The sequence below is a fragment of the Pinus tabuliformis genome, chromosome Q (genome assembly GCF_031772625.1).
Source record: "Pinus tabuliformis cultivar Carrire ecotype Pingquan chromosome Q, CPIR1, whole genome shotgun sequence".
Classification (NCBI taxonomy): Eukaryota; Viridiplantae; Streptophyta; class Pinopsida; order Pinales; family Pinaceae; genus Pinus; species Pinus tabuliformis.
Window position 1 is genome coordinate 1,112,329,255 of NC_142296.1, and position 144,179 is coordinate 1,112,473,433.

At 38.4% G+C, this 144,179-nt stretch overlaps 1 protein-coding gene across 1 annotated transcript; it reads left to right on the forward strand.

Moving 5' to 3' along the window:
* Positions 1-112,802: 112,802 nt before the first annotated feature.
* Positions 112,803-113,294, forward strand: LOC149223400 (uncharacterized). Its single transcript, XM_089387902.1, has one exon. It carries the CDS (start codon positions 112,803-112,805, stop codon positions 113,292-113,294), a length of 492 nt encoding a protein of 163 aa, XP_089244028.1.
* Positions 113,295-144,179: the final 30,885 nt, after the last annotated feature.

Consider the following 144,179-nt stretch of genomic DNA (forward strand, 5'->3'; position numbering starts at 1 on the left):
TTAATCACTATCATAGTGAATTAATATACATTATTGGTAAAATAGATGTTTTTCCCTTTAAGTTGAGTTAATTTAATATATTTATAGGTGATTAAAATTTATTAATGAAAAAAATATTAATATAATTGGAAAGAAAAGCAATAAAATAAAATAAAAAAATTTAAAAATATATTAAATCTTTAAAAAAATATAATCATGAAAATTCCATTCATCATTTAACAAAGATTTATCATAATCGTTTAAGATTATATTCCATTTAAAAATTAGAAAATCATTTTCAATAACAATAAACTTTTAAATACAATAACAAAAGTTATATTATTTTAAATAATTAATGTCAAAATTAAAAACTTCTCATCACATGATTGAAGCCATTGGCAATTTACATATATTCTCATTTCTCACATACTTGCTTGAAGCCATTGGCAATTTTACATATATTCTGATTTCTCACATATATTGACTTAGACTATTAAAAAAACCTATTATCTGTCAATTTAATACAAAGAAATATCTAAACTATGTTCTCATTTCTTACATATATTGACTTAAACTATTAAAAAATTTATTTCTAATTATTTAACACAAATAACTATCTAAATTATATTCTCATTTTTACGGTATATTGCCTTAAACTATTAAAAAAAAATATTATCTAAAAATTTAACATAAACAAATATCAAAACCAAATAAAATTTAGTAAACAAAATGATATAATAGATATTATTTTTTGGGATGTTATTAATATGACCATTTTCATGAGAGGTAGTGGTAACTGACTAATTTTTCATGATTTTTGAATAGTTCACAAAATTTAGTAAGCAAAATGATATAATAGATATCATTTTTGGGGATATCATTAATATGACCATTTCCATGGGAGGTAGTCGTAACTGACTAATTTTTCATGATTTTTGAATAGTCCACTTAGCACTCATTGCATCGGGTGATGCTCACAGGGGTGGAGAAGTGGGATTGAAATTTGTGAAATGAATCACATAGCATCAATCATCACTTCCGAGGCTTGCACCTGGTAACCAGAACTTCCCAGGAGGTCACCAATCCCAAATTGCCTCTGGCTCAAGCGCGCTTAATTGTGGAGTTTTCCCCACGGTCATGCCTACTTAGCTTGCTACCCCATTTGCAAACCTTAACAACTATTATGCCTCATAAACCATTCAAATAGAATTCCCTTCACTCTTTTGAATTTAATATCAATCTCCAAACCACAAAGCAATCTAAAATCATATAATATTAATATCCAACCCATAAAGCAATCTAACTTATGCCTTACTTTTACAAGTAAATTTCATCTATCCAAGCCATTAAGACTCCAACAAGGGGTTCTAAGAAGATACCTATTGGAATAAAAAGAAGGCTTAACATAGAGTTTAATAACAAGGAATTTTATATTTTTCTTTAATAAGGAAGAAATAAGAAGTTATATTAGAAATATTTATAGAGAAGAAAAAAGAAAAGCAAAGTTGTTAAGGTTTTAAAATTAATACTTTGACCTTAATAGGGGAATGTCATCAGAAAGTGATAGTGCATATCCTTAACTTTATTTTATATTATTTTATTTACATGTAAATCCAAGAGTCTATCGCAGTACATATTGGCTTTTAAAAAAACAGGATTCGGCCTGGTTAATAGTCCAGAAGTAGGTGAAATACCAGTTGTTTTTTCCATTTTACATTATTGAAATGTCAAAATCAATTTGTTAAAATTACATGGTGCGGGTGGATTGAGGGTTTTAAACTTCATTTTTAATTATTTGTGATGTTGATATTATTTATTTTAGTCAATTTTTGCATTATTTGTGACATTGATATTATCCATTTTAGTCAATTTCCATACGTTTTGAATTAGATTTGCTTTATTAAATAATAATTATGTTTCGTTAAAAGATTAGATTTGGTTTGTTAAATAATAATTATGTTTTATTAGAAAAGAATTACTAATTAGTTATTTAATGTTATTAGGTTATTTTATTATAAACAATAAAATAAGGTTATAAAATTATATATGTGTAGAGTGTGTTCCAGAAAGAGTTTTTGGTTGTTGAGTGACTTTGGTGACTGTAGGTATATAAATTTGAGTTACAAATTAATAAAATTTTGAGACTAAAACTTGGACTTTGCAGAGTTTATTCATTTTGGATAATGTACATGGGTATATGTAGGTGTTGAGTTTTTTTGTGGGATTGTGTTTATTACCGCATTTTTGAAACAAAACAAAACAAAACAAAAATAGATGGTTGGTTTGCGGAAGGGTTTGTTGTTGTGGGATGCACATTATTGGCATGTTGGTTGTGCATAATTGAAACATTCTAAGTATTCTACCATATTTAAGCATTCTAAGTATATTATGTATTTACGCCTTGGAGGGTTTTCTCCATTATAATCTTTGGTGTTGATTTCTCATATATTTTGTGTTTATTGTGGAGTTATTTTAGGCATCTATCCTTGAGAGTTCCTCATCTTTAAGCATTTTTTATATTTGTGTAAATGGACCACTTAAATATTTAGATTCAAGTGCAAGTATTAAACAACAACAACTTATTTTTAAATTGTGGTAACTACTTAGAATTGATTAAAAGTTGTGGTATTACATGTACAATAGTAATACAAACACCTTGATTGTGCCACTAGATCCATAATAGTCATGACATAGAGCTTTGCTTCCTTCCCAATACTTGTGGATTCGTAGAAACACGCAACTTTTTCTTCCTTTTTACATGCTTTCTTTCTTTCAATGAGTTATAGGGATAAACCACTAACAAACATATTGCATAATAGAAGACAAAAACAATTCATGATTAGACATTATTACATTTTTAGAGCTTTCCTCAAAACTTGATGCTTCTATTATCTTTGGATACTCTATTCATTGGAGGGATTTATTCTCATGGTTGGCTAACAAAGAAGCTCTATGATTGTTACAAAGTTTCTCCACATTGGAACCCGCATGACAAGTGATAAGAAGCATCCCTTCCAAAGGGGTTTCCTTGTCGAATATGGCTTTAATTTCCTTATGCCTTTTTAAATTGATCCAACCCTCTTTAAGATCAACCTAAGAAAGGGAGCCTTCATTCATGAAGTTGAAGGGAGCAACATTTTGTTCAATAACATCCATATTCATTAGACTCGTTGATTCCTTATCTATCTATTTCCATTGATCCTTTGGTGTATTTTGTAGCTTTTAGAATCTTGACTTCGATCTTCTATTAGAGTATTTTGGAGAGTTGAACCCCTATCCTCTCCTCCTCCCTCTTTTAATGATTGAAAACAATTAAGCGCCACCTCATTTACTTCCCACTCATGATGCTTAATTGAAAAAATCTTGCTTGAATATTATAAGCCATTTACATTGTATTGTAAATTCACTTTTACACAAGCCATTCATATTCATCTAAACTCAAATCTACCCAATGTGAAGAAAAATCAAATCCCTAAAAATATAAAACATTTTAACATATAAAATTTTATGTAAAAATGTTCATTTTAAAAAATATAATTCGCCTACACACATTCATAAATCTAAAATTTAAATAAATCTAAATTAACTAATTAATTTAAACAAATTAACTTATTTTTCATTTTAATTTATTTTATATAAAATTTTATTTCACATCAATATTACAAACTTATCCTTTACATGAATCATAAAAGGCATCTCTCAATATTTAAAAAGAAAAACAAAACTACATAGTAAAACAAAACTGTATACATTATGAATCCCCAAATCCTCTTTTAATTTAGGAAAACCAATATTCCCTTCAATCCTCTTATGATTTAGGAAAACCAATATTCCCTTCACCATCACTAGTCCTTTTAATAATGTTCAAGTGTTCCTGTTCACACAAGCATAACTTAACGTTATACATTATGAATCCCCAAATCCTCTTATGATTAAGGAAAACCAATATTCCCTTCACCATCACTAGTTGTATTTTAAATACCGATCATTTTAATCATGCTCAAGTGTTCCTTTTCACACAAGGATAACTTAGCTTTATACATTATGAATTCCCAAATCCTTTTATGATTAAGGAAAACCAATATTCCCTTCACTATCACTAACCTAATTTAGCTTTATACATTATGAATCCCCAAATCCTCTTATAATTAAGAAAAACAAATATTCCCTTCACCATCCCCAAATCCTCTTATAATTAAGAAAAACAATTATTCCCTTCACCATCACCAGTGGTATTTTAAATACTAATCCATCGCCAATAGTATTTTAAATACTAATCCTTTCAATAATGCTCAAGTGTTCCTTTTCACACAAACATAACTTTCCTCCACCTAGTCAAATTCCTTGATAAATGAATGACCCTTTCCCACATTTACAATCTCCACATTTTCTCATGGACCCAAAAACCCCTTCAAGTGCCTAGGTGGGCCATACCACTCCATTTTTATTTTTGAAATCATGTGAAACCCCACTACATTGTACCAACTCTCGTTAGTTCCTCAATTAATGCAAAAATTCACCGTTAAAAAGAAAAAAAAAAAATACCAAAAATTGGCATCTTGCACGTATGGCCCATAACCCACCCCCAACAATAAGTTGAAGTAAGAAAGTAGGAGACAACGATAAGCCCCGGGTCATCGTGAGGAAAAGTTGTGTGACTCCACGCAAATTTTCAATTCTAAGCAAAATCCAAACCAAACATGCTTTAATTTTTCCTAATTTTTATATTGAACACGTCACTATATAAATTGATTGAAGTTACTTGCCAATAGGGATTTGGCATCTAGGGTTTTTTCTGGTTTTTAAATCAATAAATCCACCGGCGCCGTGTTCGAGTCTTAGGGTTTCTTGGCGTGTTAAAAGCGAGTTCCTTTGTGCGCGGGCCACCTCGAGGTCATGGGATCGAGTGGCCCCGACGTTCGCGATAAGGAGAATAAAAAGGTGGGGGAAGCCCACCGGACCGCATTTTCCGGCCTGCCTGCGAGGAAAATGCCAAACCCTCGGGAACCTCAGCCCGCCTCCCGCACACAGCTCGATGTGAAGAGAAATTCATTAAAGCGACAGCACTCTGATTTAGAAATGGTTGACCCGGTCCCTTACCTCGCTCAGGCCTCCAGCTCGCCGGTTGTGACAGAAATGCCGGTGCCGTGTATCGTTTTTTTCTAGCTGTGACAGAAATGCCGGTGCCGTTCGGAATCGTTTTTTTCTCTGCCTTGGCCAAGAGAATCTGAAGTACGGAAACCGCGTCGCTGAATAGCAGGTGCATGCACGGCGAGATTCGAACCTTGGACTTTCTAAGGTCATGCACAGAATTCCTGTTGGGATCTTGGAAATCATGGATCCGGTACATGAGATTATTCATCCACATGTTCTCCATCACTACATTTGCTTTTCTTGCTGGACTATTTTGGTTGCCTAGTAACTTTGGGATTGTCTCATGTCAAAGAAAACAGGCGAGAATAGTATCTGGCAGTCTTGAAAATTGGAAATAGAATGAATTCCAAGTTGGAATTGCCTGGAAAAAGAATCCCATGGGTCAGAGCTGTGAGCAGTGGTTGCAGCCCTAGCTGCTCTTCATTATCAGGCACATGTACACATGGCAACACTGTCCACTGATTGTTATATTTGATAGCACCATTGACCAATAGGAAGGCGGATACGTGTACAGGAAATTTTTTTATAAATGATTTGATTTCAGCGGGGTAGCAATTAAAGATTGTTTAAAGATTCTGGTACATTGACCAGTTACTGGAATTCCTTTAGCCCGCAAATGACTCTAGCGGTTACCGTTAGGTAACATGCAGACAGCTCCGTGATTTGCAACATGTGACCAGCTTCGACATTGGGTGCTCCTTTTTGATGTGCCTATTTTGTCTTATTTTCACATTTATGTCATTTTGTCTCCTCTTTTCACATGATATGAATGTTTGGCGTGCAGTATGCACCGTGCAACATAATAGTAATGTGATATATGTTTGGTATATATCTTTTGAAATATATATATATATGGGGGGATTATTTATTAAAATTACATTTGAATTTATTAGATCTTTCCAGAATAGAGATTATTTGGAATTTTATTTTCAAGTTTAAAGAATCTTAAGAGAAGGGTTTTAAAATGTTTATAATTTTGACGAGTTAAGAAAGTTGGTGGTGTAATTAAATTTTTAAATTTAGATTCAATATCAGTATATCTTGAACAAATTAAGATAAAGTGTTTTTCATCTTTAATCTTATAAGTATCACATAGATGAGAAATTCTTTCATCCCATGGTGTTTTGTGAATTAACTAGTACCTAGTCTCTCTATGAAAATATTTTTTTATACTTTGGTTATGTTTATTTTCCTTTTTAAACTTAATCAAGATAGAAATCTCTATGAAAATATATATATATTTTTTATATTTTGGTCATGTTTATTTTCTTTTTTAAACTTAGTCAAGATAGAAATGTACTTTTGACTTTTGAGATTTAAGTTAAACACCTCCTTATAATACCTTAATTAATTTGTTCCCTTTTACTCTTTATCACATAACAATTTCTCCTTAAATTTTGAAGTAATAATATTTTTAATATTATCTTTATTTTGCAAAATGATATTTTACTTTATTTCTTATTGATCAATTCAAGATTAGGCATCTTTGTGCCATACTTGAATTGAAAGTGGTTTTGATTAGACTTTAAAACAATTTTAGGAGACCTCTTATTTAACCTTTTCTTATACATTAAATATTTAGTCATAACTATGTTTTCAATAAGAAAAAAGCTTATTTTAACAAACAAGATAAGATAGAATATATTTCTTTTAATTTTAAGATAATAGATTAAATAAACAATGTTTTTAAATTTTTATCATATATTAGATTAATTATTACATTAATTCTTAAAAAAAAAACTTATTAACATCTAAAATGTTTAATTAATCCATTTTTATTTTTATATTGGTATAGGTTGGTTTTGGGTTAGTTGTACTTAAGGTGTGTTAATTTAATATATTTTTCCAAGAAAATTATTCTAACTTAAACTATGAAAATAATGATAATGGTAAAGGTTGTTGAATATGAAAGTTGTTTGGTTTTTATGTTCCTAGTGTAAAAATTGAAGTTTTGAGGTGTATTATTGTATATTGTTGGCATGGTAAAGTTATGTTAATTGTATGAATAAGATCCCCTTATATGATAGAATTTTGATCTTTAATGTTATAGGAATCCATTACTTATCAAGGTGGTTGTATGATAGGATGCTAGAACACACTACAATGTGGGACATGTGTTTGACAATAGCTACCTCACCATGAAGATAGTGGGATGACTAAATTTATAAAATTAATTAAATTTAATATCATTAGTGATCAAACTTAATCAATAAGGGAAAAAAATACATAGAACCACTCTAAAAAAATTAATACATGAAAACTTGACTTGAAGAAAGTAATACACTATATTACAAGAAAGATCTATAATTTTTAGATGAGATGATCTATGAATTTTAGATGAGATTGGATATTAAGTACTTATTTACAAGAAAAATCTATAAATTTTAGATGAGATTTGATGTTGAAAGTAGATGAGATTTGATGTTGAAGGCTCATTTAAGAGGTTATAAGATCCTTACAAAAAAAGATCCTTCCAATAAAATTAAATGTTTTTAATTTTTTTTTAAATGAATAATAGGACAAAAAAATCAGATTTACATTTATATGATATCTAAAATAAAATAAGCAGTTTCCAATATTTATAAAGAAACCAAAATCTTAAAAAGCAAACATCTCCCATCTCTATCACATTCTAAACCAACTTTGCACTATGAAAAAGCTTAAGCCATCGTTATAAACTAAATTCACCTTTACAATCAAGGTTTATGTCATAAGGTTGATTATGAGATGAATAAGACTTAAAATGATGACACCTCACTTAGCAATGAGTAGATCAACTAACTTCAACTTGAAGAAAGTAAAACGCATAGCTCAACCAACTCAACGGTATTGATATAAATTAACTATTGCAGCAGGTAAGGTTTACCTAATTAAATACAAAAAACATATACTTACTCAAAAACATTTTTTTTTTAAGATTACTTCAAAAGATTCGATGTATTATCTCAATAAAAGCAACCGGTGATTAATTTATTTGAGAGCAAAACGATTCGGAAAGCGAGTTCAGCGAAGTTCTAACACATTGAACAATTTATACATATATAAAAGTTGTATTACTTCAAAAATATCAAATTACATGGAAAGCCATCTCCCATAATCATAATATAGAGCTATACGCTTCAAAAATATCAAATTATATTATTTTTTCATTTTTTATAATCATAATATATAGTTATACATTTATAATCTTTTTGATATTATTTTATTTCTAATAAACACAATAAAGTAATATATTTACAACTTTCTCGATCTCAATTCTTAGGATTGTTCGTGGTTTTTTTCTTTATTTTTCTCTTATAGTTGTTTATCCATTGCAAGGGATCATCAATAGCAGATGTAGATTGCATAATGACAACGTTTCCATTTTCGAAGGTTTTGGTATATTTGTTGTTTCCTTATCGTTATTTGAGTAATTTAATTCATGAGTGTGTATGTGCCCACTCATTGTTGGGGCTCGAATTATGGGTGAGCCTCTTTCCTTTTTGATAGAAAGTTGAGCTTCCTTTGTTATGGGTTGAGAAGGCTTAACATGAGGTTGAGCTAAGTTTGATGGCACTGGATGGGTAACATAGGCCTTTTTGTTGTTATGTGTTGTCTTGCTTGCAAGTCGCAATGGTGTTGGTGTTAGAAATCTGCAGTTTCTAAATCTTAATGTGACCCGATTAAAGCATTAAAGCGTTAAAAGCGTTAAAAGCATTAAAGCATTAAAGCATTAAAGCGTTGAATTGGTATATGATGGACGTACCAGATTTAGAGTTAAAAAATATAAAAAGGATTGGGTCCTCTCTCCCCCTGCAAGAGTCGCATTCTTCTCCATCAAGAAGCGCATAAAGAAACAGGGCTAGAAAGAGAAACCGAATTCTGAGAAGAAGAGTAGGAGTCAGAAGAAAGTAGATGGCAGCCATTACATCTTCCGCTGTTAATCAAGGTATGTCATCTTAAACAATAGATCATATTAAGTTTTGTTTGTGAAATATTCAGTATTGATGATCTTTGGGCTGTTAATTTGAATTGTTCATAATTAATCAAGAAAGATTCCATTTACATCCAACATTATTTACTACATTCAACAAGGAATTCGCATAAGTGTCATTCAGTTTCAATTTATATAAACCATCAATTAGAATACCAGAACCAACATTATCAGTATTCTTATATAAATCAAAACAGCCAGATCCAAACATACATCTAAAACCAGAATTATCCAACTTACTTACGGAAATAAGGTTTCTAGATAATGAAGGTACATAAAGGGTACTGTATAAGTCTAATACATATCCACTTTCTAGAATTAGACGATAAGTCCCAATGCCTTCAATTGAAGATTTCATTCCGTTTCCCATAAAGAGAAAACGATCTTCATTTGGATTTATGGTTCGGATCATAAGAAATCCCTGCATATTATTGGAAACATGAGTTGTAGCACCAGTATCAAGCCACCATGTATTAATGGGAACTTCAACTAAATTTGATTCAAAACATACGAAAGATAGATAACCTGCAAATCAAAAATGAAATAACTATAAGCTCATGACTAACGCGATTCAGATGTAGACATATTAGTATAATATAGCACTCCTTTGGGTAGATACTATCTTATACTTAACATAATTAAATACCAAAACATAAGTAGGTAATAAATATATTCAATTAAATAGAACTGACATCTTTGGATGATCAATATTTATTTAATCAAAATATCTATCAAACCTCATCATGTCAACTAGTTATAGAACAAGACTTTCCTTTGGGTAAGTTCTCAGGTTCTATCATTAGTGACGCCAGTTTTTAATTGGTATTATTATAACTGGCAATTTCTATCAATAATCATTATGTCACTTATGCACTAAATGATTATTTTGATTTTGACCACTTTGGTGATTAACAAAATCATAAATCTCATGTGCATAAATAATTTATAACACATACCTTATGCAAAACAACATTCTGATTTTGACCACTTTGGTTATGTCTATTTGCTTCATGAAAAATCTCAATCTGTGAATGTCCTTGAGACGTTTGTAAAGGAAGTTGAGAGGCAATTAGATAAAAAGGTGAAAATCATAAGGTCTGATAGAGGTGGTGAATATTATGGTAAATATAATGAGTCAGGCCAGTGTCCAGGTCCATTTGCAAAATTCCTCGAAAGTCATGGCATATGTGCGCAATACACAATGCCATGTACACCACAGCAAAATGGTGTAGCAGAAAGGCGCAATAGGACGTTAATGGATATGATTAGGAGTATGATGTCAGATTCTACACTACCTAAGAATTTGTGGTCGTATGCTCTCAAAACCGCTAATTATTTGTTGAATAGGGTTCCTAGTAAAGCTATTCAAAAGACTCCTTTTGAGTTATGGACTAACAGGAAACCTAGCTTAAGACACCTGCATGTTTGGGGTTGTCCAGCGGAAGCGAGAATTTATAATCCACATGAAAAGAAATTAGATTCTCGAACGATCAGTGGGTATTTTTTAGGATACCCTGAGAAATCTAAAGGGTATGTGTTTTACTGTCCTAATCATAGTCCAAGAATTATAGAAACTGGTAATGCAAGATTCATTGAGAATGGTGAAGTCAGTGGGAGTACTAGAAGAGAAACAGTAGAAATAAAGGAAACAAGGGTAAATGTTACATTGCCTAGAATAGTTCCTCCATCTACTATTACTCCAAATGTTGTTCCAGCTGTTGTAGAGTTTATTATGCTTGTTAGTATACTTAGAAAGAAAGGACATACCATTTATGGTGATTTGGTACATCTTAACTCGCTATTGAGTTAAAATTTCCTGCAATTGTCGGTCAATTATTATTATTAAATGTAGTAATGCACCTTTAACAATGCTCCAATAGATCTTAAGTACATTAATAAACAAATTTCATGGCCGTATTGATGTGCCCTTAATTTCTATGATGCACTACTGGTGGTGCTCCAGAACATAAAAAAAAACACCATGAGATAATATTTTAAAAAATTATTGTGCCAATGAATGCATGATACTTGAGAACACCAATGTTCTAAAAATTATTACAATGCACAATTGATGATGCATTATAATAAATTGGGAATCAATGACTTTTACTCATTATTTTGGCAGAAAACTTTAAGTTTAATATTCAATGAATATAACAAAGGGTAATTTAGACTAGATTTTTTTTATTTTCCACCCGCCCCCCCGCCTAAGTTTAATATTCAATGAATATAACAAAGGGTAATTTAGACTAGATTTTTTTTATTTTCCACCCGCCCCCCACGCCCAGAAAGATCTAATAAGCACCTTCAAATTACCGAGCTTGATATTGCATACTCTAATCATAATATTTGACTACCTACACCATATCTATGTGTGAAAGCTCTGAAATGTTCATCCATCCGGAAACCTGCCAAGAAGTAGTGGAAGATATGGCGTATATATATATATATATATATATATATATATATATATATATATATATATATATATATATATATATATATATATATATATATATATATATATATATATATATATACCATGGATTTGGCACCCTAGATCACTCTTTCTACAATATAATAGCATAGAATGGATATATGAATACTTTCATATGAAACGTGATAAGAGTTCATTAATAATAACCTGCACTGAATAGATGAACCTTTTAATACATCTCTTAAACGAAAGGAACGCTGTGAACGAGTCTTTTACGACGTTTCAGGGAGGAACGATGTGAATATCTAGAGGAAAGTTGTCAGTGAATCTTTTAATATTTAGGAATGCTGTGAAAGAATCTTTTAATGTATCCTTAACCAGACTGTATGTTCGGGTCATCCGAGAACAAACTGCAAGGTCAACCGTTGAATTTCTTGCTGGGAAGTTCCGATAACCAAAGTTACAATCGGGTCTAGGTCTTCTGTAAAATACTATTGGATATATATTCCTGGAAGACCTGCTCAGAGTTAATGGATGATATGACCGTCACCTATAAAAATTAAATAACCCATAAACATAGGGATTCACAGCCTTTCTCCAACGAATGTGTTACAAAGGTTCATTTATTAGGTCCCAATCTTATGGCACTAAAATTTATGTTGGTGTGAGAAGACTGACACCTAATAATAAATGGACCTTTTTAATACTTTCTTTTGGAGGAAGGCTCTAGGTCTAATTAGAAGCAAAGGGCATCTGCATTAGAATACTATAGACATGGATGGAAAAATATTATCATATAGTTTGTGAAGCCATATTATGTCTACTTGTACTTTTGTTTAAATTATTGTTGTGAAGCCATATTGTGTCTACTTTTACTTTTGTTTAAATTATTGTTTGGTACAATCAAATGAAGATATTGAATATATCGATGAAATTATGGACAAAATGTCAATATTTGGGAGTTTGGTTTGTGACATACAATAGAACCCTAGAAATAGATTTATCAATGTAGGTGAATTTTGCCGCTATATCAATTGGATTTGGATAGTCACTCAATTGGATGGACGCCTAATAAATGAACTTTTTATGTCTCAAATTCATAAAAAGTTCTTTCCTAATAAATGAACTTTTTATGTCTCAAATTTGGAGGGAGCTTGTGAGAGGCACTATGTGGGTTCTTTTCTACAGGACCTCCATAGTAGGCTCCGTTGAATGTCGGCTCTGCATCTCCCGCCATTCAAATTAATCGAAACTACTTGCTTAATTTTGCAATTCCACCACCAATTCTATGCTCGAAACAGCGAATTGGGATTTCACAGAAGAGAAAAGGCAATCACAAACTCGATATACAGGAGAATTGCAATGCAATCGAGCGCACCGTTTGAAGAATAAATGTGAGTGAAGTTACAGTCCAGGATATGGATATTTAAGGCGAACGAGCAGAGTCTACGCACACGGTTTGAATTATTCAATACGCGGTTGGTTCGTTTCCTGCGTATGGCCTTAGGTAGGTTAGGGTCAGTTTCGTGGAATTCTGAAGAACCCAAACGCGTCATGTGTTGCCTAACGGTCTGAAACTCTGCTGAGCCTTCGCCCATATTTTTCGAAAATACTACACCCAGTCATCTCCATACCTTGAAGTCTAAATTGTTAATAATATTTATAACATATTAGGCTCTCTCATAAGGATGGTATCAAATTCATGTCTCTCCGCCCGCACAGGGCCACCCCCGGGCTGCCCCGCCCCGCCCGAGGGGCGGAGCGGGGCGGCCCGGGGGTGGCGCCGCCTGCGCAGCGCCACCCCCGGGCCGCCCCGCCCCTCGGGCGGGGCGGGGCGGCCCGGGGGTGACCCTGTGCGGGCGGAGAGACATGAATTTGATACCATCCTGCTGTATAATGCAATGTCACACTTATGTTCAAAATAACATCAGCTTCTGAAGGAGACTTTCCAAGTCCACCTTTCTTTAAATATTGCAATGCAACATTGCACATTGTAAATGTGCCAACGGAGTCAATATCCAATACTGTTCGGAAGCCATTTGGTGATAAATCCTCTGCAGCACAAAGAAAATTGCCCGCAGCACCATTCACAAGAATATCAAGTCTTCCAAACTGCTTTACTGTTACTTCAACAACACGAGCAGCATCCTCTATCTTGTGAACATCTCCTTCAATTCCAATGGCCCGAATGCTTGGCGCTTGGAGCGCTGCAGTAGCTTCCTCGACGACGGTCTTTACCGAAGATCAAAAGCATATAACAACAAAATCCACGAACTACATTGATAAATCTATTTCTAGGGCTGTTATCGTATGTCACATATTAAATTGAACCAAACTCCCCAATTTTAACGTTGTGTCGATGATTTCATATATAAATTCAATATCATTATACAATTGTACAAGAACAATAATCTAAACAAAAGTACTTCCACCTGTATCGGGCCATATATGACGTCCCAAACTATATGCAAATATTTTTCCATCTAGCTCTATAGTATTTTAATGCAGAAGAGTATTGATTCTAATTAGACCTACAACCCTCCAAAAATATTTACTAAAAAAAGTTCATTTATTAGGCGTCCATCCAATTGAGTGACTATCCAAATCCAATTGATATAGCGGCAAAATTCACCTACATTGATAAATCTATTTCTAGGGTTCTATCGTATGTCACAAACCAAACTCCCAAATATTGACATTTTGTCCATGATTTCATCGATATATTCAATATCTTCATTTGATTGTACCAAACAATAATTTAAACAAAAGTAAAAGTAGACACAATATGGCTTCACAACAATAATTTAAACAAAAGTACAAGTAGACATAATATGGCTTCACAAACTATATGATAATATTTTTCCATCCATGTCTATAGTATTCTAATGCAGATGCCCTTATTCTATATTGGTGCGCTTATTCTATATTATATCCATGGTACAGGTATCCGTGCAAGTTATAAACAAATATTTCATGAAATCATTAAAATGAAGCCTCAAACTTCCACCGAGCATTTGTCTAATTATGGCAAGGTGTGTACTCATGGTTTTGTATTATAAATGTAATTTAATTTTTTTACGGTTTTAATTAGGATATTAATAAAGTATAATAAAAATAAGTGATGATAGATGCTATATTTTAATTGAGTGGATTATTTTTAATTGGTTATATTTCTCTTTAATTTTCATAACTTAATGTTTTGACCAAGAACCCTTTTTGGCGTGAAAAGCTTACGAGTTGGGGTTTATAACTCTCACCAAATACATTTTAGAAATGTTTGTCTTTCTTCTTAATGAGTCTTTGACTGCTCACACTTACATTACTAGAACATGCTCTTTTGAGGTTACCTGTGGAGATTTAATTATGTAGTATATTCCTTTTATGGTTTTCTATACAAATTGTCGATTGTACAAGTGCTTTATAAATCATATCTGGGTACATTGTGTGGAGAACTATGGTATCCCCAGGCAACTAGATGCAAAAAAAATTAATTATGTTTTGCTATGGATAGTAAAAGGTTACCTATTATGTTATGCATGTTGCTTGTACATCTTCTTTGGTGGTTGTTCATTTTTCATTAGAAAAATAAAGAAAAACCCTTATGTTCTCACATCTAAATTTTGTTTCACCATTTTGGGTATTAAACACCTTGGAAGGAAACACATGTGAATGATAAATCCTATAATAGTATGCTTGACATATATTACTAATATTACTAATTTTAAATTAGTTTTTGTTTCAATTTTTCTTAGCTCTCATGTATTACTTTCTTCGACTCTGATATTTTTCTCATTACATTATATTAGTTACAGTTGATACTTTTCAAAAATAGCTTGAAAGCCTTCATTCAACATATTATGTTTATGTGTGTTAGATAGAAATATCTAGAACAATAAATTCACTTAGTATTAAAAACAATCTACACATTCATTTACACATTTTTTTATGTTTTCAAGAGTACTTATATGTGTGTGTGTGTGTATGTGTGTTTAGTCTGTGGATAATGCAGGCTTAACCTAGGGCTTGCAGCAATCTTCAAGCCTATTAATTAGCGTTTATGATTGTTCCCCTTTGGTTCAATGACTTATAGTTTGTTTATTAACCTCGATAACTAACCTAACCCAAAGAAATATTACATTCCTCTTTTGATTTCATAATTTTCAAATTACAAAACATTAATACATTGGAATAACCACAAGCATAAAAAATAAAGACAAAAATCAGAAAACAAAAATACATGTTTAACATTCATTCGCTTATATGAATAAATGACTTGGCCTATCGCAAAACCACAGTGAATAGAAAGATGCTCTACCCAACCAATGGGAACTGGTACCTGTACTGGAACTCCCCCTGAGCAAATTTTCTTTTTGTTTTGCTAAACTAAGAGTTGTAACTTCTATTTCATTAAATCGGAAAGATAAATACATAAAATACAACAGTCCCCAAGGAACTTTGGGCTAAAGAAATATCAAATTTCTTAAAGCCATAGATCCACAAACAGAACAACAAAACCCTCGAAAAACAAACATAAGTCAACACCGTTCGATCACCCCTCAAAGATCTGACGGATGAGGCTCATATCGGGGCGAGAACCTGCAACCACGTTAAAATTAGAATCGAACCCAATGAGGAAATACAGACCATTCTAAAAGGATTTTGGGTCTGAACGGGGGGATAACCCTCGAGCATGTAGTCCACCCGAAATCCACCGATTCCCACCATGAAGCACAACAAACTCAAAGGATAACACTCACCTTGACCTACATACATATCCTTAATCGTCGAATCTCCTCGCTAGATCTAACGGCGGAGGAAGACATCGCTTGACCTACATACATATCCTTAATCGTCGAATCTCCTCGCTAGATCTAACGACAATTGAGAAAGATCCATTACAATGCAATTTCATTCAGCAAAGAATTAATGCTCTTCAATTTCTTCGAGATGCAATGCAAGAAATTGGGTTGAAGAAAGGGGACTTTAGTGAATCACGTGTGGCAAAAAAGGCAAAGGAACCCCAACCACCATTACATGGAATGTTTGGAAAGACATATATTGGGAGATTTGCAGACATCAAAGACCCATTAGAAGAGGAAAATGAGCAAAATGAAACATAAAATATTGTGGAAGAGGACAATGATGAAACTCTAGAGGACGAAGAATTTGGATTATGTGACATTGTTGATTAAATTTAAGTTATGCTTGTAAATCAAGCTTTGCAATGTTTTGACTTTGACATTTTATGAGAAGAATAAACACTCAATTAGGGTTGTTATATGTTCAATATTGGTAATATGTGATTTCTGCATTGATTTTTAAGTTAATCATTATTTTTTGAAAAAAAAAAGTAGTTATTATTATCTTTTTGACATGTAATTCATAAAAAAAACTATTATTTGACCATTTTTAGTTAATATTTTTGTATAAAAATTGTGATTTTGGCATGTTAATTCTAGCAAAAAATTATCAAAATGTTTAGTTTTTTTGTTATATTTATGTTAAAAATGGTTATTTTTTATGTCCATTGTTAAAAAATGTTGTTTTTTAGAAACAATTATTTCATGTGGATTGAAAAATTAATTAAGGATGTCTAAACATGTAGATTATCTAAAATTCAAACTATCGACTTTCTAATTTAAAAACGCAAAACAATAAAAACCCCACTAAAAAAAAAAAAATTAAGATAGAGAACAAGAAAATATGAATACAATGACGACTTCAAAAACTATCAAATTTAGAAAATAATTTTTTACATTTCACACACTAGAAAATTTAAAGTCAAAAAATAGGTCTTTTAAAAAAAGGGTGTGATGCAAAATACTCACTTTTTAAAATCAGGATGAAAATCACTACCATTCACTACCATTCTAAAACTTAATGCACATGAAAAAAATTAAAGTTCCAAAAACCATGTTCTAAAAAAAACATGTGTATTCTGCATCACCACTTTTGAAAATCGGGTCATTTTTTTGCCACCTCTACAAAACGGGTAACAGTATCAGTTCCCGTTTCAAAGTTTACATTGTTAGATGTTGAGGGCTAGAAGCCATTAAAATGCCACATAATTACTTTTGTGCATAATATGTAGCCAAGAGTCCATATATAACTTTATCCACTTGAAAAGATAGTGATTGAACCGCTTGTTCTACAAAAAATGCTAACCTTGAGAAATTTTCAGGGTTTGAAGGTGTAGGTCTTGGCTTTATGGCATCTTTAAAGGGTTTGGGTTGGGATGAGGAGGACGCACCCCAACCTTTAGCTCCTCCTCTTATTCTTAATACAAGATAAATCAAGGCATTTTTGGTTATTTTATACTTGGGAAGTGATTTATAATCATGAAGTTGTTGTCCTCTATGTAGGAGTTGGAAATTGTGATATGGGATTTTGACCTAATCCTAGATCCTAGTTGTGAGTGAGGAGACAATATTTAAGGCTTTGACTTGCACACAAAGGGACCCCTCCTGAGATTGATCTCACAATGACTGTGAAATTATCCAGATCTAGGTTAAAAGGACCCATCTGTGGATGAGGGTTTTCAAGCACAACATGCTGATTTTTATGAAGCCCTTCCCTGTATCTAAAAGACTACACTTCAATATCTTTGTTACTAAAATCGTCATTACTGCCGCAACAAGCAAGACTACTCAAATACTGCAAGGATCACACCACAAATGACCTTGTAACTTTTTTGTGGTCGACCAGAAGACTATCCGCATTTCAACCCATGGATTTTTGGAGCAACTATTCCTTGAGCAGATTCCTCCATTGTGGATAAAAGAGGCCAACCTGTTGCATCCACACCCATCTTTGTCATTGTTGTGGCTGATCGTTTGGTGCCCAAGCATATTCGCCTTGCAAAACCCTAGTAGAGTGCCTCTTACATGCAATTTTTACTCCTTGTGCCAATTGTATTGTTATTATTATTATTTGTTCAATTTTCTAATAAATCATTGCCCTGATCATTTGTCATCGCATCATGAGTGCTCGTTATCAATTTTTAATTAACAGAGAGCTATTAAATTTGGTGTAGAATAGAGAATGCGAGGGTGTTGTATTAAAGCACTCTGTGGTGAAAAGGTCATCGGTTCAAAACTCTATGGGCAAAATTCTAGCAATGCTAAGGGTTGGTGTGGCTTAGGACAGGTGTGATCCCTAGGTGATTTTGACAACCTGGATGTCCTTGGGTCGTGGCTACTCAAGCCATAGGTTAGGCGTGCCAGTCATCTCAAGATTCACATTACCTAATAAACAAAAAACAAAGAGTTATCAAATTTATTAATTAATATATTTATGAATAAATAAATAAATAAATAAATAAATAAATAAATAAATAAATTATATATATATGTATATGTATATGTATATATATATATATATATGTATATGTGTATGTATATATATATATATATATATATATATATATATATATATATATATATATATATATATATATATATATATGTGGATGTTCTTGGTCGTGGCTACTCAAGCCATAGGTTAGGCCAGTCATCTCAAGACTCACATTACCTAATAAACAAAAAACAAAGAGTTATCAAATTTTTTAATTAGTATATTTCTGAATAAATAAATAAATAAATAAATAAATTATATATATATATATATATATATATATATATATAAAGTTAGGTGAGTGGGATTATTCATAATTTTTTTTGTTTGTTTGTTAGGTTATGTGAGTCTTGAGATGGTTGACATGCCTAATCTATAACTTGAGTAGTTGTGACCTAAGGGCATCTAAGTAATCAAAATCATCTAAGAATTGCACTCGGCCTGAGCCACATCAGCCCTTAGCATGACTTGATTTTTTCCCATGAAAATTCGAATCAATGATCTTTACACCACAGAGTGCCTTAACATAACATCTTGCCGCTGTCTACTGTTGTCCTGAAATTATTCATAAATTTTAAATCTAAAAGTTTTAAAATTTATTTTACTAAGATATTTAATAATTCTTTATTTAAAAATTTATAATTAAAAAAATTAATATAAATTATATTATATTAAAAATTAATTTATTAACATATTTTTAAATATTAAATTATAAAAACTAGTAAAAAAAAAATATATTTATTTAAAAATTATAAAATTATTTTTCAATGAGACACACACACACACACATATTCCATTTAATGGAGATGCTTAAGGTGCTTTTATTTACAAAATGCATAGTCAAACAACACTTTGGTATCTTACATCATTAGTAAAAAAAAAAATTAAATGATTGGTAAAAAAAAAATTATGACTAGTAATTTTTTTCCTCCGGGAAAAATCGTAATTTTCTATTAATATGGAAAATTACATGTTGTAAATGCTAGTGGCATATGTTGTATGTTGTGGCCATAGCCTTTAAAATATATAAGTCTGGACCCACTAAGAGTATACAATCACAATTTTGTAAATGTTTATACAAAAATACATAAAATTATATAACATATATCGCTGATATGTATTGCACAAAATACTGTAAAATTAGGGCCTATTGGCCCTCCGCTGTAGCTGATCAATGTAGGGCATGTGATAATACTGAAAAAACTCTACCTCCCTCTATTCTTGTATTAACCATTGACCTTTGGGTTGGTTTGAGGCCTCCTTGGAAAGTTGATCTGCAATCTGGTTGCGCTCCCTGTAAATGTGGAGACAAGAAATATGTTCAAAATGAGATTTTAATTGCAAGGCATCATCCAAAATGTTTATGAGAGAATGCACATGACATGCAGATGTGCAATTGAACCAATTTATGATGATTTTGGAATCCCCAAATATCTGAATTTTTCTACAGTCTTGTGCCAAGGAAAAATATAATAAGTGTCTGAGCGAGATGAGTTCTGTGAAGTTGTTTGTGCCAACACCCAATCCCATGTGAATACGAAAAAAATGGCTGACTGATAGGTGAAATAATATACCCCCCCCCTCGACATCCCTGGTCTTAAGCAGATCCATCAAAATAAGATCGAGGTTGATTATGGTTGATGGCTTCAAGTGTTATAGTACGAATAGGTGCGGGGTGGTCATTATCGGGCACCTCATTAAAGTTATTGATGATCCAAGCAATAACTAATGGCCACCAAATTTGCATGTTATTGAAGATGATACGATTATGACTTAACCAAGTATGCCAATAGATAATCAGTGGGACATTACGTTTTTTCATATTAGTGGAAGCCACCCACCAATTGTTCCATGCCTCCATGATATTACACCCATCCCATTGTTGTGTGATTGCCAGAGAGGAGAGGACTTGTTCCCATATGTGTTGAACGATTGTGTAAAACAGGAAGAGATGCTCATTCGATTCCTTGGCCTGTTGGCAGATGACACACCAGGTCAAACCAAAGTGGGATCGCTTCATCAAGTTTATGCTAGTGGGTGTTTTATTCATAATGACATTCCACATAAAGAGTCGGGTTCATGGGGGCGCCTTAAGTTTCCAAAGAGATCTCCACCACCCCTCCAGAACAGGTGGCTTGTGCGCAGCGTGAATGATGGGGTATCCTTCCTTGGGGGAGTATACTCTGTGTGTTGCAGGTGCACACATGAGCTCATCTTCATCATTTGATACGCATACATGTGATTTGGACAATGCATTAATGTAACCCTCCCATTCATGAAGCCATTATTCAGGGATACCAAGTGTGTCTGTTGATTTCCAAGCCCACATGAAAATAGGGGAGTTCTCCAGATTCGTGACTTGTGCTATCGTGATTATGCCCCTGTCATTTAGGAATTCAATAAGGTCCGGTGGGAGGCGATACATATTGCCAAAACAAGTCCATGGATCTGAACCAATGCGAACTAATGTACCAGCCTTAATGCCCTAAGTGAAGCCATTCTTAATGGTAAGAAGAGTTGAAGAACATCCCTCCAAATAACTGAAATACCATGTTTGTGCCAAGAAGGGAGTCAAATCCATTCCATAATGTGAAGAGGACAAATGTATTTATTTAGTATCACACCAGTCCACAAGCTTCTCGACTTAAGTAGGAGACATCCCAATTTGGCAGCTAGAGAATGTGTGAAGGTTGGAATATCTTTGAGACCCCATCCCCCACATTTCTTGGGCAATGCAATATGAATCCATCTCACCCAGGTGAATGGATTCCCCTCCTTGTGCCCATTCCATAGGAATTTGCAACATATTTTTTTTATTCTCAAAAGAATACCTTGAGGAACCCATGCTAATGACATCCAGTAAACTGGAGTGGCTTCCAATATAGATTTAATAAGCACCAACCTCCCTGCTCTGGAAAATAAATGATGATTCTAATTTAAAAGACTTTTATCCACCTTAGTCACCTGCCAGATCCAGTCTATTATTTTGTACCCATGGGATTTAATGTGGAACCCTAGGTATTTAAGTCCATCTTCCAATTGGTGACTTTGAAAAGGAAACTTCAGATATGCAAATCAGGTTTCCTGTAGAGAGCATGCCGAGAAAGTAATGGTAGACTTTGGCCTATTTATTTTCATCCCAGTGGCAACATTAAATAGTAACATGATATCACAGAAAGTAGTGAAGTCTTAGATACCACCGCTCAGGAAGATAAGCACATCATCTATGAATAGAAGATGAGATATTGTACATTGATCAATGATCTTAAGTCCCTGTAGACGCCCTTCTATTCTTTCATGCAGAATCATCCTGCTTAGGCCTTCCATAAAAAGCAGAAAAAGTAAAGGAGAGAGTGGGCATCCTTGTCTGAGACCCCTCTCAGCATGGAAGAAATTGGAGGCAGACCCATTGATAAGAACATTGAAAGAGACAGAGGAAATATAACACATGATCCATTGTATGAATGTGAAAGGGAAGCCTATATAAGTGAGAAGCATTCTTAGATAGAGCTAGATGACCCGATCAAAGGCCTTGGAGAGGTCAATTTTGAGGATGGCTCCTTTAAGGTGCTTCAATTTGATGGAGTGGAGTGCTTCTTGAGTGGTACCAATGGCTTCATGAATCTATCGGTTGTGAAGGAAAACAAATTGTTCAGATGAGATGTTGGAAGAGAGAATAGGCTTGATACGATTGGCTATGATTTTTTATAAACAACTGCAAAGGGAGATGGGTCAAAAGACATTGAAAGATTGTGGAGAATCAACCTTAGGGATAAGGGTAATGAAGATGGAGTTTATTGCCTCATACATGTGACTCAAAAGTCGGCATTCCTCCACAACCTTGAGAAGGTCCATGCCTATAATCTCAAAAAAGTCTAGATAGAATTCTACTGACCATCCATCTGGTCTGAGACTTTTATCATTTTCGAACCATTTAAGAGTACTTTCCAGTTCCCCGATAGATACTGGCTTAGTGAGGTCTTCTGATGCATCAAGGTCGACAAACTGAGGGAAGTGTCCAGCAATGTAGATAATTTCTGCAAGTGAGATCCCAGGTGGTGCCTTGAAGAGCTGTTGGACGTGAGAGCTTCGCAGATGAGCTAGCTAGTGGAAGGTATGTACAAAATGACTATGTTCAGTAGGAATCTTCCAAATAGTATTACAAGCCCGTCTCCCTTTAGAAAAATTGTGGAAGAATTTAGTATTGTCATCCCTTGCCTTCAGCCAGATGGCTTTGCTTCTAAGTCTCTAGGTCTCCTCTCGTTCCTGAAGTATTTTGGACCTTTAGGCCTCAAGATAGGTAAGTGTAGATATAACTTCTGTTGAGATGAAGCCTCGACCCTATTCATCCAGTAGATCAACAAGTTGATTCTCAATAGAGCAGAGTGTCAGATCATCCTGAGCACGTTTGGTTTTTTCCCATTGTATGGAGAGGCTTTTAAGTTCAATGAGGTTTTGACAAAAACCTTCTGCCAAAGTCCGCCCCTGGGTGTTGTAGCTCTGATACCACCACTTGTTGTAGCTCCGATACCAATTGTTGTAGCTCTGATACCACTTGTTGTAGCTCTGACCCACAAATACTATAGATCTGATATAAAAGTATAAGACAAGCAAATAAACCCAGAAATAATATGAAATGATACTTTATTGATCAAACCCTTAAGGTAGGGCAACACCATACATTCACTCCTTAAGGAAGGAGAACACTCCACAAGCCATATGCCTGTTCATACAAGAATACTTCTCTTCATCTTCATGTGGAGTCTCTAGCCTTTATATAGGCCTCATACATACAATACCATGTATCATTACCATGGTTTCCTCATACCATCAACTAATACCGTGGGCCCCTTACATTATTATTAACTACTTGTGGTCCCTTACATGACATGGGTTAACCACCTTATTTATTACTATGGCCCATCCCATTATTACATTATTACCTTGGGTACCTCCCTTGGTACCCCATATTATCCCCCCTAGGTACATAACATTCACCCCCCTAAACATGTTTCGTCCCCGAAACATGGGAAGAACATAAATAATAAGATCTACTCAAGAGAGTAGTCCACTGATACCATGCACGTGCATCTAGCCATCCAAGAGAAAGGTGAACCCTCGATCTCGCTGGTGCCTCGCTCGCTTGAGATGGAAGTTGACTGCGGTAGCTCTTCTGTGTGGAAGTGTAGTAGGTGGATCTTTGTTCCTCTCGATCTATCCTGCGAGGTTTGTTGTCCATGTGGCTAATTGGTTGCCATCTTGATGGTTGCCTTGCGGGGTGATGTGGGTGATGATATGTTGAAGTTTTAACCCACGATGGCTTGTTCTTTACTTCACCCTGCTGTGGTGCCTGTTGTGGTGGCTTCTTTTTCAATATGACTTCAACCACTGAACCCTCATCTGATGTGTCAGCACCTGTAACCTGTTCTGCTTCAGCCTCTGTTTGTGTTTGATTGTCGACCTTCAATTGCTCATCATCTGATATGTCAGTCCCTTGAACATCTTCTGCTTCAGCCTCCATGTGCTCTACCTGTTTATGGATAGACATATCCTGTAATGTTATTTTCTTCTTTTTGTATCATAGCTTTAGGAATTTCTTCTGCACATTAATATTGATAGTACCCACGGATTCCATCCAAGGGTAACCCAAAACAACATCCATGTTATCCATATCTGAGGCATAAAATTCACCATGCAACACATATTTATCCATAGAAATCTTCAAATCCTTATACACTTCAACTTGTGCCGTTTCAATGTGTTTTGCTGGAACTTGCAATCTTTTTGCCAAATTAACACTTATAAAATTATATTTACAACTAGGATTGATAGAAACAATGATCTTCTCTTTCTGAATCAATCCATGAATCTGCAAGAAGGATATACCCGTAGCAATTAACCCCTTATGTGTCTCATTCTCCTTTTTTCTAGCCCGAGACCATTTGTCCAAAAAGACTTTTTCAAATTCTGCATCTGAAAGTTTGATCAACTGTTGGTAGTCAAGTGAAGAATACCATCTATCAGCCTCTTCTGTCAAATTAAACCATACTGCAGTTTTCCAACATATCCCATATTTGGACTTTATTCTTTGTAAGTATTCTTCAATAGTAGGGCCATCATCTCTTCCTGTAAACTTTTCCATGAAGAGGGTTTGAGAAAGATTCACTAACTTGGCGAAAAATTGAAATGGCCACAAATCTGTCAATATTTCTCAGAATCTCTATTATAACCTGTTTTTGGAAATGGAACAACCATTCTGCATCTGCCCATGTGATAGAAATCTTGATCCAGGCACTTGAAATTCCAGATCTGCGCTGCTACTCTCCCGCCGTCACCCAAAATTTCTGCAAAAAGAGCTGATTTTAATTCAGCGATATCTCCCTCATCCGGACTCCGATTCGACTGATTTTTTTTTTTGAAATCATGTGTTTTTTCACAAAGATTCCAGATCTACAATTAGATCTTGCAGATCTAGCACCAAGACTTCTAGATCTGCGCCGCAAACTCGTTGTCCTGAAAATTGTCTGGAACCCCACTGATTTTTAAATCAGCGATATCTCCTTCCTCCGGACTCCGATTCAACTTATTTTTTTTTTGAATTCGACTATTTTTGCACAAAGAATCCAGATCTGTAATTATATTTTACAGATATTGCACCAAAATGTACAGATCTGACCTTCAAAGTCGCCGCCCCCGAAACCCTGCAAAAAAAAAATAAAAAAAAAATCTCCACTTTTGTGCCCAAGAAAGTGCTCTGATACCACTTGTTGTAGCTCTGACCCAGAAATACTATAGATCTGATATAAAAGTATAAGACAAGCAAATAAACCCAGAAATAATATGAAATGATACTTTATTGATCAAACCCTTAAGGTAGGGCAACACCATACATTCACTCCTTAAGGAAGGAGAACACTCCACAAGCCATATGCATGTTCATACAAGAATACTTCTCTTCATCTTCATGTGGAGTCTCTAGCTTTTATATAGGCCTCATACATACAATACCATGTATCATTACCATGGTTTCCTCATACCATCAACTAATACCGTGGGCCCCTTACATTATTATTAACTACTTGTGGTCCCTTACATGACATGGGTTAACCACCTTATTTATTACTATGGCCCATCCCATTATTACATTATTACCTTGGGTACCTCCCTTGGTACCCCATATTATCCCCCCTAGGTACATAACAACAACCATAGGGAACCTAAGAACCAATCAAAAACATAAGTGGGAAACCCACAACACCTTGGTTATCCAAGAAATGGCAAGCCAAGATTGAAACCACTGTTAATTTAGGCAAATCTCCATGCCAATGACAACACATAACCAAGGAACCACATGCATATACCATGCATCCAAAAATTAACATGCTAAATCTCACATGCACACTGTTACCTGCAATCCACAACTAATCTTTGTCCTTACTTGCCATTGTCCAAGCTTCCTCTTATGCACCCTTGCTCTCCTTACTGGCTTGTTCAAGTGCTAGTTCTTTCTCCTTTGCTGATCTCGATCAAAATATGAGCACAAGTTTTCAACTAATTCTCAGGTGCCTTTTTATCATTGATGTTTCCTTTTTCTTCATTTTTCCTCTAATTTTCCCCTGCAGACAAATTTGTGTCTCCTCACCTTCCTTTTCTCCTATTTTCCTTTATTTTCATAATTAAATGCCATTTATTACCTCTTTTCCTTTGCCAATTTCCATAGTCATTAATTAAACCACAAGTGATGGCCACTATAATGTTTACCCACCATTCATCTTGGAATAAGTGTCCCATGACCTTGGTCTTATTTTATTTACATAAAAAATCAACCAAGGGCTGTTACAACCATATTCATCCAAAAAGCCATTTCGTCTATTAGTTAGATTATGAAATATGTTATATGTCACTTATCAATGTTATTTTAATGATTATATCATTTATCTTATGTTTTTTTTGTAATGTTATAGAAATTATATTAATAGAAAATCACAGAATTTACATAGACACAACAAGTGACAAGACTGCCACAATGCTCTATGTCAAGGAGCCAGAAAAGTCTACTGTCATGGAAGAACAAAGCCAAAATTGTCTACTGACCAGAACAAAACAAGACATGGCCTTAACAGACTAGGGATATATAGTAGCAACAAAACATGATAGACCAGAACCATACTAGAGGAGACCAGAACCAAACTAAGGACCTTTTATCCTGAGCTATTGGGAATAGCTCCATGGGCATTCTCAGAATCCATAAACACATCCTCGTTGGCTGGAGGAGCATTCTTAGCATCATGACCTCGAACACATTCACTTCCACGAACACAATCACTACCACAAACACAGCCTCGACTACGAATATGTGTAGACAGAGAGCTATCTGGTGGAGCTGGAGGGGCATAGGGGCTGACATGGGAGCCCTCAGCAGAGTCAACATGTGGTTGAACAAAAAACTTATCCATCCTTTGCATGCCAACTTTTAAGGCCCCAACCACCGTATGAACTGCAAAAACTAGTTTAACCATGAGAAAATCAGTAGTAGAGAACCTGTTCTCCACAATTTTATGCACCTCGTTCCTTTCATGGACAACCCATGCCAAAGCCAAACGTAATGCCTCCACCTTTGAACTTTCCACATCCATGGCTTCCTCCTCTAATGCAACTGCTTGATACCAGAGCTTCAGTGGGAGAGAGGGGTAATGACGGTCATAACCCCTTCCACCACGCTGCTGAGACTTTCCCCTATCCATTTCGTCAACCCCTGCACTTGTCGATCCTTCTTCAACCTCTGCAAGCTCACATGCCACTTGTAAGCTCCCACAAAACTCGGCAAAAGTCTGCATGAAGTCGCACTCCCCCAAATCAACCACCATATTGCAATCGTCCATCATACCACGACCCCTCTCATGTGCAGAGCAACCTAGAGGGGGGTGGTGAAATGATATGAGGGACGTCGATGACGTCCCTCATTAATTACCCATCCATTGCATGTCATCCACATAGTTCATGAGCTCTTATTGTGTGACACCCGGATCTGGGAATCATTTATCTGATGTTATTTTGTAGATTCACAATCAATTGGATTTATATTAGGTGGTTGAGAGAAATGATTATTATCCTTCTCATTAGAGTTTAATTTTCAGAATTGCCATGTTGAGTTCATAATGAGTGTGTCATTGTAATGGATTCGAGCCCTATTATTAACTAACCTTGCACTATAGGGGTGGCAAAAGGGAGAGGTATTATCATAAATGTCAAAGGAGAAACGCAAACCAAGTTTTCCTAGGGCATGGGGCAGAGATCGAACAAAGTTGCTGAAATGTATGGTCTCCTTCTAAGCCTTCAACTAGCCAAAGAATAGGGTATCTCTTCTATTGTTGTTCTAGGGGACTATATTTTAATTATTCGGTACCTCTTCTCGACTTCTCTCCCTATGAACAATACTTTCTCTCTTTCTTTGTAGAATTTATGGCATCTTGGATTCTTTCTCTCATGAGTATTTTGATCACATTCTCCGCAATCAGAATTAGGAAGCTAATGAGCAAGCCAATAAATCTTTCCAACTAGAAGACGAGAAACTTAGGATTAACAACAATCTCACTTGGAAACAAATCCCATCATCAAGGAAAATGTTTTGCCTTGTTTCTCCACCAATAAGCAAAACTCTCAAAAGAAGAATGCACAAAGCTTAGTTATTGGCAATATCCTTTTTAATCATCTATGAGATTAGAATATCTCACTCCTCATGGTTAGCAAAGCTAATGACATCATTCCTATTACCCATGTGATGTATGTTCATGTGAAGCCATCCATATGGTGACCATAGGGTGCCAGATCCTTCATAAGGACATCTTCCTCATCTGGAGACAAGGAATGTTTGCATAAAAGTGTTGGTTCGAAATTAAATTCAAGCCCTTCACCATATCTCTCACACTCCACCGTACTCTATAAATTTGACATTGATAGTCACCTCTTCCAGGTTTTGACGTCGATGGAAATCTAGAAAGCATGGGAAATCTAGAATCATACACATATGTTCATGTATGTTGGGCTCATGATGAGGCTGCAAAATATGTCCAACGTGGTTAAATACGAGGATTAGTCAAATGGAAAGGATAGAATTGGGAAACATCCATGGGATGACTCTACTACTCTCTCACCCACGAGTCATCCTTTCCCTAATATATTTCTCCTCCAAGTAGTTTCTATTTCAGTCAATTTTGTTTCAAGTGTGAGAATTGCTTCTTAGAGGAAAATAAATGTGTGGAGCATAGTGCTCTATCAAAATCAGCATCTCCAGGAGCCTCATCAGCCTTAGAAGCAAATCTCCAACCATTACATCTCTTTGTCTCTATGTTCAAGCAATAATAAAGGGTCAGAGTTAGCACATATGCAAGTTTTAAGCACAGAAAGTTGGGTTGGTCATTGTATTGGATTGACATTGTACCTTGCCCTTCTGTGGTTTTCGAGCCATTGTTTTGAAGTCACTAGCACCTCACAGGACACAATCAACAAAAGGGATTGTGCAAAAATTCCAATGCCTCAACAATGCCACCTATGTCTACATTCGCCTCTAGATCGGTACACGAAGGTCTCAGATCTACGTCAACAAATTATGGCTCTGACAGAAATTGTGTAAAGTCAACAGGTTAATGTTCAATGCATGGAGGATGAGATGGATGGGATGCACCTTCAACTAGCTGATCTCCAAGCTCAAAGGAACAATGAAGACTCAAGAAGCACAGCAAGTAGTGCACCTACAAACCAAATGTCAATTGATCCACCTCAGTAAGATATGACAATTCCATGTAAATGTATCTTGGTAAATGGCCAATTTTATAGAATCTATAGTAGTAGAAGTATAAATTTTGGCACCAAGAAGGGTTGTAGCAAAAATCTGTCAGATCATGTAGAGATTTCTCCTTCTTTCCTCTTAGAACCTCTCGTCATTTCGAGCAATATGTAAACTTCCCATGTATTTGGTTATGACTAGACACAAAGTTAATAACAAAGCTTTTATTATTTGTGTAAAAAAAAAACTAACCTTGCGCCGTGACAAATTTAGAATTTACCTATTTAGTATTAATTGTATTTTGTTTAAAATTAGCATTGGTGAATACTAATAAGGCATTAAGACATTATGACACATCTCACTTTGCTAAAATTAAAATAAATCCTAAAAATAAATTAATTATAGTTTTATATTATTATTATTATTAATATATGAGTTAAACACGTATACAAACATGTAACAATATTTTTAGCCATGAAGATCTATCCTCACTTTAACATGGATATCTTCACTTGTAAATAAAATTTATTATAATACTATGGGTCAATACCATGACTTACTAATACCACATACTAAAAAAACCATAACTATGAGCGTAATAACACATGCTCATATCTCCTGGATCCGGGTGTCTGATTATGGTACAGGTACGTGGGCAGCAGCTTGGGCGGGCACGTGGCTCATCTCCACCGCCTTTCGATCTCCCACGGCACCAGTCATCAATTCCCCTGAGTTCAAGATTAATGTTGCATTAATGCAGCCTGTCCCTCCTCCTCCGTTGGTTTATCTCCTGAGCATGGCGCCCTCAACTTGCCGCATTCATGTTTCTCCTCTTCGCTTAAGACCCTCATTTGCAGCAGCCGAGGTTCGTCCACGAACCTTTCCAGGGATACTCTGGGCCCTGGTTCGTTGGGCGAATTGCTGGCTGAGTCCACAGGCCCCTCCCTGCCTCATCTGCAATCTCGCCAGCATCTTAGTCTCTGCTCTCCATCTCGGCCTTCTGGTTGCTGATGCCAAGCCTGTGCTAAACCTTTTCTACCTCCATAGTCTTTCAAACTGCCCGGATCATCCTGGTCTGCCGGCTATGCCGAAACTTCGTCAGAGGATGAGCAGCAGGAGAGGTAGCTCCAGGGGGCAAACAGGCCGCCAGGCAACCTCCTCCACGACGGATTCTTTGACTTTCTGTTCGGACTTTAGCATGGATCGGTATCCGGCTACAAGAAGTGGACGGGGCAGGGGCAGAGGCCTGCACAATTTGGCAGCGAGCCCCCTCAATTCTAACTCCACTCGGCTACAGTTCCCCTGCAGTCACGGCAATCTCTCCTTCATGGCCTCTGTTACCATAGAGCTCAAAGAGATCAATTCTGGTCAGGTTGCAGGTTCCCTTGGGGCAACGATGGAAAGGCCGGCGGAAGACAGACATGGCACAATCCAGATGAACTATGAGCTGAGCAAGGCTTCAGGCTCAGGCAAAAGCACGACTTCCCATCATGAAGGATCAGGCAGGCCCGAGTGTATCTATAGTTGGAGGCTCTACATGCAGAGAGGGCCACCCCTCTGAGGACGAAGATGATTACCAGTTTGGATGCTGCATCATCGAAGAGCAGCCCGATCCCTCCCATGGTGTTTAAACAGGTCTGTGCTCTTTGGTTTTTTGGAAATTCAGTGTGCTCGAGGTTTTTCACTTATCACCTGCCTTACAGTCACGATGAGTGCTCCAGTTCTAATCGCCAGTTTCTACCGCGAGGGAGGCACTCTGCTAGCTTCTGGTCTCTAGCCTCGATTGCAGTCTCAGATGCTTTTGAAGTTAGTACTCAGATTTGTGTTTCAAGCAGTGTTTCTCGGTTCATTCGTCATGGTCTAGTTTTCCTGTTACTGTTGTCATATGGCCCTTGTTCTATTTTCAGTTCCATGTACAACAATGGGGTTTTTTTGATTTTTTGCATTAGTCATGGTCAGGTTCCTGGCAGTCCTTCAGGGCAACACTCAGTCGGGTTCTCACTGAATACTGATAAGTTATGCTTGTAAACATGTCGATTCTCTAGGCTAGCTTTCATGAGGCCATGACCTCGGTGTAAAATATTTTTGTACTAATATAGGAGTAGACATATTAAGAAAAAACAAAAAACAAAAAAAAACACATGCTCATATCACAATTTTTTTAATTAATTAGTTTAATTAAAAGGGAGAAAATGACATAACTACTTGATAAATCTCAACTTTTAATTAGTGACCACTACTAAGAATATTTTATAATATTATGTGGAGATTAAATCCTTAATATCCATCTAATAATTTATTTTAATAATTAAATTAAAATTTTGGAAGTCATATTCCAAAATAAACACAGATCAATGTAATTACTTAAAATGAGTTAAAAAGTTCATTGCAGGAAGAGGCACTCTCTAGCAAGAAAAAGGCTTATGGTAGAGATGTTGTAATGTCTTATCCCTAAACATTTTCACTGGCTCAAATTACATAAAAAATAAAAATAAAACAAAAAATAAAATAGAGGTAAATTAGTTAATTTATCTTTAGTGGTTTCTTGGTTCTAGGTTTTGACAACCCATGATATTCTTATATAAGAATACACATAAAATAAAAAACATAATTAGTAATTAAAATAGTATAGAGGTAAAATACTCAATAAATATCGTTCATGGTTTCTTGGTTGTAGGTATTGAAAACTTATGGTTTTGCCCATGGAATTCTTATTACATAAAAATAAAATTAATAACGTGAAAACATTTTTATTAGGTCAAAAAATGTTAAAATAAAAACAACTTCATGGTATTCGCCCATGTTATGAGAACCTATGGTATTCATGTGGTATATAACTTATTTAAAGGAGGAAGTTAAACTAACCTAGTCCATTTTAACTCTAGATCTACCCATCACGACTAGATCAAATCTCCTTTCACTCTAAAAGAGGTTTGCATGTGAGAAGATTTGATCCCTCTAACTTGATAGATCCCAAGTTAAGATGGATCTAGACTGGTTTTAAATATACAAACATTTTTTTCTTTTTGAATTAAAATATTTTTCTTCCATTTTTTTAAATTTTTTTTTGTGCGTGTTTATTTATTATTATTATTTTTTAAATCAATACATCTCTTTATGTTAACCTCTACAAAAGAGAATCGAATATATATATATATATATATATATATATATATATATATATATATATTTCATTTATTATTATTATTAAATCAATATATCTCTTTATGTTTTTTTCTACAAAAGAGAGGTTTGAAAATCACAAGAGATTTATCTTTTAGTGCACTACTTTTTAATTTTGCTTGTAATTATGTTGATAAATGTGTCTATTTTGAAATAGAGCTTCCAATATTTTAATTTAATTAACAATAATTATTAAGTGGATATTAGAGATTTAACCTTCATGGAATATTCTAGAATATTCACAGTGGTATACACAAATCAAAGGTTGAAATTTATCTCCAAAGTACTTGTCCTTTTTTCCCTTTTGATTAAATTGACCAATTAAAAAAATGTCATATGAACAAGTGTCATGAAGTGAGTTATGGTTTGGGCATGTGATATTGATAATCCATGGTATTAGCCCATGAGATTGCAACAAGAGTATTTAAAGATTAAGAATCTTCATGGTAAAGAGGGGTTTATCTCCAATGTTTTTTTTTTTCAAAGGAAAGGATAGATATTTACATTAATATAAAAATTTGGTTCCCCGTATTCATGTTCAAGAATTAAACTACTTTCATAAGTCCATATTATGTCTAGCCTATTCTTATGGCTATTTTTGCCTAAAGTTCCAAACATATGCCTATAAAACTTACAAAATTACCTAACAAAAGCTTGTATCTACATAACATCAGGAAAATTCATATTTTGAAAATTTATCTGGCAATGGAGGTCTATTCTTTAGCAATTTCATCTTGGTGCTAGATGCATCATTCTTTGCTTGCTAAATCTTCCCCATGAATTGCTCTAGATTTTTTCTTTTGAGGCTCTGCACTAGTCCCTACTTCTTCCTTAATGTATTGGACACCACAGTTGGAGTTTTCCTTGAATTCCGTTAGCAACTGGTAAGCCTCCCTTTCCTTTTCTTCCATGAATCCAATATGGTTCACTGTTGTAAACAATCCCTCAATTGACTCTAACTATTCAGTCAAGAGCTAGTTTAGATGAGCCTGTTCTTCCTCACAAGATGATGCCCTGGTCTCCACCATGATGAGGCTATATTGCATTGCTCTTTGAATCCCTAGAAATGACAGCATCCTCTGCACGTGAATGGGGTTGCTTATCAACGAAAAGGGTGGTTGGAGAATAACTACTATAACCCATATAAACTCTAATGCCCCTATCTCGATGTCCTGTAGCATCAAATTGCAATGCTTCCAAATCCATCTCAGAATCCTGGGTGATTTCTTGGATTGACATTCGTAAGATATAGAAGAGGAGAAACATTAACTCCATTTGGTGTCGAATTGAATGTTGTAACAAAGTCGAGGCTTTGATCACTTGTGTGATCTCTTTCCTTAAACACTTAAAATTCGAGGCCACCTTTTCTCTCATGAAAATTCCTCCATACACCAGATGTTAAATTGAATAAGGTAGGGGTTCACATTTAGTGATTTATGTGGTTAACAAGTAAATGTTGGCCACCCTTCCATCCTCACAAGTGTCATATTACTAGCCATGAACTGCTTGCCTGAGGGGTATATAACTTTTCTTAACTCCTTACTGCTAGCTTGTCCCCCAATTCAACTATGTAGACTTTTATAACCATGATTTTTTACCTATACTTTATACAAAGAATTCATGGAAGACATGTGTTCAATATTCAACGATCCACTCCTAGGATCCTTTTTTTCCATTTGCCAGTAAATATGTTGTTTCATTTAAATTTATATAAATGTGATAAAAATCTATTTACTCAAATATGAATATTTACAGTGCAATTCTTTGTAGAATGGGGGGGAGAGTTGAATTTTGCGATCCTTTAGCTTTTTGAAACCTGGCGAATCACAATCACAAAGTCTCCAAACAATAGGATTTTGGAAATTTTCTCTTCAATTGTTGTTTCGAGTCCGCTAGATATTCAACTTGATTATTGGATGCTATGACTAGGCCCCAAGTGTATTGAGTCTCTATTTGATCGTCAAGGCAAAGGATATCCCCTCCCACTCCTACCACCCCTAGGGTATATCTCCATTATTAAGAATACTATTCATGATTGTATATATATATATATATATATATATATATATATATATATATATATATATATATGTATAAAATAATGATGATTTACCCCGATGGGGGTGGATGAACGAGGACGGATAAATGAGGGGGGAGGGGAGACAATCCTCCCACAGGATATAATGATGACGCATAATAAAAGTTGGAGACAAGTGGTGCAAGTGGCAAAGGACACTTGGATGCTTCGAGAGGCAAGTAAAGGAGGTTATAATATAGACTATGGTTCTTTTTCATCAATTGTTTTTTCTGGTTGTGGGAGATTTGGAAGGTGGTAAGGCGAACATTGAGTATACACATACCACCAACCTGTGCATGCATGTTAGTTTTATTGCTTTAGAGAGGGAATATCATGCAAGTTGGAGGTGCTAGTGCTCTAGTTGTTTAAGTGTGTTGAGTTGCAGGGTTTGGGACCTCAAAGAGTGGTAGGGTGGTGAGTTCTCATGGGGCTGGTTAGACGTGGTGCAGAGCAAATTCTACTGCATTTTCTCACTACCGAAGCTCAAAGGGTGTGGTTTTTATCTCTTGCTGGCCTAGTAACTAATACAATTTTCCCTCTAGGTCTTAAGAATTTTGTTGTAATTGGAAATCTGGGTATGGTTGAAGTCAGATCTTTCTGGGTCTCCTCATCTTTGTGCTTTGTGGAATTTACAAGGGTCTCTGTAGTCTTCTATGGTCTATGTTGCAAATCTCTGCCATCTATTTATATTGAGACTAAGCGTAGGTGCTTGGGGTCTCAAGCACTCTCCCTTTGCTTCAGGATGATTAGTCCTTTAGGTGCATGGGGGATTGCGTCCAAGTGGAGTTTCTGGAACCTTGAGGGTGCACATCCAGTGACATTGGTGGTAGAATCTGTAGGGTCTGATAGTTATTGTATCACCACGTTTTGTAGTGGGACACCCTTACCAAACAACGACACTTTGAAGGTCAAAATTTAACTAGTCACGACGGTCTAGTTAATTTGGAGGGATGCTCAAACAAAGCGGGCATACTAGACATGGTGATGGACCTCATGGAGACCTGGTAGGTCATGTCCAATGGGTGGGTGAAGTGTAAGGTGATGGGGGCATCGAGGCATTTTCTGAAGGTGAATCGACGCATTAAGATGTGTCATTTCTTGGTCATGCGGGTGAGCCACAATCTTTGGAGTCTCTTGACAGACAACTGTGAAGTGTTATTACACTCTTGGTGGGGTTGGGGAAACAAAGTCATGATGATTGAAACAAGGTGATACCTTTCATGAACAAATTACAACAATCACTGGGAAATGTCGGATAAGATGGCTTCACTTAAACAGAGCCAAATACACTTTCATGAGAGGTTAAATCAAATAGAGGGTAGGATTGACCGCTTGGAGTTTCATGTACATGGGGGCCCTAGACCCCCATACCTTTTTAATGCAGGACAAACACTGACTCCCCCTCATAATCCTTGATGGCGGTAGGTTTCATATGTATTCTCATTGTATTTTGGATGCTTTGTGCATTTTGTTGTTGGACATGATATAGTTTTTGGCACTTTGCTATCAACTTTTGTATCTCTCTCTTAGTGAACAAATCCGGTCAGAGTGAGGCCAAGAGAGAAGTGAACCACTTGCAAATACTTTGTAATGTTTTGAAGAATAAATAGAAGTTGTTTGATCGACAAATAATAATAATTTAAAATAGAGTTATAATTTGCAAAAAAAATTCTAAGGAAAATACGGGCAAATCCACCCAAAGGGGTCACATCCCGCTGCGCAAACCAATCAGAGCCTAACCCCAAGAGCGTCGAGGAGAATCGACCTCATAACTCGATGCTTTAGCAACGAGACCTCAACTAATTGAGCTAACCGTTGGGGCTAGTTATAATTTAGTTAGTTTTTATGATTTTTTTAGTTTTAACAAGGTAAGATGTATCATGAAGTAAGTGTTTTAATGCTTATTATGAATTGATGAATATAGGTGTTTATCGACCATTTAATTTATATGATTTCCCTAGTATATTCATAATTTATTTAGTTTGAATAAAACTAACTTAATAAGAAGAGTAGAATAGCAAGTCCTTGCATTTAGATATTGTCTTTGTTGAACTTCGTTTTTGGATGGAGTGAGAAGGTTAATGTTATGGACATTGCAATTTGACCAATAGTTGGTTAAATAAATAAAATAAGTAATTATGGCAAAGAAAGGTAATATTTAAAAAAAAATAGGAATTTTCATATTTGATTAAAATATGATATAGTATTTGGGAGGTAGGAGTGGGAGGGGTTATCTTTTGTCCCGACGAAGAAAGGGAGATCCAATTTCCTTGGGGATTAGGGGTTTCAACTAACAGCTAGGTTGAGTATTTAGCTATATGGCAAGGATCAGCATTGGCACTCTCAAAAGAATTTCATCATATAATGGTTTTTGGTGATTCAATGATCATAATCCAACACGTGAACAAAGTTAAAATAAAACCTAATCAAATCCTAACCATCTTACTACATCGAATAAGTCTTCAATTAGAAAAATTTGAATCAATTGTCTTTTTTCAGGTCAAAAGAAATCTCAATATGGTGGCAGATTCTCTAACTAATAAAGGTAGTACTTTGGAACAAGGAGTTATGAGCGTGGGTGATGGAGATTATTCAATCATTAAACCATTACCATGAGGTGTATAAACCAAGCTCAATCGTTGAAGTTAATAAATGAAATTAATTTCGGAAAAATTGGATGGGATGCATTCTTTCCTCCTGTCATACCTTACCCCGAATTCTTGTTAATTGCCATAAAATTCTTCGTGTTTTGGCAGCTGTTAACTCATTTGGAGGGACATGAACATGCAACCAATTGGACAAGAAACATACTACAACGTTGTTAACTCAAAATGTTTTGGCAGCTGTTAACTCATTTGGAGGGACATGAACATGCAACCAATTGGACAACAAACATACTACAACGTTGTTAACTCATTTTGAGGGACGGGGAACATGCAACCAATTGGACAACAAACATACTGCAACGTCTTTCAATGGACAGATGGAGGGTGACCTTTGCAATTAATAAATTTGATAGAATGCATAAGGACAATATTTCCTTATCCAAGGTGCAAAACACAGCAAAGACAAGAAAAGCGGTGCAAGGTAGAGTCGCATCACCTCCAAACACATCCGGAACCAAAGAGAAACCAGCGATGCCGACGATAGAGGCCACAACACGTCCACCAAAAATTGCCGCAAATAAACCCCAACTAGAGGATGACAACAACCCCGGAAACAGAAAGAAAAGGCATGAAACTGTGAGCTGAGCGGAAATGAGAGCAAAACTCCTGTATTGCTAAAGTTGAAATCAATGGTCTTATTCCGAAGAAATAGAAATACCATGATGGTTGATGCCAATGACAGCATAGAAACTACTTCTTTAGAAACTACTTCTTTGACCAATTCAACTTGAAGAGATTTAGACTCGCTCCCTAGAGATGTAGAAGCACTCCCTAGGTAAGCTATGAGAATGCATCTTAAAAACGATGCATTTATTCATAAACACTTTCTTGTACACGGTTGTTGTGTAGAGCATTGGTTTTGTTGGCAAGTTTGGTAATAAATTGAACTTTGGAAGGTCCAGAAGGTCCAGCTATCTCATGCATGTTTTGCTTTCAGGGTTTGGATCTTCTATGCAAGCAATTGGATTCAATGTGGATTCAACGTGTCTTTAACTAGTAATTGTAAGAAGGGGGCAAGGTGGTGGCCATATTAATGCATCCAACTCTACAAGCCTACTATAATCTAATGGTGCTATTCCACCTTGAATGAGCTATTTCATGAAAGTTGAATGACTATCTTTCCCTAGCCAAGGATCCCATGGTTTTCACCCCTTTGATGGATGGTAACGTCTTGTGGCACTTGATCCAATAGCTAAGGTATCATAGGCAGAGGAAAAAGCAGAACCCAAAATAGGGATAGTTGTTTTATGTTATTTGATTGATAAGCTATGAATTTAACCCCGTCTCATGATTGCTTTTGGGCTTATAACCTTTTCGAGCTAGATGAGTCGTCCCATGAGAAGGAGCATGAACAATTTCTATAGAGCAACAACAACACTTCATTGACACCAGATAAACAATTTTAACAAAGGGGAGCACCAACATTTGCATGGTGGTATAGGTGTAAACACAATGCAAGTGGGCTATGGACTATGTGTGGACAAGGTGGATGGAATAAACATTTAATGATAGGAAGTAATGCTAGAGTTGTACTTGTTTTAGGGAAAATCAGTAATAGAATGTATCTTTTAAGCTAAGATCTTGGCACACAATATGGGCCTTTTCCTTGGAAAGAGGCTAAATAAGGCCTCAGACGTGAAATATAGGTTAAATCACAGTGGAAATATTTATGAATTTATCAAACCTTGACTTAAGAGAGAAAAAAATGCATTGTTTTCGTCTTTGCGACCTAAAGGGTACAAACTAATAAAAACTTGAAATTATAAAACACATCAAACTATCCATACTTTTTTATATAATTTCATGGATTTGCTTAAAACTTGGAGGAGGCATAAGCTGCAATACATTTGCACATGTTTGGGGACTATTTTGACAACAAGAACTTTGTAACACTGCCACCCCACATTTACCCACTTTTGCAAGCCCTTCGGGTAAATGTAAAGCAGAGCGCCACTATGACATGACACAACCTCCAAGCTTCAGTTATGGAAGTGGGGCCGACAATCAACAACTCACAGACATCCCTCAAGGCTTATAGGATACTCAAGGTCCAAAGAACCACCCCAGGTGACCAAACCCTGAGTTGAAGCTATTTTTCTCTGACCTAACACCCCAATCACATGCACAAGCCTGAAAGGGTGCAGTTTTGAACCTCCAACCACATGCACATGACAAGGTTATCTTGAAAGGAGTAAGTGCCTCTCTCCCTCTATAATTTCCATACTTTTACATGGAAAAATATACTTGAATTAAGTGCCCTGTAGCAAAGAATTAGGCAGTAGTTCCCTTTGGAAATTGTCAAAGAAAATTTTTTTTTGTTAAAAAAAATTATTGGCATCCTTCTCCCCCTTTAATAAAAAGGAAATTTTGACACTACAACCGAGACTGCTCTAAGGCCAAAATTTGAAATACACCTAAGTATCCTCAAGAAGGAGCAGAAGGAGAAATGGGGGGAGGGTTTAATAGAAGAGAGCCCACAGACACAAAGAGAATTCATCAACATCCACCTGTGGTAAATATTTTTCTAAGGCATCAGTGGATGGGCTTCTTTGAACAGTTGAAGGGGTATGATGATGATATAACCCAAGAATTTTCCATGGCACTAAATCCTCATGGAGAAGATAATGCCACTACTGTTGTTCGATGCCTTTCCATCTCTCTAAATGCTAAGCTCATAAGCAGAGTGACTACCTTACCCTTAGGAATGCGAAAGAGCAAGGAGGACAAAGAAGTGAGTGTCACATCCAGGAAGAACTTCTTCATTTTGAAAGAAAATCCTGTAGAAGATAAGAATGGAGTGAGAAGGGAGAGCATGCCTTACCCCTGGGATGAAGTGGCCTATCACATTCTCAAATACATATCTTGTGAGGCGAGGTTGAGCATTGTATACGCCTACCAGTTTAGGTTGCTCCATGAGCTAAGATTCGAAGCATAATTATCTATCCCATAGAGACTCAATGTTCCTCATTTACTCCTACAATCTATCATTGAATTGAGCCATAAAGTGAAGGAAGGAAAGCATTAACATGTTGCCCATGATGGCCTCATTAAAATGATTGTTATGGATGCTCTTAGTAATCTAAGGAACCCTATGCTATGGACTGATTTTGTAGACATGGACATGGAAATTTTCATTGGAACCCAAGCCATCACACATGAAGAAACACCATTACAGCCCAAATCCTCCAGTTCTGAGGGTATGGTCCCAAGATTTGAGCCACTTTTCCAGGCTAGCCTCAAGACCACTACCCAGAACTACCTGTAACTTCTTAGAATGATAAATGACATAATGATGAAGCCATTCATACAAAAAATGAACAAGAACTGGCTCAGAATATGCCTAATCCATAATAATCATTTCATCAAACACATGGCTAGCATCAGAGTTATAGGTCATGAATGCATATTTCATCATAAGGATTTCTGGTCCATTTGATAATCTTTAAGAGGATCTAATTCCTTCTCATATTAGATGTAATAACACTTGTTAGTACTGTTGGCATTATGACACAGGTTTGACTCGATGACATAAGTGTTGTCCTTGATGGCAACTCACTCAAAGTGCAGATCACAAGTTTAGGCTCTCAAAATAGTAGAAAATGAGATACCTATAGGTTCCTGTTCACAAAGCCGCGGACATACGCAGGTGCGCCGAACAAAAGCTGCGGACATGTACGCAGGTTCTTCGAACAAAAAGTGCGGACGTGAAGTACACGCACTTTCATGCAGATAAAAGCGCACACGTGGGAAATCTTATGGTTGGTCCATGGTATTTAGTCCGACATTTTTGATCCTATGGTTTTGGTTATGGTTTTGCATCTAAAGTATTGAAACCGGGTTTTTGGGTCCCTAGTATTGGATCTCTATGGTTTTGGACCATGGTTTGAGTAAGGCCTAGACTATAAAAACGAAAGGAGATCATTTGGTTGGGTAACAAAAAGTGTTGAATATCTTGAGATGAATAAGATCTGAAATACTGGTGATCGGTTGGTGAGTTATAGCTGGACTTGAATCAAGGAGAAACCTGAGCATTACAAGACAGATCTACTGATGGGTCGAGATCTCTTTGGCGCATGATCAGATCTATAAATCTGATAATCTGGGGTATAATTGAAGTCTGATAAATTATCTATACCCGCAGGTTTGACACATTGCAGACGCGGATACTCGCAGGCTCGACACAACGTAGGCACGGATACTCGCAGACTCGACACAGCGCAGGCACGTATACCCACAGGCTTGACACAGCGCAGGCGCGGATACCCACAGTTTTGACAGAGCGCAGGTGCGGATACCCACAGGTTCGACACAACGTAGGTGCGAATGCCTGCAAGTTAAAGAAGTGAAAACTGCGGACGTACGCAGGTTTCTATTGGTGAAGTTGCAGACTTTTTCTTGAAATATGTTTTAGCTGCTTTTGTCTATTACAGCAGTGTTCAGGGTTCTGAATTGGTGTTTGGTTACTGGTACTGTGTTTTGAGAAGTTATTGATTCAATATTTGTACAAGGAAGTTGGTTGATTGCAGATCTATTTGATGTTTGATTGATATTCATGGATCCAGTTTGAAAATTTATGAAACGTGGTCCCTGGAAGAAAAGAGAAGTCTTCAGTAGGTCAGCACCTGCGTACTAGTACCTCAGCTAGTACAAGAGCTAAGGGGGTTGTAGCTCCCTTCTAGAAGAATCTAGAGAACGAGAGAAGGTTGTAGCCTTCTGCAGGTCGAAGCCTGCGTACTGGTATAAGACTGCACCAGTACAGAATCATTTTAAAAAGAGGTTTCTAATTGAAAGAAGATAGAGACATATTGTAGCAGGTGGTTTTCACCCACATTGGGTTTCCACCTTACATCTATGTTGTTTTGTGTGACTGTCCGCTCTACTTTTCTGTTCCTGCTTACTGTTATATGATTCTGACACACAGATTAATGATCAACATCTGAAGAATAAATTAAATTATAAGTCTGGGAGGTATACACAAGTTTCATTAGTCAGATCTGCAAATCTTTGTATAAATTGAAAAAGAGTTTAATAATATTGATTCAACCCCCCCTCTCAGTATTATTTCCAACAAGTACATGCATTTGTCAACCATTCATATACTTATCAAATCCAGAACAAGTCATAGCTAGAGCACATTACAAATAAATGCTTATAACCAACATATAACCAAATTATTAACCATGTCAGAATAGCCATCAAATCATCATGATAATAAGTACAAGTGCTCATAGATTACAAAAGGAAAATAAATCTTATTAACTTGTGCAAAATCCAACCAAGTAAGGGACTTCCTCATACCACTTGACCATAGATTGGGTTGAACCAAATCTTTCTTTCAACCAATCACGCCTATGTCGTATTCTAAGAATGAATGTGGGATAACAAGACATAAACATCCAGAGCTTCTTGGAGATTAAACCAACTCCACCCTGAGGTTATCGCAATCTCGCCGAAACTGGTCAGGAGATCACAAATCGAAAACAAGCTTGGATGCCTCATAATTTCTTCACCATTACCTTGAGGAATTTTCTTTTCTCCACCCACCTATCGAGGGCTTACTGAAGAAACCATCTCCACCCCAAACCTTAGGGATTTTTCCTGAGACTAGCTCACTCAATTTCAAAACCTTCTGGAAATCCAAGATCAACCAAGAAATGAATCACATCACACCGTGGTTATCTAGGAAATGGAAAGGCAAGGCTGAAATCACAGTCAAACTAGGAAAAACCCATGCCAGTGACAAAAAATGAACCAAATGAACAAATTCATGTACCATGCATTCACACCTTAGCTAGGAAATCACACACGCAACCTGTTACTTGTAAAATCCTCCTGCTGAAGCTGCTTGATCCAACCTTCCTTGCTTGTTCTTTGCTTTCCTTCCTTTCTCTGATGCTACAGTGCTCTGAGAATTATCTATGTGTGAAATATTATGAGAGAATAGAAGAGAGCTCCAAAACTGAATTGACAAAAGCTATGAATTGATCCTCATAAGCTAAGTTTATCATTGAGGCCTCTATTTTCTCCATTTTCCTTCAATTTTCCTTCTCTTGCAAATCTGTGACCCTTCATCTCCCTTTTCTCCTATTTTCCTTTATTTCATAAATAAATACCAATTAATGCCTCTTGCCTTTCCCAATGCCTTTGCCAATTTCCTTAGCCATAATAAATAACAAGTGATGCCCACTATAGAGTTTTGCCCAACATTCAACTTGGAATACATGTCCCATGAACTTGGTCTTATTTTTCCTTTATTATCCTTTAATACATGAACTTTTAACACGGTGATATTACAAACCCCTCCCCCTTGGGGGAACACCGTCCTTGGTGTTCTATGACATCTATGACCAACAAAACCACTGAAACCAAAAGATAATGCTTATGGATATTTACAACTTAGGTTGATGCAGTATTTACAATAACAATCTGCTGAAAAAGCCAAAACCAACATGAAAAACATGACAACATGGAAGTCAACTGCTTATTGGAGCTTTATAACATAGGTCATCACGGTATCTACAATAACAACCATATATAGATATGTACATATACCCAAAATGCTTTGCTTAAATCGACAAATAATGAAGGATACAAATGCCACATTTAATCAACCATCTCCCATGTAGCTTCATCGGGCCCAAAGCACTTCCACTGTACTTTAACTTACTCGATTGCTTTGTTTTGGAGCATGAGTTCTTTCCACTGCAATATGCACTGAGATTTCTACTGGAATTCTCTTTCTGGTTCCACGTGCAATATAGACTAGTCAATCACATGATCAACATATTTCACATATATCTTCAGTAATGAAACATGGAACATCATGGACTTTCATTGTTGGTGGCAATGCAAGTATGTAGGTCACTGGTCCAATCCTCTCAAGGATCTCAAAAGGCCCACAATACCGAGGTTCCATCTTTGCACATGACCCAATCCTCAAGGAGCTCCTCTTAGGCTTGATGCACAAGTATACATGCTCCCCAACCTGAAACTCCTTAAATACCCTATGTTGATTTGCATATCTCTTTTTCCTGTCTTGTGATGCCTTTATATTCTTCTTGATAACCTGAATTTTCTGTTCCATCTCTTCAAACATGTATAGTCCAATCAATACCTTGTTCACTGGATCACTCTAGTTGATTGGAGTATTACAAATCCACCCATAAAGTGCCTCAAATGGACTCATCCTCAAAGACTCTTGATACCCATTATTATAAGCAAAATCTACCTGTGGAAGATACTCCCCCCACTTCCTATGTTGATGCATGACATACATATTCAACATGTCCTTAAGAATCTTGTTAACCCTCTCTATCTATCCATCTTTCTACAGATGATAGGTTTTACTAAAATCCAACTCTGTCCCCAAACCTGCAAACAGCTCCTTCCAAAACTTGGAAGTGAACTTGACATATCGGTCTGATATGATCTTCGTAGGAACACCAGGCACTCTCACTACCTCCCTGATGAAGACATGAGCTACCTCGCTAGCTGAATTAGTAGACTTCACTGGAATGAAGTTAGCTACCCTGGTTAACCCTTGAACCATAACCATAATGGAATCATGATGTCTAGTTTTCCTTGGCAAACTCATAATGGAATCCATGAAAATGGACTTCCATTTCCATTATGGAATCCATGAAAATGGACTTCCATTTCCATTATGGAATCAGAATTGGCTGCAATAAACCACCTAGATGCTTTCACTCTAGTTTTACTATTGACAATCTAAACATCTAACCACACACTCAACCACTACCTTTTTCAAGTTCGACCAATAGTAAAACTTTTTCACAATTATCAAAGTCTTCTTATATCCAAGGTGACCTTACTTAACATAAAATTACCTCAATATAAACCCTTAAGTTCACTATTGTCTGACACATAGATCATGTCCTTTAATCTCACCAAACCATATGCTGTGAGATGATAATCCACATCCTAAGCACCTGTACTATGCTGTTGTAATCTATGCTTAAGCTACTGGTACCTATCATCCTACTGCCTTGCTTGCAAGATCTACTCCTACAAAATTTCACCATATGAACTCATAGCTACAACATGATTTACTGACACTCTTCTGCGAAGAGCATCTACAACCCTGTTCTCCTTGCCCTTAATGTACTTGATCTCAAAGTCAAACTCCTTGAGCATGGCTAACCATCTAGCTTGCTTGACATTCAGATTAGGTTGGTCAAACAAGTATCTCAACCCACTTTGATCACTTGTTTAAACAAACTTCCTTCCAAGAAGAGAATGCCTCCACATCTTCAATGCATGAATGATTAAAGCCAACCTAAGATCATGAGTCACATAATTATGCCCATGCTCATTCAATTTCCTTGACTCATAGCATAACACTTGTCCCTCTTGCATCAGAAATCCACCAAGTCCTCTCTTGCAAGCATCTAGACATACCACAAACTCTTTATCTCGATTTGCAATCTTAAAGACTTGAGCATTTGTAAGCAACTTCTTCCACTACTCAAAACTAGTCGCACATTCGTCTATCCATTCAAATTTCTTTCCTTTCCTATGCAAAGATGTAATAGGATAGATAATTTGTGAGAATTTCTTGATGAAAATCCTATAATAATGTGCTAATCCCATGAATGATCTGACCTCATCCACATTCCTAGGAGCCACCCATACCATGATATATCTGATCTTTTCTAGACCCATTGTTATACCTTCCTTGGAAACAACATTTCCTATGTAATGAACTCCTATTTGAAAGAAACTGCACTTACTAAGCTCGGCATACAACTGATGTTCTCTCAATAATCTTAACATTGCTTCCAATTTTTCTATGTGATTTTCCTCATTCTTAATAAATCAATATATCATCATTGAATACTATCAGAAACTTGTCTAGATAAGGACACAACACACTATTCATCAAACACATGAAAGTAATTGGAGCATTAGTCAAACAAAAAGGAACCAAAACAAACTCATAATGCCCATACCTAGTCTAGAAATCAGTCTTGTAATGTCCTCTTCTTTGATGCATACCTGATGATATTCTGATCTCAAACCAATCTTTGAGAACATTGTTGCTCCCTTCAACTGATCAAATAAATCATCGGTCCTCTGCAACAAATACATTTTCTCGATCATCACCTTGTTCAACTACCTTTAATCAATGCACAACCTAAGAGTACCATCCTTCTTCTTCAAAAACATCATTGGTGCACCCAGGGTGATACACTTGGCCTTATGTATCCTTTTTCAAGCATCTCCTTGAACTGCAACTTCAGTCCCACTAACTCTAGAGTGCTCATCATGTAAGGCGCCTTTGATCCTAGTGCTGCTCCTGGTACCAACTCAATAGATAAATCCATTTCTCTACGAGGAGGAAACTCTGAAATATCTATTGGAAATACATCTTGAAATTGTTGCAAAATCAAATACCTCTTCAAGAATTCCACATCCTCAACATCCTTACGTTTGTCACTTGAAACATGCACTGCGAACAATACACACCCTTTCCCACAACTCAACTTTTCCTGCATAGCGGTAAACGGTCTTAATGATGTAGGCTTATTATTTTCATGCAATGTTCTATTTTATCCATCATTATCCAAGCACTCAATAGCCTTCTCGTAACAATATACCTTGGTTCTGTGAAGGTACAACCAATCCATACCCAAAATCATACTATATGATCCTAATGGAAGCACATTTAGATGTGTTGATGTAGACATACCATTCATCTTAAATGCACAATCTCTCACTCATAGCCAACTGCACCAATCAAGACTCTTCATGCACTTCTTTTCTCAAACACACTTATCCACTAGGTCAGGATTAACATAACTATAATCAGATCTAGGATCAATCAAAATGGAAACAACTTGATCACAAAGCTTAATAATTGATTCTTGGTGATTCGCCTGCTTGTTATCAAATGCTACATAAATTCGAGGACTGCTCTGGCCCAAATCCCTAATTGTTTATGCCTCCTAAGCACTGTAGATATGAGGTATGCCACCCTGATACAATAGACAATCCTTCTTGCGATGATCTTTCCACAAATCCAACACTACAACAGTTCTATGCCACTATCCTTATTTTGCCGCTTTCCATGCTAAGGTCCATGCCTCTTCTCTACTGCATTAAACTTCTTGTAAGGAGCAACATTTTCGTTCTCACCTGCATCCTGAGGTATTTCTCGCTTCGGTGGCCACTTTAATTTAGTCTTGTCATTCCCTTTCTAATATTTCTTAGGCGCGAACTTATGCTTCAATTACTCATAACAATGCCTCATCTTCCCAATGACTTCCTCCAACAAATGAGGCTCATCATACTCAATCTGATCCTTGAATGTTAATGGAAGTCAACTGATAAATCTATGAAACTTTGTCTTCTCATCGTCGAGGTAAGGCACATACCTCAACAATTCCAAAAACTTAGTCATGTACTCCTCATTTGTCATAGATCCTATCTTCAAGTCATAGAACTCCTTAGCCTTACCGTCATATTATCTCTCTAACAAGTACTTCTTTCGAAAGGGTCATTTAAACTTATGCCAATTCAAATCCTCTATCTTGATGCCTTTGATTCCCTTCACATCTTCCCACTATATATCTTCCTTTCCTTTGAGACTAAAAATAACTATCTTGGATTTCATGTTCTCTTTATAATCATGCACTCAAAGAACTTCTTCATCCCAAGCAACCATGCCTCTATATCTTCTAGTTTCTTTATCTCTCCATCAAATGTAGGAGGCTTGGATTTATTGAACTCATCCAACAACGATCCCCTCTCACTCCTCTTGTAAGGATGATAACGATGATGACCATGATACATTTCTGAACCAGAACTAGAATATAACCCATAACCATTGCCTCTCCTGTCAAGTGAATCCAAGAAACTACCAACTCTGATTGTGTCATCCCTGTCCAACCTGTTCCTTCCATGTGACTTGCTACCATATCCCCCATTACTCCTATCCTCTTGCCCATAACTGATTTGTGGTTGGCTTTACCTCTGCAAATGTGATAATCTCTAAAGGAAAACTACATTGACTTCTGCTTTCTTTTCCTGTGCCCTGGAAAGTCTTTCTGGTGACTGAATGATCATGTCATTATCTGCCTTACAACTTCTAATTTCTTCTTTTAGACTTCTCAAGGTATCTTCTATGTCATGAGAGTACTCTTCCCCATGCTACTCAGTTGATCTATAATGAGAGTCATGTGAACTGTAATCCACCATTCTTCTAGTCATCTCTGAACCTCTTCTTCTTCCTACAAACATACCATGTCAAATAACCAAATATAAATATAATCAACATACGTCAGTGAAGTTCAGGGGAGGTTATCTCATCTGCAAAATCAATCCAGATTAGCACGATATATATATATATATATATATACACACATGATCATATCAATATGTCGACATCATCCATGATAACACTAACTACATACAATGGCGTCATGCATGATAACCATAACCATGGCAATTCATGCATAATGACATGCATCTAGCCCATCTAGTCCATGTATTTGAACCATGCTTTGATACCAATTTGTAACACCTCCAACCCACATTTACCCTTTTTTGCAAGCCCTCTAGGTAAATGTAAAGCAAAGCACCACTATGACGTGACTCGGCCCCCAAGATTCAATTATGGAAGTGGGGCCGACAATTGACAAGTCATATACATCCCTTAACACTTATAGGACACTAAGGGGCCAAATAACCACCCTAGGTGACGAAACCCTAAGTTGAAGCTATTTTTCTTTGACCTAACACCCCAACCGCATGCACAAGCCTCCAATGGTGTGGTTATGACCCTCCAACCACATGCACAACACTACCTCCATGCAGTTGCAACCCAAATCCTCTAGTTGAGAGGGTGGAATCTTGAGATTTGAGCCACTTTTCTAGGCTAGCATGTAGACCACTACCCAAAATTTTCTGTAACTTCTCAGAATGATAAATGACATAATGATGAAGCCATGCATACAAAACTTGAACAACAACTGACTCAGAATAAGACTAATCCATAGCAAACATTTCATCAAACACATGTCTAACATAAGAGTTATAGGTCATGAATGCAAATATGATCATAAGGGTTTGTGGTCCATCTGATAATATTCAAGAAGAGCTAATGCCCTCTCATATTAGCTGCAATAAGAATTTTTAGTCCATGCATTCATTAACCATTCATATACTTATCAAATCTTGAACAAGTCATAGCTAGAGCATATTAGAAATCCATACTTATAAACAACATATAACCAGATTATTAACCATCACAGAACAACCATAAAATCATCATAATAACAATTATAAGTGCTTATAGATTACAATAGGAAAATAACAATTATTAAATTGTGCAAAATCCAACCAAGTGAGGGACTTCCACGTACCACCTAACCATATATTGGGTTGAACCAAATCTTCTTTCAACCAATCACCCGCATGCCATATTCCAAGCATGCATGTGGGATCTCAAGACATAAACAACTAGGGCTTCCCAGAGATTAAACCACCTCCAACCTCAAGCTATCTTGATCTCGCCAAAACGGGTCAAGAGATCACAAAGCCAAAACAAGCTTGGGTGCCTCATAATTTCTTCACCACTACCTTGAGGATTTTGTCTATCTCCCCACACCTTTCGAGGGATTCCCGTAGAAAACCATCTCCACACCTAGCCCTTGGGAATTTTCTTGATATCACCTCATCTGGTTCCAAAACCTTTTGAAGATCTAAGTTAAACCAAGAAATGAATCCCATCACACCATGGTTATCTAGGAAATAGAAAGGCAAGGCTAAAACCACTATCAAACTAGGAAAAATCCATGCCAATGATAGAAAATGAACCAAATGAACAAATGCATGTACCATGCATTCACACCTCATCTAGGAAATCACACATGCAACCCATTACTTGCAAAATCCTCCTACTGAAGCTATTTGATCCAACCTTCCTTGCTTCTCCTTTGCTTTCCTTGTCTTTCATTATCCTTCCTTTTCCTTCCTTTCTCTAATGATAGAGTGATCCAAGAATGCTCTGTGTGTGCAAGAGTATGAGAGAATAGAAGAGAGCTCCAAAACTGAACTGACAAAAGTCGTGAACTGATCCTTAGAAGCCTTATTATCATTGAGGCCTCTATTTTCTTCATTTTCCTTAATTTTCCTTCAATTTTCCTTCAATTTTCATTCTCATGCAAATCTATGACCCTTCATCTCCCTTTTCTCATATTTTCCTCTATTTTCATAAATAAATTCCAATTAATGCCTCTTTCCTTTTCCAATGCCTTGACAATTTCCTTAGCCATAATAAACAACAAGTGATGCCCACTATAGAGTTTTTCCCAACATTAAGCTTGGAATACATGTCCCATGATCTTGGTCCTAGATTTCCTTTATTATCATTTATTACGTGAACTTTTAACTCGAGGTTGTTACAAACTTCATTCTACTTTTTAGATATGGGAATTATTAAAATGAGTTTAATCCACGTGTATTTTGATTTGAGTCTAGTGGTAAAAACAACATTTCTAATGATGCCTTCTACTATGTGTGTTACCATTTACATTGAGAATTGGGTGGTAGTTGCATTCATTGACAAAGTGCACCTTTTCACTAGATTTTTTTTTAACAATTACTTGGGTAGTGCAAGATGATAAATGCTTCCCATCTGCACTCTCCATAGTTTTTCTTCTACGTTCAACTTGCACTAGCCTTGAAATCACCACAAAATATATCAAGCTCGAAAAGTGTTGCAATTTCATAACATGCATTTATAAATTTATTTTGCTATGAAACAAATAGAAAATTCATTGTTTTTATGTGTTATAATGGAGTTAATCTCTTTATACATGGCACTTAGAAACTTTTGATATCTAATTTGTGGGTGAAAGCACGAGCTACTCAAGATGAGATCGAACTTGGGAAAGTTTAGATAATTGTTAATCATCAGTCAAAGAGTACAAACTATTATTGATCATGTTATCATTGAAATACTATAGTGTTACTTAACCATTAAACTTGAAACATAAACTAGTTATATGAAGAGTATAATTGCAGTAAACCAGATAGAAAATACAAATAAGATGAAATATGCAAAAAACACCCTTGTATTATGATAATGATAAGAAATAAATGTTGTCTTTCCATTTAAGGCGGGGAGACCTTTCATAAATAAAAACTCCATATACAATAATTCATGATGAGACATTCTATTTTATTTAAACATATTATTAACGAAAAAAAAACCTAACTACTTGTGTTCTCATCATTAATGACGACCACTAGAGCAGACTTTATAAGGTGAACCCTTTTACATTAAATAACTATCCACTATTATCCAATGTGTCTTATTCAGAGAGGAAAACCACATACACTAATTGACTAACTCCTAGGTAGCCTAAAGTAGGGTGGTTAGGGTAGGACCCTAATAATCCCTCCCCTTTTAAAAGCAACATTGTACTCAAGACTAGAGATGAGGAAATTGCCGCAAAATTGCTACTGGTTCTCAAATGGCATATTTGGGCTACATATCTTCCATTAGATCAATACTTCTCATAATGTACATTGACATATTTAATGCTCTTTAGTAACTAGTACTACTTCCAACTAGAGCCAAATGGAGACTTCTTCATTAATTTATGATAACTTATTTCACACCTTGCACTATAATCTCATGACGTCCTTCAAGAAATATATATGAAAGGTTGAATGAATCTTGGAGTGGGATAGAAGAACCAATTTGTAGGTTGTTTATCCAATGCATTTTATGATATTATAGGGTCCATAGAACTTTTGTGTTAATTTATAGGTATTTTATTTTTGAATGATATTTGTTTATAGGGTTAAAGACAAAGAAATAATTTGTTGGGTTGTGTTATATTCTTTCCACGACTAACCTACCTATGGTTTTCAGTCCATGGTATTGGATGCTTCGGCATGTATAAATATGTATTGTAACATTGAAAGGAACATAATGAAAAATCAAGCTGGTAGTCCCGGTCTTGGGATCCAGGGGAAAATCTCTGTGTATATGTGTTATGCTCTAGCATTGTTTATTTTATGTGTTTTAGAATTCGTATGCAGGTAATTTCTGTACGGGGTTAAAACCTACATTTGGTATCGGAGTTGTTTTGGCTTCAAGGGGACGCCTTTTTTGCTAAGGGGTTTAGCTCGGGCTTGTGGTAGACCCTGTTCAGTGGGAGATCCGTGAGATCGATTCTAGTGGTAAAAGAAGATGGCGAGCAGTGGAAAGATAGAGATCGAGAAATTTAATGTTAAGAGTTTTGAGTTGTGGAAACTCAAGATGGAGGATCTGTTGGTGGATAAAGATCAGTGGATCACAGTAGATCTGGGTACTAAACCAACGAGAGTGTCCGATGAAGAATGTAAGAAGTTGGATCAGAAGGCAAAGAGCACAATACAATTTTGTGTCTCAGATTCAGTATTGCTGAATGTATCAGGGGAAGCTACAGCGAACGCTTTGTAGGACAAGTTAGGGACTTTGTACCAATCTAAGTCTCTAGTGAATACATTGTTCCTGCGGAAAAATCTGTATAACCTAAGGATGAAATATGGAGACTCGGTGACAGAGCATCTGAATGCATTTAATACTGTGGTAAGTCAGTTAGCATCTATTGATATTAAAATTTCAGATGAAGATAAGTGCATTAGTTTGTTATGTTCTCTATCAGATCCGTGGGATAGTCTGGTTATTGCAATAGGTAGCAATGCAATTGCCTTGCATTTTGATGAAATCGTCTCATCCTTGCTGACGGAGGAGATGAGACGGAAAAACATGGAGAGCTAGAATGGTGATTCCTTGTCTATATGAGGACGGTCCCATAATAGAAACAAAAATAAGTCATCGAGTGTGAGATTTAAATCTAGAGGGAGATCTAAATCTCCAGGAAAATCTGTAAAGGTGGTGTGCTGGAAATGTGGAAAGGAAGGGCACTACAAAAGGGACTGTAAATCTAAAGCTCCTGATAAAGGAAAGGGATCTGATGATGCTCCTTCTGCAGAGGCAAAAACCACCTCAAGGTGGGGATGTGTACTTGGCTTCTTCAAGTACACATGTAGATCATGAGGCATGGTTGATTGACTCAAGTGCATCCTTTCACTTCACTCCCCATAGAGAGTGGTTCTGCGAGTATGAGAAATACGATGGTGGTGATGTATTCTTAGGGGATGATAGGAAGGCTAGAATCGTTGGTCGCAGAAAAGTAAAGTTGAAGTTGCAAGGTGGAAGGATTAGAACACTTCTGGGTGTTCTACATATTCTTGCATTGGCAAAAAATCTGATTTCTGTAAGCAAGTTGGATGATGCAGGTGTAAAAACAGTGTTCGAGAAGGATACTTGCAAGATGGTTCGGGGAGCACTGGTATTGATGCGGGGAGTTTAGATTGGAACTCTGTACAAGCTGCAAGGTAGCATGGTTTTTGATGGTTGCAACATTTCTGTGGTTCCTGAAAGTGGAGCAGAAAATATAGTGGTCTCTAGGGAGAAGACCATGTTGTGGCATCAAAAGCTTGGACATATTGGAGAGAAGGGCCTTCAAATACTTCATGGTAAAGGTATGGTGGAAGGTATGAGTAATAGCTCTCTGGATTTTGATTTCTGTGAAAATTGTGTATATGGGAAGTAGAATCGGGTGAGTTTCCCCTCTGGTGGTAAGAGGGCGAAACAGATATTAGAGCTTGTGCATAGTGATGTGTTTGGATCTATGAAGGTTCCATCACTAGGTAAGTCTATGTGCTATGTATCATTTATAGATGACTTCTCAAGGAATACATGGATATATTTCCTTAACAAGAAATTTGAAGTTTTTGACAGGTTTAAAGAATTTAAGGCTCTGGTGGAAAACTAGATAGAGAAGAAGATAAAGGTGTTGAGGATAGATAATGGTGGAGAGTTTTGTAGCAAGGAATTTGAAGAATTATGTAAGAAGTGTGGTATAGCATGACAGAAGACTACTCCATATACACCTTAGCAAAATGGCGTTGCAGAAAGAATGAACAAGACATTGATGGAAAGGGCAAGAAGCATGCTCAGTGGTGCCGGGTTAGGACAGGAATTCTGGGCAGAGGCAGTGGAGACAGTGTATTACCTGGTCAACAGATCACCTTCGTCAGTGTTCGAGGATAAGACTCCACAAGAGGTATGGACTGGTAAGAAACCCTCTCTTTCACATCTGAGGGTATTTGAATGTGATGCATATGTACATGTTCCAAAGGAGAATCGAACCAAGTTGGATAGTAAATCTGAAAAATGCATCTTTATTGGGTATAAGGATGGTTTAAAGGGTTATAAGCTTTGGAACCCAACAACAAGGAAGGTTGTGTACAACCGAGATGTGGTGTTCAGAGAGGTGAAAGATGTTATTAACATGAAGTCCAACCAAAGGAACTCGAGAAGATAGAGTTTGAGCTAAAGGAGGAAGAATCAGACTCTACAACGGAGGAGGATCAGAAGATGAAGAGCCACAAACTCCGGGTGTAAGAAGATCAGTTCGAGAAAGAAGGCAACCAGAAAGGTATAGTCCATCTGCTTTCTATTCAAATTTTTCTTTATCTATTACTGATGATGATCCCAGAACTATGAAGGAAGCAGTAGATTCAGAGGATGGAAAACTATGGAGAGAGGCCATGTTTGATGAAATGGCATCTTTGCACAAAAATGAGGCTTGGGATTTGGTGGAGTTGCCGGCTGGAAGGAAACCCATTGGCAACAAATGGGTGTTCAAGAAGAAGACAAATGCAGAAGGAAAGGTGGAGAAATACAAAGCTCAGTTGGTAGCAAAAGGTTATTCCCAGGTGTTGGGAATTGATTTTGGTGATATTTTTTCTCCTGTTGCCAAGGTAACTTCTGTTAGATTACTTTTATCTGTTGCTGCTGCTTTTGATTTTGAGGTAGAACAGATGGATGTGAAGACAAAATTTCTTCACAGGGATCTGGAAGAGGAGATCTACATGAAGCAACCTGCAGGTTTTGCAGTGAAGGGTAAGAAAGAACTGGTATGCAAGTTAAAGAAGTATTTGTATGGGTTAAAACAATCACCAAGGATGTGGTATCATAAATTTGATACATTTATACGGGGACTTGGCTTCACCAGAAGCAAAACAGATCACTATGTGTATTTTAAATTAATTGGTGGCCGTGTTATTTATCTAGTCTTGTATGTGGATGATATGTTGTTGGTTGGAATTGACAAAGAAATTATCCAGGATTTGAAGACCCAATTGTCCTCCAAATTCAACATGAAAGATCTTGGTGTTGCAAACTATATTTTGAACATGTAAATTAAAAGAGATCGAGCAAAGAGGAAGCTTTCGTTAAACCAGAGGAAGTATGTTGAGACGATATTGCAGAGGTTTAATATACAAGATAGTAAACTGACGAGCACAAGAAGAGGAAGAGGATATGTCCCGTGTTCCATGTGCAAGTGCAGTTGGTAGCTTGATGTATGCAATGGTATGTAATAGACCAGACATTGCACATGCAGTGGGAGTATTGAGCAAGTTTATGTCAAAACTAGGGAAGGATCATTGGACAACAGTGAAGCGGGTTTTCAGGTATTTGCGTGGCACTAGTGATTATGGTTTATGCTACCAAGGAAGACCAGGATTGGACAGAGTGTTGGATATTCATGGCTTTGTTGATGCAGACTGGGCTGGAGATTTGGATCAGAGAAGATCTACAAGTGGGTATGTGTTTAACCTATTTGGAGGTGCAGTCAATTAGATGAGTAAGAAACAATATATAGTGGCACTATCAACTGCAGAGGTAGAATACATGGCAGCCACTCATGCAAGAAAGGAAGCAGATTGGTTGCAGAGATTGTGTTCAAGTATGGGGTTAGTATAGGGAGCTATAAGGATAGACTGTGACAACCAAAGTGCAATTTTCTTGGCAAAGAACCCTCTTTTCATTCAAAGACAAAGCATATTGATGTTCAATATCACTTTGTGAGGGATATGATAGAAGACAAAAAGGTGTTGCTGGTAAAGGTGGACACTTTGAAGAATACTGCAGATGCATTGACAAAATATTTGAGCTCTGAGAAGTTCTCCTGGTGTAGGGAAACAATGGGTGTTTCAGGGTTGAAAAAATGACTAAGCTCTCCTGTGGAAAGAAAACGGTGGGAGAATGTTGGGCTGTGTTATATTCTGCCTGGGGGGTTTGAGGGGGGCGGGTAGCCCCCCTCTACGGGGGAATTTTTTTTTTGGGACCCTATATTAGGTCAGGTGAACCTACCTATGGTTTTCGGTCATGGTTTTGGATGCAATGGTTTTCGGTCCATGGTATTGGATGCTTCGACATGTATAAATATGTATTGTAACATTGAAAGGAACATAATGAAAAATCAAGCTAGTAGTATCGGTTTGGGAATCCAGGGGAAAATCTCTGTGTATATTTGTTTTATGTGTTATGCTCTCGCATTTTTTATTTTATGTGTTTTAGAATTCGTATGCAGGTAATTTCTATACGGGGTTAAAACCTACATTTGGTATCGGAGCTGTTTTGGCTTCAAGGGGATGCCTTTGTTGCTGAGGGGTTTTGCTTAGGCCTGTGGTAGACCTTGTTCAGTGGGAGATCTGTGAGATCAATTCTAGTGGTAAAAGAAGATGGCAAACAGTGGAAAGATAGAGATCAAGAAATTTAATGGTCAAAGTTTTGAGTTGTGGAAACTCAAGATGGAGGATCTATTGGTGGATAAAGATCAGTAGATCACGGTAGATCTGGGTACTAAACCAACGGGAGTGTCTGATGAAGAATGGAAGAAGTTGGATCAGAAGGCAAAGAGCACAATACGATTGTGTGTCTCAGATTCACTATTGTTGAATGTATCAGGGGAAGCTACAATGAACGCTTTGTGGGACAAGTTAGGAACTTTGTACCAATCTAAGTCTCTGGTGAATAAACTATTCCTACAAAAAAAGTTGTATAACCTGAGGATGAAATATGGAGACTCCGTGATAGAGCATCTGAACACATTTAATACTGTGGTAAGTCAGTTAGCATCTATTGATATTAAAATTTCAGATGAAGATAAGTGCATTAGTTTGCTATGTTCTCTACCAGATTCGTGGGATAGTCTGGTTATTGCAATAGGTAGCAATGCAACTACCTTGCATTTTGATGAAATAGTCTCATCCTTGCTGATGGAGGAGATGAGATGGAAAAACATGGAGAGCCAGAATGGTGATGCCTTGTCTGTACGAGGACAGTCCCAGAATAGAAAAAAAAAGTCATCGAGTGGGAGATCTAAATCTCCAGGAAAACCTGTAAAGGCGGTGTGCTGGAAATGCGGAAAGGAAGGGTACTACAAAAGGGACTGTAAATCTAAATCTCCTGAGAAATGAAAGGGATTTGATGATGCTCCTTTTGCAGAGGAGAAAACCGCCTCAGATGAAGGTGGGAATGTGTACTTGGCTTCTTAAAGTACACATGTAGATCATGAGGCATGGTCGATTGACTCAGGTGCATCCTTTCACTTCACTCCCCATAGAGAGTGGTTTTTCGAGTATGAGAAATATGATGGTTGTGATGTCTTCTTAGGGGATGATAGGAAGGCTAGAATCGTTGGTCGCAGAAAACTAAAGTTGAAGTTGCAAGGTGGAAGGATTAGAACTCTTCTCGATGTTTTGCATATTCTTACATTGGCCAAAAATCTGATTTCTGTAAGCAAGTTGGATGATGCAGGTGTAAAAATAGTGTTTGAGAAGGATACCTGCAAGATGGTTTGGGGAGCATTGGTATTGATGCGGGGAGTTCGGATTGGAACTCTGTACAAGCTGCAAGGTAGCACGGTTGTTGATGGGTGCAACATTTCTGTTAGAAGGTATGAGTAATAGTTCTCTAGATTTTGATTTCTTTGAAAATTGTGTATATGGGAAGCAGAATCGGGTGAGTTTCCCCTTTGGTGGTAAGAGGGCGAAACAGATATTAGAGCTTGTGCACAGTGATGTGTTTGGACCTATGAAGGTTCCATCACTAGGTAAGTCTGTGTACTATGTATCATTTATAGATGACTTCTCAAGGAATACATGGATATATTTCCTTAACAAGAAATTTGAAGTCTTTGACAGGTTTAAAGAATTTAAGGCTCTGGTGGAAAACTAGACAGAGAAGAAGATAAAGGTGTTGAGGATAGATAACGGTGGAGAGTTTTGTAGCAAGGAATTTGAAGAATTCTGTAAGAAGTGTGGTATAGCACGACAAAATACTACTCCATATACACCTTAGCAAAATGGAGTTGCAGAAAGAACGAAAAAGTCATTGATGGAAAGGGCAAGAAGAATGCTCAGTGGTGCTGGGTTAGGACAGGAATTTTGCGCAGAGGCAGTGGAGACAGCGTGTTACCTGGTCAACAGATCACCTTCATCAGCATTCGAGGATAAGACTCCACAAGAGGTATGGACTGGTAAGAAACCCTCTCTTTCACATCTGAGGGTATTTGAATGTGATGCATATGTACATGTTCCAAAGGAGAAATGAACCAAGTTGGATAGTAAATCTGAAAAATGCATCTTTATTGGGTATAAGGAAGGTTTAAAGGGTTATAAGCTTTGGAACGTGGCAAAAAGGAAGGTTGTGTACAACCGATATGTGGTGTTCAGAGAAGTGAAAGATGTTATTAAACATGAAGTCCAACCAAAGGAACCCGAGAAGATAGAGTTTGAGCTAAAGGAGGAAGAATCAGACTCTACAACAAAGGAGTAATGAGAAGATGAAGAGCCACAAACTCCGGGTGTAAGAAGATCAGTTCGAGAAAGAAGGCAACCAGAAAGGTATAGTCCATCTGCTTTCTATTAAAATTTTTCTTTATCTATTACTGATGATGATCCCAGAACTATGAAGGATGCAATAGATTCAGAGGATGGAAAACTCTGGAAAGAGGCCATGGTTCATGAAATGGCATCTTTGCACAAAAATGAGGCTTGGGATGTGGTGGAGTTTTCGGCTGGAAGGAAACACATTGGCAACAAATGGGTGTTCAAGAAGAAGACAAGTGCAGAAGGAAAGGTGGAGAAATACAAAGCTCGGTTGGTAGAAAAAGGTTATTCCTAGGTCTCGGGAATTGATTTTGGTGATATTTTTTCTCCTGTTGCCAAGGTAACTTCTATTAGATTACTTTTATTTGTTGCTGCTACTTTTGATTTTGAGGTAGAACAGATGGATGTGAAGGCAACATTTCTTCACGGGGATCTAGAAGAGGAGATCTACATGAAGCAACCTAAAGGCTTTGCGGTGAAGGGTAAGAAAGAACTGGTATGCAAGTTAAAGAAGTCTCTGTATGGGTTAAAATAGTCACCAAGGATGTGGTATCAAAAATTTGATACATTTATACGGGGACTTGGCTTCACCAGAAGAAAAGTAGATCACTGTGTGTATTTTAAATTAATTGGTGGTCATGTTATTTATCTAGTCTTGTATGTGGATGATATGTTGCTGGTTGGAAATGACAAAGAAATTATCCAGGATTTAAAGACCCAATTGTCTTCCAAATTCGACATGAAAAATATTGGTGTTGCAAACTATATTTTGGGCACGTAAATTAAAAGAGATCGGGCAAAGAGGAAGCTTTGGTTAAACCAGAGGAAGTATGTCGAGACAATATTGCAGAGGTTTAATATGAAATATAGTAAATCGGTGAAGGTTCCTATTCCTGTAGGTGTAAAGATATCTGTTGAACAGTGTCCCAAGACACAAGAAGAGGAAGAGGATATGTCCCATGTTCCATATGCAAGTGCAGCCGGTAGCCTGATGTATGCAATGGTATGCACTAGACTAGACATTGCACATGCAATGGGAGTATTGAGTAGGTTTATGTCAAAACCAGGGAAGGAGCATTGGACAACAGTGAAGCGGGTTTTCAGGTATTTGCGTGGCACTAGTGATTATAGTTTGTGCTACCAAGGAAGACCAGGATTGGACAGAGTGTTGGATATTCATGGCTTTTTTGATGCAGACTGGGCTGGAGATTTGGATCAGAGAAGATCTACAAGTGGGTATGTGTTTAACCTATTTGGAGGTGCAGTCAATTAGATGAGTAAGAAACAATATATAGTGGCACTATCAACTACAGAGGTAGAATACATGGCAGCCACTCATGCAAGCAAGGAAGCAGATTGGTTGCAGAGATTGTGTTCAAGTATGGGGTTAGTACAGGGAGCTATAAGGATAGACTGTGACAACCAAAGTGCAATTTTCTTGGCAAAGAACCCTCCTTTCATTCAAATACAAAGCATATTGATGTTCAATATCACTTTGTGACGGATATGATAGAAGACAAAAAGGTGTTGCTGGTCAAGGTGGACACTTTGAAGAATACTACAGATGCATTGACAAAATCTTTGAGCTCTGAGAAGTTCTCCTGGTGTAGGGAAACAATGGGTGTTTCAGGGCTGAAAAATGACTAAGCTCTCCTGTGGAAAGAAAACAGTGGGAGAATGTTGGGCTGTGTTATATTCTGCCTGGGGGGTTTGAGGGGGGCGGGTAGCCCCCCTCTACGGGGGAATTTTTTTTTTTTGGGACCCTATATTAGGTCAGGTGAACCTACCTATGGTTTTCGGTCATGGTTTTGGATGCGATGGTTTTCGGTCCATGGTATTGGATGCTTCGACATGTATAAATATGTATTGTAACATTGAAAGGAACATAATGAAAAATCAAGCTAGTAGTATCGGTTTTGGAATCCAGGGGAAAATCTCTGTGTATATTTGTTTTATGTGTTATGCTCTCGCATTTTTTATTTTATGTGTTTTAGAATTCGTATGCAGGTAATTTCTATACGGGGTTAAAACCTACATTTGGTATTGGAGCTGTTTTGGCTTCAAGGGGATGCCTTTGTTGCCAAGGGGTTTTGCTTAGACCTGTGGTAGACCTTGTTCAGTGGGAGATCTGTGAGATCAATTCTAGTGGTAAAAGAAGATGGCAAACAATGGAAAGATAGAGATCAAGAAATTTAATGGTCAAAGTTTTGAGTTGTGGAAACTCAAGATGGAGGATCTGTTGGTGGATAAAGATCAGTAGATCACGGTAGATCTGGGTACTAAACCAACGGGAGTGTCTGATGAAGAATGGAAGAAGTTGGATCAGAAGGCAAAGAGCACAATACGATTGTGTGTCTCAGATTCACTATTGTTGAATGTATCAGGGGAAGCTACAACGAACGCTTTGTGGGATAAGTTAGGAACTTTGTACCAATCTAAGTCTCTGGTGAATAAACTATTCCTACAAAAAAAGTTGTATAACCTGAGGATGAAATATGGAGACTCGGTGACAGAGCATCTGAACGCATTTAATACTGTGGTAAGTCAGTTTTTTTTTTTTTAACAAAGGCGTCTACTTGTGTATTATAAAACAGCAGTTCAGAAATCTAGTACAAAGAAGGGAAGGTTTCGAGAGCTGAGGTTCAAAATTGGGTGCGCAGACCCATAGTCCTCAAAGCTTCTCTTGATTAAACATAAAACTAAAAGCCAACGGCTATATTGCCTGACGAACGAGCCTCCTAGCCAACTAAATTTGCAATGCATAGGTGTTATGGAGAGTGCTGTGTGACCGAGTCATCCGGGAGGTGTTCCCTCCTGCTTACTTTAGTTGAGGCTTCAGCCTGCTGGCTTTCGGTGAGGGAGCGAAGATGGTCTATGGCAGCTTCCATATGAATGCAGCGATCCTTTAAATCTTCGATCTCTTTCTTCCTTTTCTCCAGCTTTTTGCGTTTGGAGTTTCTGTCGGCGTGGTAATCCTCAGTCAGCTTCTTCACTTGCTTGTTCAGGGCATTGATCATGACAACATGTGCTTTGCACATGTGACACTCCCTGTTGTTGAAGATATTGCTCATGGGGTTTCTAGGCTGGGGCTGATTGGCAGGCTGATTGTGCTGCTCAGCCATCTTGTTTGGAACAGATTCAACAGTGCCTCGAGAAGTATCAGGATTTATGGAAGGCGAAAGGCTGTTGCTGTCGGGCTGCTTGATCGGATCAATATGAGACTGAAGGCTCCGATGCTATGTGTGGGCGCAGCTGAGGACATAAACCAGATTATTAGAAGTAGTAATATCACAGAAATAAGGAGAGTTGGTTACCCTGAACAGAAGAATGTCGACTGAATCCCAGAACAGATAGGGCGTCTTCGAACGATGCTTGATGTTAGAGAGAGCAGTGCCGACCGAGAGGAGCTCGGTGGATCCTTTAACCCCGATACTGGTTTTGCAGTCTTGAAAGAGGCCTTTTAACCGCTGACCCCGCCTCCAGAGAGCTTTTCGCCTCTGTCTCAGGTTGCAATGTTTTGTGGAAGCGCTGAGAGGCTTGCTGTGATTTATAGGAGCGAAGCGGGCTTGCTCACGATTGTAATGGGGGGTGGTGAATCTGATCTTGGCTATCATGAGATCCTTTGAGTTGATTTTTGCCCGTCCTTGAGGTCTGAAGCCAGCATGGGCGTGATCACGTCCTCTGATTTTATCTGAGTTGTACAATGATGACTTCCTGCCTTTTCCTGCATTCCTCAATTCCGGAGGCCGATACATTGTCCTATTTCCCCTAATTCGGCAGTCGAGAAGGATATGGATTGAAGAGGATCGAGTTTGAGCAGGCCAGCAGTATTGAAGCGGATGCCTGAGGTGACTAGTAATCTGGTGCAAGAGGATAGCATGTTGACTAAGGAATGTCTTTGTCATAGAACTCATTGTTTTCTTTAACCTTACCCGTGGGTCTTCTCGTGGCCTTGTTGGCCAGCCCGTCCGCTGCCGAATTGAAGCTTCTTAGGACGTGTTTGTAGGTCACTTTGCTAATGCCCCTGGTTTGATCCATTATTCTTTCTTTGATTCTGTTTAATGCAATTTGGTTGAAGTCTTTCCCAGTATTCATGGCTGCTATGAGAATTGCAGAGTCCCCTAACACTAAGAGATCATGAATGCTCAGCTTCAGGGCAATGGAGGTCCCCAATAGAAGGCTGTATGCTTCAGCCTTATTGTTCGACATGGTACCCAAACTCCACTCATAGGTGACGATTGTTTTCCCCTGAGGATCTCTTATTATTCCCCCTGCTCCAGCTTTGCCTGGGTTGTTTTTTGAGGCCCCGTCAAAGTGGAGCGTGAACCTCTTTTGCTTTTGAATCCAACTATTGACTTCCTCCTTTGTCCCTCTGAGTTTCCATTCCTTCAGCCCAGTTCCTTTTATTGGTTTGCTTTTCGTTTTTAGCTTGTAGTTGAATCTTCGGACCCATTCCTTCGCCCTCTCATCTGTGTAGTCCGGGTCAGCATGATGGATCCCATTAGATTCAATGGTCTCTGTTATGAGCGCAGTTGTTTTAGCCAGAATGCTTGTGACACTAGGTTTTTTGTCTTTGAAAATACTTTCGTTCCTGGCTAACCATAATTGCCAGCAGAGGTTTGAAGGGATGCTGGTCCATAATCTCTTGGCGAGGGTCATGTTCTTGCTTGCATAAGGGAAGAGTTTCCCCCATCCTTTCTGAAGTAGTGAGACCTGATTGGGTAGATCTCCTATATCTAGAGGGCTAGTTATGAGTTTCCAGCAGGACGATGCTACTGAACACTCAATGAAGAGATGATTGATGTTTTCTTCCACCTTCCTGCACATAAAACAAATTGAAGGACCCTGAATACCCTTTTTCCTAAGATTTTCTACTGTTAGGGTTTTGCCATGTAGCAAGGTCCAATTAAAAAGTTTGATCTTCAGAAGACTTTCAATTTTCCAGGCTGCCTTGTAGGATTGCCAATTGTTGGGTGCTGTTAGGTTTTGTAGCGCCTTGTAACCTTCCTTGACTGTGTAATTGCCTCCAGTTGGATCCCAAGCATAACTGTCATCTCTCATTCTGCTTGAAGGGGCTGCCCCTGCAAGAGATAGCTTAAGATCAGTCCATAGGTCGTCTAATTCTTCAGGAAGGTGCATATTTTTCCAACCTTTCCAGCTGTTATGATCCCAAATTGAGATGTCGAAGAGGGTTTTAAGGTTGGCTTCAAACATCCACAGCTGCAACGGCCTCAGATTAATGGACTTTTCCTTGGCTTCCGAACCCATTATTCTATCCCTCCATATACTGATATGTTTCCCATTACCTGGGACTTTAGAGATATGGGATTTGAGGAGAGGCAAGGTTTTTTTGATCAATTTCCAAACAGGGGTACATTGCCTTTCTGTGATTACATCAGAGAGGATGTTGCTATTGCTCCCACTCAGATATTTCTTTTTGAGAACCTCTGCCCACCAGGATCCCTTCTCTTTTAAGATTCTCCAGGTTAGTTTAAAGCCCATTGCCAAATTTGCCAGCCTGGGAACTCTAATTCCTAGTCCACCATTTTCTATGGGGAGGATGACCTTTTCCCATTTTACTAAACTGAATTTTTTCGTATCTTGCTTTCCTCCCTTCCAGAGGAAGCTTCTTAGGATCAGCTCCATATGCTTGTGAATGCTTGATGGGGCGAGGGTAATGGCAAATTGGTAGATAGGGAGGGCTGAAAGGATTGCTTTGATAAGGATTGTTCTGCCCGCCAGATTAAGCCAATGCATCCCCCAACCCTGAAGTTTCCCTCTCAGCTTCTCAATTAGCTTGACCCAAACTTCGCTTTTGATTGTCTCTTTGGCCAGAGGCAGTCCTAAATACATAAAGTGGGACCAGCTTGATTGAGCTGGGATTTCCATAATTATAGAGATCCTTTGGGTTATGTATCTAGGAACATTCCAGGTATATATCATGCATTTGTTGTTATTTAATTTGCCCCCCGAGGCTTGGAGGAAGAGGTCCAGAATGGCTTTGAATCTCCTGGCCATGAGGCTTGAAGCACCACCTATTAGAAGGGTGTCATCTGCAAATAAGGAGTGATTGATCCCTTTGGCTCCTCGAATGATGTCCACTCCTGTTATTTCTTTTAACCTTCGCTTGTTTTCCAAGTGCAAACTTAATGTCTCTGCCATGATGATATAGAGGAAAGGGGAAAGAGGACAGCCTTGCCTCAAGCCTCTTGTGCTCTTGAAGGCTCTGCATGGCCTACCATTGATTAAAGGAGCTGTCCAATTTTGGGAAACACATTCCGTAACCCTGCTGATGAAATGCTCTGATACCCCGAAGTTTGAAAGCACAGTCCTCAGAAATGTGTGGTTTACCCTGTCAAAGGCATTCGCCATATCCAGCTTAATTATCATACCCTTCTCATTTCTAGCAACACTGCTGTGTATCGCCTCCTGAACCAGAATTACATTATCTGTTATGTGTCTCTTGGGGAGAAATCCTCCTTGGTTGTCCGAGATGAGTGAGGGAAGGATTTTTTTCAGCCTATGTGCCAGAATCTTTGAGATGATTTTGTATGAGACATTGCATAATGAAATAGGTCTGAACCTGTCAAAGGATTGAGGGTTGGGCTCTTTTGGAATTAGAGCAAGATGCGAAGATTTGATACTGCTGCCCATTTTACTTTTTGAGTGGAAATTTCTCACCATTCTAATGAAGTCTTTCTTGATGATATCCCAGTGTGTTTTGTAGAAGCTCACTGTGAAGCCATCCGGCCCGGGTGCTTTATCAAGAGGCATGCTATTGATTGACCACTCAACCTCCTCTATTGAGATCTCTTTGTCCAGTTCACAGTTTTGGGCTTTTGTGACCTTCCTCTCAATGATGTTGGCGAAATCTGTGTTTTCCTGATAGAGGGGATTAGCTGTGAGCAAAGATTGAAAGTGATTTGAGGCAGCTTCCTTGATTTCCTCTTTATCCGTTAGCTCTTTCCCTTCAAACATTATCCTTTCAATGTTATTTCCAGCTCTCCTTACTTTGAGACAATTGTGGAAGAACGAGGTGTTTTTATCCCCAGAATTGAGCCAGAGACATCTTGACTTTTGTCTTAGCTCTTCCTCTTCTTTACGATGTTGATTGTACAGTGCTTTATACATCTCCCCTTCTTTCCTTTGGTCTTCTTCCGTTTCTTGGACTGCCTCTTTTTCCTGATTCCATTTCTCCAGTTTCATTTGCAGTTCGTTTTTTGCCTTCCTTTCCTCCTTCACATGATTCCTCGCCCAATTTTTTATGGCTACCCTTAGCAATTTGATCTTCGTTTCCCAAACGAAGTGCGGGGAGCCTGTTATCTCTGTCCTCCAGATTTCTTTTATCATGGCTTTGAAGTCCTCGCTGGCGTCCCAGACTTTGTTGTATTTGAATGGCAGCGGACCCAAATCTTCGTCTTTGTCTAGATACAGCGCCACGGGTTTGTGATCAGAAATGAGTCCCTGGATGATTGTGCTGCGAATCCTCGGAAAGTTGGCAGCTGCTTGCTCCTGAACGAGGATTCTATCAAGTCTTTCTTTGATATTGTTCCTGCCTGTCCTTTTATTTGACCATGTATAACGGCCATTTTGGGGAGGAATGTCTATGAACTTGTGAGTTTGTATGATATCCTCCAGTTTTTCTCTATATGGGTCAATGTAAAACTTCCCTCCTAGCTTCTCCTCTGCATTCCTTATTAAATTCAGGTCTCCTCCTAGGAAGATATTCCTCCCTTGGGTAATCTCAATATCTGCTGTCAAAGATTCCCAACAGGTAGCTTTGTCTCTGAAGTGTGGTGGAGCATACACGTTATAGATTGTGTATTCCTCCTTCAGATCTGTGCTCTGCATATCAATTCTAATCCACCATCTGTTTTGTTTGTTGTTTATGAGGTTCCAGTTACTTTTATTCCATATTACTCCTATACCTCCTGAGGCTCCTATTGCGCTCGTGGCTATTCCTTCATACTTTCTATTTCTTATCAAGCTGTTTTGGAATTCTTGGTCACTGATTTTGGTCTCCTGGAGTAGGAGGAAGTCTGGTTGTTCTGCTTTAATAAGGTCTCGGACTGCATTTGCTTTCAGGGAGGAGCCCATCCCCCTACAGTTCCAAGAGACCAAAATCATCATTTACCTGGTTTATTGTGGATCCCGCTTTTCTCCTTCATCTTCTCGCCACTTCCCTTGTTCCTGTCCAGGTATGTGTCTATTGGTTGCTGAGTCCCTGTAGTCATTTCTTTAGCTGCATTCTCATCTCTTATTTCCTTGTTTGATTTTCTTCCTACTTTTCTTGGTGGATCCGTGGCTGCTATGATTTCCTTTGTTTTATTTCTCGTTAGGATCCTTTCAACTGTTTGAGGTGGGGAGGCCTGGAGGGGAGAAGAGGGGGAGGTTCTGGGGCCCTTGGGGGATGGAGGGGGGGATGTGGGTTCCTCTGGAGCTAGGGATTCAAAGGGATTGGATGATGTGGGGATGGGGTGGCCCGGGCTTGAAGGATGAGTGGAGAGGGTTGGAGTTTCAGAGGAGGGCACTGCTGATTCAGGGGGAGGGTTTGACTTCTTCTTTTTCCTGACTATTTCCCATGCTTCCTCAGGGGTTTCATTATTGCTATTTTCATTTGATCTAGATTTAGTGCACCTATTAGCAAAATGACCGTACTCGTGACATACCTTACATTTGAAGGGGAGCTGCTCATAGTCCACCTGCTGAATGTGCATCCACTGATCCACTTTGAGTTTGATTGCCTCTGGTAAGCCTTTGCCCAAGTCTACTTCTACACAAATCCTTGCGCATGCATGCATATTCTCCTTTGGCTCCGATCTGTCCACGTATTTCCCTATTGCGTTTCCGATGGCCCGGACGGATTCATCAGCCCAACAGTGAAGCGGAAGATGCGGGAGGCGAACCCAGACAGGGACTGCATTTGGAACGTCCATTTCTGGGTCGAAGTCAGGGGTCCAGCGGTTGAGATAAAGGCCTCTAGTGTCCATGAAATATGGTCCATTCCTGAAGATGAGGTTACGATCCTCCACCGTTTCAAAAAGGAAGGTAAAGAAGCCCCTTCCACAAAACCTTATTGCGATTTTCCCCTGTACCATAGCATTCCAGTTTCTTTCAACCCAGCGCTGAACCGTTCGAGGGGAAGGCCATAACCCCGTGAACTGGCCAACCAGGCCGCGTTCCGCCAGGGCCACAGTAGATCTCCTTGGAGGAGCTGGGGGAAGAGGGACTTCCGGGATTTCATCAAGCTTCTTGACAAACTTTGAGGCTGAAGGCCGAATCCTTTCCGAGTTATTCTCTGGGATAAGAGATGCAAAAGCTTTCTCCAGTTCAGCCTGTTCTAGAGAGGGAGGATCCATCGAGCCACACAGGGGCACTCGACGACAGGCGAGAAAAAAGGAGGAGGAGAGGGCAGGAGGCCCTGAGAAAAGGTAAGCAGCAGGAGGCTGCCAACAGCTGCAGAGCTGCCAAGCGCGATCGGGAGGACAGGGCAGGAGGCCCGAAAGGGAGGGGGGCAAGAGGGCTCAGGCGGAGGGGGCCCGCAGCAGGCTGCTGCAGCCCGGCAACAGAGCTGCCAAGCTCGGGCAAGGGAGGGAGTCAGGGCCGCGTCCTGGAGCGGGAGATCGCCATCCTGTGAGCGGGTCCAAGCTATGCTAGTGTTTTTTGTGGTAAGTCAGTTAGCATCTATTGATATTAAAATTTCAGATGAAGATAAGTGCATTAGTTTGCTATGTTCTCTACCAGATTCGTGGGATAGTCTGGTTATTGCAATAGGTAGCTATGCAACTGCCTTGCATTTTGATGAAATAGTCTCATCCTTGCTGATGGAGGAGATGAGATGGAAAAACATGGAGAGCCAGAATGGTGATGCCTTGTTTGTACGAGGACAGTCCCAGAACAGAAAAAAAAAGTCATTGAGTGGGAGATCTAAATCTCCAGGAAAACCTGTAAAGGCGGTGTGCTGGAAATGCGGAAAGGAAGGGTACTACAAAAGGGACTGTAAATCTAAATCTCATGAGAAATGAAATGGATTTGATGATGCTCCTTCTGCAGAGGCGAAAACCGCCTCAGATGAAGGTGGGAATGTGTACTTGGCTTCTTAAAGTACACATGTAGATCATGAGGCATGGTCGATTGACTTAGGTGCATCCTTTCACTTCACTCCCCATAGAGAGTGGTTCTGCGAGTATGAGAAATATGATGGTGGTGATGTCTTCTTAGGGGATGATAGGAAGGCTAGAATCGTTGGTCGCAGAAAACTAAAGTTGAAGTTGCAAGGTGGAAGGATTAGAACTCTTCTCGATGTTTTGCATATTCTTACATTGGCCAAAAATCTGATTTCTGTAAGCAAGTTGGATGATGCAGGTGTAAAAATAGTGTTTGAGAAGGATACCTGCAAGATGGTTTGGGGAGCATTGGTATTGATGCGGGGAGTTCGGATTGGAACTCTGTACAAGCTGCAAGGTAGCACGGTTGTTGATGGGTGCAACATTTCTGTTAAAAGGTATGAGTAATAGTTCTCTAGATTTTGATTTCTGTGAAAATTGTGTATATGGGAAGCAGAATCGGGTGAGTTTCCCCTTTGGTGGTAAGTGGGCGAAACAGATATTAGAGCTTGTGCACAGTGATGTGTTTGGACCTATGAAGGTTCCATCACGAGGTAAGTCTGTGTACTATGTATCATTTATAGATGACTTCTCAAGGAATACATGGATATATTTCCTTAAGAAGAAATTTGAAGTCTTTGACAGGTTTAAAGAATTTAAGGCTCTGGTGGAAAACCAGACAGAGAAGAAGATAAAGGTGTTGAGGATAGATAACGGTGGAGATTTTTGTAGCAAGGAATTTGAAGAATTCTGTAAGAAGTGTGGTATAGCACGACAAAAGACTACTCCATATACACCTCAGCAAAATGGAGTTGCAGAAAGAACGAAAAAGTCATTGATGGAAAGGGCAAGAAGAATGCTCAGTGGTGCCGGGTTAGGACAGGAATTTTGGGCAGAGGCAGTGGAGACAGCGTGTTACCTGGTTAACAGATCACCTTCATTAGCATTTGAGGATAAGACTCCACAAGAGGTATGGACTGGTAAGAAACCCTCTCTTTCACATCTGAGGGTATTTGAATGTGATGCATATGTACATGTTCCAAAGGAGAAATGAACCAAGTTGGATAGTAAATCTGAAAAATGCATCTTTATTGGGTATAGGGAAGGTTTAAAGAGTTATAAGCTTTGGAACGTGGCAAAAAGGAAGGTTGTGTACAACCGATATGTGGTGTTCAGAGAAGTGAAAGATGTTATTAAACATGAAGTCCAACCAAAGGAACCCGAGAAGATAGAGTTTGAGCTAGAGGAGGAAGAATCAGACTCTACAACAGAGGAGTAATGAGAAGATGAAGAGCCACAAACTCCGGGTGTAAGAAGATCAGTTCGAGAAAGAAGGCAACCAGAAAGGTATAGTCCACCTGCTTTCTATTAAAATATTTCTTTATCTATTACTGATGATGATCCCAAAACTGTGAAGGATGCAATAGATTCAGAGGATGGAAAACTCTGGAAAGAGGCCATGGTTCATGAAATGGCATCTTTGCACAAAAATGAGGCTTGGGATGTGGTGGAGTTTTCGGCTGGAAGGAAACACATTGGCAACAAATGGGTGTTCAAGAAGAAGACAAATGCAGAAGGAAAGGTGGAGAAATACAAAGCTCGGTTGGTAGAAAAAGGTTATTCCTAGGTGTCGGGAATTGATTTTGGTGATATTTTTTCTCCTGTTGCCAAGGTAACTTCTATTAGATTACTTTTATTTGTTGCTGCTACTTTTGATTTTGAGGTAGAACAGATGGATGTGAAGGCAACATTTCTTCACGGGGATCTGGAAGAGGAGATCTACATGAAGCAACCTAAAGGATTTGCGGTGAAGGGTAAGAAAGAACTGGTATGCAAGTTAAAGAAGTCTCTGTATGGGTTAAAATAGTCGCCAAGGATGTGGTATCAAAAAATTGATACATTTATACGGGGACTTGGCTTCACCAGAAGAAAAGTAGATCACTGTGTGTATTTTAAATTAATTGGTGGTCATGTTATTTATCTAGTCTTGTATGTGGATGATATGTTGCTGGTTGGAAATGACAAAGAAATTATCCAGGATTTAAAGACCCAATTGTCTTCCAAATTCGACATGAAAGATCTTGGTGTTGCAAACTATATTTTGGGCACGTAAATTAAAAGAGATCGGGCAAAGAGGAAGCTTTGGTTAAACCAGAGGAAGTATGTCGAGACAATATTGCAGAGGTTTAATATGAAAGATAGTAAACCGGTGAAGGTTCCTATTCCTGTAGGTGTAAAGATATCTGTTGAACATTGTCCCAAGACACAAGAAGAGGAAGAGGATATGTCCCATGTTCCATATGCAAGTGCAGCCGGTAGCCTAATGTATGCAATGGTATGTACTAGACTAGACATTGCACATGCAATGGGAGTATTGAGTAGGTTTATGTCAAAACCAGGGAAGGAGCATTGGACAACAGTGAAGTGGGTTTTCAGGTATTTGCATGGCACTAGTGATTATAGTTTGTGCTACCAAGGAAGACCAGGATTAGACAGAGTGTTGGATATTCATGGCTTTGTTGATGCAGACTGGGCTGGAGATTTGGATCAGAGAAGATCTAGAAGTGGGTATGTGTTTAACCTATTTGGAGGAACATTTGGATGAGTAAGAAACAATATGTAGTGGCACTATCAACTACATAGGCAGAATACATGGTAGCCACTCATGCAAGCAAGGAAGCAGTTTGGTTGCAGAGATTGTGTTCAAGTATGGGGTTAGTACAGGGAGCTATAAGGATAGACTGTGACATCCAAAGTGTAATTTTCTTGGCAAATAACCCTGCTTATCATTCAAAGAGAAAGCACATTGATGTTCAATATCACTTTGTGAGGGATATGATAGAAGACAAAAAGGTGTTGCTATTAAAGGCAGATACTTTGAAGAATATTGCAGATGCATTGACAAAATCTGTGAGCTCTGAGAAGTTCTCCTGGTGTAGGGAAACAATGGGTGTTTCAGGGCTGAAAAAATGACTAAGCTCTCCTGTGGCCCCTGTGGAAAGAAAACAACAAGTGGGATAATGTTGGGTTGTGTTATATTCTTTCCATGACTGACCTACGTAGTGAACCGGGGGATTAGAGGGGGGGGAGGGTAGAGCCCCCCCTTCATTGCGCCGATTTCATAGCGGGGGGGTCACAGGGGAGGCGACAACCCCCCTTGTCCAGGGGGTTTGAGGTGGGTGGGTAACCCCCCTCTATGGGGGAAATGTTTTTTTGGACCCTATATTAGGTTGGGCGAACCTACCTATGGTTTTCGGTCCATGGTGTTGGATGCTTCGGCATGTATAAATATGTATTGTAACATTGAAAGGAACATAATGAAAAATCAAGCTCGTAGTCCTGATTTTGAGATCCAGGGGAAAATCTCTGTGTATATGTGCTTTATGTGTTATGCTCTCGCATTGTTTATTTTATGTGTTTTAGAATTCATATGCAAGTAATTTCTGTATGGGGTTAAAACCTACATAATTGATCCCCTTTTGCAAAAGAAGGTTGTAAATAATGTTGGTCTAATTATTATGTCATTCTATTTTAAGCCATCACCAAACTGTCCGTAAGTGTGTGGAGAATGGCTGCTCTAGTGTGAAGTGCATTATTTATCGCTTGAACCTTGATGGTGCTTGGTATGAAGTCATTAACAAGGGTATTTTTCCATAGATTGCTTCATATCGTATCATTTTGGTAGCTACATGATAAGTTGTATTGTACTACAATTTTTCAAAGGAAATCCATTATGCCCATTGATTTGGTTTTTCAAAAGTGAAGCATCACAAATATGATTCTAAGCAGTTGCTGACCACTTTGACCTAATCATTCATTTAGGGATGATACAAAGTGTTAATGTTTAACTATATACCCTAAAGTTTAATAAACTCTTTCTAAAATTTGTTGGTGAATGTAGGGTATCAATCCAAGACAATGGAAGTGGGCACACCATGTAACTTAAAAATATGATCCATGAAGACTTGGAGAATTGATGAAGGGGTAAATGGGTGTAATAAGGAAAAATAATGAGCATATTTTGAAAGATGTTCAAGTACCACCATCATCACTAATTTGTTATTTTCTCTTAGGGGTCCCAATATTAAATACATAGAGATATCAATCCATATATATGTTCGAATTAGTAGTGGTTGTGGCACCCCTAAAATCAAAATATCATTCTTGTTTTAGTGACAAATCTTGGATGCCTTTTCCATGCTTTCCCAAAAGAATAAGCGCTTACTCTATTTCATCGGTTTTATGAAAGTGAAAGTGATCCATTGTAGATGGTGAATGAAATTCATCTATAGTGTCATTTTCAAACCATTATTGAGAAGCTTCCTTAACCCAACCTAGAATAAGTAAAGACAAGGCAAAGAAGGATCCATCCTCCTCAAGTTGCCTGGATAAAGAATCAACCACCACATTTTCTTAACCTTTCTTATATTAATCTCATAATCACATCCTAGCATCTTAGTGACCCACTTATGTTACTCTAGTCATGATACATTTTGTTCTAAAAAATACTTTAGACAATGATGGTCATTCTTGGTTGGGAAGAATTTGCCTATTATATATGGGCACCAGGTCTCCACTATATGAAGGATGACCATCATCTCTTTATCATATGTGGAATTACTCAAATTGTGGTCACACAATTACTTATTGGTGATCCCTAAGGGGTGCCTCTCTTGCATTAAAGCCTCTCCAAGAAATCTGCTTGAGGCATAACATGATAGGATAAAAGTTTTATTAAAATCCAACACCTCTAATATTATATTAGATCGCATGTCATGATTTAAAGCTAAGAATGCTTGCTTGGTTGTTTTGGTTGTTTCACTCTAGATAAGGGCATTCTCTTTTAGCAATTATGTTAAGGGAGAAATAAGTTTTTTTTTTTTTTTTTTACAAACTTCATGTAGTAGCCTACAAGTCCTAAGAACAAATATGGGATCTTCAATGCCTTAGGGTGGGGCTAAAACTGCATTTCCTTATCCCTCTTGGGATCTATCCACACTCCTTCTTGATTGACAATGTGACTAAAGTATTCAACTTATGGAGCCTAAAAATAACATTTGGAGTGTTTTTAGGAATAACTAGTGGTCCTTTAGGAGTTGCAATTTTTTATTGGCATGCTCTATCTAGGAATTATAAGTTTTGTTGTAGATCAATATGTCATCAAATAATACCAAAAAGAAATTGCATAGAAAGTGTCCAAAAAACTTATTCATGAGGCTTTCGAAGGTGGATGGAGCATTGCAAAGGCCAAAGGGAATCCCTAAAAACTCATTGTGTAACAACACCCCTAACCTAATACCCATAGTTGGAGGATGTCACTAAACAAACCCAATCTTCAAGGTACCATTATGAAAATGGGGCATGAAAATTTTGACTTTTCCAACCTTCTATAAACTTAGAATAACCATCACCATTTTTTTCGTCTTGTTGAGATGAATCCGATGAGATAAAATTTTCCCTCAATTTGACCTCCCAATAAAGAGATATGGCTTGTAAAAAATAGGCCCCACTTCACCCTACCACACAACCTAATGGCCACATGGTAGTCCACCATTGGTCCGCACAGTACTCGGGTTCCTTGAATAGTTGGGGTCAACCTTATCTGCAATACACTTACATTTTTGTCCAGACCTAACCCTTGACTCCCAACCTAGTCATAGTCGACCCACAACTCTACATGGCCACTGCCAACGTCACACTATACTACTCGTCATCCTCTGTGTTGATTCGACGGTCCACGGTCATACCTGATCCCAATCCACTGATTGCACTAAGTTTAACCTTTCGGTGGTTAAATCTGGCGAGGGTTGGTATGGTTTGACTCCAGCTCTAGGTTCTAGGCGCCCATATTGGATGACCCTCATCAATCATGCCCATCCATTATGAATCACAATCACTGCTCCATCCTCCTTCTCCATTATTGACATCATAGAGGTAGGATGTCGCAACCATGTGACTGGTGGGAATTACCTCTATGCACTCCACTCTAATTGGTCCATGAGGAACATCGCTTCATCATCCTATGCCCTTTCATCAACCTCGGTGGGTCCCACTGAGTGATGTCATCCCGACACGCTTGTCCCGACGCTCTCCTTTATTACTTGCCGGTATCATCTATTGGGCTCATATGGATAGTGGGGCCGCTCCCTAACCAATGAGGAGTCAACCAAGATAATGTACCTATCCGCGAGATCATACCTACATTACCTCGCTCGTCACCTCCTAAATTTGTCCTTAACCATTACCCTTTGCATGTACGGGTGGGGGATGTCGGGCTTATCTGGTAGGTGGGCCTCTCCCATGCCAATCATGCCACGCCTGAGTGTACATGGAGGCCCTCCTGGCCTGACCTCACCTACTCAACTTCTAACCAGTGCCATGGTTTTTGGGCACGCATCATGGCGCTAGACCTATCCTGACACTTTTTTTTCATACCCTTCTTTTCTTTCGGGTTAAAACCTTTGGGCCACATATTCAGTGGGCCACACTTTTGGCCAATAGTATGACTATAGGGCACATGTCATCTGATTGGGTCTATCCTGACGCTTTCCTCCACTGCACTCCTCATACCTTCGGTTTCATTATTACAGGTCGGCATGTAAGGGGGTCCACCTCTGGCTAATAGCATAGCTATTGGGCTAGCGTGTCAACTAGCTTAGTCATCATGCCCACTAATTTTATGCTTCAAATAATTCTTCTAGGTTAAAGGCTTAGTGCTCGATGTCTAATGGGAACCACCCCAACTAATGGCAAGTCCACCGAGTTGACGTGTTAGCTATCTCATCCCGGTTGACGTCATCCTGATCAACCCATTTGTTATCCAAAATAAACCTCTGAGTTAAACCATATGAGTTTTACCTTTGGGCCATGTCATCACCTCCTTGTCCAATCGTGTTAGAGGGAAATATCAGCCACCAATTTGTGGCTGCCACGACTAGGGTTCCACATAGTTAATGGCTAAGATGGATGAATTTGTTATAAAACTAAGTCTTGACCCTCCCTCGCCACAAAAATTTCTTTACTTTGATCTCTGCCATTGCCCGACCAGAGGGAATCTATCCCTCCTTATGCGATGCAACCGACTTATATGTTGCTAAGTATTAAGAGAGAATTCTCTAACTCTTCATTGATCACTCCTCCCTGGTAATTTCAACCACGATTCTACCACAAAGGTTTTGTAGACATCACGAACGATGTTAACGCTCGGTAACTGCGATGGAAAAAATGGCTTGCTAACGTACCCTACGGTGTTACCGCTCCTGAGATTGGGTGGAAGCCACTCCAAAGAGTTCTTGGCCCTCAAAAATTTCTTGTATTGGAATAAGGAAATTCCATGGATGTGGGTGTAGGCACTCCTGCAGTCTCTCTCTACTGAGGACTTGTAGTGAAATCCTAAAGGGATCCACCTCGTCTGCGACACGCCGAGAGCTCTAGAATCCCAAGCAGGCCTGCAAGAAGCTCCCTAGCGCTATGTAGGGCCTTCTAGGGCTTAACCAACTACGTGGTGGTGTGAGTGGAAGACATACAATCTATTGATGATGCAAGGTTGAAAAAGGCTTCACGTAAGGGTTTTGGGGAATCCCTATACTTAAAGAAGAAAATACTCTCTCGACATTATTATAATTCCCCTTGTGTAGATTCATAGGTTTGTTGCTAAGCGAGTAGATGTATATGTTTATATACAAACCTTGATAAGTAGACAATCTCTCATGTAATAATTTTATTTAACGGAAAGGGTTTTCAAGCCCAATGCTTCCTGATTTCATTCCAGATTCTCATGGATTATTCCACTACCTGTAGCATTACATAATGTTTGGTGTTATTTACATATATGTTGTTACAACACAATTCCATTTTTTATACAATATAGAACTCCATATCAAGATTATAACATAACCTTTGTAATCATGTAATGAATTACACATTCTATCACATATATATATATATACATATATTATGAATACTACTAGTGAGAATTTCACACAATATTTCATTCCCAAGCCAAAATCACACGCTTGCTTGACATATTCAACAACGTAATTCATTTATGAGATGCAATATTTTATATGCGTGATTTCATCACAACAATAAGTGTCCTTTCCAAACAAATAAGTAGCCACACTCTCCTTAAATCAATAACACTATTACAATCCAAAAATATAGAGTCATTTCAAACTAGAAATGCATCACACTTTCATTAAAATTTAACAAGTATAGAAGGATACTTATCTTTAAATTTGTATGGAAATTGAGTCCGGGACAAAGACTCTCCACCCAACCTTAGACAACTGCCACAATCTTACTTGCAAATACCACCCCCGATCTAGACTCCAGAGACTGACATGGGACTTGCTCAAAGGATTGAAACACCTTTTTCCAGCTGAACCAGGGACTCTAGAGGACCTCTATCCTCAATCCTACCAGTTGTATATTATGGTAAGAAATGCATAGGGAATGCAAAGATCCAACCACCTCCACCCTTAAGAGTAATGTCAACGATTCACCTCCTTTCTAGGAAGTCCATATTCCACTACAGATGCTAACTCAAAGACTGGTCTCTTCCAAAGTTGTTACAAGGCTCCAAAGATTCCAATCTCAACCCATAGCCTCTAGGGAACCCAAGTTGTTACATGGCTCTAGCGATTCCAATCTCAACCCAAAACGTCGAAGGACCCAAGTTGTTACAAGGCTCTAAGGACTACTATCCAAACCCACAACCTCTAGGGGACCCAAGCTATTACAGGGCTCCAAAGATTCATATCTCAACCCACAACCTCTAGGGAACCCAAGTTGTTATAAGGCTTTATAGATTCCTATCTCAACTCACAATATCTACGGAACCAAAATACCAATCCCTTCACTTATCTTCACTTATTTTCCTTCTCTACCTCTTATTGAATGTTTCTCAAGTGGTTGCTCTGCATACCTCCATGAATCAACAAGATAATTCACCTCCCTCTTTTGTTTTCTTCTCTCCTTAACTTGTTTTCCGACTTGCATTTACTGCCTTGTCCTTTTTTCCTTGTGAGTGATTTCCCAAGAAACATGGGCATACATACCTCTTCTTTTAGCCCATTAAATTATGATTAAAACCAATTCATTAAGCATACCAACCAACATTTAATGGTTATCCAAGCAATTAATATTTTTTTTGCATAAGAAAGACTCCACATCCCATGCAAGCAATCCTCCTCCTCAACTCTATAATATGTGTCCTTTTGACTCAACCCTTTACATATTTTATTTTGCAAAATATTTACATTGCATTTTATGAAGAAAACTTGGGTTGGGGCTGTCACAGACCCCTCCCCCTTGAGGGAACACTGCCTTTAGTGTTCTTTGGCCCATATGCAACACCAAAAATAAAATGCAAACACACATTGCTTTATGGAGATCTATACACACAACTCTATAGTACAATATTTACAATTATTTAAACTTTTGTTTTGATAAGTAAACAAAAAAGGGTAATTATCTTTCATGGCATCAACTATTTCCCAGGTGGCCTCCTCTAGATCAAAGTGTTTCCACTGCACTTTGATTGGTTTTATGGCTTGATTCTAGAGCATGAGGCTCCTTCATCTAGAATGCACATTGGATCTGGATGGAACTCTCCCTCTAATTCCACATATAGCACAAATAAATCAATCACATGATTAGAATCATGCACATATCTTTTAAGCAAAGAGACATAGAAAACTTCATGAACTCTAAATGATGGAGGTAAATATAGCCTATATGCCATTGGTATAATTCTCTCAAGGATCTCAAAACGCCCACAATGCCATGGTTCTAACTTGGAACATGTCCCAATATTTAGAGAGCTCTTCTTGGGTTTAGTTCTTAGATAAACATGCACGCCAACTTGGAACTCTTTGTTCATTTTATGCTGATATACTTAGCTTTTCTGCATATCTTGTTCCTCCTTCAAATTCTGTTTGATGAGTTGAACTTGTTGCCCTATTTCCTTGACCATGTTAGGTCCAACAAGGACACTGTTCATTGGATTACTCCAGCTGATAGGAGTATTAAAACCCCTCCCAATATAGAGCCTCAAATGGACTCATCTTGATGGACTCCTGGTATCCATTGTTGTAAGAAAAGTCCATATGTCGAAGATACTCCTCCAAATTCTTAAGCTGGTGCATCAATTGCATCGTTAACATGTCCTCAAGGATTTTGTTGGTCCTCTTAGTTTTCCCATCTATTTGTGGATGATATGTTGTGCTAAATACCAATTATGTTCCCAAGCCTAAAATAGTTCCTTCCAAAACCTCTAAGTGAACCTAACATTTATGTTTGACACAATTTTCTTGGGATACCATGTAGTATCACAATATCCTTTTCAAAAACTTATGCCTCATCATTGGCAGAGTTAATGCACTTGACTGTTATAAAATGAGCTATCTTGCTTAGCTTGTCCACCATTACCATGATCGCATCATGTTGTTTAGATGTTCTAGGAAATCCTATAATGAAATCCATAGAAACTACCTCCCAATTCCATTCCAGTATGGGAATAGGCTGCAACAAACCTGTTGGCATTCTATGCATTTTCCCACAAAATCAACCACTTCCTTCTTCAAATTCAGCTAGCAATAGTAATTTTTAATGATTTTAAGGGTCTTTTGATACCTTGGATGGCCTAAATAAGGCTTATCATCAAAATCTTTCATTACCGACCTTTATTTTGTCACTGTTTGGCACATACATTCTGTTTTTAAACCTGATTAGGTCGTCATTAGTGAGGTGATATCCTTCATCTTCACCACCTTGCAACAATTTTCCTTTCACTTGATGATATCTTTCATCTTGTTGCTGAATATTTTTGACCCTTTCTACTAGGTCTGTTTTATAACAACTTACAATTTCCAAGTTATTTACTTGAATTATTTTACTCAAGGCATTGACAACACCATTTTCTTTGTATTTTATGTACTTGATTTAAAAATCAAATTCACTGAGCATGACCAACCATCTTGCTTGTCTAGCATTCAATTTGGGTTACCAAAACAAATACTTGAATCCATTATGGTTTGTCATGAGTGTAAATTTTCTACCAAGGAGGTAATGCCTCCACATTTTAAAGGCATGGATGATGGAAGCCAACTCTAAATCATGGGTTACATAATTCAACTCATGTTTATTTAACTTCCTGGACTCATATCATACTACTTGCCCTTCCTACATAAAGACTCCACCGAGCCCTTGTAGAAATTTGCGCACACCACGAACTCCTTGTTAGGATTTTCAATTCTCAACACTGGTGCGTTGGTGAGAAACTACTTTAATTGCTCAAAGCTTTCTACACATTGAGAAATCCACTCAAATCTCTTTCATTTTCTCTGCAAAGCTGTGATGGGATGGCCTATCTTGGAGAAATTCCTGATAAATATCCTATAATATCTTTCCAATCCTATGAATGACCTAACCTCATCCACATTCTTTGGATTTGTCCACTCCATTACGGACTTGATCTTTTTAGGATTTACTGTGATCCCTTCCTTGGAGACAATGTGCCCAAAATAATGTATCTGTGATTGGAAGAAATCATACTTACTGATATTTGTGTAAAATTGGTGCTCCCTCAATAATTGCAACATTGCAACTAGATGTTTTCCATGCTCTTCTTTTGTCATTGAGTACACTAGTATGTCATCAACAAAAAAATGACAAACTTGTCCAGATAAGGATGCAGCACACCGTTCTTTAGGCACATGAACATGGCCAGGGCATTAGTAAGCTCAAAAGGTACCACTATGAACTCATAGTGCCCATATCTTATCCCAAAGGCAATTTTATGAATGTCCACCTCCTTGATTCTTACTTGATGGTAGTTTAACCTCAAGCCAATCTTGGAGTAAATTGCTACTCCCCTCAACTGATCAAAGAGGTCATAAATCCTTAGCAATGGGTACCTACTCTTGATGGTCACCTTATTTCACTCCTGGTAGTAATGCATAATATAAGGGCTTCATATTTTACAAATAATGCATGTGCTCCCCATGGAGACACATTGGGTCTTATGTAGCCCATGTCAAGCATTTATTTTAGTTGTAATTTTAGCTCGACCAAATCTGGGGTGCTCATCCTATATGGTGCCTTGGATACTAGTGTTTCTCCAAGTACCAGCTCAATAGAGAAATCTATTTCTTTATGAGGAGGTGATCGAGGGAACCTCCACTAGGAAGACATCTTCATATTGCTGCAAAACATGGTACCTCTTTAGCAACTTATCTTCCTCATCTTCCATTTCACTGCCAACTTTCTTTTTCTTAGAAACTTTCACTGCAAACAATGTGCATCCTTTTTTGCTGTTATGTTTGGCTTAAATAATAGTGATCAACCTTACTGAAATGGGATTTTCCTACCCTGCAACAATCTACTTTCTCCTTGCTCATATGAGCATTCAATTTCCTTTTTAGAGCAATCTATCTTGGCTCTATGTAGGTACAACCAATCCATGCCCAAGAGTATGCCATATGCACGCAATGGAAATATATTCAAGTGTGTTGTTATGTGCATGTCACTGAGCTCAAATTCACATAACCGAACCCAATGGATGATCTTCATTTTTGTCCCAGTTGTTAGCTAGACTATCCATTGTTATTCATGCAATTTTGAGCTACCTCGCCCACCGTGGAAGCCTTTTAAGCACTATAAACCTTTGGTCCAAAATTTTGTAGATGTGGACAATCTCATCTTCTGTGGCTTCCACCACAAGTCCAACATTTGAGTGGATATTGGCCTTCAAACATGGGTTTTTCTGACACTGGTTGTTACTCATTTTTCTTAACAACAATATTAGCTTTCTGTTGAGTCTGTTTGGTATGAGTTGGGTGCTTACATTCTCTATTTCTGAGCTTTTCTTGGGCCAAATCTTCTTATGCCTAGTGTTGTTCTTTGCCTGAAAATTGTTTTTTTATTTTTGGCCTGTGTTTTGCTTGCTCATAATAATGCTCTAGCTTCTTGATAACATATTTCAGAGTTCGAGGTTCCAACAACTCAATTTTATCTCTAAATGCCATAGGAAATCTGATTATGAATATATGAATTTTGGTGTTTTCATCCTTGAGATATGGCACACGCCTCAATAGTTCTAAGAACCTGGTGCAATATTCATCACTAGTCAATTGATCCATCTTGAGTATATAGAACTCTTTTGCCTTGCTATCATAATAGTGTTCATACAATTATGGCTCTCTAAAGAGCCTTTCAAACACATATGAGGTAAATTCTTTCTCAATAATGCCTCCAACATTCTTGAGATATTCCCACCATATATATTATTTCCCCTTCAGGCTATAGGTGGTGACTCTAGCTTTCATATTTTCACAATAGTCATGTATTATGTAAAAATTCTTCATACTCAACAACCAAGCTTCTACATCCTCTACTTTCTTCATATCCCCATTAAATGTGGGTGTCTTGGATTTCTTAAATTCTTCAGGAATGTGATCCTTTCCCTTTCTTCGTGAATGATGGTAATTATAACAGTGAAAATGATGGTGGTGCCTCCTAGTAGCATAACTAGATGATTTGCTATAATGAAGCACCTATGTGCTAGTTCATCCTCATGGGGTGCTCAAAGGTACACCTCCTGGTGCAGTGTCCTCACTTCCCAACATGTGCCTCTTTTTGGATCCCCCACCATCTGTTTCATTGGTGTTTTCTTCTGACTCATGAAGGTTATTCTTGTCTCTATGGTTGGACCTAATCCATATTGTCTCTCATTCTGCTAATGTAAGAGACTATGCAAGATAACTGCATTGATCTCAACTTGCCTTTCTTGAGCTCTTACCAGCCTCTTCTTATCGGCCTTGAAGCTTCTGACTTCAACCCTCAGGATTCTCAAGGTATCCAACCAATCTGGATAGTGATTCCCTCCCCCTTGATCCATTGGTCTCTCTTATTCATTGGCTCATCCCCAGTCACTTCCATGCTACCATTGATAAAAAATGTACTAAACCATTTCGGTCACCATTTCTATATTTTCTTCGCCTTATGCTACTTGTGATGTGATGTCAACCACACACACTATTATATTTTCATGTAATGGCCAAATAAAACACCATAATGATCATGAACCTTGCATTCATGGAGTTGTCATGGGAATTTTGTTGCAAAATGACAATCATGTTAGCACGTCAACCATATTTAACAATTCATATACATAAATAAAAAATCAAGAAATATAAATTATTAGTGCATCATCAAATAAATTAAACAACCAATTAGACATAGGGTCTTGCCCTTACAGGGCTACCATAACAATCTTCCTGCAACACGATGACCATGTTAACACATAATTACCACAAAAGAAAAAAATTTCTATACAACCTACAACCCACATCAATCATAATCTGTTGGGGTTGATACCACCTGTTCCCACCAAATAATTTGAGTTATGATTCCTATAGTATTTTTCCATGAATCTTAACTAATGGTCCCCATCTCCCACAATTAGAATTGTTGGTTTATATTTTTTGGGGTAGATCTATGTCTTATGTGGGAGTTAGACCCACACTGACATCACTAGGGGGGGGCGTGATACCATCTATACCTTTGATCTCAATAAGCTGATCAACAACATGCACATGGGTTGCCCTCCTCATTGACGTCACTCTAAGGGGTGCACACACCATCTAATCATCAATGAAAATCCAATGGTTTAACTTTTTTCCATTCCAACATGTCACATAATGAATTGATGCCCAATTAGGTCTATTTAATAATTTATTTAGACCGACCTTTAACAGCTAAACAATTTTTTTAGATAATTAAAAAAATCATCACTTGTTCGTGATAGAGCTCATCCAGTCCAAGTGTTGAACTTGGATGCTCTAATACCACCTGTAACAACACCCTTACCCAATACCTAGAGTAGGAGGTGGTCACTAAACAAACCCAATCTTCAAGGTACCATTATGAAAATGGGGTATGAAAATTTCGAATTTTCCAACCTTCTCTAAACTCAGAATAATAATCACCATTGTGTTCTTCTCGTCGAAATGAATATGATGATATAAAATTTTACCTCAATCCAACCTCGGGATTAATAGATATGGCTTCTCAAAGATAGGCCCCACTTCACCCTACCACACCACCTAACTACCACATGGAAGTCCACCATTGTTCTGCATGGCAATTAGGTTCTTGGACTAGTTGGGGTGGACCTTCTCTACAACACACTTACATTTTTGTCCAGGCTCGACCCCCAACTCCCGACCTTGTTGTAGTCGACCCACAACTCGCATGGCCACCACCATTGCCACACTCTACTACTCTACCACTAAGTGTCAAGAGAGATTGTTGTAGATCTTCATTGATTTCTCCTCACTAGTCATTTCGACCATGATTTTGCGGCCAAGGTTTTGTAGACATCACGAACAACATAAATTCTCGACGACAATAATGGAAAAAGTGGATTGCTGACACACCCTACGATGCTACCCCACATGAGCTTGGGAAGAAGCTACTCCACTGATTTCCTGGCCCTTAAACATTTCTCCTATTGGAATAATGAAATTTCAGGGATGCAGGCATAGGTGCTTTTAAAGTCTCTCTCTGCTGAGTACCTGTAGTGAACTCGTGAAGGGCTCCACCTTGCTTGCCACATGTCAGGAGCTCCAAACTCCCAAGAAGGTTTGTAAGGAGCTCCCTGGAACTATTCAAGGCCTTTTAGGGCCTCACCAACTACATGGTGGTGCAAACATAAGACATCTAGTCTGTTGAGGACAAAAACTTCACACAAGGGTTTCATGCATTCCCTGTACTTGAAGGAGAAATACTCTTTCGACATTATTGTAACACCGCTGGTGTAGTTTCACAAGTTTATAACTAAGTAAGTATATGTATATGTTTATACACAGACCTTGCTAAGTAAGAAGTCTCTCATGTAATAATTTATATTAATTGAAAGGGTTTTCAAGTCCAATGCTTCCCAGTTTCAATCCAGATTCTCATGAATTTTTCCACTGCTTGTAGGATTATATCATGTTTGGTGTTATTTACATATATGTTGTTAACAACATAGTTCCATCATTTATATAAGACAAAACTCTAGATCATGATTATAAGATAACTTTTGTTATCATGTAATGCATTACACATTCTGTGACATATATATACATATATATTTTGAATAATACCAGTGAGTATTTTACATATTATTTCATTCCCATACCAAAATCACACTCTTGCTTGACCTATTCAACAATGTTATTCATTTCTGAGATGAAATGTTTTATATTCATGATTTCATCATAATAGTAAGTTCCCTTTCCAAACAAATATTAGCCACACTCCCATTAAATCAATGGCACTATTACAGTCCAGAAATACAAATCCATTTCAAAATAGAAATGCATCATACTTTCATTAACATTTAACAAGTATAGAAGGATACCTATCTTTAAATTTGTTGGGTAACTGAGTCTGGAACACATACTCTCCACCCAACCTTAGATAGTTTTCCTAGGCTGACTTTCCAAAGTATGATCAAGTATGATCAACTCCCCACCTCATAAGCTTGCACTGACCAACACTTAGCCAATTTTTACTGCCTACTGAGCCCCTATTTGCTTGCATAGTTCTTATGAGGAATAACACATATAATTGGAAAATCCTTCTTCCATAATTGTGAAATCCAAATCTAGGTCCTCTTATGATTGCATGCATGATATGTAGAACTCAAATCATTCTACAACTGATAGTACACTATCCCTACACTCTAGTCTCAACTGGGTCTTTCTCTGAACAGACATGCATGAGTTTCTTATGAGGGAATATTTAGTTAGCTGGAGTAGCACTGAGGATGCACCGGTGCACCAACTCACTACTAGACCTCTACCAATTCCACTAATAGTTAGAACTAGTTTAACTGTTTATAACTCAGCCAAAATGAGTTTTCTAATTACAACTCAAATAAACTCATCTCGAACCTCTGAAATTTATGGAGAAGATATACATGACTACAAAAATACTTCCAACTATAAATTCCTAAGTTAATTAAGTCAATTAAACTTAATTAACTATTTACAAGTTGCTATGAGAATATAATTCGATTTTAATTCACATTTTAATTCAAGGACAAATTAAACTCAAGTTTGTTGTTGCCATTTCTCAACACTCCCTCTCAACAAGAAAGGGATTATCAGCTACCCCGATCCTGTCTCTATGGAAATCGAATTTACATCTTGATAATGCCTTTGTCAAAATGTCAGCATCTTTGTCCTCTGCGGGAACATACTCCATCAACATAATCCGCCTCAATACACAATATCGAAGATGATGATATTATATATCATTATGCTTTGACTGATCATGAAAAACTAGATTTTCAGAGAGTTTGATAAAACTCTGATTATCGAAGTAAATCATAGTTTGATCCATCTGCTAAACAAACAAACCAACCAGAATCTTCCTCATCTAGATGGCCTCACATGCTACTTGAATTGCATCCATGTACTCTACCTCTGCTGAACTAAGTGTGACCAATCTCTGTTTCCTGTTGTAACAAGAAACTGCTACTGACCCAATACTGAAGATCCCTCTTCATGTGCTCTTCCTGTTGGATGGACTGCTTGCCCAATCTGCATTGGTGAAGACTTAAAGCTTCACTCCCTTTTTCCGTCTATATGAAAATCCATACTGAGTAGTGCCCTTGAGTTATCTCAACACATGCTTTGCACCTTCCAATACATCTTGGTAGGCCTAACCATTGCTTGACTAAGCTGGTTAACTACATAGAACATATCCGTTCATGTGTTCACCAAATACATGAGCGAACCCACAAGCTACCTGTAAACAATAACTTCCACTACTTCCCCTGAAGTAGCATCCTCCTTCCTCCAGTTACATGCTAGAGGAGTCTCCATGGGTTTGCTTCTCTCCATGCAGAACCTCCTGAGTATCTCATTGGCATACTTACCCTAAGACACAAAAATTTCCCCATCACCCTGCCATACTTCCATGCCCAAAAAGTAATGCATGAGCCCCATGTCCTTCATCTCAAACTGTCTTGCAAGGTGCTCCTTGCAAGACTTGATCAACTGATCATTACCTATCAAAATCAAATCATCGACATATAACACAATGATCAACAATTTACCTTCCACCACTATGTGGTACAGATTCACATCTGCTTCACTCTTGGTGAAGCCAAAACCGATGAAGTAGCTATCGATCCCAGTGTACCAAGCACAGGGTGCTTGCTTCAACCCATACAACACCCTATTGAGTTGACACACATGCGAATCACAGTCAAAGGTCTCAAAACATTCAGGCTACTCTATGCACACCTCTTCCTAAATTGCGCCATTAAGAAAGGTTGTCTTTACATCCATCTCATGTATCTTCCAAACCATCTACGCTGATAGTGCCAATATAGATATGATTGATGAGTACCTTGCAACAAGAGTAAAGGTCTCATCATAGCCAATCCCCTCTACCTGTGAAAACCTACGAGCCACAATCCTGGACTTATGCTTCTCCACACTACCATCTACAACTTTATTTACCTTTTAAAGCCATCGGGAGCTCACCAATGACTTGTCCTCCGGTCTTGGGACCACATCCAAAGCACTATTACGAACTATGGAGTCATACTCCTCCACCATGGCATCAACCCAAACTATTTTTTGCACTGCTTCCTCAAAGGAAGATGGCTCTATGTGAACAAGTCCACTCGTAAGAGACATGTATCCAGTGTACCTCTCAGGTGACCTCCTCTTCTTGCGCTAATATGTGGGTGCTCCCACATTCTCCCGTGCATAATGCAATAACTTATCAGCCTTTCTGGTGCACTTTCTCCCATCACTGGAAGACTCTACCTGAGTGGTTGTCTCCACTCCCAGATCCTCTGCATGTGGCTAATCCACATTAATATGAGGCTCGTCAACCTTAGGAGATAAAATCTCCTCAACCGAATGTAGCTAAATCTCCCTCTCAAGAGAAAATCGCATGGCCTTCTCCTCATCGAATCTAACATCCCTGAGAACCACCGTAGTCTTGCTGGTCGACAAGTACACCTAATAGTTTTGAGTGTATCAGTGTACCCCACAAATATCCCCAACTTTGTTGTCGACTCAAGCTTCTTCCATGAATCTTTGGTCACATGGAAATATACCAATGACCCAAAAATCCTAAAGTGACCAACATCTGGTCTCTTACCGGAATAAGCCTCCTTTGGTGTCTTCATGCCAAGAATCTGATGCACTCTACGATTCTGCAAATAAACTATTGTGTTGCATGCCTCAACCCACAAGTGTATTGGTATGCCCTGATCATGTAACATCACCCATGCCACCCCTACAATGATTATGTCCTTCCTCTCAACCACCCCATTATGTTATGAGTTATGGGGTGCTGTCAACTCCCGTTTAATCCTTTATGTTGTGTTCGGCCGTGGATGTTGTCGAGAATGGTCTACACACATATGAATGGACTCACTCTAGAATCACTTCTGCTCGAATTTCTCTGTTGTGAAAGGAAGCCCTAGTGTATTCTCCCAAAGTACACCCCTTTCATGTATCAACTTGTTCTAGCCTACCTTTGGGAAGACCAAGAGAGATATGTTACATGATTTTCAAAGCCCCATGATGCAAGTGGCCCAATCACTTGTGCCATAACTCACCAATGTCTTGGCTCTACACATTCTATGCTTTCGTGCTCAAAGAAACACAATCATCTACCTCTAGTTTATAGAGATTCTTAACTCTAATCCCTATCTTCTTTACTTGAGCTGTGGCTATGTGTCGAAGGAATGCCTTTCCTTTTGAGAATGTCACATCATAGACTTTATCCTCAAGCACGGTGACTGACACTAAGTTCTTCTTCAACTCGAGCACATACATAACATCTCTCAAGGTGAGAGGAGAACCTTGTGCCCTCTGAAAAGTAGCCATGCCATATCCAGTAGCATTATACCTCCCGTCGTCATCCATCTCGATATGCATCTGGAGATCTTTCTCCTCCAGGTCACTGAACAACTCCTCGTCATCAGTCAAGTGGAATGAAGCTCCACTATCAGATGACACCATGCATGTAATCGGAGTAAAGTCAAATTTTAATTAAGAGGCCAAAGCCTCACCCGTCACTCCTCCTCAGGACTTCTTCTTGGACTTCTTGAATGGAAAATTTGTAGCAAAATGGGCCCAAATCATGACAATGAAAGCACTTAACTTTCATCATGTCTTTCTTCTTACCTCCATGGTAAGAATCTGATTTGGAATGGGATGCCTTCCCTTTCCCTTTCCTTGCTTTACTTTCTAAGGCACAAATTTTGTCATCATCAGTATTTGACGAGGAACTATCTATGGTGTTCCTTCTAATCTCCTCCTGCATCAAATTTGACCACTGTCGTTCCCAATCTGGCACCTTCTCCCTTCCATTCAAAGAGTACTGATAGCTATTCCAACTCTTAGGAAGGCCTAGTAGATCTAGGCTAACCATATCATACTCTGAAATAGTTATTCCAACGCTTCCAAGCTCATCACGAGAATGAGTAAACTTGGTCAAGTATTTTGGAATGGTCCTTCCTTTCTCCATCTTGATTTTTTAAGTTTTTCTTTCAGTGCCAACTTCCTATAGTCACTACTTTTCTAGAATAGGTACGTCAATGCTTTCCACATAACATAAAAAGTTTCCTTCCCAATGTGGTCTCGAACTCCCTAAAAGATTATCCTCCTCCATTCACCACACACTTCTTCCATTCAAGCATATTCTGTGCATCTGATGTTGTTGGCTTAGGAATGTCTTGATCAACGAATTCATTCAAGCCATTATCCTCCAACACAACCTCCATTCTGTCCTTCTAGACTATATAATTTGAGCTTCCTTCCAAGGTATACTCGAGCCACAAACCGTAGGATGCCATCTGCCGACCCTGAAGTATGTATTGAAAGTTCAAATTTCACTTGTAACCCAAAAATAAAAACTTCAAAATCTCCTCTAGTATATTGTCTTCAACTTTGATACCATGTAGATTTTCCTGTAGATTCATAGCTCATGTAAAGTACTAAAACACAAGACAAGAATCTACTCTACTCTTTAAACAACGGAGACCAATGATTGATGAAAAAAATAATCGACAAGAGGAAGATAATCAATGAAACATAACAAATTTTTTTCTATGTGGAAATCCACAACTCAAAACCCCGAATATCTATATTGCATTAATCAGAAATCTAAGTGATGATACAAATCTTGTTCACAAGAACAATTCCGCACAAGTATGTTCAACTCCCTACCTCACAAGCCCGGACTGACCAACACTTAGCTAATTTCTGCTGCCTGCTGAGCCCCTATTTCCTTGCGCAATTCCTGTGAAGAATAACCCATATTTAATTGAGAATTCCTTCTTCCATAATTGCACAATCCAAATCTAGGTCCTCTTATGATCACATTCTGATCTGTACAACTCAGATCATTCTACAACTGATAGTACACTGTCCTTGCACTCTAGTCTCATCTGGGTCTTTCTTTGAACTGACATGCATGCGTTTATTATGAGGGCTTCTTTAGTTAGCTGGAGTAGCACTGAGGATGCACCAATGCACAAAATCATTACTAGACCTCTATTAGTTCCACCAATAGTTAACTGTCTATAACCTAGTCAAACTGAGTTTTCTAATTACAACTAAAATAAACTTATCCTAGACCCCTAAAATTTAGGGAGAACATATACATGACTACATAAAGAATTCCAACTCAAAATTCCTAAGATAATTAAGTCAGTTAAACTTAATTAACTATTTACAAGTTGTTATGAGAATAGAATTCGATTTTAATTTACAGTTTAATTCAAGGACAAATTAAACTGGAATTTCTTGTTTTCGTTTCTCAACAACAAGGCATGGAAATAAATATATGGTTCCCCATAAGAAGCTTGCATGATGTTTTCCTCTTCCATAAGAGGTTTGGCATTGTCCAATTTGGGTTCAAGAGTGTATTTAGTTTATATGTATTTTGAATGGTCTTAAGAGACATCCATTTGAAATAATTTATGTTCTTTACATTTATGCCATTTGAAATATCACTCATCATAATTATAGAAATGTTTGAGGCATTGACATTCTTCCATCTCTTCCCGAGAGAACTTGTGGATTCTCACTAGCTAAGAGTTGGAGGGATTATAGGTAGTTGCAATAGGGGGCTAGTGCAAGTAGTGAATGAACGTCTCTTGTTTTGGACATTGATCACCATATTATCTTCGTTAGCTCTTTCACAAGAATATCTCCATATTTTTTGGCATTATGTGACATGTGCTATAATTTCCTCCTTGAGATAATTGATGAAATATTCTTTAAAAAAAGTTTTAGATAGACCCTTTTGTAGATTACCAATTTCTCACAGGGATTATATAATCAATAACTATGCTTGTTTGGTGTAATTTTTTAATTCATCCAAATAATGTGTCAGGTTCAAAATGACTAGAAAGGATCTTTAGAAATTTGGTCCAAGCAACGAAACTTCCATAATATTCCTTACACCATTGCCATCATTGCCAATGTTCAAAACCAAAATGTAAGACCCGCACTTTTAAATTTTATAGGTCATAAAAAATTCCATGGAGAGAAATGTAATGTTCCATTTGGGTGATCAAAACCAAGGGATTGGAACCATCAAATTTATTCATGTCTACCTTGGGAAAGTGATGCCACAAATTATGATCCTAGAAGTGTAGGAAAGGGTTATCAAGAAAGAGCATGTGAATGTATTTCACTATTAAATTGTAGCAAGAAAAGGCTTCATTTGACTTTTGACTTAGTCAATTGAGGAAATTTGAATTTTCACTTCAATAGGATGAGTTGGTAGGTAGTTAGCAAAAGTTATGTGACCAAATCATTGAGTTAAGTTAGTCAATTTGAGTGTATGGGATATAAGTAGAGTTGTGTGCAAGTTTACGGCTAAGATCTAGCTATCTAGAGATGTTATCTTTAGTGAAATTCAGTTATCTGAGCTATAGTCTATAATAAAGTTAGTACTAATTCAATTAAGTAGTTGTAATTGTTGTTAACTCACTGATCTCTCAATTAACTAGTCAATTTACTAAAACTAGCCCTATTCATGCATGCAATTCAAATTTCCTAGTGAAGTGGAGGAAAAATACATAATTGTAATCATTATTGTATACTAGTGAGTGTACAAAGTTGGCATGTAGCAGGTGAGCCATTTCTCTTGGTATTTGCACAAGGAGATATGAGCTTCCCTATTCTTTAGGAGCAAGAATTGCACAAGGAAATAAGAGGAAGTAGGAGGCCTATTTTGGTTTTGGCCAAAGCAGACTTGGGAGGAAATCAATATTTCAGTGCAAGTTGAGATTCAAGCATTAAAGCTGTATTTTTAATAGATCATTGTTCTCATATGATATAATACAAATAGAGGAAGGGTTTCTCCCGTTGGGTTCCCGAGTAAAAAAAACTGTGTTCATTGTGATTGAATGATTGATGTGTTTTTCCTTCTACAGATTGAGTAGAAGAAATTTGTGTCTATTCTTTTCAATCTGAATTCATTAGCAACTACAAATTTCGGGTTATTTCTACATCCACTTCATTTATTGGGGATTCCTCCTTGGTTGGATTTATGTTTGGATTTTGTATCTAGATACTCAAACAAATACATATAAATTCCAACTCTACCTTGAGTGTCTATATTCTCATATAGATATTTGACTAAAGTATCAATGGTGGAAACCTTTGCTTCAAGTTGTTGGTGCTTTGTGGGTAGGTCTTGGTTTTGTTTCCCTATGTTTTCCATGTTGCAAATATGGACCATAGGACCACCTAAGATCTCATCAAAGGGTTTTTATCAACTTATCTCACCGTGATCGATAAGTTGCAAAGAATATTTACTAATATAATGTGAACATTATATGGTTAGTTCCACAGAAAATGGTTACTAGATAGGTAGACACACATGATCAACATGACACACAAAATATTTTGAGATACTAGGTATCCAATTTTGGTGTTAGAAAAAACTAAACCTATTTTTAGTAAATATTGGTGAGACTAATATCCCCTATTAAATAATACTATGTTGACAAAATTTATAAATTCATTTTGAATTCAAAGATGTTGGAATTTTGGTGGTCAAATATAGAGGATAGGGTTTGCAGTATCCTAATGGTACAATAATGTCAAGTGTTATAACTCTCTAATATATCAAAGGGTTTCCAACAATAGTACTTACTTGAATATTTCACAACGCTAATTAGGGAAGTTAAACTATGCCCTTAGCCATGCCACTTGATAGTATTACCTTGGTACATGAAAATGATATCCTTGAATTATTTATTAGTGTACTATAGAAATAGGATGGCCACATGTTTATGTAAGGTTAATTTCAGGTGTGCCTAAAGGGATTCTAATATACTCAATGGTACATGGAAGACAATTCTATATACAAGTGTTTTATGATGCATCACTACTTGATGGGGTATTGATAGAGGCTACAACGGTGTCCCACCAGGTGACACAATTTGTAATTTCTATGTATATTCTTCCTTGATCATAGTTTCACCCACCAAACAACATATCTATGTGCCATTAAGTATGCTAGAACACGTGTCTAGCAAAAAAAATGCTAAAGTGTGAAGACATGCCAGTTTAAGAAACAACTCTAAGAGTCCCTTAACCCTTAAACTTGAAACATAAACCAAGTATAAAAATAATATAATTGTAGAAATCCAAATTCAAGAGAGAAATAGGATGAAATATGTGAAATATACCATTGTATCATGATAATTAGAAGAAAGAAATAAATGCTCAATTGCCTCTTAAGATTGTGCAAATTTTCATTGAGAAAAACCCCAAATGCAAGAATACATGACAAGACATTCCATAACCTCTTAACCTATTTAAATGGATTCTCAATATCAAAATCCTAACTACTGATGATCTCATCATTCCTTAGTACCACTACTTAGTGGGCATTATGATTCGGAATTATGCAGAAATAAAATGAAATACATATTTTAAACAAAAACATAGAGATACAGCAAAAGGTAACTACAATTAATAAATAGAAAAAATCACTGAAAATTGTTTACATGTAGAAAGGAAACAAACTAGCTCAGACGATGGTAGCTTATCTCTGAGGAGATGTGGTGGCTACATGCCTTCTGAACTACGTTACAATGAGGCTCGAAGGCCTTTTTATCATGAATAAATAGTGAGAAACCCTAAACCTCCAGAAACCTATCCCTAGGAGATGAAGTGCTAAAAGCTATGGGCCTCGATGGGGTTAGTTGGAACGTCAACTTCATGGGTTGTAACTTTGGCATATGATCTCCTTTTTGCGTGCACGATAGCTCATCGGAAAGATCTATCCAAGGAAAACATATTTCAACTACAAATGTCAATCAAAGTATCACATATGCTTGTTTCCCGAAAAAACACCGTTTAGGGCCTCAAAATGGTTCTAGAAGTTCAGGACCCGAAAAAATGCCAAAAATAGAAAACTGTCGAAATAGGGAATTGTACTAGAAAATAGGAAACTAAAGGAAACAATTCTGGGGGTCCAAGTGGAATAGGCTAGTGGCCATGAATATCCGCCTAGATCACCCTATAAAGTGGACCCTTTTATAGTAAATAATTATCCACTTCTTTTTAATGGGCCTTATTAAAAAAGAACGACCACATACATTAATTAACTAAATATTAGAGTACCTAAAATAAGGATGTTAGAGTAATATCCTAACACATACACATTGAAAATCAAAGATTAACATTCAATGCAAGATTCTTGAATGTTAAGGCATTGCAACACAAAAATCACCATGATATACAATTGGTAGGGTATTCACATTTGGCAACATGCATACCCACTACATGTAGTTCCACATTTTTGAAAAAATATACTAAGAGACAATATCATGAATGTTATGAATACCACAATTGGTTCGTTGCGGGTGTCAAATTTTAAATTAGGATCTGGGTGAATGAACCCAACTTAATAATATTTTTTTAATGGTTTCTTGTGGGGATGTTTGCAGAAACACTAAAACACCATTCATAATTTTCATGCATTTGCTTCTCAGATATTGCATTCCCATGCTTTCCATATTTTCTTGGATAAGATTGACAATGAATGAATAATTAAATCACTTTATATTGCTTCATGTCACCAATCAAATTCAATGTTTGGGTTGCCAAGAAACTTGACAAGGCATGGAAGTAAAGGCGTGGTTCCTCATAAGACACATGCATGATGTTTTCCTCTTCCACAATAGGTTTGGCACTATTTAATTTGGGTTCAAGAGTGTCTTTAGTTTATGTCCTTTGAGTGGTCTTACGAGACATCCATTTAAAATTAATTATTTTCTTTACATTTATTACCTTTGAAATATCACTAATCATAATTATAGAAAAGTTTGAGGCATTGACATTTTTCCATCTCTTCTTGAGAGAACTTGTGGATTCTCACTAGCTAAGAGTTGGAGGGATTACAGGTAGTTGCAATAGGGGGCTAGCGCAAGTAGTGAATGAATGTCTCTTGGTTTGGACATTGACCACCATCTTATATTCTTTAGCTCTTTCACAAGCTTCCCACGATGCTTGTGGGCATTATGTGACATGTGCTATAATTTCTTCCTTGAGATCATTGACGAAACATTCTTTAAAAAAGGAACTAGATAGGCCCTTTTTATATATTACCAATTGCTCAAGGAAATGATATAATCAATAACTATGCTTGTTTGGTGTAATTTTGTTATTCATCCCAAATAGTGTGTCACATTCAAAATGAGTAGAGAGGATAATTAGAAATTGGGTTCAAGCAACATACCTTCCATAATATTCCTTACACCATTGAGATCATTGCAAATGTTCAAAACCAAAACATAAGACCCACACTTTAGCTTTAATAGGTTATCAAAAAATACATGGAGAGAGAAATCATGTTCCATTTGGTTGATTAAAGCCAAGGGATTGGAACCATCAAATTTATTCATGTCTACCTTGAGAAAGTGATGCCACAAGTTGTGATCCTAGAAGTGCAAGCAAGGGTTATCAAGAAAGAGCATGTGAATGTCCTACACTTCATTTGTGGGGGATTCCTCCTTGGTTGGATTGATGTTTGGATTTGATACATGGATACTCAAACAATTACATATCAATTCCAACACTCAACCTCGAGTGTCTATATTCTTAGATAAATATTTGACTAAAGTATCAATGGCAGAAACCTTTGCTTCAAGTTGTTGGTTCTTTGTAGGTAGGTCTTGGTTTTGGTTCCCTATGTTTTCCATCTTGCAAATATGGACCATAGGACTACCTAATATTTCATTGAAGTGTTGTTACCAACTTATATCACTAAGATCAATAATTTTTTAGGAATATTTACAAATATAATATGAACATTATACGGTTAGGTGCACATAAAAGGGTTGCTAGATAGGTAGAAACACATGATAAACACAACAAAAGGAATATTTTGAGATACTAGGTCTCCCATTTTGGTGTTAGGAAAACCTAAACCTATTTTTAGTAAATATTGGTGAGAGTAATATACCCCCTATTGAATAATATTGTGTTGACAAAATTTATAAGTTCCTTTTGGATTCAATGATGTTGAAATTTGTTGGTCAACTATAGAGGATATGGTTTATAGGATCATAATGGTAGAGGAATTTTAAGTTCCATAGCTCTCTAATATATCGAAGGGTTTCCAACAATAGTACTTACTTGAATCTTTCACAACACTAATTAGGGAAGTTGGACTATACCCTTAGCCATGCCACATGATAATATTACCTTGGTACATGAAGATGATATCCCTGAGTGATTTTATTAGTGCAATATAGAAATAGGATGGCCACATGTTTATGTAATGTTAGTTTAAGGTGTGCCTAAAGGGCTTCTAATATACTCAAGGTACATGGAAGGCAATTTTATATATAACAATTGTTTTTGATGCATCACTACTTGAAGGGGTACTGTCATAGAGGTTACAATGGTGTCCCACCAGGTGACACTACTTGTATTTTAAAATTGTATTCTTCCTTGATCATATTTTCACCCACCAAACAACCTATCTATGTGTCATTAAATATGCTAAAACATGTATCTAGCCAAAAAATGCTAAAGTGTGAAGGCATGCTAGCTTAAGAAACAACTCTAAGAGTTATTTAACCCTTAAACTCAAAACATAAATCGAGTATAAAAGTAATGTAATTGTAGAAAGTCGGATGTAAGATAAAAATAAGATGAAATATGCAAATTATACTATTGTATCATGATAATTAGAAGAACTAAAGCAATTCTCAATTGCCTCTTAATATTGGGAAACTTTTCATTGAGTAAAACCCCAAATACAATAATCCACGACAAGGCATTCCATAGCCTCCTAACCTATTTAAATGGATTCTCAATATCAAAATACTAACTACTTATGGTCTCATCATTCTTGAATACCACTACTTAGTGCGCCCTATAAAGTGGGATCTTTTACAATAAATAGTTATCCACTTCTATATAATGGGCCTTATTAAAAAAAATGATCATATGCATTAATTGAATAAATATTAGATAAGATAAAATAAGTATGTTAGATTAAGGCCCTAAACATATACATTGACTATGCAAGATTAACTTTCAATGCAAGATTCCTGAATGTTAATGCATCGCAGCAGAAAAATCACCATGAGATACAATTGGTATGGTATTCACATTTTGCAACATGTATACCCATTGCATGTAGTTCCAAATTTTTGAAAAAATATAATAAGAGACACTATCGTGAATGTCATGCATAACACGATTGGTTCGTCGCTGGTGTCAAAATGTAAATTAGGACTTAGGTGAATGAACCCAAATTAATAATATTTGTTTAATTGCTTCTTGTGGGGGATGTTTGTAGAAGCACTAAAATGTGGGTCATGATTTTCATGCATTTGCTTCTGGGTTATTTAATTTCCATGATTTACAGATCTGCTTGAATAAGAATGAAATTGAACTATTTGATTAGGAGGCATTGTTATGTAATGACATCAGAGAATGTTGGTGGAAGTAATTTGACATTGAAACATCCGGAAACATGGAATATCTAGTGGTAGAATCAACCACATGGTCGTTATAGCTCCCATGAAAGTGTCGGCTTGAGGGGTCCTGACCCAGGTTCAGAGTTAGTTGCACCAATGAACAAAACCCTAAAATACTAGCACTTTTAGTGACAACCCGCAAAGCGCAGGCTACAGTCTCACCTGAAGTAGTATTGGGGGATGACAGAACCAGGTTTTTGCATCCAGAGGTTAGTGTGATGGGTTCTTGTGGCTCCTAGGGATTATTCCGGTCTTTGCAAACACTAACCTCAAAATACATATATTTACAGTAACTTGCAGAAACAGAATCTAAACCTTCGTGAAGTGCTTTAAACATTCATAACATCAATTAAATAAGTTGATCTACTACTCTCGCACATCAATTAAACATTACTTCATGTAAATGTAGATAACGGAGTGAATCTATAGAAATTTCATAAGTAAATATAAAGGCACAGATACACAAGTATAGCTTCAAAACCAATCTTTATTGATATAATTTTTCTGTTACAAACACTTCTTCCATGCGCACTCAGCTGCAGGGGCTTGTGCACTCAACAGCAGGAGCCTTCCCCTTCGCCTAAGTATAGGAAATAGACTTTCCTACCTTAGCTTACGTTCCCATACAATGATATTATTTTATCGGATTACTTCCTAGACTCCTTTATATATATTTCTCTTTTACAATACCATGGTTCGTAGACCATGGGCGAGTCACAAAACTACCAATATTCTAATAAACTAAGGGAATAAAGCCCCTTTTGACTCCTATGACCTTCGCACTCCGCTCCCTCAAAACACAGAGACTTTACAACTATATAAAATTAATTACAAAATTTCACCCCAGGGGACCCTGTCCCAACAAGCCCCCAACGCAATTTCGTTACTCATCCTCGAGTCACTCTGCGAGTGCCTCAATCTTCGCCTGCAGTTTCACGGAACTCGAGATTCAAAACCTATAGGTTTGTTGTTCCCTGCGTAGTAGCTTGTTGCACTTCCTCAACCAACTTTTTAGTAGTTGGGCCTTCAATTGCAAGGCCCATTGTCCTTTGAGTTTGCTGCATCCTTTTGAGCTTAATCTGTACTAACAAAGTCAACTAGTTAGCCTCATTTGTCCATGGCTTCGTTCATGAAGATATAATCGCTTCCTTGCAGCACAAATCATCAATTTCATTCTGGATGAGATTCCCTTCCTATAATCGAGCGAACCTTTGTATTGGTGCTAAGGTTCGTGTAGTCGATTAGATTTCATCGAACTACCTCTGCTTTTCCCTGATGTCTACTCCAATATTTTGCAGAGTTGGATCCTCCTGCAGTGAGGTCCATAACTCCATGGCCTACTCAAACAACTCATTTCATCCCTTGACTGCATCTTCCAAGGTTTCCATGCCTTCTTTGATAGTAGCTCTACATTGTTCTCTAACTTTTGGAGGAGTCATAGGCTGCAACTTAAGCTGTAACTATGAAATATGCATCTACAACTCAAACTAGACTCGGTCGATTTCATCCTTGGTCTCCTTCACTACAACAATATTCTTTCGAATCTTATCCGTGGAGGCCACTTCTGTCGAGATCTTGAGCTCTGGACGTTCACTGTAGGCCTATGCAATGGTTGCTTCCAACTGTTGTCTCTGCACCGTGATCTCCTCTTTTTCTTTAAGAACCTACGCCTTCTCCTCAAAAATGTGTTGGTTGTTTGTCTTGACTTCATTGATTACTAGTAGTGCACGTTGCTCCTGAACCCTCAATTCATCAGACACACCTTGGTGTAGTTCATGTAGGGTCTAGATAGGGAGTTCCGTGAGATTTAAATTGAGGTTCTTCATCTGCATCAGTTGGGACCTTTCTTATTTTGTCTCAGTGCGCAGATATCCTTCTGGCAGTTGAATGGCGTGGAGATCCAAGGTTGTCTCTGTGTCCAAAAATAACCTACTTGCTTGACTCAAGCTCTCTTGCTTCTCGCTCACCTGTCCCACGCTTTCTTGTAACATACTTGTTTAGATCTGCAACTCGTGCAGGTCTTGCTGTACCTTTCCCAACACCTACTGGTACTATTCCTCAAAGTGGCCCCAAATAACTGTTGTCGTGTCGCGGACCACATCTCATATTTCATCTAAGTCCCCTTCAATGAGGACCAAAGGGGCCGCACCTACTAATATGTTAGACTTTTGTTTCTTGCACGGCCTAATTGAGGTCTGCTTCTTCCTTTTCTTGACCACGAAGGGGGATTCTAACTCTGCACCCCCTTCATCTTCTCCCTTTGTTTCTTCCTCCTCCAGTGTTTTCTCTGTTTCTGACTCCTCGACATCTGATTTTTCTTTGGCTAACACTTTTTTCTCTCATGCAACAACTTCCTTCTTCTACGCAGATTTTTCTTGATCGGAAGCCTTCTGTGCTTCCTTTTTATTTTCTACTATCATTGTCTATGTAGATGATCCCTCAACGGCCTTATTGGTACCTGCACCAGCATTAGAAGGGGTAAGCTAGTCACTAGGCTACTTGTTAACAACCCCTACTATATCCTCTTCGGCGACCAAGTAAGGAAAATTGTGCCATATGCTCATGGCATCCTTCTTCGCATGAATATGCAGATTGTGGAAATCTACTTTAAAGTCAGCTATGGTTTCATACTACATGTGCAATGTGGGTGACAACCTCGACCTCTGGATGATCACTGTCATCAACTCCATCTCAAAGAGAACCCAAAAGATCTTTGTCTCTGTGATGCGCATTGGGTCCTTGGTAGCCCAGAGTGAAGCGAACTTTGCTGCCTCTAGGAGGTCTCAGTCATGTGAAGGAAACTGACTCTTCTCACGTATCCTCCAGGCCACCAGTGTTATCAATAGCAACAACCAGGCATAATGGAATGCCTTTCCCTCATCCTGGGCCTCCCTGCTATTCTCTAGAAACTCCTTGCATAAATATTGAGCCCAATTATACTGGACTCCTTTGGCACACCACATAGCCAAAGAGATAAATGGTGATGGTACTTCATCTGCATGACACCTACGCATTAACTTTCCTGCTAATATCTACACAACAAACTGCACTATGTTATCTAAGATAGAGCGGATGGAGTATCCTCACGATTTTTTTACCAGACCAAACTCACTCTTCATTTGGTCCGTGAGCTTAATTTCTTGTGTTTTTCCTCCAAACACATCTGCAGGGTCCACTCCTTGGTATGGCAACATTGTAATCCTATGGATCAACATGTATGTGATAGGGATGGCTTCTCTCAGCTAGAGACACCCTTCATGGACCAGTGTTAGCAATTGACACACACAAATGGTGTTTATGTTTGTGCGACTAAAGTGTGGTACCCAAAGCATGTTCAGGAGCCCCATGGCCCCAACACCAGCTACCCATTTCATTGGCTCCAACTGCGTGACCTACGATTCTTCATAATATACCTTGGACATGTATTTGTTTGGTGCCAACTTAGGGAAATTCTCATGGTCTCCTAAGTCCCAATCCTCCATCTTTAACATCGGAATGTCGGCCAATAGTGCACCCTCAAACATCACTTTCTTTGGCAATAGTGGCGTTGATGCCTTGAAATTCTCATTGTCTAGATCTTTCGGTACTTTAGCCGTGTCCTTTTGTGGAGGAATATATTTCGGCAGCCAAGTCATCGACTCACTCTCCTCAGCATCAATTTCTTCTATGCCTCCGTGCAATTCTTCTTCATCCAAATCCGTCGGCTTTGTCGGCTGTTATAACCAATCCATATTTCCCTTCTGGCAAATATCCATGGGGTTTTTCGTGGTGACTTCCTCACTGGGTGATCCGAATTGGATCCATAAAGAACTGTCAAAAGAACCATGACTGTATCAGGCCGGGACAAACATCAAAGAATTCCAAAACAACGATAAAAAACACCTCAAACCAGTGGCAGTGGCAGCCAGCGTGGAATGACGAGGACCTCGGTCAAAGTGCGCTAACCGAGGCCCATGGAGATTGCGCGGGAGGCGAAATTAGCCCTTGGGAGGCTCGGATGGGGAAGTAGAGGAGGTTTTTTATGTGCAATTAACATAGCGCTAATCGCACATCGCTAGGCGAAAGGGCTCGAAATGGAGAAGCCCCGATCACTTGGTCACGTGGAGAGCCAGAGAACCGAAGGGCAAAAGGCGAAAAAGGCTAAAAGCTAAAAGGCGGGACTTGCTTCGAAACCGACGGTATTGATCGAGGGCTCCTTGAATGGTAAGCAGTTTTGGATGAAGGAAAAGCGATCCCACTCAGTGATCGACGCATGGTAACCAGAGGAGAAAGAAAACCACCACTCATCGTGCGCTAACGGTCGAGCAAGTCAACCATACGAAATGAGCGGACAACGTTGGATCTGGGGGATCCAGATCGGACGGTTGACATTGCGCTCGATGACAAGATTGGATTTAACAAGGGAATAAGCCGGGATCTAGAAGAATTTGAGGTCTGCTTTGATTGCCACGGTGGAGGAAGACTCATTCCATGACGTAACCGAAGAATTGGACCGAAGAAGCAAGCTGGCGCAGTTACATGAGGACATGTGGCCACTCCCTGTGAGCCTGATGATGATGCTGAACAGGGAACTCTAAGCATAACTGTAGAAGGAAATTCGACGGAGGAACTGAATAGACATGGGAACGAATAATTTTAAGGCCATGAACCGAAGACAAAAGACACAGAGAGAGAGAGAGAGAGAGAGAGAGAGAGAGAGAGAGAGAGAGAGAGAGAGAGAGAGAGAGAGAGACCAGAACCCCGAGAGGAGGACGGAACACAGAGAAGAAGATATGAAGCAAAAGCAGAAAGAAGACAGAGGGCCGAGCTGACTAAAGGTAGCTCTGAGCACCAGAGAGCTTGAGAGATTCAAGCCATCAAAGAGAGGATCTGTCAGACCAGAGAGGTCAAAATAGCTGGTAGGCCATAGAGTCTGTGCACTCCAGTGGCTTGGGGAATCCAAGGACCCCCCTGCCAAGAAAATCTGTTTCAGGTGACTCATATTGAGCTTATGCATTGTAATTCTCTGCTTAAGACACAATAAAATAAGGCCACCACTGAGAGCTGGACCGAAGATGTAGCCCTGGAAGATAGGGTGAACTCCTTATTAATATCTTGTGTTCTTGTATTTTCTTACTGTATTTTTCTGCTGTCTTTCCATTTCAAGTGTCTGTGTATTTGCAATCTGATTGATCCATTGCTTAAATAACATAGACACACACACTAGCACATGAATCTGTAATACCTTTATTCAATAAATCTTTAACTGAGGTCACTCATAGGGTGATTATCAGATCAAGTGGTATTAGCGCTTTAGGCTGTAAGGTTAGACAAGCTTGTGTTCATTTAGCATTTGAATGCTCACTAGATCAAAGCTCAAATTAGGAGAAGGAGAGTTGGTGGAAACTAATCCTGAAATTGGGAGAGTCTATCCTCGGAAGACAATGCCAGAGGAAGGTTCTATGGGGCTAGGCCCTCAATTCATAGAAAGTTTCCTAGCTATAAAGTCTATGGTAGAAGAAATGTATAAGGACTTTAGAAAGCATAAGGATGAAGAATCCTCAGGTTCTAAACAAGATAAAGAAGAAGATGAGTCTCACTTCCATGACCACTCCAAAGGAAAATGGAAAGAGGAAATCTTTCTCACACCTCCCAATAGCTCTGTGCATAATAAGAAAGCATCTTTGATCAAGCTAGATGTTAAATTTGATTTGCCTATATATGATGGAGAGCTAAATGCTGAAAAGTTGGATTAGACAAATTGATGTGTATTGCAAAGTACAGAACATAGACTCAAACAAGAGTAAGATTCAACTGGCAAGCCTACGCCTAGGAGGCACTGCCTTGGTTTGGTGGGAAGGCATAACCCAAGCTGATATGAAAAGACATGGTAAGACTATCTCTGTCTAGAGTGAATTTATTTCTGTAATCAAAAAGCATTTCTATCCATTGGCCTACATGCAACAAGCCATGATGAGTTGGAAAACTCTTTGATAGTTGAAAGGGCAAAGTGTGCAAGGGTACACTCAAGAATTTAGAAAGAGAGCATTGATGCTGGGTATCTCATTAGACTCACCAGAAACTATTTTGAAGTACATTAGGTGGTCTACATAGCTACATGAGGAATACCATCCTCATGTTTAATCCCACTAGTATAGATGAGGTATCTGTACAAGCTACTCATCTAGAAGCTAGAGGAAAGAATGGAAATCCAGAAGTTGGGGGACCATCCCAACCCACTGTAAGCAAGAGTAAGGAGAAAGAAAGCAGAAATGGAAAGCAAGGAAAGCTAATACTGCACAGAAAAGCAAAGCTTCATGCACTCACTGTAAAAAGGATGGGCATGATGATGAGCATTGTTGGATTCTGCATCCAGAGCTGAGATCTAAGAAGTTAGAGGGAAAGAAGAAGAAGACTTCTGCAGCTATTCAGAAAGATTTGGGGTCAGACTTGGGAGATGAAACAACTATTGCAGCCACGGATATAAAAGGTAAGAATTATGAAGCATCTACTAGTAATTCTACTCAATCTTTTATTGATGAAGAAAATAAGAGAAAAAGACATGAGCTTTTCCATATTCGAGTTGTTTCCAAAAATAAAAAGATTGATACTTTGTTTGATAGTGGCTCACAAGTAAATCTAATTTCTGAAGAAATTGTAAAGAAATTGGGTTTAGCAACTACACCTCATAAGAAATGATGGTTGAATGATAAAGCACAACTACAAGTGATTAGACAGTGCAAACTCAAGTTTTCTTTTGGGTCTGCATTTGTAGATGAGGTTGAGTTAGACATAATTCCTTTGGATATATGTGGAATTGTTTTAGGAAGCCCTTACTTGTATGATAGAAAGGCTATCTTCTATAGAGCTGAGAACAAGTATCTACTTGTTAAATATGGAATCGAATACTTTGTAAGAGCTCACAAGCTCAAGAATAATTATATTCTCATAAACTCAGGGCAGATGAAAAGAACGATAAATTCATGCAAACAATTATTATTAATGGTTGTAAAGGAAAGGAAACCTGATAAAACCAATGTATTTGAGGCCTGTAATGCTGAACAACAAGCTGATATAGAAAAGGTTGTTTCAGAGTATGATGTCTTATTTCAAGAACCTAAAGGCCTGCCACCCAAAAAGGGAATAGTACATGATATTATTTTGCAACAAGATGTTCCATTGCCTAACGTTTGGATGTACAGGTTGTCTTATTTAGAGAATGCTAAAATCAAGAAGCAGGTGCAGGAGTTGCTTGAGAAAGGATTCATCAGGCCTAGCACATCACCATGTGGGTCACCAATTGTTTTGGTGAGAAAGAAAGATGACTCGTGGAGAATGTGCACTGATTACCGAGCACTGAATAAGATAACAATAAAAAATTGTTATCCCCTTCCTCGCATAGATGATATTTTAGATCAATTGAAGGAAGATGTATATTTCACCAAGCTAGATTTGCACAATGGATACCATCAGGTCAGGGTTGCGGAGCAAGATGCATGGAATACTGCTTTCAAAAAAAAGCAGGGATTATATGAATGGCTGGTTATGCCTTTTGGCTTGACCAATGCTCCTGCTACTTTCATGAGATTAATGAATGATGTGCTCAGACCTTTTCTTGATGATTGTGTTATTGTGTACCTGGATGACATTATGATTTTTAGTAAAATTTGGGAAGAACATTTAAATCTTGTTAAGCAGACATTATATGTTTTGAAAGAGAAAAACTTTATGTTAAACTCTCAAAATGTGAATTGGCAAGACATCTCTAAACTACTTGGGTCATATAGTAGGGGGAGGTGAACTGAAAATAGATCCCTCTAAAGTGGCAGTCATTGTAAACTGGCCTAAACCAAATTCTGCTATGGAAGTGAGAAGCTTCTTAGGAGCAACAAAATATTGGAGGAAGTTCATTTCTAACTTTTCCTCAATTGCAGCTCCCTTACATGCTTTAACAGGATTGAACAAAGTGTTTCAGTGCGGAGGCAAACATCAGAAAGCCTTCGACACCTTGAAAGAAAAGATTAGTACAACACTTGTATTAGCATTGCCAGATCTACAAAGACCATTTGAGATCCAAACTGATGCCAGTGACTATGCCATGAGAGCAGTGTTGACTCATCACAGTAAACCCATATGTTATCATTCTGAGAATTTTGATCCCGCAGTAGTTAACTATCCTACATGTGATAAAGAATTGTATGCATTAGTTTAGAGTGTGAAAAAGTGGAAACATTACTTAATGGGAAAAGAGATAGTAGTACACACTGATCATCAACCACTTCAATATTTGCACTGCCAAACTAAGTTGCAACAATCAAGACATTACAGATGGATGGGTTTTCTACAACAGTTTCATTTAGTCATCAGATATGAAAAGGGCAAACATAACAAAGTTGCAAACATGTTATCTAGACCCATTATAAATGCATCTACCATACTTAAGCATAATTCTATACTACATGAAAGCTACATTGAACAATATGCTCAGGATATGGACTTTAAAGATGTATATGCAACTTTGAGTCAAGGCAAAAAAGTAGAAGAATTGGATTATCATGTGAAGGACCGACTCTTATATACCATTGTGGGATACTCTGCATTCCACAAACTGAGAGAATAAACATAATTAGGGAAGCACATACTTCTCTGATATTAGGGCACTTTGGGGTAAGTAAAACAGTTGCACAGCTGCAAAGATTTTGTTATTGGTCGAAAATGAATGAGACAGTTTCTAGATATGTAAGAGGGTGTGCTATGTGTGCTAAAAGCAAGCCCAGCAATAGAAAACTAGGTTTTTACGCTCCATTGCCAGTTCCTTCTCACCCTTAGGAAAGTGTTTCCATGGATTTTGTTGGAGGACTGCCTAAATCTAGGAAAGGTCATGATTATCTATATGTTGTTGTGGATAGGTTCAGCAAAATGTGTATTTTGATACCTTGTAATAAGCAGATTACAACTGAACAGACTGCAAAATTATTCTTTGAACATGTATGGGTTCATTTTGGATTACCCACTTCCATTGCATCTGATCGAGACACCCGATTTGTGGGGAAGTTTTGGTCCAGTCTGTGGGAACTAATGGACACCAAACTGAAGAAAAGCACAACTTTTCATCCACAAAAGGATGGTCATACAGGAGTAGTTAACAGGATAGTGATCTAGTTACTGAGAGGATATTGCAACAAACATCCTAAGCTTTGGGATGAACATTTGTGTTATGTGCAACATGCTTACAACAGAGAAAAACACTCTTCTACACAAAGATCTCCTTTTGAAACCTGTTTTGGTTTCACACCAAGGTCTCCTTTGGATTTTGTCTTTGGTAAAGATACCATGGTTGATGGACACAGTGATGTGGACAAGGCAACTAGGTTCATTGAACAGATTCAGGAGATCCACTAGGTAGTACAGGAACAGATGAAAAAAAGCCATGCCAAATACAAGGCTAGGCATGACAAGCACCGAATGGAGCATAGTTTTCAAGTTGGAGACCAGGTCTGGCTGTATATCAGCAAGGACAGGATGCAAGGTGAAGGTAAAAAGCTAAAGTTTATCAGGTATGGACCCTTTAGGATACTTCAGAAGATTGGTGAAAATACTTTTTGCCTTGATCTACTAGCTTACATGCGGTGCAGAAGGGCAAGGGTTGCTATTGTCGACTATTTCGATCACTTCAAAATTAGCTAGAGCACTTTCTCCTTCAATATCTACCGTTACCCCATACATGCACCCGATAGGAATGATCTTATGCTAGTTTTCCATTTGTAGCTGAATAGGAGACCATTGCAACGCAGATCTCCCCATTCTCTCCCAAGTTTGCTTTGGCAAAACGTTCACGGACAAAGAGGAAATGTGTTAGGGTCCAACCCTAACCCCCTTATTTATGTAATAGGGTCGAGTCATAATTATAGTTAATTAAAGAGTCAATAAAGCCCATATTAATAATTGTAAGTGGTTGACCCACATTTAAAGAAGGGACCACAGTTAGTTGCAAATGGGCCATGGTATTAGATAGATGGTATTAATAAGAACCATGGTACTGACCCATGATATTGCATGTATGAATCCTATATAAAGGATAGAGACTCCCCATTGAGGAGCATCGTGTCTTATTTTGTAATCGAGCCCTGCTCTATTGGAGGTTGCCCCCTCGAAGAGGCAAGTGAACATTGCTTTCCTTTCTGATTAATAAAATACATGCTGTTATTTCTCATCTGTTCTGTGTTCTAGGTTGTATTTCTTTGCATATTTGGTATTCTGTCATCTTCTCGCAGGTCAAGAGCATAACAAAATGGGTCGAGAAACGAAGGGCAAGGGATGAGGAAAGAGACCACGGGGACGCGAGGCTAAGGCTGAGACAAGCACTGTGGGTAAATGACGAGGCAGAAAACCCATGACAAACATGATACATGAAACGACGATTGCTTACGCAGATGACATCATGGAGGAAATCAAATGGCTCATAGTAGAATGGGAGGAGGATATAAATCACCAAGCGAGAATGGAGGCTGTTGATATGGAGGATTGGAAGCTCCTGGTTCTGGATCCGGGACACACCAGAGGATGAGATACGCAATACAAGCAGACCCTATATATGTATTGGCTTATGAAATGCCTCCTGGGGAAGGCCATGGAACAAATTTGGATGATTTCTCTCTATGGTTTTCTAAATTACAAACATAATTTTCAAAAGCCACAATTCCAATTGCAAAAAAGGATGGCCGCCTAGGCCATATTGAGAAACATTTCCCATGCCTGTTTTCGCAGACTGAGCTACTAGGCTCTAGTGCGACATATCCAACCCTAGTTAGATCAACATTTGACGAGCATGAGGACTAGCATGCTTGCTCTTAGTTATTTTTTGATTAGTTTTCATGCGGATAGATTTTAATTTATAGTTTGCAACATATATATATATATATATATATATATATATATATATATATATATATATATATATATATATATATATATAGAATATGGTTGTGGACATGACAGTCAAGTTTATATAGCTTGGACATATATCCTAAGTATTTTTTGTTACTGGATGTCTTAACATGCAGTTAGGTGGTCAACATACTTGGTTTCCCGATGGGCAAGTTGAGACCACCTGACTAGTCGATATGTGGTTGTAACTTGCTTGCTTATTTTATAATGAAAAAGAAGAATCTACCAAGCTTAAAAAGGGTTGTTCAAATTACAGGTTCAAATATTTTATAAGTTATATTAGTTAACTGAGTATTTTGAATCATTAGTCATCGTAAGTCATGTGAGTAAAGACACTGCCTCATTAAACACTAGAATGGTTTTCCTTACGCATCAAATCCAACATTTAATTAAAGTTTTTTAATAATGAGTTTTTATCATGTATTAAGAGAAACTAATTTTGACATAGAGAGTAGAGAGGGTTGTAAATTTCCTTATTAACAATAAGGAAGGAATCTTGAAAACCAATAGTGAGGTTAGGCGGTTATTTTTCTCCTTGATAAAACATGAAAAAACCAAAATACTTAAAAGAAATTTCAAGTGGTGCCAAGTTGAAAAAGAGATTGAAAATATATTTTTCACCTTAGTTTTCCATTCTCTCCTCTTTGTATCAAATAAATCTATTTATTTATTTTTTCTAACTTAAATTCAAATTCTCTCTTCTATAACCTTAAATGTAAAGTAATTTATGCACAAGAAGAAAAAATGCTTCGCTTTACAGACTCCAACTAAAATTACTAATATGATTTCAAGAATGTTTAGTGATCGATAAGCAATCCCCAATTCTCATGCATGAGATTAAATAATGAGTTCAAATTATTGTATTGTCTTCCATGACATTAAATAATGTTCAAATTATAGGTTCAAATATTTTATAAGTTATATCAAGGGTTGAAAATCACAAAGGAAAAGAAAATTAGGTATCTGAATATTTTGAATCATTAGTCATCATCAATCATGTGAGTAAAGACACCACCCCGTTAAACACTTGAATGGTTTTCCTTATCACACTCAACATTTAATTAAAGTGCTTTTATAATGAGTTTTTTTTCATGTATTAAGAGAAAATAATTTTGACGTGGATAGTAGAGAGGGTTGTAAAATTCCAAATCGATGGTGAGGTTAGGTGGGTATTTACTCCGTGATAAAAAAAAATGAGCAAACCAAAATACTTAAAAAGTTGGAGGAGGGGATGAAATTATATTTTTCACCTTAGTTTTCCATCTTCCTCATTGTATCAAATAAATCCATCATTCTTTAGTATGGCAAGCAAGGAGACATGGAAGTTATGAAAGACTACGTATTCATGTGAAGGGTGGGGGATTTATTCTTCAAGGATTCATAGATAAATTAGAGGGGCAACTAATTGAGGGGCAACTAATTATTGCAAGTTCCTTAAACAACTATGTGCAAAGTGGGATATAACTTGAATGACTATTTGGTGATTTCATAGAAAAATGGAGTGGATATTCAATCATGGGTTAAAAAAATATTGAGTTTCATTTGGTTAATGGCATCATTAGCTTAGGTGTCACGCTCAAGAAAATGTTTTTCTCATCTTTTGGTGGTATTATGAGTTGGTGGTCACACAATAAGAGTAATTGGAATCTTCCAAGATTTTTCAAACTTTGTTGATTTTTATTGGGGTTCCCATTAGTGGGAATATGGGATTTTTTGGAAAAGAAGAGCTCAAGAAACAAAACATAATAGCTAAAATGGAGATGGTGGGAACCAAGCTAGCAGAGTAGCTAGTAGTGAATAACAATGATGGAGCTATGAATATGAAAGTGGTGTTAGCTCGATTGTTCAAAATTTTATACACTCAGGATGAAATGAAATCTCTTAGGAAGGGAATTGTACTAAACCTTAGGGTCATCCTAGGTATCTCAGGTAGTTATGTAGTTTCAAATGAAGGATACGATAGGAAATTCCAATTAAACCTCTAAGAACACCAAGAGGCCAGAAGAAACTTTTGAAAGTATCGAGTGAATCTACCTTGAATTGATTTCAAAGTTTTGTTATGTACTGTATCCAATGATAGAAATACTAAGCTTATACTATAAGAACTTCTAAATACTAGCTATAATCAAATGACACAAATACTAAGTGCTCTTAAAATCTACGAGTAGAAATGACATTTTTTTTTGGCCCAGAGGACCTAGCAGACTTGTTAGTAAACCTACCAGACCTGCTAGTAAACCTCTAGGGGTCCTATGATCTGTCCAGCTCCTCGTAGGCACCGAGCTTTCTCCTGGGGGATTACACAAGATTTGAACCCAAGGCTTTTGGCTCAGTGAGACTTCATTTTTTGGCCATTTCTAATTACGCTACCCAGCGAGCTAAAAATAAAAAAAATTTAATTGGCTACTCAATTTTTATTAAATATATATCCACTATAATTATAATAGTCTTTTTATACAGAGAGAGATGGAGATGAAGCTCTCGACTGGTGATTGGGGTTAGGGTTTGAAGTAGACCTGTTCACAGGACTTAGGGATGGGAGAGCGACCTGGTTGACATCCCCGTTTCAGAAAACCTCCGTGGCTACCTTAACCTCTCGCTTTAGCTGTTTATGGCCACAACTTTCCGGTTAGTTTGTATTAACCCTAGACGGTTATCGGTCCTCCACACCGACATTCTCTGTTGCTTGAATCGATACTGCAGGCAGCTGTCAGCTAGCTGGTTTGACAGTTATGGAGGACCTAGTAGATTATTCCGCGGATCCTACGGAGAACCTGCCCATTTGGACTCAGCCTGGGACCACAGTGGAGGATTTTTTCTCATTCGACCATGAATTTTCAGCGGAAGTAGAAGCCCTCCCCACCATCTCTAGGCCACGCATTCCCTCCATCTCTTTGCCCAAAGAAGCCTCGGCTATCCAGGATTTCATCACCCCTCCTCTCTTACCTGACACCTTGGCCATTTCTGAGCACTCGCAGCATCTTGGTTTACAAGCCCTAGGGCAAGGCTCGGGTTTGTTTCACTCCGCGGCGGGGCTGGACAAACCCTAGGAAGGCCGTCAGCTGGAACTAGACACACAGACACTAGTTTTGTCTGCTCCCTTGGACTCGGGGACTCCACTACTTGGAAACTTCACAGGATTTGGCATCATTTCTGGGCATTTTGACTCCATCCCAGTGAAAGGCCCTTTGGTAGCAAGGGCTTCGGTCTTACATGCGGCAGTACAGACTGGTAGATCTACTGAAGGCACAAGCAGCAGACACATAAAGGCATCCAAGAGGAAAATGTGTCTCCTACAGAGAAGCAGTGATATTTTCCTTAAGCTTTCTGAGGACACACCATTTCTAGAGTCAATGGATTCTACGAAGAAAGTTCTGGTGGGACACGTCAGAGGAAGGCACTGCAGTGTGGAGAGGCTGCAAAGATGGGTAATGGAAGTTTGGGGTCATCATCTGACAGAACCCCCCAGGGTTCAAACCTTTGTCAAGGGATGCTTTGCCCTGAGATTCAAATGTCTGGCCCATACAAACTGGGTTCTCTCCACTATTTGGCACATTGACCAGGCCTCTGTCCTCCTCCGAAGATGGATGCTGATGTTTGATCCTAAACAGGAAAGAGTGGAGGCCGGGCCTATCTGGGTTCGTCTTCCAGGCCTTCCCTATCATTTCTGGACAGAGGATATTTTCAGGCAGATTGGGGATGCAATGGGATCTTATCTAACTTTTGATGCCTCTTTTCAAACTACTGGAAGAATGGCTTATGCCAGGATATTAGTGCACCTTGACCTCTCAGAAGGACTTCCTGAGTACATCAACATTCAATGGAGGAATGCTACGAGGCGGTAGATGTTGGATTATGAAGGGGTACCCTTCAAGTGTAGGCACTGTCACAAAGTGGGGAATCTATTCAAAGACTTCCCTCTGAATGGGTGGAATTTCAGGAAGGCTGCTAGACAGGCTCCTTAGGAATCTCAGGAGGAGGAGGCGCAATCACACGGAGAATTGGCAAGGGAGGAACAACCTAGGGATTCTGAAGATATGCCTAGGAACACCACTCCACTCTCTGAAGGAACAACTACATTATTTGGTCCAGGATTTAAGACCACGGATCCATCTCAGAACAACCCGAGGAAGTGTGGAAGGCCGCCTCGTCATCCACCGCCACCAATTCCAGCACCAGCCACGGCAGCCTCGGGTGACTCCAATACTTTCGGTATGAACTCCATTCACTTGATCCCCTCTAATGCTTTTCTGGTATTAATAATAATACAATATCTGGGCTGTCATTGGGACCGGGCACTGTCAATTCGATGGTGGCCTCTGTTAAGATAACTTGTTATATTTCTCCCCCTCACACATCTTCCCCCCCCACGCCCCCTTCCCTTTTTTGTACCCCTCCTCTGGCGCTCTCAGCCTCCTTGACTGCTCTTTCTGTTCCTAGATACAATACTCATTCAAGATCGAAGAATATGGAGCAGGATTAGGTCGAACTTGACTTCATCCTCTCCCCTCCCCCTCCTAAGACTATCTGTGGCCATCCCTCTCGAATTAAACGTGCTCAATCACAAGCGGATGACGATATTGCTATGGGCAAAAAATCCACCATTCCCAGGGTCCTTAGAGCTAGAGAAGCCCCCAAAGAACCCCCTCCATGAAGATATTATCCTTCAATTGTAGAGGGCTAGCTAGGCCTGATTAAAAACTAGCTCTTTGTCGGTTAATCTCTTCCGACTCACTGGATATTATCTTCCTTTAGGAGACCCTTGGCCCTGTTGTAGAAATCACCCCCACTCTTGAGCGTTCTCTCCCGGGATGGCATTTTTTGGGATTGGATGGCAATGGCCAAGGAGGGGCTGGATTTATAGGGGCAGATGTACACTTGGCAGTTCTAGGAATGCCTTTCAAAATCATCAACATTTATGGGCCTTGCCATTACCGTCCAGAGTACTGGGATCATCTTCTGGGATTGGAATTATTATCAGTTGATAATTTGATTCTTGGAGGGGACTTTAATTTCTCCATAGGTCATTCAGAGTCCTGGGGTCATCGTGCCCAGAGAGACACCCTCTCAGACTACTTCTCGACCATTCTGGATGTACATCACCTGATTGACATTCCCTCAGCAAAGATCCAAGCCACATGGAGAAACAATCGAGTTGGTGAAAATGGTTTGGCTAGGAGACTGGATAGATTTTTAGTCAAAGAACAGGTTCTGGATCTGGGACTCAACATAAGGCAATGGGTTAGCTTAGGTGGACTCTCAGAACTTTTGCCTATATACATGGAAATGGAAAGTGGTAGAGCTAGGCCGAAGGGTCCGTTTAAATTCTGCTCAACCTGGCTCAAGGAAGCCTCGTTTATCAACATGGTGACCGATTTTTGGAAAGAAAACCCTCCAGGGGAGAGGGGAAATGTTACAACAGGATTTATTAATAACCTCACAGAGCTGAAGAAGATGACCAAACTCTGGGCTCACCAAAAAAGATTACAAGATGATCAAACTCTGAGACAGATAGAGCTCGAGTTGGCTGAATTTGAAAATGAGCTGGGTGGTCTGTATAGCTCAGATGAGCATAAAGGAAAGATCACATCCCTCTACACAATCCATGGAAAAATTCTTAACGATAGGGAAGACATCTTGAGGTTGAGGAGTAGGGCTATTTGGATGCAGGAGGGGGATGCAAATACTAAGTTTTATCAAAGGTTTGCTAATGGTAGGAAAGCGATTAACACCATCTGGAAAATTCAGGATGAACAGGGACAGACAACAAACACCTTCCCCCAACTCGCTTCTTTAGCCAACTCTCATTTTAAGAAAGCCTACAGTGACCCCAGGGAAGCAATGATCAGAGTTGCCCAACTTTTCCCCAGATTGGCAGAAATGATCAGAGTTGCCCAACTTTTCCCCAGATTTGTGGAGCAAGATGATGGCAATGATCTGATGTAAGAAGTATCATTAGAGGAGCTAGAGGCCACGTTAAAATGGTTTAACAAGGACAAAAGCCCAAGACATGATGGCTAGACCATCGAGTTCTATCTAGCTTTTTTTGATTTGATTGGAGCGGATCTACTTTGAGTAGTTGAGGAATCAAGAGCTATGGGGCATCTGGAAGCCGCCATAACCTCCACCTTTATTGCACTCATTCCGAAGTCTGATAATCCAACCTCCTTTGATGAATTCCACCCCATTTCGCTCTGTAACTACTTGTATAATATTATTTCCAAAATCATAGCAAATAGGTTGAAACCCATCTTATCGAAGCACATCTCACCTAAACAATTCGTCTTCCTTCAGGACAGGCAGATCCATGAGGTGATTGGGACAACATAGGAAGTTTTACACTCGCTCCATAGCAAAAAAAGCAAAGGTATTATCTTGAAGGTAGATTTATCTAAAGCTTTTGACATAGTGAATTGGTTATACTTAAGAATGATTTTAACTCATCTTGGGTTCCCATTCAATTTTATTAAATGGATTATAGGATGCATCAGTAATATCCCATTTAGTGTCCTGGTTAATGGAAGTGCATCTCCATTCTTCTTTTCGGCTAGAGGGCTGAGGCAGGGCTGTCCACTCTCACCGCTTCTGTTTCTTCTGATCATGGAGGGGCTCAGTAGGATAATCAAAGAGGAACACAGGAGAGGAAGATTAAAGGGTATAATGATTACTGAAGATTGCACGCTCACTCACTTACTGTTTGTGGACGACATTCTTATTTTTCTCAATGGAAGCGTTGGAGATCTGACAATCATCAGAGCTATCTTTTCCTTATTTCAGAAAGCCACAAGGATGATAATTAATGATGGAAAATCTACTCTGACTGCCACATCCTGCTCCTAGCATGAAATTCAATATGCTCTCCACTGGTTCCACTTTGCACAGATTGGATTGGATGATGGACTGAAATATATGGGGTATAAGTTAAAACCCATTGGATACAAGATAGAAGATTGGACTTGTCTCATTTCCAAGTTGGAGAAGAGGCTCAGCTTATGGTATCTTAGATATTTATCTCAGGTTGGCCGGCGCACTCTCATCAAGAGTGTTTTGGAAGCAACCCCTATCTATTGGATGTCTCTGGCTTGGATTCCAAGGGGCATTTTGTCAAGGATTCAAGCACTCTGCTACAGATTCTTATGGAGGGGTAGTCATATGGGAAGAATCTTTGCCTGGGTCAAATGGGATGCCCTCACCCTTCCAAAAAAATGGGGAGGCTGGGGACTTAAAAAACTTGACGATTTTTCCCTAGCTCTGGCAGCGAAGCTTGGTTGGCAGCTAGTCACATCAGACAGTTTGTGGACGAGAATGGCTTCCTCGAAATACATCGCCCCTTTACAGATCTGGGATTGGATTAGGAGACCGGTTAGAATCACTTCCTGAATATCGATTATTTGAAAGACAGTTCTGAAAGCTTTGGACCCCATTCGCACAGGCCTCACTTGGAGGATTCATTCGGGAAGCAGAGTTCGTATTGGAATTGACCTGTGGATTGGGTGCAGGAAAATGCATAGACTGCCTCCTAAAATTCTTATGCACCTCGGAGAGCAAAATGTTACACACCTTGCACACATCGCAGATGAGGCAAACTCCACTTTCCTCTTCCAAGCTTGGAAATCATGCCTCCAGCTCAACATTCCTTCTCTCTGGCAGCAGATCTGGAGGGACTTTATACAGGCTCTCTTGGAGGCTCATATTCGCATTACCGATGGGGAAGATGAGCTCATCTGGGCTTTGGCTAAATCAGGGAGATATTCTCCAAAGGACGGATACTTAGTTCTAGCAGAGTTGAGTAAACCCCAGATCCTACATTCCTGGTGGAAACACCTCTGGAAGCTGAAGGCTCCTCCCAGATCCAGATTATTAATGTGGTGCATACTGAGAAAAAATAATCTAGTGAAGCATTCCTTCCATGGTCCTCACTAGTGTTATCTTTGCAACAATGATAGTGAATCTGCATCTCACCTATTTCTGAACTGCCCTAAAGCCCGTAAGCAGTGGGCCCTTGTGACAACAACTGCCTCCACACCTTGTGACTGGCAGGCAGACTCTCTGATAGAGGCCTGGAACTCTTGGTATTCCACAGTCACACCCCACAAATTGAGGAACCTCCCCTTGCTGTTCTGCTGGGTTGTCTGGATAGCCCACAATCTCTTCATTTTTCAAAATACCCCTCCTAGGTGGCCTATAATTGCTGCAAAGATCATGGTAGACTATGATCTCATCCCCAATGACCCCCCGCCCCCTCGAACCAGGATCATCACTCAGGAATGGATGGACCCCCTCATGCCTTGGGCATACTTTGGTGGGGTCGCTTAGGAAGATGGTTGTGGTGGGGGTGCTATTCTTCATTTATCAGAGAAGCACTCATATAGTTTGCTCATGGGTTTAAGGAGGGGTACTAATAATTTTGCGGAACTATCAGCAACAATGCACATTATTCGATTTTCTATGGAGAAGAATTGCCATGCTTTACAATTGTTTGGGGATTATAAAATAGTTTGCGACTGGTTGAATAAAAGTTCTTATTGTTGGTCATACTCTTTGAGACACATTCTAGATGAGACTCTGTTATAGACATTTTTGTGCCTTACAGCATAGAGCATGAAATGTCAATAATCTAAGGGATCCAAAGTCCCTAAACATGTTGTTCTTACCCTTAGAGGAACAAGGTCAGCAAACCACAACACTGCAAATCAGTTCTCCACTGAAAAACACTCAAAAACAGGTCAATTTTGGATCAAAGCAGCTGCTCCACTAGGCATCTGCGCTGAAAGTCAAAAGCTCTGTGGTGTACCTGCGCTGCATAGCAAGTGCAACAAAGGCTACCTGCGCTGGGCGTACTTTGACATGTGGAGGAATCTTTTTCCCAATGTGCCAGTGCCCAGGAAGCTTCCAAAAAGACACTTGATCATAAGATTTGCCTAATGATGAGTTAAGAGCTTCTAAAACTCCAAGTGGAAGGTAGAAACTCCGAGTGAAGAACTGAAGAACAACTGGAGTTGAAGAGGACAACAAGTCACACATCAAGCTGACTTATCTTCACTCCAAAACTCTATATAAGGATCTCATCCCATGGGATCTGTAGGGCGGAATTTAGTGCAAAGAATTGCTGTTGGTTTACAGTTGTGAGCATTGGGTGATTGCTTGAGGGAGGTGAAGAAGAGATTTCTCTCCGTCGGGAAGGTGATGCTGGATTGGACCTTTCATGGTTGTATCACCGCCTGAACCTTGCTTCCATATATTAATAAAGCATTTGAGGTTCTTCTATTCGCATGTGTTTCAATGATGTATTGTCTTACTTGCGTATTTGATTTATGCTAATCCCTGAATCGATTATGAGTGCATGCTTCTTGTAGTTTCCTTTTCTTGTCTTATTTGCAGGATCTCGTGTAGCTGGGCCTGTGAAAAGACTTGGAGCTGGGAGCAAGCGGCAATCAAAGGAGATTGGATCGACCATTTGCGCAAGACATCGGTAAGTGGATCTCTTCCTTTTATCTCTTGCATGTCATAAAGAAGAAACTTTAGATAGCTTTGCTTTCAGCTGTTGCTAAGGAACTGTCACCCTTAGAGTGGGTTAGGGTCATTCCGAGTTGGATACTTTCCCCCACAACAGAATGGCGACTCCGCTGGGGATCGTGTCTTGTTGGTAGCTTGTGTTTCTTGCTATTCATTTCTTAAACAAAAGAGTACCGAATCGAACTGCATTCGAGTCCTTCGAATGCAAAGTAGAAGGGCAGCTACTCTAGCCCAGTGCTGGGCATGTTTATGATTTGAAGAGCTGATCCACAAGGACTCTTTTTAGCTCTTTGTGATAGTGTTCATCTTCCTTCAATCATCCTCTAGTGTATACTTGACTGATAGCCTCTGATTCAGCCAAAAACCGTTGATTTTTGAGCAAATTGTGACCCGGAATCTGAGAGAGACGAGAGTTGTCTCATCAGTGCAGCTGCAACAAAGGCTACCTGCACTGCAACGCAGGTCTCGAAGGGGCTACCTGCGCTGCATCTCAGATTGACAGTGCAGCACCTGCGCTGATCCAGTTTTGCCTTGTGCAACTGGGATTCCCCACTGTCTGTTGCCCAGTTTTCAATATTGTTTTTGCAGCCTGTTGCCAACCTGTATATGTAGAAATTTTGAATAATTTAACACATATTCAATGAAGATTATCCTGATCATGTACTAATGCGGAAAACATACACAATACATAAGCTCCTCTACGTTGATCAAGAATATAGCAGCATCAATAACAATAAAACATCAAGAGCATTCACACATTAACACAGTATGTATCACGGGGAAAGCATCTCGCTAAAAACCCCACACTATCTGTATATTAATGATTGAGTCATGTAACATTACACAACATAATACTTCTCACAAGTATCTCCACCTCTGTTACACACAATACAGCTCAGATCTGATCTCCAAATCTCTTCCACTGCTTGCCTGCCTCCACTGCTCAATACCTGCTCAAGAACTGATGAGAATAGCTTCCCAAACTCGATTTTCACCTGCAAAATAGTCACTCACTCTTTGTGGACGTGAGCAAAGGCTAAAATGCGGGCCAAATACGTGAGCAAACTCATTGGCATACTCAATCCTTTGATTGTGCAAGATCTGGTGCACAACTATAGTCACAACTGATAGCAATCTGATTCTCTACCACCTGTCCCTGTTGAACTGAACATGCACTGACATGCAACTGAGTTAACTGATGTATTCTTTAGTTGTATTATGAGTTAATAATTAGTTTAACAACTCATCATTAGTCTATCTGCAGTTAGACTAACTACAACCAGTTTAACTAAGTTAAACTGAACACAACTCCATCAACTGTACCTCCAGTCCACTAAACTCAACTCACTTGAGTTCTAACTGAAGTCATGCATGCAACAACTCAACTGACTCATAAGAAAAACGAATTTCCTTCTGACAGCTGCATGTGCCACTTCCGTAGCTCAAACTGAAGTGCTCCAAGAGAATAAGATTAAGTTTATAGTCCAAATATTATTGTGAGATAATAATATTTGACTTTTCTATTTTTTGACAGCCAGTCTAAAAATAGACTTGATCACTCACACTGTGATCACTCACACTTTCATCAAAAATAGAAGTCCATCTATTTTTCCCAACTTGATCAATCATCCATAAACATAGACATGATCCATATGTCTAAAAATAGACATAGTCTAAAAATAGACTTGCGCCAAAAATAGCCTGCGGGCCCACTTAGTGAAGGCGACTCTTTTCACTAAGCTCCATCATCTTGTTGCAATCTCAACAGTATACCCAGCTGAAACCACTTCTCTTTGCCTTCATTCCGCCTCAGTTGTATGAAGAAACCGTGATTGTTCTTATTGTATTTCTTGCTGTCATTCACAGTTTCCCATAGCGAAAGTGAACTGGTCTTGCTATGACCTCTTGGATCTAGACCTATGAGAAAGTGTCGTTGTGATTCTAAGAGTTAGTTTATTGTTGTTCATAGCTGCTTGAGCATTTGCTTTCGTTATAAGGTTCGAATTTCAGTATTTCTTGTGTTGAAACGAGTGAATCTTAAGGTGTTCTTTTGATTATTGGACAAACACTTGTTTGCTTTCGCTTGAAATTGAATTCGAAATTATACAACGACTTTCTTTTTGTAATACATCAACATTAAGGAAGAAGAAAAGAAATACTTGCATTGTGCATGTGCATTTTGACAGTTTGCATGTCGATTTAGGAAAAGTGCATCAGTGTGTGCTCTATGATCTGTTTGAAAAGATGATGTCTTTCTTTTCCTTCAGTAGTTAAGGTTTTCATAAGTTGAAAGAATTGAAAAAGCTTGCTTATCATTCTTAGACTGCATTTAGGAGTTGTATCATACATCACGTGGTGATCCATAAAGGCAAACTGCTAAGCAAGATCAACCTAAAAAGAACTGAATTTATCTAACAACGCTTTGAAACATAACGAAACACAGTAGAGGTCTAGGTAGAGACGTGAACCGGCGTCGTTAAACATAGTGACTGTCGATCTCTACGAAGGTGGGTGATTCCTCCTGAGGGACGATAGCACTAATACGGACTTGTGCCCCTGCATACCGTCGCGTATAATGGGGGACCCCTATAAGAACAAAGCCTTTATCCATAGGAAGCCGTGTCGGCCGCCCTACTGATCGCGATGCAGTGAACACAGCATTCACGAAGATCGACCACTCGTACCGTAAAATGTATTCTGTCGTTTCGCGAAAGGTTTGGCACACCCTCTGCCTAGAACTCCAGAGTAGTTTATTTTGGCCTTTTTCAAACTCTATAACTGAAAAAGTCCACCCGAGCATTTGTCACTTCGGGCTCATTAATACATCGAAGGAGACTAGAGTCATCTTTAGCTTTTTCTCGACTCTTAAAAAGTGAAAAAGCAAGTTGTGTCTAAAGCGTCGTCAAATAAAATTCATTCTAAACGGAACATAATCACCCCTTATTCCTACGTTGATCTTCAGGTTGAGAAAATGGAACACACCAATCAAGGGATTCCACGCGATGGGACCCCTAGCCCTTTCTCCTCTTGGGGAGAAGTTGGTGCGCCCCACATGGCCACATTGTCGCTTCCAGGACTGACAATTGGCCTGCCAGTTTGGCTATTCTCAACCGCTGTAGTTCAGACCACCACGGTTCCTGAACAATCGAGTCAACAGTTAGACCAGTCTAGAGCTACCCCCCAGCCTTCCACTTCTCATAAACCTTCCTCCGATCCTTCTTCTTCGAAAGGTCAAGCCGCCGAAAGCGGAGCTCCCATAGAAAAGAAGAAGGAAAAGAAGAAGAAAGAAAAGAAGCAGAAGGAGCCAAAGGCGCCTGGGGGCAAGCAAAAGGTATCTAACGAAAATCCACACACAGCACGGACCGGGCCCAAATCGCCATGTGTCATATGTAGAGGAGACCAACTCCACCGTGATTGTCCCAGTATTCCCCGGATACTAAGGGACTGGTCCCCTCGTTTGCACAGTTCGGAAGCGTCAACCTCTGACAACCAGGTTGAATGCTTACCGTCGACCAGCGAAAGTAAAGGTTCTAGACGACGAAGGGGATTGAGATCCCCCTGCGAACTGTGTGAAGGCAATCACACCCTTCGCCGTTGTCCCTTTTTAGACGAAGCAAAGAGAGTTTTGGAAGATCAACCGGTTGCACCGGTGCTACTTCCTCCTGGATATCAAAAACTCGCGCCAAGTCCTTCGTTGATCGAAAATACGGCTGTCCCGCTCATAGGGCCAGCTGAAGTGTCAGTCACTGAAAGTGAACCTACTGAATCCGGACCGGACGAAAGTCCAAAGGTCGAAACGGCAGTTGACCCGGTTCTCCCTTCAGAAGTTTCATCTTCAAATACCATAGTCACTGAGGATTCATCTTCAGCTGACACCCCTACCAAAGAGAGTAAGGATGACACCGTCCAGATTCTTTTCGTCAACACCGATTCTGATGAGCATCTGGGCAATGCGCCCACTCCTTTTTCGCAGGAAGGAGCATCGTCAGGATCATATCCGGCCGTATATTCGGTCCCACCACCAAGCAACCTAGTTGTGTCCTTTGATTGGAACCAACTAGGCAGACCCCGGTTACCAGCCAGTATACCATTTAGAATTATGGTCCAAATATACAAAATGGTAATGGCTGGAACTATCATTGATGAAGGGGCATCTGTGAGTATCCTGTCCTCTATTGCTTGGAAAGCACTGGGTTGCCCGACGCTTTTGCCTGAGACAAGGAATCTCTCGGGTTTTGACAGAGGAACCAGTCGACCATTAGGGATTCTACCTAATGTGCCTATTACACTGAAAGGGAAGGCTGTCAAGATGAACTTGATGGTCGTCCAAGGACCCTTGGATTATAACCTACTCCTTGGATGAGACTACATATATTGCATGGAAGCAATAGTCTCCTCACTCTTTCGAACAATGTGTTTTCCATACGAAGGAAGGATGGGCAAGCTCGTAGACCAACTTTCACTTCCGGGACCACGCATCGCAAGTAGTCACATACCTATCCTCAATGGTCTTTTCGATCAAGAAAGGTCTCTCCCTCCGGTTCTTCTTCCTGATGAGCGCGAGTAATTCGGGAAAGGAAGGCTGGAACCCAGGGGGCATGCATCCTGGTCTGCTCTGGAGGCAGAAAAAACCTTGGGTGTAAAGTATAATTTCCGCGGGAGAATATGACTAGTCCGTACCCCGTCCCCTCCTTCTTCTTCGTAAAACAGAAGAGCCAGGAAGAGCTCTCATGCGGAAGAAGGGGCAGTTAGGAATGGGGTTGTTATGGAAAAAGATTCTTTTGTTAAAGTTAAGTGTGTGGCGGAGCGTCGTCATTCACCTTTGTCTAGAAAAGTGGGCTCTGCCAAAGAAGGGGATCCGTTTGTGGCAGCAAGTACTAACCATCTTTGGGTAAAAGGCAAGCCTCACCCATTAAAACAAATGTTTTAGAGGATAAGTAGGGGCAGCCTCCAAAGAAAGGGATTCAATTGCTGCGACAAATTGTAACCATCTTTGAGTAACCTAATGATAGACATTGCCGAAGAAAGTTTCTGTTTGAAAGAATTAGCAGAACAATCTTTGGGTAACCTGAAAGAGGTAAGCCTCACCTGTTGAAAACAAGGGTTTTTAAACAGAAAAGTAGGGGCAGCCTTGAAATTAGACTTACACCTGGGGGCATGCAAACCTCTTGGAATGCAAGCGCGGGCGACTTTTAGTTTTAGGTAGGACTAACCCCGCTAACCCGTAGATAAGTCGATACCCGGCTTGCACAAAGAGAGGATATGGAGCAAAGCGTAGGGAGATGAAGCTCCTTAAAAAATAGGGATCTTCCATGAGACCTTCCTACTTTATGACTGGTAAAAACGAGCAGTTTTGGCAAAGTTCATGCTCGTTAAAAAAATAAACGCAAGATCCGAGCAGTTTTAATGCGGAAATTCATGCTCGTTAAAAAATAAACATAAGCTAGTGAGCAGGCTTCCCCCAGAGTTCAAGCTCATCCAGAAAAAATGAACCGGTAAATAACCATTTGAGACCGTAAATTCATCAGCCATAAAAGCCTTGGTCGTGTTTGTGCACCGTCACCTCCACTTTTCATTTGGCCGATCATTCACATCCACTTGATTGTTTACCTATTTTGAGGAACAGCTGTGAAGAGTGATCCCACCTAGCCATCCTTGTAATACTGCCGTGATTGGAAAATTCCAACCTGTACCTGGAATCTGCTGCTATCCCTGTTCATCACTCGTTCCTCAAAATACGAGTCTTCTTTGAGCTCTTTTCACTGACTCGTAAAAAATGAAAAGTTTGCCGAGTTTTGGCCTTCCAGCTCGTTAAAAGGACCGGAAGAGCTATCCCTCCTCTAGATTTTAATCTTTTTGGACCTGAGGGGTTATTGCACAAAAAGATCGAGCACTTGTCTAGTTCGGCTCGATAAAGATATCGAACGTTCATCCCTTCTGTATTGTTTTATACTTTTTCGGGCTTAAGGGATTAGATGACGAAAAAGGACCCCTGGAGTCCACTTTATGTACCCTTTTCAGACTCTCTAAAAATGAAAAGGACCGAGTTGTCTTTGTCGCTGGGCTCGTTAAAAATATTAGATAGCGACAAACTTGTCTTTAGACGAGAACGAGTTTCCCTATCGCTAGGCTCGTTAAAACATAGCGATGGGCTTGCCCGAAGGGCAGGTTATAGAACAAGCATATGTTATCCTCCTCAAGCTTGACAAAAATAAAGAGGTACTGGTCAGAAATGGCTGGGGAAAAAATTGGGAGAACCTCAAAGCTTAATGGTAGTAAGTCGCTCTTGAACATGACACTTTTGCCTCCGTAAATATCGGGTTGGGTTATTATCATTCACCGGTCCCTTCACCATGGTCTCGCCATACCATCCATACATGGGGTAATGCTACCGATCCATCACATCAGTGTCGTTATATGTTCAAGAGATGTCATTCAGAAAGTGTCAACCGGGTCCCATCCACTACCGTACATCATCTTTCATCCTTCCATGACCGCCACCCTGAATCATATTTCACAGATCGTTTTCACCATCATCACTAGCTCCATTCCGTGTCACTGATGTGGGATTCATTAAGGCCCTCCTTTGACGGATCACTTCTTGTCGACATCAGCTCATTATCCAAGAAGTTGATCTAGGAACACCCCCTCAGTACTTTGAAGCTTGCATGCCTCAATGGCAAGTTTCTCACTCCCGGCGATAGGTATACATTAATGACCTTCGACCAGGAGACTTTGCGTGGTGTTCGACGTCAGATCCTATATTCACACCACGTGAATTGTGCTGCAGTACCTTGAGGGTCATCATCATTATCGGTGATTCCTCTCGCGCTTGTTAACAGTTTACATTATTGACTGGTAATCAAGCGATGTCTTTCCATGTTCGACTTCAAGAAATTCTCACATGGATCGACTTGTACTAAAGTGAAGATCGGACAAGTTTGAAGACCCCGGATCTAGTTTCATCCATCCGGGCTGCGATATATATTCAGGAGATAAAAACATAGACATGTGCAGCAGATGATCATCCTACTAAAAAAGGATGATAATTAAAAGCAGAGAATTATCAGTCTATTATCAGACGATCGTCTGTTTATGTACAACAAATGTATTTATAAAGCTGAGCATGGGAAATGCCCGCATCAGCTAGATCATGAAAAGAAAGTATGAAAAGATAATGTATTGTATTGTATTTTGTTACAGGTCACCTCCCGACGATTGAATGAACTTCGGATCCTCCTAATAAAGCATTTCACCCGATAAATGACCTCATACTTTAGGGGGCAACTGTTATAGACATTTTTGTGCCTTACAGCATAGAGCATGAAATGTCAATAATCTAAGGGATCCAAAGTCCCTAAACATGTTGTTCTTACCCTTAGAGGAACAAGGTCAGCAAACCACAGCACTGCAAATCAGTTCTCCACTGAAAAACACTCAAAAACAGGTCAATTTTGGATCAAAGCAGCTGCTCCACTAGGCATCTGCACTGAAAGTCAAAAGCTCTGTGGTGTACCTGCGCTGCATAGCAAGTGCAACAAAGGCTACCTGCGCTGGGCGTACTTTGACATGTGGAGGAATCTTTTTCCCAATGTGCCAGTGCCCAGGAAGCTTCCAAAAAGACACTTGATCATAAGATTCGCCTAATGATGAGTTAAGAGCTTCTAAAACTCCAAGTGGAAGGTAGAAACTCCGAGTGAAGAACTGAAGAACAACTGGAGTTGAAGAGGACAACAAGTCACACATCAAGCTGACTTATCTTCACTCCAAAACTCTATATAAGGATCTCATCCCATGGGATCTGGAGGGCGGAATTTAGTGCAAAGAATTGCTGTTGGTTTACAGTTGTGAGCATTGGGTGATTGCTTGAGGGAGGTGAAGAAGAGATTTCTCTCCGTCGGGAAGGTGATGCTGGATTGGACCTTTCATGGTTGTATCACCGCCTGAACCTTGCTTCCATATATTAATAAAGCATTTGAGGTTCTTCTATTCGCATGTGTTTCAATGATGTATTGTCTTACTTGCGTATTTGATTTATGCTAATCCCTAAATCGATTATGAGTGCATGCTTCTTGTAGTTTCCTTTTCTTGTCTTATTTGCAGGATCTCGTGTAGCTGGGCCCGTGAAAAGACTTGGAGCTGGGAGCAAGCGACAATCAAAGGAGATTGGATCGACCATTTGCGCAAGACATCGGTAAGTGGATCTCTTCCTTTTATCTCTTGCATGTCATAAAGAAGAAACTTTAGATAGCTTTGCTTTCAGCTGTTGCTAAGGAACTGTCACCCTTAGAGTGGGTTAGGGTCATTCCGAGTTGGATACTTTCCCCCACAACAGACTCTAAGATTGATAACTCATTTTGACTATTTTACATGTAATCACATCTACAGGGAGCGGAACACAGATGTTGACCGCCTTTCCAAAGAAGATGTGCTCTGGGAGCTGGGCATTTGGATGATCTGAGAACAGAATGATGGAGCTCATTACCAATACTATCATCGACTGTTTATAGACATAATGGATTAAGATACAGGGCTTCTGATATCATATTTTTGTATATATTTTTTATCACAGTTACTGATCTGGTATGCGGCTATCAATATGAATAGCACAGTACCTTGTTTTGAATGTTATCTCCCTGCGTGGATTAAGATAACATGTTTCTTTTTGGTTTGTAGCATTTTTACATGGATACATATCACAGTTTTGTTGGGCTATTACCTCCCTGCGTGGATACAGGTAACTAGCTTTGCTGCTTCTCCGGAAGATGATAGACTCTCTATAAATATTTTCTGAATATGCATATGCATCTACAAAATGTAATTTCTGTTCTTAATGAAATTACGAATTTTTCCATGGGAAAAAAAAATAGTCTTTTTATACTACACTATGTAGTTGAATTTTTTTTATAAGAAAAATCCATTTTTTTTAATTATTTGATTTCTAATTATTATATATATCAACTAACAAATTAATAATTATTATCTATATGATATAATAATAGGTTCTTATCATAAACATTGCTTTTATATTAATAGTTTTTATTTTTTTCATATCTCCATATATTTTTGTCATGTTTTTCCTTAAAAAACAATAAATTTTTTGTATTAAATAATAAAAATATTTTAGGGTTATGGCTGAGTTAGAAATTGATATATAATATCTCCTTGTTTGCGGAGAAGATCTATTCCATGGTTATTTGTTTTACATAGAGATTTTAAGTTATGTAGATTTTGATTCTTTCATTATTTATTTTACATAGAGATTTTAAGTTATAAAATTTTTAATAACTTTTTATACTAGGATGTTTAGGAACTATTTTATTTATTGAAATCCTTTTTCTTTTTTGGAATCTAGCGATATAGAAAAATGGAGCTTTTATTGATTCATAATTTTGATTGAATTTTCTAATAGTTAAATTAATTTATAATTGAGCAAAACCTTTGTGAAAATTGTTCATTAAACATGAGCCTTGAAAAATGGTAAAACTCTTCTTGTACTTATAATTTTTGTGAATTCTTTTTTTAGATTTATGTCTCAAAAAGGTTTCATTTGTTACAAAACTATCTTGCTTCAAATTTAGGCATCTTAAATACTTTATTAATATAAGTTTCGTGAAGTGTTAATATTTAAGTATATATTTATAAGGTTTCACATATCATAAAAGCCAATTGGATAGGACACAATCAAGGATCAAATTTGATTGGATTTCACATATTATAAAAGCTAATTGGATATGACACAATTAAGGATCAAATTTGAAATCAAAGATATATTTCAATTTAAAGGATCATTGTTGGTTAGTTCTTTTATGTTAAAGAGTTAAAATAAATAATGTTTTTTATTTGAAAAAAAATAAAACTTTTTCAACAAAACAATTATTATGGTTGAATTTAGGCTTCTGTGATCCATTTCAAGTATTGAGAAGATTTTTTAGCGTAAATCACATCATAATTCATTTGTCATAATAATAATAATAATAATAATAATAATAATAGTTATTGTTATTTACATGAGAAGTATTTACACCGTAAGGCATTCTCTTTGAGAAGAACTCCCCTAATTGCCACTCTATATTCTTATGCACCATCAGATCTATTGTTAGACATTTGGGAGTTATTCCACCATTAGATCCCACTATTTTAATTGTCAACCGAATCTTGATTTTTGTAACAATTCAACTTGTTGATCTTTAAAATAATTATAACACATGAATATATGTCCATGGTGACAAGGGAAGGGAACCAAGTTCTACTTCTCTTTGCATAAACTTTTTTTTTTGGTTCTATTTTTCTCTAGATCCTGTAACACCCTCAGGAGGTTACAGGTAACAAATGACTTACTGAGTTTTCTATTGAAAAGTTGCTCTTCGGAATGGGTGTAGGCGAGTGCGTAACCTACAACAAACTATGGGCCTTACTCTCTAAGGGAGTTAGATGGAGTTATTAATTTGACCTTTGAGTATTTCTGCAATGATCAGAGTATATAAAAGATTGAAAAGATTATTTTCAGTTTCTTTTGAGCCTAGAGTCTTTGATCAGGAAAATAAGTTATCCCTCAGTTTATTTAGAATTTATGTTAATTAATTCTTATTGTGTAATATTTGATAGTAAGTTCTAATCTGAGCATTGAATGTTATCTACGTTTCTAAATTTTATTTTCTTCATTCCACGTACTAATTGATGCTTAAAACATGTTCTTGAATTTGGTGTTGTCAACTTTTTGAAGAATAACTATGCACCGATCGCCTTACAAATAGCAAGAGACATGGAGACATGGAACATGAGCATAACAAAAACATTGCTAAGCTAGAAATTGAATTGAGCAAGAAGCAATGTGTTATGGTAGAGCTTGAGTGGTATAAAGAGCGTTGTGAGAAGGAATATGGCATCACATATTATGAACCCTTGAGGAAAGATAATGATATCAATGCTAATTTGTGTAGGGAAAGGTTCTCTTGGTTTTGGGATAAGGTTAGAGTGGTCGCACAAAGCTAGCATCCCTCACTCAAGACTCATTCTTTTGGGCACATACAGAAGAGGCTTGGAAAGACTTCGAATATCTTAAACAAGATCAGATCCAAAAGCTCGAAAGTCTTGAAATGTTTGAATGTTATGTGACAATATTGTTTGAAGGTTATGTGACAAGATTGATAAACCATCGCAACATTTCCTTAGACATTTTCTTGCAAGGAAGCAATGTCATGAAGTGGTGGAAACAATGCAAAATCAAATTCCTAGCTAGAGTTCTCCTTTCTATAAAATAATGGAAAGTGAAAATTGGAAGGGATGATTTAGCAAACTATTTGGATGAAAAAATGTTCTAAATAAGACTTTGATCCAATTATTGCTTTCGAAAAGAATGCAACCCAAGTTAACGAATTGTCAAGAATGGAACATGTTAAAAAGGAGAATGGAGACTCTATCTATTGTTATGCGGAAGCCACTCTACCTCGAACCGTTCTCCCCTAACACATATGAGGAAATCTCATCGAGAACACCCTGGAGTAGCATTAAGAGTAGCTTTGTGAACATATTTATTCAAGTTAATTTTTCGAGGAGGATCATCTAGGTGATTCTCAAGCAAATGTTATTAAGGCTCAATTATTGGAAATGGGTTATTCTGGAAGTGAAGCCACTTTAGCAGCTGACATAAATGAGGTTAATACTATTATAATTTAATTGAAATGAAATTAGAGGGATCAAATTTTCAAAAGGGAAAGAAGAATAGGTTGATGGGGATGTTTGAAAAATTTAATCTTGAGAAGCAGCGCCGAGAGTTTATTCATGACAACCCTGCAACTGAATTGGGAGGTCGAAACCAGTTGTAGACAAGCTGACAACGTTAGAAAAGCGGAGGACCGTTTTTGAAAAGCAGTAGTACACACTTGTTGTTACATTTGTACACTCTCCTATTGGAGAAAACTTAGATCGAAAACTCCCTTATAACCAATGGCGATGCTCGCTTTAATCCATTTACAGGGTCAACAACCATAAGAAAATATAATGGGAATGCTATATCTTTAACATGTCAAAATGTATCAGTGTTGCAGGAGACTGGAAGCTCTACAAAAATATTGTTTGTTGGTCCTACAACTCCAGAAACAAAAAATTCGGGTGCTGCAAAGACTACTGTATCATATCCTTAGTAGTTTTCCCAACCAGGTTGATGGATCTGCATTTTGGTTTTGGACACCTCAATATCTTTTTCGCGGTCATCATCCTTCATCATTATTTGTTCAGATTAATACTTGATGGATCAAACCAATTAAACTTTAAATAATAGGGAGGTGTCACATTTTTTTTGAGAACCCACCTGTCACGCGATCAACTATTGGGATTCAATGCGCCACAGGGACCTGGTTGTATGAAAAAACTCACGGTTTTGCTAATGAACGCATCACGCCATTCGATTGCCAAGGAAGCCTTCACATATCTAGATCACTGTCGACATGACATCTAAAGACAACTCGGGGGAGGGAGAGAGAGAGAGAGAGGGAGAGAGGGGGAGAGAGAGAGACAACTCGGGGCCACATTTAATTTTTCACCTTAAAACCACCTTATTATATATATACATGGGATGACAGAGTTTTCAAATCTAAGCCTATGAGATTCCTGTGTGGTATTGAACTTCGTTGTATTTCATAAAAACCCATAGTTATAATGCTGAGAAGTTTATTAAAGTGATTTGAGAGAGAGAGAGAGAGAGAGAGAGAGAGAGAGAGAGAGAGAGAGAGAGAGAGATGAATGCATCACGCCATTCGATTGCCAAGGAAGCCTTCACATATCTAGCTCACTGTCGACATGACATCTAAAGACAACTCGGTGTCACATTTAATTTTTCACCTTAAAACTACCTTATTATACATATACATGGGATGACAAAGTTTTCAAATATATACATGGGATGACAGAGTTTTCAAATCTGGGCCTACGAGATTCCTGTGTGGTATTGAACTTCGTTTTATTTCATAAAAACCCATAGTTATAATGCTGAGAAGTTTATTAAAGTGCATGGATTATATATATAGAGAGAAGTTTATTAAAGTGATTTGAGAGAGAGAGAGAGAGAGAGAGAGAGAGAGAGAGAGAGATTTATTAAAGTGCATGGATTATATATATATAGAGAGAAGTTTATTAAAGTGATTTGAGAGAGAGAGAGAGAAGTTTATTAAAGTGCATGGATTATATCTATATATATATATATATATATATATATAGAGAGAGAGAGAGAGAGAGAGAGAGAGAGAGAGAGAGAGAGAGAGAGAGAGAGAGTAAATGCCATTATAAAAACTATTATGGAAACAATGAGTCATTATCGACTATCCTTTCATAAAGCTTTAAAAGAGGCAATTTTGCATTGTAACATAAATCATTTTTTTGAACTGATTCTTCACAGTTAGTCTGGGGCGGAAAAATAAAAGTCTGAGAATACAAATCAATACAATTTAAAAAAAAAAAAATATTACTATGAACATAACACTAGTTAATATAATTTTTTTTTACACATATAACTTTAATTTTTAAATTAAATAACATTTTCTTCTTTAATTCACTATTTACAATTAAACAAAAATATTACTATGAACATAACACTAGTTAATATAAAAAAAATAACCTTTTTTATATTTATACACATATAACTTTAATTTTTAAATTAAATAACATTTTCTTCTTTAATTCACTATTTACAATTTCCATGGTATGATAATCTATTTTCACAGTAACATTTATGTCAAAAAAATCACTGTAAAAGGAAATAAGAACCTTTCCTCATGTAGTTATTTGTTCAATATGGAACGTGGGAAGTGGAAGGAAAGTACGAATCGAGGAAGATCCTTGGTTAGGATTGGGTGATGGATCACACCTCTTTGGATACCAAGTCAAATTTCCGCATAATGCTTGTATTTTATCCCTTGCATATGCCAAAACCTAAAACCCTCATGAATGGGGCCAAAGAGGATGGAAATCAAAGGACAATTTAGGCCTAAAAGGTTTGGATGTACTTGAATGGCATAATTATGTAAGTAAGCTCTCCATGGTTATTTGTCTCCCAAGTATGGGTGATAGAAACCCATCAAAATTGAACTCATTGTCAAACTTGGTCATGTTATTCAAGTTGAATATCTTTTTAATGGATAGTATACACGATGGTGGGGTTATATTTGGAAGCACCATGGTCCCTTAAAATGCAAGATTGTTCTATGGTTAGCTCTACCTAACAAACTTCTCACCTGGGATACTGGAATCAAAAGAGGCTAGAGAGACCCTAATAGATATGCTCCATGTAAATTGTAAAGTTATTACTAATATGAAAGAGGTTTTCTATTCTTGGAAAAAAATTGTAAAGAAAATTTGTTTCACATTTTTTCATTTATTATCCATAAATAACATAATTATCCAACTTATATGCACCTCTTTTTCCCTTGCATGATATTATCCATTCTCCTTGTGTTATGTTAATTTTGCAACAAAACAACATCAACTCTATAAAAATTCTATGTTGTCTTTTTTATCAATTTTTGTTGAGTAGTTAAGGTAAATTTGAAATAAATAAAAATAATCTTATGTTAAAATAAAAATTCTAGGTTATTGTTTTTTTATTATTAATTTTTGTTTAGTAGTTTTGAGTTGGTCAAGTTATAGGTGGTTGTTGGCTTATTGGATTGTATGAATAATTAAGGTCTTCGACCATGTAGAGGGTTTTCACCATGTAAACTCTTGCAATGGTCTATTCATATTGTCAGTATAAATCGATGATATATATAAAAAGTTATAATACATATTAGAATTTTGGCCACCATGAGATGTATAGCTTGAACAACTAAGGGGGCAATGCAATATACTAAAATACTCTGTCGCTAATGTTAATGTAATTCAAAATGTTTCTTTACAATTTCAGAGATGAATTCTCAGAGGAAACATTAGAGATATTGAACATCATCAATTGCACTTCATTAGAGTTACCCACCAAAGATGCAAATTTTACACCAAAAGTTATGAATAATTGAGAGTTGGTGTCTAGCTCATTTTCACCTAATATGTGGTGATGTCTGAAATTTATGAGTTTGAGATGCAAATTTAGATTTGGAAAGATAACATCATATTATTAGCCATCATATTGTTCATGAATTAACGTTATTTATTTAGCTTATATGATGTCATCTACTACTTGTATTTTTTCAAAACCTATCAAATATTTGATATTGGAACTTGAAACACTATCTTTGAAGGTTAAGAGGCAATATATGTTGGAAAGGTAAGTGATTTATCTTTATCTTTTAGCTTTGAATGAAATTTTCTTTACCAATTTTTATTTTCAATGATGTCTTATATGCCAAGGTTCTTCTAGAATTTATGCCTTATGGCGTTTCCTTTGCGACATTTGGTGAAATTGCTAGTTTTATATTCCTCATAAAGAATATATATGAGAAATAAACAAGAAATAGTCATTAAGAACTCAACATGTCACATGTGGGAATTGAACCCAATTGGGAGGATATTAGCATTTCTCTAAGCCACTCAAATTAAGACTTTATATAAAACTTGATTCCAATAATGCAAGCAACAATTAGGTAGTTACAAATGTATTAAAATATATGCACACTACTTAATTTTAAAAATAATTGTTTATATTATTATATTTTTAATATATATTTGTTTTGATATTGTTTTATTTTTCCTTTTTTTTTTTTTAATTTTTTTTTTTTTTTTTTTTTTTTTAATTCAGAAGGTCCTATTCCAAAATAGACACATTTATCAACGTAAAAATTAAAAATTTCTTTCATGTTGAGAAAGGTTGTTTATTCTTTTTCAATTTACTTAGCATTGAGAAAAATTGCTTATTATTTTACATCAAATACTTTTCAACATTCCTATTCCAAAATAGACATGTCTATCAATGTAAAAATTAAAAATTTCTTTCAAATTGAGAAAGCTTGCTTATTCTTTTCCAATTTCCTTAGAATTGAGAAAAATTGCTTATTGTTTTACATAAAAGACTTTTCGACACAATGTTGAAAGTATATTTTCAATCATTTTAAAGTTTATGTTGTCCCATTTTCATACTATTTTGATGCTTTCCCTATGAGAACAAGTGTACAAAGGCAAGGTTGAGTGGTGACTGGATTTTATAAATTAAAAATTAATCACATTTTTTAAAATCATATTATAGGTAAGCTATTATTTTATTTAGATAAATTTTATAATCAATATAGATTTATTTTAATTCCACACCTACCAAGTATTAAGAGGAATCAAATCTCTCAAAAAGAAAATTTCTTTTAAAATAAATGTATGTTGATTCATAATATTACAATTTGCATTTATTAAAATTTCACATCTCTATAATAGAAATAGCTTGATTTAATTTGATTAGAACTAAGATAATATAGTTACATATATTTCATATCTTTACATATAGAAAGTTCTTAATAATGCCTATATGTTTCCTAATTAAATTTACTAAAATTTTATATGTTTATTAATTATATGTTCTAAATATCCTTGGATGGGGTGACAAATACAAAGGGGGGTTGGAGGGGGGAGGATCACCACCACCCCCCTTGACTAATAGGCCAATGGACGTGGTAAAGCGCCCCCAAAAGGTGTAATAAAATAAGAAAAGGATATAATGTCCTACAATTATACTCCCATGTGGGGACAACGAGGACCTACAAGAAGAAGCATAGTGTGTGTGAAGGAAAAAGTGGCAATAATGAGGATTAGAATGCGAGGATCAATAATATAGAATGTTACGGAAATTGTAGATTTAAGCTTTTGAGACTCGTTGATAGAGGCATGGTACGAGAATGCTAATGGTAAGTTTTGTACTCGTTTCTTGTAGCCAGTTCTTGGTTGCAAAAACTCTGTCGAGAAACCAAATCAACTAGTCTTTAGGTTCAAGTTGGCCCTTGAACCAGAGGGGGATCCCTCAATTTTTACAGAAATTGCATAAGTAAAGATAAAGTCGTATATACCCAAGTATAACTTCAAAAACAATATTTATTGATATATTTTTTTGTTACAAATGCTTCTTCCATGCACACTAAGTTGCAGGGACCCAAGCACTCAGCCTGCGGACTTACCAAGGTCTCTGTACACTTAGCAACAAGAGCCTTCCCCTTCGGCTAATTACAGGAAATAGACTTTCCCGCCTTAGCTTACTTTCCCATACAATGATCTTCTTTGATCGGATTACTTCCTATAGTCGCTATGACTTATTTATATATATTTCTCTTTTACAATACCATGCTTCGTAGACCATGGGCGGGTCACAAAACTCCCTATATTCTAACAAACTAAGGGACAAAATCCCCTTTTGACTCCTATGACCTTCGTGCTCCAGTCCCTCAAAATGCGAAGACTTTACAAGTATACAAAATTAATTACAAAATTTTACCCCAGGGGACCTTGTCCCAACAAGTCCCCAACACAATTTCATGACTCGTCCTCGAGTTACTCTGTTGGCACTTAAATCTTCACCTACAGTTCGTGGAACTCAAGATTCAAAACCTATAGGTCTATTGTTCCCTACGCAGCAACTTTTTGCACTTCCTCGACCAACTTTTCAGTAGTTGGGCCTTCAACTACAAAGCCCATGGTCCTTTGAGTATGCTACATCCCTTTGAGCTTACTCTGTACTGACAGAGTCAACTCGCTAGCCTCATCTATCCATGGCTGCGTCCGTGAAGATATAATCACTTTCTTGCAACGGAACTCATCAATTTCATTCTGGATGAGCTTCCCTTCCTGCAATCAAGAAAACCTTTGTACTGGTGCCAAGGTTCGGGAAGTCGATCAGATTTCATCAAACTACTTCTACTTTTCCATGATGTCTTCTCTAATATTTTGCAGAGTTGGATCCTCCTATAGCGAGGTCCATAATTCCATGGCCTACTCAAACATCTCAGTCCAACCCTTGACTACATCTTCCAAGGTTTGCATGCCTTCTTTGATAGTAGCTCCGCGCTTCTCTCTAACTTTTGGAGGAGTCGTAGGCTGCAACTTAAGCTATAACTCTGAAATCTACAGCTATAACTTGAACTAGAATCTGCCGATTTCATCCTTAGACTCCTTCACTACATAGGTTAGCTTTTGAATCTTCTCCATGGAGGCCACTTTTGTCAGGATCTTGAGCTCTGGAAGCTCACTGTAGGCCTATGCAATGGTTGCTTCCAACTATTGACTTCACGTTTTGATCTCCTCTTTTTCTTTAAGCACTTGTGCTTTATCCTCGAAAATTTGATGGTTGTTTGTCTTGAATTCATTGATTACCAGCAATGTGCATTGCTCCTAAATCCTTAATTCATCAGACACACTTTGGTGCAGTTCATATAGGGTCTGGATAGGGAGTGCCACGAGATTTAAGCCCTTGTTCTTTATCTGCATTAGTTGGAACCTTTCTTCTTCTTTCTTGGCGCATAGAGATCCTTTTGGTAGTTGAATGATGTGGAGATCCAAGTTCATCTCTATGTCCATAACTGAATTGCTTACTTGACTCAGGCTCGCTTACTTCCCGCTCGCCTTTCCCACACTTTCTTGCAACATACTTGTTTGGATCTACAACTCGCACAGGTCTTGCCGGACCTTTCACAGCGCATGCTAGTACTATTCCTCAAAGTGGCCTTAAAGATTTGTTTTCATTTCGCGGACCACATATCCTATTTCATCTAAGTCCCCTTCAGTGAGGACCAAAGGGGTCATGCCTACCGATCTGTCGGAATTTTGTTTCTAGCGCGGCCTAGTTGAGGCCTGCTTCTTCCTTTTCTTGATCACGCAAGGGGATTCTAACTCTGAACCCCCTTCATCTTCTTCCTCTGTTTCTTCCTCCTCTAATGTTTTCTCCATTTCTGACTCCTCGATGTCGATTGTGGCCTGGGAAATCGTTGTCTCCTATGCTTCTTTATCTTTGGCTGTCACTTCTTTCTCTCGTGCAACAACTTCCTTCTTATGCGCAACTTTTTCTTGAGAGGAAGACTTCTGTGCTTCCTTTCTATTTTCTAGTGTCATCGTCTACGCAGTTGATTCCTCAGTGGCCTTACCAGTACCTACACCAACATCTGAAGGGGTGATCCAGTCACTAGGCTACTTGCTGATGACCACTACTATATCCTCTTAGACCACCAAGTAAGGCAACTTGTGCCACATGCTCATGACATCCTTCTTCTCACAAATATGCAGATTGTGGAAATCTGCTTTAAAGTTAGCTTTGGTTTCATACTGCATGTGCAATGAGGGTGATAGCCTCGGCCTCTAGCTGATCACTGTCCTCAACTCCATCTCAAAGAGAACCCAAAAGATCTTCATCTTTGTGATGCACGCAGGGTCCTTGGTAGCCCAGAGAGAAGTGAAATTTCCTGCCTCTAGGAGCTCTCAGCCATCTGGAGGAAACTCACTGTCCTCACGTATCCTCCGGGCCACCAGTGCTATCAGTAGCAGCAACCAGGCATAATGGAATGCCTTGCCCTCATCCTGGGCCTCCCTGTAATTCTCTAGAAACTCCTTGCATAAATACTGAGCCCAGTTATACTGGACTCCTTTGGCGCACCGCGTAGCCAAAGAGATAACCGGTGCTCCTACTTCATCTATGCAAAAAACTGCACTACATTATCCGAGATAGAGCATATGGAGTATCCTCACGATTTTTTTACCAGACCAAACTCACTCTTAATTTGGCTTGTGAGCTTCTTTTTCTTCATTTTTCCTCCAAATGCCTTTGCAGGGTCCACTCCTTAGTATGGAAAAAGTGTAATCCTATGGATCAACATGTATGTGATAGGGATGGGTTCTCTCAGCCAGAGACACCCATCATGGACCAATGTTAGCAATTGGCACACACAAATGGTACCTATGTTGGTGCGACTGAAGTACAACGCCTAAAGCATGTTTAGGAGCCCCGCGGCCCCAACACCATCTACCCATTTCATCGACTCCAACCATGTGATGTCTGATTCTTCATAATATACCTTGGATATGTATTTGTTTGGCTCCAGCTGAGGGAACTTCTCATGGTCTCCTAAGTCCCAATCCTCCATCTTTAGCATTGGAATGTAGGCCAACAATGCACCCTCAAAGATCACTTTCTTTGGAAATAGTGACGTGGACACCATGAACTTCGCGTTGTTCGGATCTTTCGATACTTTAGCCATGGCCTTTCGTGGCGGAATATATTTCGGTTGCCGAGTCATCAACTCACCCTACTCAGCATCAATTTCTTCTACCCCTCCATGCAGTTCTTCTTCATCCAAATCCATCGACTCTCTCAGTTGTTGTGACCAATCCATTTACCCCTTCTAGCAAATTTCGTGGGGTTTTTTTGCGGTGACTTCCTCACCGGGACCTGCTGATGTTTCTTCTACTTCTTATCTCCTGCCTTGGGAGAAGAAGGCTTAGGTCTAGGAGACCTAGGCGCCGTAGTCGGAAATTCTGCAGGGGCAGATGGGGCTGGCTCCATCGTAAGGGGAGTTGTATTCATTCTGTCAAGAAAAATCTTATGGAAATATTTAGGCATGTCTGCCCCCGTCCGCGAAAAGTGTTCCTCCCAATCTGGATCTGATATACAGTTCTGTACTTCGCACAAAGTAAGGTGAAACATATTAAGGAAAACTCTTAGGAATCAAAGTGTTCGAATGCGGAGAAGCATGCCATATTTATAGATGAATTTGAATTCAAATCCAACCATTCCCTCTAATTCCCGGTCATTAATGCATCTTTGGCGGCATATTTCCAAATATATGCTCCATAAATGCGGTTCCCCCGCTCCTTTCAATGGAAATTTCACCATCCAATCATCTACAATCCTTCCAAAGGTCACTTTTTAGCCAGGCCACGTGGCACCCAACCTTGTGGCACAACTCCCCTCAGCACCTCTCTTCAATTCATCGTGCAGCCTTCTCACTTTGGCTTTCCAACTTTCAAGCGGTGTAGTTTATAGTCCTGTACTTCCTTGCAGGTACCTAGAGTACTAAGACTATGCCACAATCATATAGTCATTGCGTAGGGGCAGGATCACCCCTGTATAAATTCAATCGACTGCCATTGACCTTTTCCAAGAATAAATCCCCATTCAGCTTCGTGAGATGAATTGTGCCACCATCTATAATTTCCTTCACGACATAAGGTCTTAGCCAATGCATTTGAAACTTCCAAGGGAACTTTGTAAACTTACTATCATAAAGAAACACTAAATCATGATTCTTGAAGGTGCACTATTTTATATGGCGATCATGCCATGCCTTTTCATGGTCCTTGATGAAATCCTGCCAAAAACCGATCCTCTCCAGTTCTACAAGCTGCGCGAGTCGCTGCTCCATAGTATCACGATCAACCATATCTGTAACTACTGTAATCCGCAAACTTGGCACAATGTATTCCATGGGCATTACAACCTCCTGCCCATATACCAATTTGAACGGGGTTTGGGCTGCCAACTTCTTACAAGTAGTCCTGTACACCCAAAGGACTGCTGGTATGCACACATCCCAATAATTATGCTTCGCGTTGAAACTCTTTTTCAAGGCGCTCTTCAAAATTTTATTGAAGGTTTCCACCGTGCCATTCACTTTAGGGTGATAAGGTGTACTCTTCTGAAGATATACATGGAATTCCTCAAGCATCGCAACAATTGTTTCATTTATGGAGTGCGTTCCCCAATCACTCATTAAAATTTTAGGGCAACTGAACCGAGACAAAATATACTCGAAGATAAAATTCACGGCTGTAATTGCGCTACAATCTTTTACAGGCTATGCCTCCACCCACTTGGTCATGTATTCAGTCATTGTAATAATGTATCTAGCTCTTGTCTTTTTCCCTGGTGGTTTTATTGGACCCACAAACTCTATCACCTACTTATCAAACACCTGCAATGTCACTTGTGGATTCCGGGGCAATTCATTTCTTTGAGATGGTCTCCCCATCCTTTGACAAACATCGCATGCCTTGCAAGAAATCTTAGAGTTCTTATGCACAATAGGCCACCAAAGTCATGCGCGTAGGATTTTCTGCATAGTCTTTGTCCCTATGTAATGTCCTCCCACTACTCCTTTATGTGCTTCTACAAGAATTCTTGGTCGTTCATACTCCGGGACATATCTGCGCAATATTTCATCAAAGTCCATTTTGTATAAGTGTCTGACGATCACATCAAAATCAACCTCCTGAACCACCAATTATTTCTTCTATTGCGTCGAATATCCTTCCAGGGCTATACCTATAGACAAAAATTGAATTATATTTGCGAAGTGATCTTCTGCAATGCAAATAACAAAGAGTTGCGCATTAGGAAACCCTTCCTCTAAACTTGTAGGCGCATCGCCATTCTCAATCCATGAGAGGTGATTAGGACCATCATTCAGGTGTCATGGATTTACAATTACTTCAAAATCATATTCCTGGAATAACAACAACCACTTGCAAATCTTCCCCTACAACACAGGCTTGTTGACCAGGTATTTCAAAGTAGAATGGTCTGTATACATCTTGAAGTGTGCTCCTAACATATATTGATGAAATTTCTATAGCGCACACACCATTGCTAGCACTTCACGCTCTATGGTTGAGTATTTCTTTTCTGCCTTCGACAACTTTCTACTCACAAATGCTATTGGGTGGTCAATATCTCCCTTGCATGGTTGGGTTAGCACCACACCTAGTGCAATACAGGACACATCTACATGAACATGAAACTCGTTCTTCCAATCAGGGAATACTAAAATGGGTGCAAAGACCATTTTCTCCTTCAAATCATCCAAACTTTTCTGGAAATCCTCATCCCAGCAAAATGTTGCATCCTTTTTCAATAGTTTTTACATTGGCGCAGTTATTTGTGCATATGCCTTGATGAAATTTCTGATATTTTCGGTATGGCCCAACGTTGCACGCAACTGCCTAACATTCTTCGCATCCTCCAAATTGATGATGACTGCAGTCTTGGCAGGGTATACCATCAATCATTGCTTGCAAACCATGTGGCCCAAGAGTATCCCATAAGGTACACAAAATATGCAGTTCTTCAAGTTAAGGGCTATCTTATGTCTTCGACAGGTATCTAGCATGAGGTTTAAACTAGCAACATGGCGCTTTACCAATCCAAACATTGTCCAGTCATCAAAGTAGACCTCCAAAAATTTGTGGATAAATTCCTTGAAGGCCACAATTACCATTCCCGAAAAGATTGCTGGTGCATTATTCAGCCCAAAAGGCATTAATGCATATTGAAAGCAACCCCACTCAGTTGCGAAGGTGGTTTTACGCTTATCCTTCTGCGCAATCTCAATCTGATGGTACATTGAGAACCCATCCTTAAATGAGTAGGCTTCTTGACCTCCAACATTCTTGAGTACCTCATTTGTAAATGGCGTTGGGAATGGATCATAGACGCACATGTCATTCAACTTCCTAAGGTCTACGCATGTCCGGATTTCATCCTACTTCTTCTTTTCTTGAACCATCATTGGGCTCACCCAGTTTGACTCCTCCACAGGTTCAATGATCCTAGCTTCCAACATCTTATCCAACACCTTGCGCACCTTTTCTTTATACTTGGGATTTAATCGGTAGGGGCACTGCTTTACTAGCTTTGCATCTAGCTTCAAAGTGATCTTCATGATGCCCAAATCCCCTATTATACCTTTTAGATCATAGAACTTGGTGGGAAACACGTCCTAATATTCACGCAACATCTCCGTGACTTTATCAACTATATATTCATCCAAATAGTCACCTATCTTCGCAAAATTTGGTTATGCTTTTAATCCAATATTCACTTGCTTGATTTTCAAAGGTTCTAATATATCAAGGATTGTTGCCTTAGGTCCCTCGACTTCACGTTGTCCTTCAAACTAGGGAACATTTATGTTTCTAGGACCATCTTCATCATTCTCTGTGGTCACATTGTAACATTCAAGTGTGTGGCACAACTGCGTATTCCAATATGGTTGTACCCATTCAACTGGTTCTTCAGGCATTTTGAATATCGCAACTTCGATCTCTTGGAGTGCTTCATCTAAAAATTCAAACCCATCATCAAAGCTAAAAGTTAACAAAAATCTCTCCTTCAGGAAATCCCATTCTGTAGTTCCGTGTCGCAACTCAGTTTCCAAATACCAGTTCATTGGAATGGTGTCCAAAGTATGACAAAATATGTGAACCCACTTCAGCTGTTGTTCTTCTCCCCATGCTTTCATCCATCGTGCCAACTGCTCACATGGTTCGTCCTTTCCTATGTATTTCTCCACCATGTGGGCATTGGCATGCCCAAACCTCAACTTCATCATTCTTCGATACTCCTTCCAATCGGCGAAGCTGTCCTTATGCATACCCTACGAACAAGCAGGCGTAGCTCGCAGCACAATATCTATAGCTTGGAACCGATGTTCCTCCAGTACATCCCTTCAAAACTTATCCAAAAAGAAATTAACATCTTCTAAGCCATCATAATAAGGTAAATTCTGTACCTCATTGGATATGCATCGAAGTGAAATTGTAAGCTTGTTACAACGCATCGATGATACTTCATGTAGTCGGTTCTACCAATGCTCAAGATCCTCATTAAAATATGAAGTGAATGAACTATCCATATGCCACTTGATCCATCCATCCACCGCGGGGTTGATCCAGTCCTCATTGCGCGCAGTGAACTTATAGATCTAATCAATATCGTCCTCTTCTTCATAATTGCAAACTAGTTCACTATATCGCGCACCTTCGGTCAGATCCAGTGGAACAATGACCCTGAGCTCCTTCCTTTCATATGTCATTCTGCACTTACTGAGATTAATGACCGCGTCTATATCAAAGGCCCATCTGATGCCAAGTAGTGCAGGGTAAGGGTTGCTATCATCGACTATTTTGATCACTTCAAAATAAGCCAGAGAACTTTCTCCTTCAATATCTATCATTATCCCATACATGCGCCCCATAGGAATGATCTTTTGTTGGTCCTCCATTCATAGTTGGATAAGAGACCACTGCAACGTAGGTCTACCCATTCTCTCCCAAGTTTTCTTTGGCAAAACGTTCACGGACAAAGAGGAAATGGGTCAAGCAATGAAGGGAAAGGGACAAGGAAAGAGATCGTGGGGGCGCGAGGCCGAGGCTGAGATGAGCACTATGGGTAAATGATGAGGTGGAAAACCCATGGCAAACCTGATACAAGAAATTACAACTGGTTACGTGGATGGCACCAAGGAGGAAATCAAACGGCTCATAGCAAA

Bases quoted from the DNA above. Each gene is read 5' to 3' on its own strand.
- LOC149223400 (XM_089387902.1), top strand. From the start codon at position 112,803: ATGGATTCTACGAAGAAAGTTCTGGTGGGACACGTCAGAGGAAGGCAC.